General features: G+C 43.9%; 2 protein-coding genes and 1 long non-coding RNA gene across 6 annotated transcripts in view; 2 read left to right on the plus strand and 1 right to left on the minus strand.

Annotated features, from left to right (window-relative positions):
• The first annotated feature begins 1,181 nt into the window (after positions 1-1,181).
• Positions 1,182-43,811, plus strand: LOC115100450 (dimethylaniline monooxygenase [N-oxide-forming] 5-like). The gene is made up of 9 exons (XM_029618922.1): positions 1,182-1,269; positions 4,844-5,021; positions 10,523-10,711; positions 17,438-17,600; positions 19,899-20,041; positions 23,312-23,511; positions 25,577-25,932; positions 40,387-40,457; positions 41,802-43,811. Exons 2-9 carry the CDS (start codon positions 4,890-4,892, stop codon positions 42,153-42,155), a joined length of 1,608 nt encoding a protein of 535 aa, XP_029474782.1. The 5' UTR covers positions 1,182-1,269; positions 4,844-4,889; the 3' UTR covers positions 42,156-43,811.
• On the minus strand, positions 37,971-61,301 carry LOC115100451. Of its 3 annotated transcripts, none has more exons than XR_003859071.1 (6): positions 61,058-61,301; positions 58,912-59,309; positions 58,476-58,523; positions 54,833-54,984; positions 53,613-53,839; positions 37,971-40,433 (listed from the first exon to the last, which is right to left on the minus strand). It is a non-coding gene; the product is annotated as an uncharacterized LOC115100451 (long non-coding RNA). The 3 variants fall into 3 exon arrangements; XR_003859070.1 differs by having other exon boundaries at positions 53,613-53,831; positions 61,058-61,299; XR_003859072.1 differs by lacking the exon at positions 58,476-58,523 and having other exon boundaries at positions 53,613-53,831; positions 61,058-61,296.
• Positions 61,302-140,507: 79,206 nt separating this feature from the next.
• Positions 140,508-144,179, plus strand: part of LOC115099856 (dimethylaniline monooxygenase [N-oxide-forming] 5-like) — an 86,618-nt gene continuing 82,946 nt past the window's right edge. For both annotated transcript variants that reach the window (XM_029617749.1, XM_029617752.1), the window contains exon 1: positions 140,508-140,653. The gene's annotated coding sequence lies outside the window, so the exon portion shown is untranslated. The remainder of the gene's footprint in view (positions 140,654-144,179) is intronic.

Raw genomic sequence — 144,179 nt, forward strand, 5'->3', positions numbered from 1 at the left:
GTGCAGTATGGCATCATTACACCTCCAGGAGTTGCTGTGTGGCAATGGCTCTATAGGATCCTGAGGCCAGGTGGCACATTATTGAGACCAAAGTGAATCATATGCTCTGGCTCAGAGTTATAGAAGAATCTAATAATGACTGGTCCTCAGCCATATTACTGATGCCAAAGCCAGATGGGAGCATCAGGTTCTTCATTGAGTTTAAAAAGGCCAACGAGGTCTCGAAACTTGTTGTGTACCTGATGCTTTGAGTGAAAGAGCTCATTGAGTGTCTAGGATCAGCCCAGTTCATTTCTACCCTGGATTCTTACAAAAGGGTATTTGCAAGTGCCTCTCACACCAGTGGCAAAGGAGAAGATTGCATTTTTTATGCCACGTGGACTCTTCCAATTCACCATCCTCCCTTTTAAATTCCAAGGCACCCCCACAACATTTCAGTGCTTGGTTGATCCCCTACTGTGCTCACATCAAGGTTCTACAGCCGTCTATTGCTGAGGAAAGCAGTCTTTTTGCTGTATTTTTGTTTTGCCTATAAATAAACTTTTTTTTTATATGGAACAGGTTAGAGTTTGGTCTCCTTTTTATACTCCTGGCTGTTTCCTGAGTGACTACCTAGACCTTTAATCCAATTATGAATTCTTTCAAAATGCTCAAAATAATAATTTTAATAATGTAATAAATTTGTGATGAATATACTGTACCTCACTATAATTTCATACATCTTGGCAATAGATGAAAAGCCAAACTTTTTTCTCAAATTCAGCTGCATAGAAGTTACAATATCCAGTGCCATGGTGGTACCTATCACCTTTCCTTTTGTTTGTCTGCAATATTGCCCATCAAAACTGAAAATTATTAGTCAATTTCAGTCAGATTACAGATAAATTCATTTAGAGGGTGAGCAGTTAAACCCTTTGATTGCAAGTTAACCTTTACTATCTCAAAAGCTATGCTTTGTAGGTTATTAGTATGAAGGCATTGAGTAGCCAAGGTCAAATCCTTAGTATCAATATTGAAGAGTTCTAAACAAATGAGTACGTAGTAGGTTGAATGGACTCCGTACATAGTTTGGCAGGAAAAGTTTTAAAATCAGCCAAAGGCTGAAAGTACAGAATCTTTATTTGCTGCAGGAAGATCCAGTTGTTTCCAGTTGGGCACACTGAAGAAGAGGGGGCGGAGTTTTTTTTATATAAAGCTGGTAGCCAGAAAGGCTAAGGATGAAATCTGGATACATCTCCTCCTGGGCTTCTTACCACCTGGACAGCTTTTGTAAGTTTCTTCATGTTCTCTTACTTTGTTGCCTTGCAATATTTTGATGTTTCGTTGTTGAAAAAGGCCCAAATGCAGCAACCGCAGGTGTTATCTCTGCAGTTTAAAGCTTCAGAGAGCAGAGCAGTCTGAGGAAGGAAAGGCTGAGTCTATACCGTACACATAAAGATGCCACCAGAGAGCAGAACCCCCCAAGGATTAAAGCAGGACGTATTGACTAAAATTTGTCATTGTGTCTGATTCAATGGATTCTCCACATCAGGCAATACCAAAGTGGAAGGTTTAGAGCATAAAGGCAAGCCTTCAAGAAAATATAATCTTTAAACAGTTTAAAAAAAAAAACTGCAGTTACTTACTTACTGGGACTGGCATGCAGCACAAAGTGAGAGCTTTCTCAATGACAAATTAATTGCAGGAGATAAACCCCCGTGTGAGATCTTGTAAGCGGGTAGTCCACCTCCCTCCCAGTCCTACATATTCTCTGCATCCTCCAATGATATTGATGGACCTTCTTGATGCAGTGGAGGAGTAGCCCAGGAGTTAGAGCAGCAGATTACAAACCCGGGTTCAAATCCCACTGCCTCTCCTTCTGACCTCAGGCAACTTGCTCTCTGTTGCCTCAGGTACACACATAGGGCCTGACTCTTTCATCATTCTGTTTCTATGGGGGAAATCCTTAGTAAACGAGGCCCTTAGATGGTGAGGCCTCTGGGGATAGGAAAATCCCTACAGTACCTGAATGTATTCTGCTTTGAAGTGTCCGAGAGGCAGAATACAAATCAAAATAAATAGATAATGGTTTCACTTACTAAGAATAGTGGTTGAAATGCACCCCAGCTATGCACGGAATTCCATCCTCACAGTACAGGTAGTGCACAGCTCCTTAAAATACGAGAATCCCTGCTGAACGAATCTAATACATCTATTCATTCCTTGCCAGTCTTGGTCAAGATTATTAGTACTTTAAGTAGGGGAAAATAATGATTTGTCTTGTAATAATAAATTCTCTAAATATTCTGCAGTATAAATAAGGAGCGGAATGACAAACTATTTACAAACCACTCCAAAAAGCAAACAAAAGACAGTAGAACGGGGAACAGAATGGCAACTAAGAAAGACAGAAGGACACATGAATCCTAGATTTAATGTGCATCCTGCACTAAACACTGCTTTGTAGGGACATCAGGTTTAAAATGTAACCCCACAGTAACCTTCTGAGCTTAATGAATCGACCCCCAAGTGCATTGTCTCATTGCATCACGAGTGTCTGAAATGTCTATCAAAGAAAAGGACAAATAGTATTTAACCTCCCCCAAAAAATAACAAATTAGGAGAAAAACGAGGGAACAGAAGTTACAGATTAACAAATATGCTCCAAAAAAAAAAGTTCAGAATAGACTCGACTTTACCCAGTAAATCAGATGGCTTAATGAAACCTTTAGAGGTCAGTTTCCAAAAAATGATCAGTCCCTAAATAAGGTTCTTACATTTTAGTCCCCTAAATTCAGAAGATTTCAGCCGCATTTAGGAACCTATGCACCTGATTCACTAAGGGGTTTTCCCTTAGACTCAGAATGGGAGAAAAGCTGGCCCTATGCTTGCAGCTGAAATTCCCTAAATTTAGACACCTAAAACTTCCGGTTCTAAATGTAAGCCTGCAGTTCGACTGTCTAGATTCAAGAGCTGAATGTAGCTGCATACTGCTATGAATCAGTGCTAAGTGTCTAACTTGTTTTCCCTACCCTAATCCTTTCCCCATAGTTGTCCACTTTTTAGGCACCTAAATGAAGGTTCCTATTGAAAATAGGCCCCAAACTTAGGGACCCAGCCCTGGTCAGTTTTCCAGGGGATCTTGTTAGATCCCTGTCTCCCAAAGTTCAGCACCGAACCCCTTTAAAAACTGACCCTTTAGGATTTAATGCAGAGAAATCATAGACAAGCAGCCACCCAATGTGGAGAAATAGGTTTATTTTGTGTATTTATTACATTTTCTAGATGCCTAGCTAGTCAAAGGTGACTCACAAGTGTCATAAAAGTATTGGGAAGTGCTGACATTATTAGTACGCACTAATAAAAATGAGTACACACTAAATCAAACTAGTGTGTGTGCTAGATGGGATTTGGAGCGCACTAAGAAATGTTTGTGGGCACTACAATACAACATAAAATGAAATTCAAATCAAATGACATGAAATAAAACCTCCAAAGGAAAGAGAACACAAGGTTTATGGCTGCAGACCCCTGACAGAGAATGGAAACCGAACAATAAAAGAAATAATACAATGAAATTATCAATGGGACACACACGTAATTACATTTCAGTGTACAATGACCAACCTAACCTCACAATTATTGTCTTCTAAGTAAAAGCTCCAAAATATAAAGTGTACATTTTCCAAAAACTTAATTGCCTGTTACATAAGTAACACAGAGTTAGCCCACCTAAGTCAGCAGTATCTGGATTAGTAGCTTTTTAACGGCCAGAAAGTATGCAATACTTTCATAATGTCTGCTCTTTTGGTTGCATAGAAAAGAGACTTTCCAGGGAGTCATTACAGAGGCATTTGGAAACTTTATTTTACTTCATTTTTGCATTTATTAAATGTCACTAATCAATAGCTTGCATCACTTTTCACAGCACATATCCAAAGTAGATAGTGAACAGAATTAAAACAATGCTAAAAGAATAAACAACTCAAAGCATTTACATAAGAAATGTGAGCTGCACCAATTACATTTAACATAGGTAATATAATGTCTGTTACAATGCAATTTTAAAATCCCATAAAATGTATACCCATCCTCATAGTAATCAGATTAATCTAATTTTACAACAGCAGAAACATCTCCTGATAGACATTGCTTTAAAAGCCTTGCGGCACTGATGATAATTCTCCAAGGATCTTGCCACCCTAGAAAGACCATTACAAAGTTCACTATGAATATATATTGAATGTCTAAAAATGCATTTGTAGACACCCCACCAACAAGACACATTCAACGCTATCATTTCAAAGCATGGAAGGGTACGCTCATATATTTAGCTGCACGACAACCTGATATGCAAATGCAATGTGCTTGGGCACCTTGTGTTTTAAAGTTAGCATGTTTTATGCTTGCTTACAAATATGCATAGACTAGACATAGGTACCTTATGGAAAATTTTGCCCCAAAAAAACAGACGAGAAAAAAATATTAAATATCCCCCAAAAATCCTGACATGGCCATGTTTTGATGATAACCTTTTTGTGCCAAGAGCAAAAATGTGATACTATTTAACTGTATTTCATGAGAGTTCATCTCTTACTCGAGCCATTGCTATCCCATGACAGGACTGATAGAAAGCAACCGTCAGAGTACTGTTATTAAAAACGAGTTAAAGACATTAATGTTTTATGTAAACTCATTCTTCAAAGACCAACTGGATGAAAACATTGCTTATATGGGTAATATTGTACTTCTACAAAAGTAGCTCGGCTCAATAACAATACCAGGATTACTTGGCCAAGCTACCCTTTCATGCACAAAACATAAAAATCACGACTTAGCGAAATGTGCTTCCTTGTACGTACAGAACAGAACCTGCTGACCGTCCATCACAGACCCTGGCACCGGAGACCATGGCAAAGAGGGTGGCAGTGATTGGAGCTGGATCCAGTGGATTAACCTCCATTAAATGCTGCTTGGATGAGGGACTTGAGCCCGTTTGTTTTGAGGCAACCGAGGATGTTGGGGGTCTCTGGAGGTTCAAAGTAAGTATGAATGCAAAGGGATGTATTTTCAGTGGCATTACTAGCACACAGTCAGGTGAATCATTTAGCCTTTGGGTTTGGCATTTGACAAAGACACAGCATGCAATTCTGTTTTTAAATTCTGTTTAAATGCATAGCCATCATTAATGCCCACATTTCATCACTAAAACACATGGTACTACTATTTATTATTTCTATCGTGCTCCTAGACATATACAGAATTGAACTGATGCACGCAGAAAACAGTATCTGTACTATGGAGTTTGCAATCTATTCAAGATTAACAGACATGATAAATACATTTGTTTCCCCCCGAAGTCTCTTATCAGAGAATACCTGTGTAAAATCAACAAGGTTATGATAACAGATATGAAGGGAAAAATATGTACATACAGACTAAATAATGTGTGTTTTTAAGTAGGTCTTGAATAGGACCAGAAACTTGGGGCATGGCATAGCAACTCAGGAAGGCTGTTCCAGGCATATGGTACAGCACAGTGGAAAGCATGCATTTGGGAATTGGTGATAGAGGAGAAGAGCACAGAAAAATGCAGCTTTCCCAATGAATGGAGATCACGAGGAGGGGACGTAGGAGGAGAAGTAATGAGGAGCTACACAGTGAATGCACTTGTAGGCGAGTAAGAGAAGCTTGAATTGTATGCAGAAGCAAGATAGAGAGCCAATCCAATGACTTGAGAAAAGGGATTATGTGGTCATCATAACACTGGAAGAAAATAAGGATTGCAATTGAATTTTGAATAGATTGTGCTTGAGAGATATGGCTCAGTGGGAGACCTATGAGAAAAAGTTTGCAGTAGTCCTAGCAGGAAGTAAGCGCATGAGAAATGCTGTGCAGAGTCAGAGCAAGGTCCATCAAGCTCAGCATCCTATCTCTGACAGTGACCAATCCAGGTTGCAAGCATCTGGCAGATCCCATAAAGTAGATCTATTTCCTATTACTCACTCCCATGGATAACAATAGCTTTCTTTAGTCTACCTGGCTAAAAATGTTTTAGGACTTTTCCTTCAGGAACATGTCTAAATCTCATTTAAACCTTGCTATACTAGTTACCTTCACCTTGTCCTCTAGCAACAGATTCTACAGTTTGATTGTGCATTGAGGGGTAGATTTTAAAAGCCCTGCATGCCGGCGCGTTAATTTTGCATAGGCCGCCGGCACGCGCAAAGGCCCAGGATGCGCGTACATCCCAGGGCTTTGCTTGGGGGCGTGTCGGGGGTGTGTTGGGGGCGGTGCGGTGTCAGGGTGTGTCCTGGGGCATGTCCAGAGGTGTGACGGCGGTCCGGGGGTGGGGCCAAGTGCCCCGGCACAGCGGCTTGTGCCAGGGCAGGGAGCCGGCGACGCGCACAAATTAAGCCTGCCAGAGGCAGGCGTAACTCAACGAAATAAGGTAGGGGAGGGGGATTTAGTTAGGGCTGGGGGGTGGGTTAGATAGGGGAAGGAAGGGAAAGGGGGGAAACAAAAAAAAAAGTTCCCTCCGAGGCCGCTCTGATTTCGGAGCGGCCTCGGAGGGAACGGAGGCAGCCCGCGCGGCTTGGCCACGCAGGCTGCTGATTTTGCGCAGCCTTGCGTGCGTCGACCCCAGATTTTAAAAGATATGCGCGGCTACGCTTGTATCTTTTAAAATCCGGCATACTTTTGTTTGCGTACTTTTTAAAAATCTGCCCCTATATAAAAAAAATACTCTAGTATTTGTTTTAAATCTACTGGTTGTCAGTTTCATAGAGTATCACCTTGATTTAGAATTTTTTGAAAGGGTAAATAATCGTCTTTTATTCAACTGTTCACCCCGCTCATGATTTTATAAATTTCCTCTCCCAGCTCTCACTTTTCCCTACCTTGCATCGTCTCTCTTCATAGTAGAGCCGTTCTGTGAAAGAGTGGATAGGGTTTTTGTAGTATGTTTAGTATGGAAGGAATGGATTTTTATGATTCTAGAAAGACTCAATTCATCAGTGTTTTGTATGTGAGCAGAGAAGGAGAGAGTGGGATTGAAGATGACGTCAAGGTTGTGGGCTGAGAAGATTAGAAGGATGACAGTGTTATCAATGGAGAAATAAAGGGGAAAAGGAGGGAAATGAGTTTAGGAGGAAAGACAAGATGTTCAGTCTCGGCTTTCTTACGTTATGGTGACTGTGCCTGAGACATTCAGGTGACAATGTTGGATAAGGAAGCTGAGATTTGGAACTGGATGCATGGTGAAAGTTCAGGTGCAGTTAGATCTGGGAGTTATCAGCCTAAGGTTGGTGCTAAAAGCTGTGGGAGGAGAGCAGAACATCAAACAAATGAGTATAATGAGAGAAGAGTGCCCAGAATAGAGCCCCAAGGAACATCAATGGACAATGGGATAGTAATGCAGGAAGATCCACTAGAGGATTCACAGGAAGGGTGGTAAGAGGGATAAGAGGAGAACCAAGATAGGTCAAAGTCTCAAAATCCAAGTGAAACAGAGCGGCCCATATTCAGTAAGTCACTAACTTTCAAACTGGAGTGCAGGTGTACATTGGTCAGGGATGTAGTCATTTTTTAAAAGGAAGGAATATAGGGGTGCTTTGAAAAGGTTTTCCTATGAAGCTATTGTTACCACACTGTGAAATTGTACTGATCAGACTTGTAAAAACTATCCAAGGTTGCTGACATTTCAGAATATACTGAAATGCTAGAATGTATGCTAAAAGTCAAAATATATGTCAAAGTTCAACATTTATTTATTTATTTTTAATTTTTATATACCGAAGTTCTTGTGAGAATTACAAATCACTCCGGTTTACATAAAACGATGAACTGCCCAACAGTTTCATTCCTGTTTTCTGGGCTCAATTTAAAAGAAATCACATGAATTACAAGAATTCAATCCTATTAACATATATAAGATAAAATTATAATGCCAACCAGTTATGAAAACATTATGCAACCAAATGAACAAGCTCATTGATGCGTAAATTGAAGGTGTGACCTATTTAATGTATTGTGTGAACAATGTTCTCTAAGACTTCTTCTGAATTATCTTGCTGGTAATTCAGAATTCTTCTGAGTTTTCCTATATTTTATCTAATTAAAGATCTATTTTTTAATATTCCACTTTTTGGCACTTCAAAGTGGATTACATTCAGGTACTGAAGTTATTTCCCTGTCCCAAGACTGCTCACAATCTAAATTTGTACCTGTTTATTTAAACTGCTGGTATTTAAGTGTTTATTTTACAGCCCACAACAGTGTGATGTACTAAACATTTTTTCAGCATTCCTGCTAACATATAGAGTCCATAGCACGCATATACAATGAGCAAAATGGTAACACAAAAATGTAGTAGAGTCTACATGTTATGTTTGCTTGCTCTGTTTGAGTATTATATATGTCTAATATGGGTTTTATATGTTTGGATTTGTAATTTTGAATATTAATGTTGATACAATGTTATTTATTTTGAGCAACCAATTCAGAAAGTGGGCTATAAATTCCAATAAATAAATAAATAAATAAATAGTGCTAAATAGCAAATTAGCTGCAAAAAATAGTTTATACGAGGCAGACTGAGCATGTTCAGATCTCTTTTTCTCATGGATCTGTCTGCTTGTTTCAAACCTATATAAAAGTTCGTTGGGCATATGGGGTTGGTTAGTGCTGAGGAATAAAGTGGCCCCAGAAGAGGAGAGTAAAGGAGGTCAGACAGTTCCAGGTGAGGGGGAAGAGGCCAGATATCTGCATGACGTGCTATTTTGTACTGCGTTTGTGTGTTTGCCTTTGCTTTTCTTGTTTATTTTTCAGGTCAGTGGGTGAAAGGGTGAGTTTGTGAATGTGCATTTTTGTCTGTGTCAGTAAAAGTCTTCAAAGAGCAGAGTGGAAAATGGACCATGGAAGGGGTGAATGACTGTGCGTTTAGATGGACATGAAAGGAGCTTGAAACGTGAGACAGGGCAGGGAGGAGGGAGAGATGGTGCAGCGAGGAGGAGAAGGAAGGGCTCAGGAAGAAGGAAGAAATGGCGAAGGAGGAGGTAATGTTGGTTCAGAGGCAGAGCAAGCAGGCCCGAGGGCTGCAGGAGGGAGCCCACATAACCCATTGGGTAGGAGCAATCAGGCCCTTTAGATAGCGGGTGGAAGCAGGAGGAGGGAGGAGGGGAAGGAAAGAGATGTCAAGGTAGCAAGGACTCCCAAACGTATGTGCTCCATATGTCTGACCAAAAGGCAGAGATGATAGAGAAATGACTGAGAAATGCTAGTTTCATGCCGGTGTGCCATTTGATTCATGTCTTTGTTCTAATTAGCAGACTTTGTGCATTAAAACTCTTGCAAGGTAATTAACATGCATTCAAACTGGTGTTAACACAGGTAAACTAGATTGTGTGTGCTGAAGGACTTTTAATGCACGTTAACACTTACTAAAGCTTTGGTGTACATTAGTAATTACCCTCTAAGTGTTGTGCTCTAATCCTGAAACACAGACAGATCCAGATAACTTGTGAATTACGGTATACAGCTAAATGCTGACTTTTGAATATTTCTGTCACTATCCGGTAACACTTTAGCTGGATAAATGTTAGCCAAATAATGAATTATTAGGGATAATGTAGAAGCGTTTCAGGCAGAGTTAAGTTACTAGATAAGTTATGTGGCTATCTCCATTATTCAGAGCTGGCCAGACAATGTATTCACCTAACTCTGGCCGTGCCTTAGAATAGTCCTAAAGTTAGCTGGATATTCTTATCTTTAAGATAGTTGGGTATATTCAATGATACTAAATTAGCCAGATAAGTTTATCTGGCCAACTTTGCAAATCAGCCAGTGGCTGCAAATTGCCTCTCTTAGGCCTGGATTCACCATTCTCGCGCAGAATGGCGAATCCAGCGGTAACGGGGGCGGCGGACCTGCGAAAGCCGGCAGCCATCGCACCACTGCAGTGTTATCCCTGCCGGCTTTCGCATCCAATAACACCATCGTGAAAGGTGGAGCTATTGGGTGCGCTACTGGCGACAATAATGTAACTTACCTTATCGCTGCAGTGAAGACATCGCAGCGTCCGCCTCCTTGCCACCTCAACTCTGCCCCACGCCACCCTGACTCCGCCCCCGGCAAGCTATCGCACGCGAAAAGCCTTATAAAATAACATCCTAGACATCAATTGCCCAGATCTGGGCAATTGATGTTTAGATCTGATTAAATGAAATTTCCCCCCACTGAGTACCTACATTTATGGACTTATTTTCACTAGGTTCCTAAATAAATTTAAGATCCTAAAAAGTGAACAAGACCAACGTCGGGGAAGTAACTTTAATTTCCACCGCTCCTAACCAGAAGGCACTGAAAGTTGGGCATCTATTTTCATCCCAAAGTTCACTGGAATTCTGCCGAGCTTTAAAAGCCTAATACTGAGGTTCTTCCATCAGATATTCAGAAATGTTGAATATCAGCCTCTCAGCCTAGGTAGTTTTATTTTAAGGTCTTTTATTGTTTGTTATATACTTTACTGTGATGTTTCCTGCAGGAAAATTCTGAAGATGGCAGAGCCAGCATCTACAGATCTGTTATCATGAACACCTCCAAGGAGATGATGTGCTTCAGTGACTTTCCCAGCCCCGACGACTTTCCAAATTATATGCCCAATACAAAAGTACTGGAGTACTTCCGGATGTATGCGAAGCACTTTGATCTTCTGAAGTACATACGCTTTAAGGTAAGGCTTGAAACTAGCTTGGATCTGACCATACCATGTGATGCACAGATAACAAAACAAGTATGGAAATTAACTTCTTTTTCTTCTGACATATACTGCTTTCAGTTATTGGCATCCTTTTGGGTAATATGAAACGTAAAGTCTGAGCCATGAGCTGAACAGTCCTCTCTTAGCCTTTTGGCTTAGATTGAGAACCTGTAGGATATGAAGGCGTAGCACCCTACTGGAGACACAAAACTGTTTGTAGCATCAGGGATGATACAAGGATATTAAGTGCCATAGGCGAAACTTCCATTTTGTGCTTCCTCCTCAACCATCCCTCATGAGACTTATCCATTAGTGGCAGCTCCTTCTTTGGCTCTGGCATAGCAGCCCCTGCTCTGGATCCCTCTGCCCATTATCCCCCCTCTTCTTTCTCCCTGCCCAGGAGATCTCCTCTCCCTGCTCAGAATCTCTTCTTCTCTCTTTTCCCCCTCCCATAGTATTCTCCTCTCTCTCCTCTACTCCATGCCCAACATATCAGCATCATCTGAATCTTTTTGCCTACTTTTCTCAGTGCCAGTATCTGCCCTGTTTCTTTACCCCACCCTCATCTGTTCAGCACCCTCTCTCTCTGTACTCTCTACCAACTTCTCAGCACCATCTCTATCTTTCTCATGCCACCCACTAGCCACTCAGCACATTCTCGCTTTCTCTACCCCACCACCCATCTACACTTTCTCTCCATCTTCATCCGCTCAGCAGACACACTCTTGCCACCTCCTGCCTGCCCAGTCCCCCTCTCTCCCCACACTGCTCTACATTTTCCCAGCATTCATTTCCATCTTTCTCTCTCCCCCCTTCCAATACCAAGCCTCCTCCTGCAATTTTCAGCTGCTAGCAGGATGGTCTCCACCAGTGGCGACAGCTGCGGACCTTTTCCTCCTTTTTGGCTACTTGTGGAATGGGCTCTGCCAGCTGCCCCGGGCCTCTTCCTCCATTCTGGGCACTGCGGGATCTTCAGAAGTCTCTGGAAGGGGCTATGTCATTCTTTCCAGGAAGATCCCAGAGGAGGCTACGTCACTCTTCTTGGGAGGATGGAGAAGAAAGCTCCCCCTCCCCTACTAACCATACTTGTCATCTTGTTCTGGTTAGCACAGGGGATTTCCAGCAGTTAGCATGGATGTTCTACTTTTCATGGTCAACATCCACGTTGTTACCAAGACCAAGCTTGTCCTTGGTATAATTTATTGCATAGTCTATTAGCTCCTTTATTGACCCAGTAGTTTTCTCCTGCTCTTTTGTCCTTCTAGCTCAGTCAGTGCATGTTAACATTTTACCGACTACATGCTAAAACATTTTCACTTCGACAGTAACTTTAAAAGAGACGCACAGGCATACATGAATGCGCATTTGCCAACTTTTGCCCATGGTCGTGGCCATTCTATAACATGTGCACTTATGTACATGCATCTTATAAAGTCAGCTTGGACGCATATAAATGTGCACACCATTTTATATGGATGCGCACATGTGGTGCTTCTACTGCGTAAGTGGGGGAGATTTTAATATACATGTGCGCTGATGCATTGCAAATACCAGTTAAACCAGTTCGTTCCCACTTTGCCCAGTTACAGGATAGGACTTCCTAACCCCCCTAACTAACTAACCTCTCTTTTACCCTACCTGCCCCAACCTTTAAAACCCCACTGACTTGCCTAGCTTTTTGGGTTTTATAACTTACACGCCATCTACTTTCATTTAACAGTGCTTTCATTTACCGAAGCACTGTTTTCTGTTCAATGTAAACCGAACTGATTTGTAAACCCTTACAAGAATTTCGGTATATAAAACTGTTAAATAAATAAATAAATAAATAAATAAATAAATCTACGGCAGAAGTAAAGTTACGCGGTGGGGACCCTGGCATGCGCTTGTGCACATAAATACTTACACGCTAGTTTCCATGTAAATGCCCAGAACGCCCGTGCCCTGCCTAGAACACGCCCATGCCCCACCCCCTTTTTTGGACTTTTTCTTTTGTGCACGTTCCGGGAGATATGCACCTCCATTGTCGCTTCTTAATATACACGTGCCGCATGCCATCCCGAGAGATGTGCGTACCTCCCTGATTTGGCGCACATAGGGCTTTTAAAATCTACCCCTAGGGGTTTTAGGGGATAATTTTCAGAAGGATTTACATGCATAAGCCCCAGTTTATGCATGTAAGTTGGCTTTAAAATTATTGGGGGAGGGGTGTGAGTAGGGCAAAGTACGCACATAACTCAGTGACGCACATACTTTTCCTGCACTCGTAGTAAGCATTCCAGGGGGCGGAACTGGAGCAGGGAAAGTATTAATGTGCATACTTTCAATTTTCAGAAGTAGATGCATAAATGTACATGTGCAAAGTTACGCCTGCTCCTTGCTCGTAGACCTATGCAGGTACTGTCACAGCCCGAGAATTTCTAAAGCAAACTTTAGCCATATGCGGGCTACTGAAAAATTACCCTTTGGCTGCATAGCCCCATATTTTCCTCTTAAGAGAGGGGTTGGAGTAGGGGAGTGTTAATTTAGGATGGGGTGGATTGGTGGGTGGGGAGTTTAATGGTAGGATAGTATTGCTGCTGTTCTTGAAATTGTTCTTGTGGGATGTATATGGAAGGGAGGGGAAGGAATGGGTGATGTGGAGTATGAAAAGCTGTTTTGGTTGCACTCCTGTTTGCAATATTTACCATTAAAAACAAGTCTTATATGTAAATATATATATATATATATATATATATATATATATATATATATATATATACATACACATTATTGAATGAATGAATTAAAAGATTTTAGACCTTCATCATCATCATCTTTATTTATTCCATGCTTTTCCTTGACAATGTACAAAACAAGGTACAATTTAGAAACACATACGATATCACGGAACATAAATAAAACATTAAACTAATTAAAATAGTAGACTAATAAATAAAACTAGCTTCAATCTGTTGAAAATTCACTGGATCTGTGGCCCCCATCTGTCCCACCTGACACCAGCACTCTGTCCCCCCACCTTCCCCATTCCAAATCTAGCGCTCTGTCCCTTCCTGCCCTCTTCCCTCTCCAGATTTGGCAATCCTCTTCTTGGCTGCCTGCTCATCCCACCGCCTCCCTTTGATCACAAGACTGTGCTTTTCTGCAAGGGCTTGCTTTGCACGGTGTGTGCGTGTGCTATGCAGGGAGCACACCCTCGTGGCACAAATACACAGAACACAAATGCCATATTGTAAGGCAGAGGGGCCTAGAGATAATAGCTAAATTCGTTTGGATTCCAGTCAATAAAACAACTCAAGCTCATTAGGGAGCAGAATTACTTTGCAGCCTGTCATGGTTTCTAGGAGTACAACAGTACACAATGTAGGACAGTAACATGAGGAATTGCTTAGTCTTGTTATGCAACATCTACAAAACATTCTGGATTAAAAAATGCGCAAGTCATCTATGCCAAATCAGTTCTAACCCACGCGTCTCACACATGCATTGAAAACTAAATACCCGGAATACAAGAAGTAAAGTAGCCTGGGTCAGGAACAATTTTAATTTGTGGGTTGACAAAGGGCAGAAAGTCATGAAATGTGTTTTTGGTTTTTTTTAGTATTTATTTTATTTAAATATTCCTGGTTTTATGATTGTTCTTGTAATATGTATTTTGATCTAAAGGAATATGTTAGGTGCAGTCTCATATTGACCGGATGGTAGGTCACTGAGGGACTAGTCAAACATTGAACATCAGAGTTTTCTGTAGGTGATGCAATGTTGTGCTTTATGTAACTATATGTATGTTTTACTGTTGCCTACCTTGAGCAATGGAAGAGGTAGAATATACGGTAAATGTTTTAGAATAAGCAAATAAAGAAGCAAGTAAATAAATAAATAAATATACTTGGCAAGGAAGCAGTGTGCAGCATCAGACAAGCTCTCACTTCAGTCCTAGCTGTCATGTTCAAGGTCTGGTTGCAGGGGCAGCCAACACACCCATGCTTTAAAATGGAGATAGGTCCACAATGTCCACATCTAGAAATGTCTATGAGAGAAAGAACTGACAGACAAATCACGAGAGGCTGGTGGATGGCTTCCAACATGTGTAGATGGGTTGGCACCTTCAGGAATGTGCCGGTGTGACAGACAGGAACTTGGCAGCAGGCATGGGCAGGAGTTTAAGAGATGTGCATCAGGGAAAACCCTGTCCTTCTTTGGTTTCTTCTTCTTTTTAGTTAGCTAGTTACTCGTTTTCCCCTTGTCTTAGACTTTCATGGCCTTTTTGGGTCCTTGATCCCAAAAGTAAGCTTTGATTGGTTATCTTACAGTCCATTGCTATACTATTGGTGGCTTCTAGAAGATGATTTTCTTTTCAGCAGACAGGTTCATTTAACAGTAGACGTGCTGGTAGACAAAGCTATTTGATCAGAATGTGCTGCTTAGAGGGATACAATGTCTTTCAGGCCATAGCAGCTTCAATTAGTTTGTGTCTTGGCTATGTTAGCTAGTCTCAGACAATGTCCTGTTTATTGAACAATAGCAGTTCCTTGTCTCCATGCAATTCAGTAGTGTCCATCTTGTTGCTTGAATCCATCTCATTTGGTTCAACTGACACTGGTAGCTTCTTTAAGGGTGACCTGGCCTAGGCCTTCCAGTTTGTAACATGGATTTTTTCAGCAATAAATTACTAGCAGCATAGGTGGCACAAATTTCACAAAAACTCTCCATTGCTGAGATCTAAGAGTCTAAACCCTAGTATGAAATTTTCTCCAAATCAAGTGGGGATGTCACAGTTTTACACAGAAGTAATGGGACCCCCATGGAACCCCAATCATAGAGCATCTGAGCTGCACCCACACCGGATGGCCACAGTTGATTGCACAACAAACTGAAAAGGCAGCTTCTGAAAGACTAATAAATTCCCAGTCAAACGCATATCCGAAGGGTGGGAGTTCCATAAATTGGGCACCGTTTTGGAAAAGACTCAATCCCATTGCTACTTTGTTTAATTTCATTTAATGAGAGAAGATCCAATAAAAATTGTGACACTGAGCATAAAGGGCAGGTTGTCAGGGTTTGAAGCAGAGGCACACGTGAACTCTTTCCTTGAAAGTGATATATTCTTCCATGACACACAAAATAATTAAATATATATATCTGGGCTGTCATCCTCTGCCACTTATCTCTTCCGATATTAGTACCCCAGGGGTGAAGCTAGTGCTTGTGGCCTGGGCGATGAGGTGAATCATTTTATGTGTGCAGCTGTACCGTGGGGTGCTGATGCCTTGCCGGGGCAAAGAACATAGGACACAGGTCTGGGTGTTCAAATAATAAAAGTTTACTGATTTCTTCAAAAGTTATCAAGTTCAAGGTGATCTTAAATTGGGAATGGAACTGGATAGGAACCCAATGTAGATTTTTCAGCAGCGGGGTGACCCTGTCAAACGTCTTTGCATCCATCAGTAGCTGAGCCACAGCATTTGAATCAGTTGAAGACATTGAGCAAATCTATTTGGAATACAAAAATATGTAGAATTACAATTATCGATGTGCGCTATCACATATTACTAAACAACTACAGCAGACGCTAAATGATCAAATAATGGCCTAAGATAATCAAGCTGACATAAATGAAAAAAAAATGCAGACTGCCATAGCTTAAATCTGGGCTTCAAATGTAAGCTAGAAGTCCAACTAGTGGCCCAAGCTTCGGAGCTTAACATTATTATACTGCAACCAACGGGAAATCTTCTCCAAACACACATTTGGGCTGGCTACTGCCAGTGATCAATAACTCTATATCATCTACATAATTGTAATATGATAATCGTGATATGAAAAATAGCTATAATCTTAGCCAGTGGAGACATGTAGATTTACCTTGGCCTGTATGAAGCAAATTTCTGTGCATAGAGGCCTAGTTGCATCACCTCTTCCAGTCTAAATGTCTTACAGCTGCTTTGTAATGCCATGAGACAGGTGAAAGTTGTATTTCTATTGAATAATGGAGATTTGCCAGTCATTCTTAGAAACAGAAACATAGAAAAGACCAAATGGTACATCCAGTCTGCCCAGCAAGCTTATGGTAGCATCTTACTTATTTTTCCAAACCGTCAAAGTCAGGGCCCTTGTTGGCTGCTGTTTGAGTCCAATTCCCTGTTACCTCTTGCCGTTGATGCAGAGAGCAATGTTGGAGTTGCATCCAAAGTATCAGGCCTATTGACACTTCCCCATCTGTCTGACTAACATGGAAGTATTTTCATCTTGAAAATGCTGAAAGTACAAAAGGTACAGATAATCAGGAAATTCAGAGTAATGACTATCTGACTACTCTGAGGGAAAATCACAAAAAAATATGGGAAAGTGAAGCTTCGAAACAGCACCATTCATTAATAGTCCACTAATGGACTCACTATATTGAAATTTATGATGTATAGTATTACCCATAAACCTAAAATTCAATCCTCTATTTTTGTCTTATTTTTCATTGCAAAAACTGAGCATAAATGGCATAATTTATGCCTCTCATGAGGCATAAATTCCTCAGGCGAGCTCCTTTATCTTAATCATAGGTTAAAAAACCAAAACTTGAAAAATGTGCCCCAACGTTAAATACATGTTCATTCAGCTTCTACGTCTGAAGATATATTTTAGGATGAAATAATCCTGCAGCACAGAGTAATTCTTTCCTATGGATTTTCTCACTGCTTATAGACCACCGTGTGCAGTGCCAAGAAGCGTGCAGATTTCTCCAGCACCGGCCAATGGGATGTCATCACAGAAACAGAGGGAAAGCGGGAGTCGGCCATCTTTGATGCCATTCTGGTTTGCAGCGGCCATCATACGTCCCCCAACTTGCCACTGAATTCTTTTCCAGGTAAATTCGGCAGGCAGTACCAAGCTGCTTGTGCATTCAGTTTGAAGGTGGAGCAATTTGAAAATTGCTTATGTGGTTGCAAACCACATGGGCACGTTTAACCTGTGGACTTTACACAGATTTTCAACCTGTGTGGTTTCACTTTGAAAATTGAACAGGTGCGAAGCACGCATGCTAAGTGAAACAAAATTGACACTGGGCCCTGCTTCACCGTTTTTATCTCTCTCTCCTGCACTACAAATTTGCAACCAAAATGCAATAGAAGCAGTTTTTAGCATATTTTATTATTATTTATAGGCTTTTATATACCGACGTTTAGCTAGCCGCCTTCACTCCGGTTTACATTTAAAACAACTCGTTACAATTGAGAACACATTTTTGGATAAACATTTAACTGGCTTGCAACAGGGGGAAGAATGGGTTGGTATAACCATATAACTGGATTAACACAGGGGAGGTGGGGGAGCAAGTTAAAACCGTTTAAGCAACACGGGAATAATTATCGGCAGGATAATATTCAACAGGGATGGGAGATCACCAGAGTGCAATGAATTAGTTATTTTGTCCAGGAGTTGGGGATGAAGAAGGCACTCATTATCCTTTTTTCTCTTCTCACCCCTCCGCAGTCTCCCTGAAGTCAGCATTACAAAAAACTTTGGCTGTTAGGCAAAGAGCGAGGATCACTGCACAGCATGAAAGAATTAGTCTTGCATATCCCATCTTTCCAACTCATCGTGTCCCTCTTTGCGCTTGCCTGGATTTCAGTGGGCTTTAGATTGCCTTTTAAATATTTGTTTTTTCCTTTTCCATTTTGTACAATAGTTTTACAGTCATTTTAGGTGTGAGGTTAAGGACAACAGAACAAAAAAATGTCCTGGGAGATCAGCAAATTTTGCTTTCTCACAGCGGGAATGGCTGAGAGAAGACGATAATATCAAAGCCTGGGACGAGATTAATCAGAAATTGCCATGGGTTCTTTCTCAGTTCCATAAACTTCCACAAAAATATTTTTAAGGGTCAGAATTTAACGGAGCCAAAATTATAAAACTAGATTGCTGGTCAATTTTCCTGCACTTTTTTTTTTTTCCTGTGGAAATATTTTTCATTCCAGAAAAGATGTACGACTTCAAAACTGGGCAACCAAATGGACTGGCAGGGCCTTTTTTAAAATTTGTTTTCCCTTTTATTTTGTCTTTCTGTTAAACTTTGCTGTTGCTAATTTAAGAGCTTCCTATATTAATCAGTGCTGCGTATGTGTGCACTTTGTAGCTAGCACAAACCCACCAATTTTCAAACACAAAGGGGTAGATTTTCAAATAGCGCGAATTGGCCTACTTTTGCTGGCGCATCAGGCGCAAGCAAAAGTACGCTGGATTTTAGTAGATACGCGCGGAGCCGCGCGTATCTGCTAAAAACCTGGATCGGCGCGCGCAAGGCTATTGATTTTGTATAGCCGGCGCGCGCCGAGCCGCGCAGCCTACCCCCGTTCCCTCCGAGGCCGCTCCGAAATTGGAGCGGCCTCGGAGGGAACTTCCTTTTGCCCTCCCCTCACCTTCCCCTCCCCTTCCCCTACCTAACCCACCCACCCGGCCCTGTCTAAGCCCCCCCCTTACCTTTGTCGGGGGATTTACGCCTCCCTCTGGGAGGCGTAAATCCCCGCGCGCCAGCGGGCCTCTTGCACGCCGGGACGCGACCTGGGGGCGGGTAAGGAGGGCGCAGCCACGCCCCCGGACCGCCCCAGGCCGTAGCCACGCCCCCGTACCCGCCCCAAAACGCTGCCGACACGCCCCGAAAACGCCGCTGCGCTCGGTCCCGCCCCCGACACGCCCCCCTCCGAAAACCCCAGGACTTACGCGAGTCCCGGGGCTCTGCGCGCGCCGGTAGGCCTATGTAAAATAGGCTCACCGGCGAGCAGGGCTCTGAAAATCCGCCCCTTTGTGCCTGCAGAGTTTGTGTTTGAAGATCAGGTTGTTATGGATAAAAAAGCACACTCATAATTTAAGTTGCTTCATAGGAAAGTGTAAGGATAGCTGTTAGCTATGTGTGAATAGTTTTGAAAATTAAAATATATTTGTGTATTTTTCATCCACACCTCTGAAATGCCCCTGCAATACCTCTTTTTAAAATAGTTAAAAATACACCCACAGTGCAAGTACACTCGTAATTTGAGGTGGCTTAAAAATGCACTTAGGCAGATTCAGTCAATCCACACTTGTGACTTCCACTTCTATACATGTAAATCCCAGCTAAGCTTTTGAAAATGTATTATAAGGATACAGCGTTCTCCTCTCTTCGCAGGGATAGAAAACTTCAAGGGTCAGTACTTCCACAGCCGGGATTACAAGGATCCCTTTGAGTATCAGGGGAAACGGATCATTGTGATTGGTCTGGGAAACTCTGGAGGGGACCTTGCAGTGGAGCTCAGCTTGGTTGCTAAGCAGGTAAGCTGCTGCATGACAGCAAGACATTCTCTATGGCAAGCAAAGTCTCCATCTTTTATAACCAAGGTTTGCAATGCTGGAGTGTTCTATACTGCTGTAACCTGCAGTACTGCACTAACAGCACCTTCTAATTTAGAAGAAAAACTGGAACTCTGACTTCTTGATGACTTCTATGGGAAATGTTAACTCAAGGCTGCTTTGGTAAAGCTGCCGTAGCAAGTCTTTGGTCTTGGCGATACAACTTTAATTTATATTCCTAACAGTCCTTTAAATGCATTTCTGACCTGCCCAGACTGGATAATAGTAAAATAGATATCGTCTACCTCTCGGGTTTATACTGAAATGATGTGTAAATGGGATGGAGGTTAATCTATATAGACTGTATCAGAACAGGGCTGGTAGTTCCAGTAGGCAAACTAGGCAGACACCTAGAGCGCCAACAGTTTGGGGGCGACAAAGTCCCATCAACCTGAGGCCCAGAGGGGGGAAGCCAGTACTGCCACCAATAGGTAAGATGAGGGTGGGAGGTGCATGACTGAAGGTTTGCCTAGTGTGCCAATACTCTTCTACCGGCCGTTTATCAGAAGCTGATAGACTGGCAGGCTTGTAGTCAGACTGCCAGCTTTTCTTGGTGGCGGCCAAAAAATCCAAATACAATGCTGGTGTACCCCCTGGAATGTGGGGGCATACAACATTCCCCAGGCCACTGCCCTTTCCAGATCTCCTTTGTATCTCTCTAGCACAGTCCAAAACACTTCAGTAGGCCACTGGGGTGCTAGGGCTCTTCTGGGGCCCTCTGCTGACAGGGGTGCAGTCTCTCCAGGTCTCAATCACTCTTGCCACTGTACTCACTCTTTGATATCTTGATAAGCACTTCAGTAGATTTGAAGAAGCAGGCTGCATACTTGGAATGATGTTCAAATAACAAGTATTTACTCCAACTCAGGAAAAATTGATGAGTCCACATAAGAAAAGAAGTGCAACAATGTCTTGCCAGAGGAAAGAAAAATCCAAGTGCCTTGATTTTTCTCAGAGTATCTACTTCAGTTAATGTCCCCCTCCTGGTAACAAGAAAAATCAAAATCCTCTTATTCCTTAAGTGGTAAAGGGCAAAGCAGAACCCTAGTCTATTCTGCTCAGGCAGAGGAATGAAAGAGAAAATATAATATTCATTCATTCATTCATTCACATTTAGCCACAAAGCTCAGGACAGAGCATCATATGGGAAAGAAAAGAATATACCCATGAAATGCAGTGCATCAAAACATCTATAAACTCACCTAACCAAAATGTACGATATCCTCCAGGGAACCACCCTCCCTCCACACTACAGGATATACCTAAATTACAATACAGTACAATGGAAAATAAGACGTATCAAAGAACAGCCAAAAAGCCAATTCAAAAGGCAATTAACCATTTGCTAAGGCAAACAGCCAGGTTTTCAGTAACTTTCTTAAACCTGTCAAATCAGTGTTACACAAACCTTTACTGGGAAGTAAATTCCAGTAAACTGGCATAGCACATGAAAAACTCGCTTTTTAGTACCAATTAATTTTCTCTCTTCCCAATGGAATCTGCAGCAAGTTGTCATGAGAGGTATGAAGGGACCTGCTAGGAGCTTATCTTGCCAAGCAGGCAGTCAAATATTCATTTAAGGCCTTGGAAGTGAAAAGAATAAACTTAAACCTAATTCTACAGTGCATAGGAAGCCAATGAAGACCCAGCAAGATAGGTCATCCTGGAATGGGATGTTAAATTATGAAATAAGATGAGCAACAGAATTCAGTACCAATTCAAGCCTAAACATACGTTTCTGTGACATAAAAATACAAAGAGAGTTATGGTAGTCTAGGCAAGAACAAATGTAAGCATAAACTACCGTAACTAAATTGGTCATTGATAAATAAGGATGCAATTGAAAAATATCAATTTGATCTTCCAAGTTAAGAATGAATCTAATATTACAACAAAAGTTCTTCACTTTTCAGATAATTTGCAATGGCATACCATTTATAGTAAGAGGTCAAACTATATGAATTAGAAGTGTGGTGATCTAGAGAATTTCTGTTTTCTAGGGATTTAATTTGAACCTATTCTGAGGAAAACTTTCCAAATTTTTGTAAGACATGACATGCTCACTTTGTCTATTATTTCTTGTCAATTTATACCCAGTGGAACCAACTGTTGGATATGATCTGCATATATAAAATAACACAAATTGAGATCATGAAAAAATAGCACAAGAGAGTAAACATAAATATTAAATAGAATGGAGGACATTACTAACTCCTATGGTACTCCACACGTTATCATCCGGGGACAGATGTACTATTCCCTACCCTAACATATTGCTCTCTCTCTGTAAGAAAAGACTCAAACCAATCGAAGATTTCTGTTTGCAATTCCTAAATCAGCTAGACAATCCATTGAGATCATGTGGTCTAGAGTATCAAAGGCTACTGTAAAATCAAGTACGTTTAATAGAGAATTACGGCCTCTATCAAGCTCTCATCATAGGATATCAAATATTCCCAACAAGATGGTCTCAATACTACGATAAAACTGGGTTGAAACAGATCTGAAATATTTTTGTCTCATAGAAAATCAGGCAGTTGGATATAGGCTTCCCTAGGAAAGGTAGATTAAAGACAGGCCTATAACTATCCAATCTAAATAACTCCCATGATGGTTGGTTGGTTTTTTTTTTAAGTAGAGGGCTAACAATTTTGTTTTCAGTTATATTGGGAAGGACCCTGAACCAAGGAAAAATGAACATCTCCTAGGATTCCAAAAGACATAAGAACATAAGATTTGACTAGATGACTGTATCAAGGCAGAAGGCATGTCATGTCCCTTGACGCTATCAGAATCCTTTCAAAAGTAAATGGATCCATTTGAGAGAAAGCAACCAAGGCTTGGAAACTATCACTATAACTAAGTCTATTGATCCTTTAGGCATAGCATCTGCCTGACTGCAAATAGTGTTAATTTTATCTTTAAATTCTTTGGAAACAAACTATGCAATCCAGGGTAGAGGGAATATATGGGACAGGTACATCTTGGGTAACAGATGTGCATGTTTTTATAAAGGCACATATTGCATTTGATGCAATGAACCTTGAGAGTCTATGGATTTATACTGCAACCTCAGTTGAGATTTAGATTCTGGTATTAACCCATGCCTAATGCCCTAGCACCTCTTCCCTAGCAGGTATCAGAGGCGATTGGTTTGGGAATGCTGCATCATTTTTATAAATACTTTTGCAGGTATATCTCAGCACCAGGAGGGGTGCCTGGATATTGAATCGCGTTTCTGATGGGGGTTTCCCTCTTGATGTGGTACAGTCTCGCCGATACAAGCAGCTGATCAAACTGATCATGCCTTCGTCTGTTCTGAACAGCCGGGAAGAGAATAAAATGAATGCACGGTTTAACCATGAGAACTACGGTTTAAAGCCTGTCCACAGGTGGGTCCCAGTGTGCTGACCTATTCTACTTTTCCAGGAATGATCTAAAGAGGGAAACAAAAAAAGAGAAAATAAATGGTTATATGCTTTTACTTTGGGTTAATCCCAAACCTCTCTCTGGCCCTCCCCTCTTCCTCCCAGCACCCTGTTAAATCCCTTACTGCTGCCAGGATCACAGAATCCCCTTATTGCTCCTGGAGGCTTCCAGCACTGCTCTGACAGAAATGCTGGAGGCATAAGCTCTAGCATTGTTGTGAAAGTATTATTCTGACAACAATGCTGGTGGCTTACATGCCCAGTGTTGCAGACAGAGCTACTTGGAGAGGTACAAGAGTACCACCATCCCAGCAGCAGTAAGCAGTTTGACAGGGTGTTGTGAGGGGTGGGAAGGTTAGGGCTGGGGTGGCAGGAGAGAGGAAGAGGAGGGAGCTAGATATATGTTTTTGTCAAACTGGGGAGGGGGTTGGAGAGGCCATTGAGAGGCCCCAGAATACTGACACTTAAGACTTTGCAGGGGTAGATTTTTGCGCACCCATGTACATGCGTCTATATGGGGTCGCACAGCTGTTTGAAAGTTATTCTTCCTGTCTGTAAGTGGCAATGTGAACACATAAGCACAGGCTAGCAGGCAGCATCACACGTAAATGTAGAAGAAGCATTCCAGGGCAGGCTTCAGTAGCTCAGGCACACGTTCGTGTTGTGTAAGCAGTGCACATGCAAGCATTGCCAACATTATTTGCACGCTTTTACACTTGCTAATTGAGTCACAGAAATGAAACTGCACTTGTCTTTTGTCTGCAGTTTTGGGTGGGAGGTCAGAGTGAAGTCTAAGGGTCTAAGTGAACTGGTAGAAGTGTGGGTGATGAATGGTGAGGTGTCTGTAAACTGGGGATTACAAGTAAGTATTTTTATAAACTGAATTTGTGCTTATTTCATAAAATACCTACGTCCAAGAGTAAACTGCAGTAAATACACACACATGTCACAATTATTTCATGTGTAAAATAAGTGTGTGTACTTTAATAAAACAGGTACAGAAAATATGTGGCTGCCTGTATTAAAAAAAAGTACATATACTGAACGTATGCCACATACCATGCATATCAGCCCCAAAAGTATTTTATAGACTTTGTTATAACTGTGTTATAATGTTAATAGTAATATGGTAATATTTTATGTGATAAAACATCATTCTTACATAAAAATTAAAATGCATAATTATGTGCATAATACATATGTACATACTTGTACATATTTGTGCTGACTTAGACTGTTGAAAATTAGAAATTACCCACACAATCATTTTATTTGTTTTTGTAAATAGAATCTATAAAGCATCTTTATGTCACAGGGAAATACAACAGTCTACTCCAATAAAATCCCACCTACTGTTAATACTCATGGAGGCCAATATATTTGTAACCCCCAACTTGGCTGATCATCCGAGAGTCACAGAGCTAAGTCAATACTACTCCATCTCTTTTAGCCCTGCAAGAGGATTCTTTGTGGGGGAGGAAAAACCTACAAGATCCTGGGCATTACATGTACAGTCCTCTTCGGAGTGCCAATAAAAAACTGGATACAGTGGTGTTCCAACAAATTTTAATGAAGAAAATATTTCAAACATGAAAACGTACTGCACTTGATACAAGTTTCTCAGAGAATATCCACAAAGAAATGGAATATAGTAAATCTGTGGGCCTGTAATCTCTCCATCAGGATCTCTTCTTTATCCTTGGCTAGAATGTGAAACCTCCCTGAGTAAACTTTGAGTTCGTCCTCTCCCAGTTTGGGCTCCCCTTCACAACACCTGGGATCCATTGCATGATCTTAAACTCGCACTAGCTGCCCTTTTTCCCAGAAAAGAAATAAGCTGGTGCATATTGAGAGAATCTTTGCCAGTATGAGGGTATAGCAACAAGTGAGAGATAAGCTGTGATGTCATGAAGGCTATGAAAGTTTGGTGCATTGTATGAGCACAAGATTTCTCTCATGGTACATCTGTTTTTAGTTGAAATAGCTTTTGATTCACAGTATAATAGGCATCTCTTTCTTTACAATATAGACTTATTAGCCAACACCCAACAGTCAGCGATGACCTACCAAATCGTATCATATCTGGCAAAGTGCTGATAAAGCCAAATGTGAAGATGTTCACCGAAAATGCAGCTGTCTTTGAAGATGGAACTGTTGAAGAGAACATTGATGTGATCATCTTTGCCACTGGATACCTCTGCTATTTTCCTTTCTTTGAGGATTCTGTCGTCAAAGTTGACAACAACAGAGTCCCACTGTACAAATATGTCTTTCCTTCCCACCTGGAGAAGATGACAGTAGCTATCATTGGGCTTATTCAGCCTCTTGGCGCCATCATGCCTGTGGCAGAACTTCAAGCTCGCTGGGCCACTCGGGTTTTTAAAGGTAAGTGAATAGAATTTGTGGAGCAATACAGCCCCCCTGCTAAGGCCAGGGAAGGGAATTCAGTTTTCTAGTAGTGCTAACCTCAACTTAGCAAGGAATATGTTAGATTTTTTTTCTTGTCAAGGTGAATAGTGCTACATTATAATTAAAGTAGGCCACCAGTGATGACTTCGGATCTGCTGGTTTAAACATAATGTTAAATTGTAGAGTTGGTTTAAGGAAATTTTAGCATTCTCATATTTACCTCTATAATTTGGAACCTATATGTATATCAACTTCCAAAAAACCCCAGTCTTTAAATTTTGGACATGGAATTTTTTGACTACCAAAAATAGAAAAATAACCTTGAAGACCTGGTGGAGTTTGAGTTTAGGTCAAACTCTGTACTCTGTTTAAAAATATTGTACCATTTACCAACTCTTAGTCATTTGTTAGTTGTGTTACCCTAATCACGTGTTACCATGAAAATTCTGTCCAGTCCTGTTTTTATTGCATATTTATTTGGTACTATTTTCCTAAAAAAAAAGTCTTATATCTTCGGTTTGTCTACCTGCCTGTGCAGACATTATATCTTGAACTAGTCAATCAATTTTTTCAGTCTCAGTAACAACAGTGGACAATAGGTGGTATCATCCTATTATAATGGATTATACTGACACATTATGGCAACTATGAGTACTGTAGCCTAACAGAGACGGATAACATGAGTTACCAATAATTCACCATGTTGGGAGGAAAAAAAGCATGTCACAGGAATTGCTATGAATTCTTTCCATACTTGTATTTTATTACAGTAAAGGTTGTCATACAGATATTATATAAAACATCCATAATAATATAGAGTGGAAGATGGAAGATAAAGATCAATATGGTCCATCTAATCTGCCCAGCATGTTTTTTGGGTAGTAGCAATTCTTCCTTTATGCAAGCTACTCCCAAGTATTCTGTTAAGGGTGAAAGCAACTACTGCTCTGTGCAGACTACCACCAAGGTGTAACAGAAAAGTTTCTTCATTTCCATTTTCTAGCTCTCAGGGATCTTTTGTGGTTATCCCATGCCCTTTTCAATTCCATTACCGCTCTTGTCATCACCATCTCTTCTGGGAGGGTGCTCCAATCATCCACCACCTTTTCTGTGAAGAAATATTTCCTGACCTGAAGAGGTTAGGCCTATTCAGCTTGGAGAAGAGACGGCTGAAGAGGGATATGATAGAGGCCTTTAAAATCATGAGAGGGCTTGAATGAGTAGATGTGACTAAGGGGCACTCCATGAAGTTAGCAAGTAGCACATTTAAGAGAAATCGGAGAAAATTCTTCACTCAACGTACAATTAAGCTCTGGAAGTTGTTGCCAGAGGATGTGGTTAGTGCAGTTAGTGTAGCTGGGTTTAAAAAAGGTTTGGATAAGTTCTTGGAGGAGAAGTCCATTAACTGCTATTAATCAAGTTGACTTAGGGAATGGCCTCTGCTATTACTGGCATCAGTAGCATGGGATCTTCTTGGTGTTTGGGTACTTGTCTGGTTCTTGTGGCCTGGATTGGCCACTATTGGACACAGGATGCTGGGTTTGATGGACCCTTGGTCTGACCCAGTATGGCAATTTCTTATGTTCTGACATTGTTCCTGAATCTTCCCCCTCAGAGTTTCATACCATGACCCCTAGTTTTACAGCTTCCTTTCCACCCAATTATTATAGGCCATTTCAAGATGGTAACATTTATCATTTGACTTTCTTAATGATGAGGAGAAGGAAAAAGAGAAAAGTGGAAAAAAGAGAAAAGAAAACAACCAATTTTTTTTAAATCAATGGATAGGACATCAAGGGTAGGTGAATATTTTGAGGTACTGATTTTGACACATTGATTCCCTCTTCCCCATGAAGGTCATAAATGCATGAACACTATCTCTGAAAAAGGTCTGAATTACTGTAGATTCTCACTGTATGTAGGACAGTGACCTCATCTATCCATAGCTCTTCCAACCGAGATCAGCATTATTCAATTCATTTTGTTAAGTCTGATAGTGGTAAGTTAGAAGTGACAGAATTCCACAATCATGCTTTGGACTTTTATTGAAAAAATGGTATAGCACAGTCATTTTACTCATCACACATCCTTCAGAGATTTCTTAGCTAAAGTACTGGGTCCTGACCAGACTTCACCAGCCTCAGCTTCTTTATTTATGCTCATCTGTTCTTCCTGTGCAGTTACCTCCTATAGCTGTGGAAGATGCTGACAGACACAAATACTGTGTAATAATCAAAAGAGGGAGATTAATTTTCAAACATTTAGCAGAACTTATCCCATAAATATGTTATTCCAGTCACTTTGACAATTATTCCACCAAGTCTGTCTTGCACAAGTTAACCTATTGAACATGCACAAAATTGTCAAAAACATTTCTGTGTTTATTTTTTTAAATTGAAAAGTATGCGTGTAAGTTGAAACCCCTTTTTAACCCCTCCCTTGGGAAAGCATATACTCAGTCCGCGTTACACATGAACATGACCTGTGTGTGTAAGTTAACCCTCATATCAGGTAAGCAATGAGTACCTTGCTGGTCTTCACAGGTGCAAGGGTTAGAAAGCCTCCAGTGTAATCTAATGACCAACACTGAATATGCAGAAGGCCCTGCTCACGCAGGGACCCTAGTGGATCAATGGGCAAAATTGTATCATTCTTTAGATGAAGAAGAGGGAGAGAGAGAAAAAAAAAAGACAAGAGAGGAAATATTTGATCACCACTATAGGGCAATTTTCAGATAGTTTGCTTTGTTATCTTTACATCTAGTTTCAATGGGAAGGTACACACATGCTTTCTGTCTGAAACTTGTCGTAGGTTCAAAGTAGGTGTGGACTTTTGCATAGGTAGAATTTATAACGAAAACAATGCAGGTAGATGTCTTCAGACAGTAGAACATAAGAAATGCCATACCGGGTGAGACCAAAAGTCCATCTAGCCTAGCATCCTCTCTCTTACAGTCGCCAATCCTGGTCACAAGTATCTAGTAGGATCCCAAAGAATAGGTCCAATCCATGCTCATAAGCGAGACAAGCAGTAGGTTTTCCAAGTCTACATGGTTAATAGTTGTTTATGGACTTTTCCTCCAGGATCATTCTAGACAATTTTTAAAAGCAGCTGCACTAACCACCTTTATAGATATTTCTATATTTATTTATATTCTGCTTTTTGCACTTTAAAGTGAATTACATTCAGGTACTGTAGGTATCCCCAGAGGACTTATAATCTAAGACCTAGATTCATCATTTTGCAGGCCTAATGCCCGTGGTAAGGAAAAGGGGTGTGGTTAGGCTGCATTACTGTCTAGACAGGTTTTATTGAGGAGAGAGAGAAAGACTGACTCGTCATAAGGCTCTCATAAGTAAACTATTTATATCACTTTAGGAGGGCCAGCTAGTAACTCGAGGTGAGGTTTTGGTGGTAGTCTAGAGTTTGGGAGGCAGAGTTACATGCAAAATCATAGGTACGACAGCACAGTACACATCAGTGAAGATTTGATGTGATTTGGAGTGAGGAAAGGTACACAAAGATGAGATTTGTGCAATGTACTCTCGCCCTAGCTTGATAGCAGCTAGGTAGAGAACTAGGACAAGACTAAAATGTATATACAATGTATAGAGAGTATAAGGCAACAGCGCACACATAGACTGGTTATATATAACCACACAGTGACTGATATTCCCTGAAACACACGGATACGCCAGTATGCTCACAGGAATATGACACAGCCACAGCACACAGTTGTGATTCCCATATTTACCTGGATAATAATTGTTAATAGACTTGTCTTCCAGAAACTTGTTCAAACCTATTTTAAACCCAGCTATACTACTATCCTCTGGCAAAAATGCCTACCAGTTAGTTTCATGGAGCCTCTCTTAATCCTAGTACTATGTGCTGAAGCCCTGCTAGGCACCCTCATTTTGCAGCTTAAACAGTACAGGCAAGAGGGCTTTTGCATCCTTCCTGACAGGCTGCCCTTCAGGATGGGTCCTTTCCAGAAAAGTAAGCTAGAAGAGTGGGGGAAAGCCTGGCACTGTTCTGGGGGAGGGTTGCCAAGATTGTATTATTACTACTTATTTCTGTAGCGCAAGCACTGTACAACTGCAGATAAGAAACAATCCCTGTTCCATTGAGCTTACAATCTACTCCAGAAACAAATAGTGTGTTGGGGAGCTGTGCTGCTTTTAGTGAAATGTGATGTGTGTGGGGTGCTGGTCTGGATTGGTGTGAGATGGAGATGCTACAATGTGTGTGTGGGAGTCTGCTGTGTTGAGCGAGAAGGGGGCATTTTTGATCAGGAGGGTGGGGGAAATCTTCTCATGCACATTCATTGTGGATATCTTGAACACCTGACTGACTGACTGACTATGTGTGCCCTGAGGACTGAGTTGAGAAGCACTGTCTTACAGAGAAAAAGCAGATTTAAAGATTACAAACCAAGGCAAAAATATAAAGCATCCAGGCTTCTGATGATGAAGTCAATATCTACATGTCTAGTTTTCCTACCCAACAAATACCTTCTAGATGTGGGATTGCAGCAGGCTCCATGTCATCAGAGACAGACAGAGCTAGTCCAGTTCTTACCCACATTGAAAGCTATAGAGATAAACAAGGAACTGGTTCTGAAAGTCCCTGATGAGAATGGATCCTGCTATTCTCCCATTTATAGACTAACTCTGCATACTCCCATATGGAAAAAGTACATCTATACCACATTACAGTGGCTATACATTCATGAGTGGTAACAAATATGTGTATATTTGTTATTGATTTAAAAACTGTATGTATGTGATAATTACTTGCATAAATCCTGCCCTTTTATATCCTATTGTGATACACCAGACAGACTACACTCATATCTGCGACACACTGCTCATTAGCATTCACAGCGGAAATAAAAAAATAAAGGCCCTGTATTATTTTTATTGCTAAGCATGAGACACGGGAAAGATAAGTACTCTGTATGAACAGAAATTGCATAAATTGTAAACATCCCATACCAAAAGAGCACCAATTTCCAGTACTCAAACAGTAACCACCTTACAAGGCAAAACTGAAAATACTACACCAGACCTTAAAAATCCAATACACTTCCTATTAGGAAAATGGACCAAGCCAGGCTGCTATAGAGCCCTACACAGAAACTACACGCCAGCAGAAAACCTCACCTCAGTCACATGTGCTGACCCTCACCTAACAAAAATTAAAGAGATCATAAAACATAAATAGAAACATGCAGACAAAAACTGAACTGGAAACTACAACAAGCCAGAGAGACTGTATGCAATGTAACAAAGGAAAAGAGAAGCATCACCAGTCCTCATAAAACAAATCAAGAAATATAAAATCAATAGCAGTAAAACCATAATAATAAAAAGAACAGATTAGTTCAAAACAGCTGATGAATGGAATATCCAATAATTAAAAAATATAAAACATTTCTAGAGATCAATAAAATATTTAAAAATAGCAGGCACAAAGACCCAGTAATGAAAAATAAGGATGGAAAAAATGCTTTGCTCTGCATACCTGGGAACGTTTGATATCCAGGTGTCCTGAGATTGTTCTGAATTAGCAGGAGGATGGGTGGTTTGCTTGCAACTTTCTCCTCTCTCTCTCTCACACCCACTGCTCTCAGTCACTCACATATACACATGCTTACTCTCTCACTTACACAGGCTCTCAATCACACACATAAAGACATGCTTTTTCTCTCTCAATCACACATTTACACACATGCTTTCTTTTCACACATACACAGGCTTTCAATCACATACATACATGCTGTCTCTTTCCCTCTCACACAGACTCTGTCACACACATGCTCTCTCTCTTTCTCTCACTTACACACAGGCTCTCATTCACAACAGACACACATGCTTGCTCTCATACTTATACACAGGCTCTTAATCATACATACACATGATATTTCTCACACATACAGGTTCTCAGTCATACACTTACATGCATACTATCTCTCTCAGGCACAAAGGATCTCAATCACATACAGGCTCTCAATCATTCCCTTACATATATGCTGTTTCTCTCTCACACACACACACACACACACACACACACACAGGATCTCAAACATATATGCTTGCTTGCTTGCTTACTCACTCTCTCCACCCCCTGAACCAGCAATAGCAGCAGTCTGCTCCATTTCCTGCCTTAGAGGCAGCAGCAGCAACAACCTCCTCCACTTCCACTGGCTTCGAGAAAGGATTCCCATCAGCCACGGGCACTGATCTTGCTTCTTTTGTGCTCCGCATCGTGCTGCTCATGCTTCAGGCTGTGCTGCTTTCACTAGCATAGTCTCTTCTTCCCATGCGCACGGCTGCTGCACTCCACTTCCTTTTCCAGGCCACGGGGCAGGAAGAAGAGACCATGTCGGCGCTGCTGACTCAGCTCTCTTGTCGCATTCCGCACGGGCTTTCAGCATTTTAAGCTTGGGCGGGGGATACGTTCCTATCTCGCTGGGGCAGGGGGACCAGGAAGTGTGACAACACACCTGCATGTGCTTGGCGACACACTGGTGTCTTGCGACACACCGGTTGAGAAGCACTGCTCTAGATACTTTATGTATATCAAGCAAATGATTTTAAATTGTGCTCTTTGCTGGACTGGTAGCCAATGCAGCTGCTTCAATAAAGGAGCGGCATTAAACTTCCAAGGACAACCATAAATTAATCTTGCTGCCATATTTTGCATGACCTGTAACCTGTGAATACTTTTAGCTGCCAACCCCACCAACAACCCATTACAATAATCAATCTGAGGCAAAACAAATGCCTGTACAACCACCCGAAATGCAGCCAAGGAGAGGGATGCCCACTGCCTTCTCAACAACCTAAGCTTAAAAAATATCTGTTGAAGTACCATTGAAATATAAGACTCAAAATTCCACTGATCATCACAAATCACCTGCAAGCTCTTGATCTTAGGGCTAGTTGCCAACTCCATCTCTTCTACTCTTAATATCCATGATCTTTGAACCACACCCTCTTTCCCAATATTCAACACTAAGCGGTTTTTATAAAACCACTTAGAAAGTAAACCCAAGTTCTCATTAGTCCTCCTCATAGCCTTCTCAAGATTACATTCTGCTGGGAAAATCAGTTGCATATCATCTGCATAGAGAAATCCCTTAAACCCCAACTCTCTAACCAAATTCCCCATAAAAAGATTATATAATAATAGGGATAAAGGGGAACTCTATGGAACTCCACATTCAAAGCTATACTGCTTAGAATGTTCCCCTCTTATCTTCACCACTGCAGTTCTGTCTTTCAAAAAAGAAATAAGAATTCAACTACCTTAAAACCTGCCCCTTTAGCCCCTGTTCCTCACAGCTCAATAAAAGCAGAGAGTGATCCACCAGATCAAATGCACTAGACAGAGCTAAACAAAATCTGTAACACTGATTCTGATTTCTCCCTACAATACAATACCTCTTCCTGAACTGCTAAAAGAACCATCTCTGTGCTGTATCCCCCGATTGACACTCATCTATCGTTGGGATGGCGGAACCGAACGACGGTATATAAAAACTCGATAAATAAATAAATTGTTTTCTCTCAATATGAAGACAATTGGGAACACACAGCACATTTAATAACCTTATCCAAAGGGCTATTTGCCACCAGATGATAATTGGCATAACACTTCTTGTCTAAGGAAGTCTTCTTCAACACCAGAGTCACCACTGATTGTTTTAACTGAACTGGTAAACAACAACTACTATCCAATGACAAATTAACAATTTGTTGTAACACCAATAACATATTATCTGGCATGGTATTTATCAAAAAGGAAGGACAAGGATCTAAGAGACACTGAGTTTGTAGATAGACAACATCTCATGCAACTCCTCCATGCCCACTGAAGCAAACTCCTCCATGCCCCAAGTTTCTTCTCTCAAATACAAACACTTATTTCTTCAAATTTCTCCTTCCAAACAATTATCTAGACCTTTTCCCATGACAAGGAAATACTGTACTCCTGTACCTTTTTCTTCCAAAAATCCACAAAGATGTCCCCACAAAGTTCCTCTAGAATAACCACCCCTGGTCTATAATCACCACTCAAAGCGGAACGGACTGATGACAACATTTCCTTTGGTTTATTCTCATCAACTAAAATCCCTATCTTCCAAAACCTGATGTTTTGTACAAACCTCCTTCCCATAATATCCATTAGCTTCTTTCCACCACAGCAGCTTATCCATCAAACTATGGTTTCTTACCCATTTGTCCTTTGCCCCTTATTTGGAGCCATGGGTGCTTCGCATCTCTCATTCTTCATTACCACTGTTTGTACTGCTATTGGTTTCTTTTCTTTGAGTTTGGTAGTTCATTTTCCCTTCATGGGGCCCTGAGCTATTCATGCACTCTTAGTGCTGCTTTGCACTTTTTAGTGCCTTGGGATCTTCCCACCACTGTAGCTGGTGCCCTTTACCCCTCTTTTGGAGTCTTGGGTTGTTTTTGCCACTCTCACTGTTGCTTTGGAGAGTGGCTGCCTCTGTTTGGGATACTCTGACCTCTCATGATGCCACATTAAAAGAGGTTTGGTATCTTGGAGTGTTCTCCCCCCTTCTGTTAATGTCTACTGATGAATTTCATTAGAAATCCCCAGTTTTAGAGCCCAAAATAGCATGCATTTATCCCATTGATATTAATGGAAAACTAATAAATGCTTTATTTTTTCATTTGAAATAAATGAAATTAATTTTGGGGCATGCAAAACAAATGAATGAACTGAAATAACATTTTTTTAAATGCACATCTCTAACCCCTGATGACTTTATACCAATTTTCACAGGCAATTTATGTGTCTACTTTCCCTTTGAAAATTATCCCTTCCACTACTTATTATTTTTAAAGCACTGACAGTCATTTGCGCAGCTGTACAGATACTCACAAAAGACAATTCCTGCTTCATGAAGCTTACAACCTAGTTTAATGTATGCTTACCTAGTCAAGGTAAACATACACTAAAAACAAGAGTCTGTGGCAAGAGAGTGTTTATTGTAGAAAAGTAATTAGGATTTAAAAGCAGCCTCAAGTGATTTTTAGACCGGACTTGAATATGGCCAGTGATGGAGCATCAGGAAGTCTGTTCCAGGCATAGGGCAGAGCAAGGTGGGAAGCAGAGAGTCAGCCATGGAGAAGGAGACTGCAGACAATGTAGGGAGAAAGGAGAGAAGGAATGAGGAGCTGCAGAATGAAGGCATGCGTAGGAGAGTAAGAGAAGCTTGAACTGCATGCAGGGCAGACGAGAAGAGGGGTTAGCAACGTGAAGACAGGTAAGTCATGCTGCCAAATTTGGAATAGATTTCACAGAGAAAATTGGTCCAGTGGAAAGCCTGTGAAGAGTAAGTTACTGTCGTCTAAACAGGAGATGGTGAGAGCGGATGAGCATTGAGGTAGCATGCTCAGGAAGGAAGGGACGGATTTTAGCAATGCTTTAATAGTGTTTTGAATGTACACAGAGAAGGAGAGAGAGGCATCAAAGATAACTCCAAGGTTATGGGCCAAAGAAATCAGGATGAGAGCACTATCCACTGAGATAGACAAAGAGGGAGAGGGGAAGAAGGTTTTAGGGGAAAGACTAAAAGTAAATGCACAGACTTGCATTGTGCACATTGTTTTTTCAAGGAAAATTAGGTGCACACTTTAAAAAATGCAAACGTATATGCAATAAGTTCAAATCCCTCCTTTATCCTGGGAAGGCTTCTGCTCACTGCTGGACATGCATACTAGACCTATGCATGCACTTTTACCCATCTAGCCACAGGTACTTTTGTAAAAGCCCATTTCAAATGACTTTGAAAATTACTATCCCTGTGTGTTTATCGATTCCTCCAGTCACATATTTTCATTCAGCTACTTGAGAACCAGGGAAGTTAGGATTCAAATCCAGCTTCTCCCACTGATTCTCCTTATGACTTTGGGAAAATCACTTATCCCTCCATTAGATCAGATACAAACCTAGAGGCTAATGTACTGAAGTGTGAAGTGATTTCACAAAATGGGGCTTGATAAGAAAAAAAAACATGCCAAACTCCCTAAAACATGCAAACATGCCCAAATCTCCATATTTTGTGAATTTTTGTTCCCTCAAAGCCCCAATCTGCAAACTCATTCCACTCATCCCGCTACCTTTGCACATAATACACTAACATTCTAAGTTAATGGTTGCTGGGATGAACCTCATGCAAAGCAGCTCCTTAACTCAGAATTCAGCAGAAACTGTCTTTGTGACCTGGTTTTCTCAATAAAGAAGACTACACAGCGATGTAGTCATCTTTTTTCATTGATTCTGGGAGCTCAGGTTCGTGTGCAATTTTTCAACCCAGTTCAGTTTGCATGGGCAGAAAACTCACATGTGAACACGGCCGCTAACCTGCAAACTAGTACAGAGACCCCCCAGGAGCTTAATTTTAAAACGGTGCAGACAGGGATAAAGTTCATGGGCCTTATTTTCCAATATCGCATTAGGGGGCGTTACCAATGCAAATGAGGCTTCTTTCGTGCAGTGGGGAAAAATCGCGTGCGGCGATGTTTTCGCCATTCACGAAAACATTAGCGCCGCACGCGATGTTTTCCCAGTGCACGATGATTCTGTCAGTCTTTTATTGCAGTGCACGATATTTGCCAGTTTCTTTTATCACGGTGCACGATAGTCCCAGACACGATAGTCCCAGACAGACTTACTATAGTGCCTATGCCCTACATAGGTATTTTAACCCCTATGGGAGGGCCACCTACTAACTCGGGGTGGGGATTAGGTATGAGCGTCGGGGGTTGGGGGCCACTTTCGCATTCCACATGAGACCTACGGACTGAACAGTGGTCTCTAGTGCAGATTTGCTGGCTGTCGGAGTGAGGACGCTCACTCCAAGAAGTGGTTTGGGCAACGTTCTCTCTACCTAGCTTGATGGACACTCTACCTGGGCAACAACATGCTAGGTGGAGAGAATGTTGGCCAAATCTCCGCTTGGAGTGAGCGTCCTCACTCCGACGGCCAGCAAATCTGCACTAGAGACCACTGTTCAGTCCGTAGGTCTCATGTGGAATGCGAAAGTGGCCCCCAACCCCCGACGCTCATACCTAATCCCCACCCGAGTTAGTAGGTGGCCCTCCCATAGGGGTTAAAATACCTATGTAGGGCATAGGCACTATAGTAAGTCAGTCTCTCCTCTCTCTCTCTCTCTCTCTCTCTCTCTCTCTCTCTCTCTCTCTCTCTCCTCTCTCTCTCTCTTCTCCTCTCTCTCTCTCTCACTCTCTCTCTTCTCTCTCTTCTCTCTCTGCTCTCTCTCTCTGACACAGGCTGTCTGGGACTATCGTGGATGGAGGTAATCCTTTTCAGGTCCATAACGCGAGGTTGGAGTTGTAGTTATTAGCCGCGATAGCAGCCGCCCCCTGAATACCAAATGACTAAATCGCGTTAACAGCTGTTAACGCAATTTGTGAATTTATCGCACGCGGTAAAGTGCTTGGAAAATGAGGCCCCATGTGTCCTTTTGATGCACAGACTTTATCCTGAATCTTCAAATCAAAATTTGTGCATACATTTGTTTTGAAAATCCCCACACAGATGGGATAGGGCATGCAAAAACCTCACCACACAAAGTTACGTCTGCTCTAACAAGTGTGCGACTTCTGCAGGGGAACCTGCATGCATACATTTTAAATACAAAAAGTATATGCATAAGTTCCAACTCTGCCTCCTGGAATACCTCTCCCCAGTTTGCGTAAAAGTCTGAAGAAATCGAGTTATGTGCACACTTTTATATGCACCGAGCCCCAGGCTGTTTTATATCAGCAATTTATGCACATAAACTGTGTTTTATGCAAGTCAACAGTTTTGAAAATTCAGCCCTTAATAGCATCTGTATTAATTGCCAATTTATTTTGCACATGGGGCTTATGCATGAAAAAAAGACATGTAAATAATTAAAAAAAACAAAAAACAGGCAAAACCCTTCAAAAGTTGGCATTTTGGGTTTTGCATGGTTTTTTGTTTTTTTTTGCACAAACCCTCATTTGAAAAAAAAAAAAATTGCAAGTTTTGCTCATCACAAGCAATAGCAAACTTTTTGTGCATAGTCTGATGTTGCATTGTAAGTTCATGCAAAGCAGATCATTAATAATAAATTTTGCAAGCTCTAGTCTAGCATGAGTCAAAAAGGTCCAAAAACTACTAAAACTGGCATTCGAGAAAACATCCCAACATGTAATAAAGCCTTAACACAACCTATCGCACAGCTTAACACTAAAGCCATGCAATAGGGCTTTGCAAAACAGTGAACCCAGCCCGCCCCTAACTCCTCTTCTTTTTCTGATTTGCATCGCACCATACGTTATGGTGCTATCGCAAGCGTTAAAGGCGTTTTCGCATGCATTAAGGGGTTTTCACATTGGTTAAAGGTGCTTAAAGCATGTGAAAACGCCATAACGCTATTTGATAAATGACTCTGTTAGTCTTAGTAGAAAATGGGTGCATAATTAAACTTTCCCCTGAGTTTTTGTGCTTTCTCCCTTTGCCCGTAACTTGTGTCACCAAGCCCTGAGCCACAATCTCTCCCAAGCTGTGATGCCCTTCTGCTGTGTGCCTGATATTAAAAGATTGTTGGGGGACGGGTGTCTCACCCTCCAGCAATGCAAAGATGCAGGCCCACTTTTGGCATCTTGACATGATTCTAGAGAGCCTTCTTCCCTTGGCAGCGGGAGGGGCCTGACCTTCCTTTCTACTGGCACCACCGTGACCCTGACGTCATCACCTAGCTACAGGTAGCATCATTCAGTGCCGGTAGGAAGAAGATTGCATTGTTCTTGTGATCTCTTTCCTGCAGGCACTAATAACCTTGCTGCAAAGGAAAACCCTCCAGAATCATAAGTCGTCAATCCAGAGGGGAGGCAGGACCAGATCTTCTTAGCGTTGGGTGGAGGAGGTCACTCAACGATTTTTTAAATTGGACCGAATCATGGCTGCCAAGCTCACGGCTTGAGGGAAGATGGCTTTACAATATTGGACTTTTGGTGGGAGAGAAGGAGCTTCATGGTTGGGGAAGAGGGAGATCTCTGATTTTAGATAAGAACATAATGATTAGATTTCACCGGCTATCCCTTCTGCCTAGATTTGATCATGTAAATTAGGTTTCCTGATCTAACTCTTTTCAGATGTCTCACTTTGGTATCTTTGTGTATTTAAGGTCCTAAATTTAGGTTCTCAGCAGGGGCAATTTTTATTTAGGGTCCTACATTTTTAAGGTGAATTTATCTGAGTATTCAGTGGTATTTATCTGGAGACGCTTTCTGCTGAATATCTGGGTTAAAGTTATTTAGATAAAGTTATCTAGATTACTTTAGGTCTGCTATTTTTGCAGACCTACTTGTCCACACAAATTTAGCTGCATAGAGCTTAATATGGCACTTTCCAGCTTAGACATGTAAGCCTGCTCTTGTCGTGCCTGGAGCCCCCTTCGTGTGCTGGCAAAGTAACCCGGACAATGTGAGGATATTTTTAAAGGGCTAGATTTCTGTAGGTAAAAGATGATTTTCTCTACATAAATCTTTTGAAATATGGACTTCTAATGGCAGAACTGTCTCTTTAAAAACCGTGAGAAGTAGCACCTCCTGCTCTCATGCTATTCATTGGCAGTAAAACAAAACTACAAATATAACTTCTCTTATCGGATAGCATGGATGTTATTCAGGAAAGAGTAAGGTGCCTGGGTTGATTTATGCTCTGAGCTGCAGGACATTTATTCAGGCTAGACCTTGTAGGAGGTAAGAGGTGTGTTTGCAGGGGAAGTGATGTGAAAATTGTGGGAGGACACTGAAGCAGATCAGCGTGAAGGTGGGCACATGGGAAATATCTTTTATTCAGTTTGGGGGGAGACTTTGTGGGGTTCAGGAGGGAGGTTTGGGGGTTAGGGGGCAGAAAAAGAAGGGGCAATAGTTTTGAAAATGGAGAACGGGAGGTGAGGAGATTGATCATTGTCCAGCAGTTTTAACATTTTGGAGAGAGGGAAGGTGAGTGCTGGCTGGCCAGAGCATTGATGTGGCTGACCAAAATCAGAGTTAGCCATCTAACTTTCTGCTCTGATCCAACCCTGCCCTGAGCGTACTCAAAATTGAGCAGTTACATAGTGACACGTAGGAAGATACTTTTAGTTGCTCATCCAATACATTTTCAAAATGCTGTGATTATAGCCAGCTACATCCGTACATAGCAACCTCGATCCTTTTGAAAATGAATCCCTAATTGACCATGAAGTAGGCAGCCTTTCGGCTACAGTGGAATTTATTGTGACTGTTCATCGGCTGGATGTCCGGCTGCCTTTTGTGTTCAAATCAATAAAATGTTCGACCCTGCTCAGTAAAATTCAATTTTTCTCCAGCTTACAGATTCTTTTGCATTTTCTAGGCCTGAACACGTTGCCCTCATTAAATGCCATGGATGCCGATATTGCCCTGAATCAAGAAAAACAGAAGAAAGGTACGGACTTTTACATAGTGCATAGCGTATTTTTAGGGTCATGTTTAAGGTCATCCAAAGGTCTTGACACTCAGCTGGGGAAGCCTGTCTTCATATTCCAGACTGCAGAGCTGGGCATTATCATATTTTGAGAAATTCACCACCCACTGAGATCAGGCATTAGACAAATTTATTATCTTTTCACATCAGGTTGAAAAACATGGGGGGGGGGTCCATATTCAGTAGGATGTTTAGGGGACAAGTTATTTGGCTACAGTTAGCCGGATAACTTGTCCTGGATATTCAGTGGGATAAAATGCCCTACTGAATATCCCCGATTTAACATTAGTCGGATGTTCTTTTGAATATCCGGTTATGTTTAAAGCAATCTGATTAATCTTAGCCAAATAACCAGCTATAGTATAAAATAAATAAATAAATAAATGCTAGCCTAAAGCCCCAACCAGCCCCTCTCCTTCCTCCCACCCGAGCCCAAAGACTCACCCTGGCTGGGCTGAGCCTGCCACCTGCTCCCAAAAATGTCCTCTATTGGCTGCTTTACTAAAGATAGAGGCTGGGGTCGGTGATGCCGGCTCCTTACCCCCCCCCCCCCCCCATGGTCCAATTTTTATTTTCAAAACATTCTACCTCAGGGGACCCCCCCTTCCTTCCCACCCCAACCCTAATGCTCCCACCCTTGCTGTACCTCCTATTTCCGTTTTTCTTCAGCCCAGATCACAGTAGCCTCCTACTGTGACCTGGGCCTGATGCCTCTGACATAGCGAAGTAGGGATAAAACACCTTTTGAAGGTCAACTCAAGCGTTGAGTGTGGGGAAAAATGCACATGAAATACGTGTACATGAATTTGCACACACTTTTCCCCCCGCACTCACAGTAAGTGTACCCTGGGGGCAAGCATTAAAGGGGGAGATCATGAACGCACATGCTTTTGATTCTTGTATTGGTACCCGTGCATATGTCTGCATTGTACTCGCACAACCTAGGAATTTTCCAAGCACAATGAGACGTATTTCATGCTGTCTTGTTAAGTCTTTGTCATTTGTTGTGTGTTTTTGAATTTTCTGTGATTGATCGATGTTGATCCTGGTATTCTAATCTGGTCAAGCACCTTGACCCCACCTCTATGCTACTTAAGTTAATTTGTGAGATATGCATGAAAGTTCTAAAAGCTCTATTGTAGGGCCTCACATCCTGTGCTAATTCCTTGATATTCCTTCTAAGTGCAGGAGAAATGCCAAAATACATTGTAAGTCTGCCCAGTACTCTGGCCATCCTACCAATAAAAGCAGTCAATGATCCTTTTGTGAAGGATGTGCTGATCGCTGTGTTTTCTCTTTGTTGCAGCTATGTGGAGAGTCCACGGTATACGCTACAAGTGGACTTCATACAGTACATGGATGAACTTGCCAAGATGATAGATGCAAAGCCCAACTTGCTGTCCATTCTCTTCAAGGATCCAGAGCTAGCCAAAGAGCTATTCTTTGGCCCATGCACACCTTATCAGTATCGCCTGAATGGACCAGGGAAGTGGGAAAAAGCAAGGCAAACTATTCTAACCCAAAGAGACCGGATTATCAAACCCACAAAAACTCGACTCCCGGGTAATGACATCATGGACAGCTCCTCCTCAATGCCATTACTTCTTAAAGTTGTGGCACTCCTGTTTGTCTTGGCTGCAGTTTTCCTCTCTTTCTAGTTATTCAAAATATTTGGCATAGAACATTTTAATATTTTGAAATTAAACTTCCTGCTTCTCTGAATGTGGCACTTTGGATACATCCGGGGACTCTGCAACAAACCCAGAAAGTTATCTTTGATGCACGGATATTTATGGGTCATGGGAAACTGGATAATATCTTACAATTTCAGGGGACAATATCCTCTCACAGATTTTGTTTTTCCTATGTTATTCAGTTCAGAGATGCACTTACTAAACTGCATGTACTTTCACCCAACTACTGCAGAAGCAATCCTAGGGGGTAGGGGAAAGGGTGAAAGATTAGGCAATACACCTACATTTGTATAGTCCAAGCAATGTGTGCTGTTTCTAATGGGAATATAATGTGCAGGGAAAACAGATGCAGTCTCTGGGGGTGATGATCAAAGCAAAGGCCCGTGCACACTGTTCCTTTTATTATTAGTGCGAGCTTTGCAGAGTGCGCACCAACATAAGCAGTTTGCATTATTTTGCATTCCTAGACCATCTCTTCAGTTTTTTTTTAGATCAAGGTATGATAGCCCAAAGATCCTACAATCTGAGCAGGTACCTGAGGCAACAGGAGATAAAGTGGCCTGCCCAAGGTCACACAGGGTGTGAATGAGAGAAGTGGGACTTGAACTCTGGGCTCCCTGGTTCTTAGCTCATCGCACTAACCAGCAGGTCTTGTCTTTTCCTTGCCATGTCGTTACCTTGCCCTGACAGGAGCTGCTAGTCCTGGGAGTGTGGAATAGGAAATAGATCTACTTTATGGGATCTACCAGGTACTTGCGACCTGGACTGGCAACTGTAGGAGACAGGATGTTGGGCTCAATGGACCTTGGTCTGATCCAGCATGGCACTTCTTCCTTGTTTTAATTCGATTAGCAGATATATAAGATAAGTGTACAAGTCTGGTAATATCTGCACATATACCGCTTAAAACAATACTAACATGAGCATGAACGTCCGAACTCTACCCTGGGATACCCCTGTTAGTTTTTATATGTGGCATTGCTTCAGACTTTTGTAAAATACTACTTAGGCGTAGGCATGTACATGCTACTTAGATATGCAACTTCACATTTTACACACCAAAATCTATTGAAAATTAATCCTTTTAAGTGTATGAGGAGGCTTGGGCAAGTTTAGAAGTAAGATCACATTTGGCAGATGAAATATACTTTCTGTTCTCATGTGTGTGTGTCTGGATGCTTGGGAGGGGGTTGGTTTAAATTAATCAAAAATACGAAAGAGAAAAAAAACATTATGCTAAAATTGCAGGATTTAAATAGATGCAACTTTTGTTCAAAAGAGTGAATGGTAGATGTGTTCATAAGCTTAAATGTTTATTATCCGATATAGGAGCTAATTTAAATAATTATATATTGTTAGATTATGTGCACATAAGTCTCCTCTCATTTTATGGTAGGCTTCATTGTTTGTATTAGTTTTATATGTGATAATGATAAATATAACTTTGTTCTTTTGTCATCATACGAGACTTGTATTGTGATAATTGAATAAAGCAACAAGTAGGCGGGTTCTTGCCTTAGATATTGAGTACATGTTATTTCTCAACATGATTTTTCCACTTGTTGAAACTTATTCAAACCTGTTGGATTGTTTCAGAATAAAACATTTTATTTAAGATTGTTCATGGGTATGTGTCTGCCTATTTACATAAGTTTATGTGTGTGCGCAGGTGGCTGTGTCAGGTCTTAGCATTGTCATACCAGAGACAGTTAGATATATTAAAACATTCAAGCACTCCATTTCATGGGGCGGTCTCAACCCCTCTTGTAGTAGCTTATCCCAGAGCAAGACAGACAGAAGTAATATCCCAATTTTCTCATTTACCACAAACTGCTCTGATACAAATTTACACTTTAAATTGCAAACAAGAAAGAGTCCTGGGCAGGACAAGACAAGTGGTAAACAAAATAATTCCTCTCAATTTATAAAGACAGGGATAAGGGTATTAGATTTAGAGGAATAAACAAACACGCAGACAGACACATGAACAGTGATAAATCTAGGCGTAGAGGTGTGTGCGTGCGCATGTGTATTGAAAGGGTAGCTAACCAATATTTAGAAACATAGAAACATAGAAATGACGGCAGAAGAAGACCAAATGGCCCATCCAGTCCTGCCCAGCAAGCTTCCCTCATTTTTTCTCTCATACTTATCTGTTTCTCTTAGCTCTTGGTTCTATTTCCCTTCCACCCCCACCTTTAATGTAGAGAGCAGTGATGGAGCTGTATCCAAGTGAAATATCTAGCTTGATTAGTTAGAGGTAGTAGGGGTAAGTAACCGCCGCAATAAGCAAGCTAACACCCATGCTTATTTGTCTTTACCCAGATTATTTATCAGCCCTTATTGGTTGTTATCTTCTCCCCTGCCGTTGAAGCAGGGAGCTATGCTGGATATGCGTGAGGTATCAGTTTTTTTCTTCTCCCCTGCCGTTGAAGCAGAGAGCTATGCTGGATATGCATCGAAAGTGAAGTAGCCAATTTGTAGGCAATGTGTGTAGGCAATGTGTGTAGGCAATGTGTGTACAATACTAATACTGGAAGCTTGGGTTGAGATTATAGACCTAAACTAAGATCTGTCTGTCTGACAGGTTGAAATTCAAATAACTAGAATTCCTTGCGAAAATTTGGCTGTATAGAATATAATGCTCTTCCAGAAAAATGTCATTTGTCTAACACAACTCAGTTCAAAAACATGCTAAAATCTTATCTGTTCCTTGACGCATTTGGCCCTAGGAATTTCTCCTTTAGACCTAGACTCTTCATTTTACATGAATAGTGCCTGTGATAACTATTTTACTGTTTTGCATAGGTATTTTGGGCAAGAGAGAGAGAGAGTGTCAACTAGTAACTGGAGGGGAGGTTTTGGAGGTGGGTCTAGGGTTTGGGGCAGTTTTACATGCACAGTTAGAGGAACAAACAGCACAGTAGACATCAGTGAAGATTTGATGTGATTTGGAGAGAGGAAAGGTCCCAAACGATGAGATTTGTATATTGTACTCTCGACCTAGTTTGATGCACGCTCTACCTAGCTGCTATGAACCTAGGATGAGAGTACAAGAGCAGGATTTTTATAAAGATGCTGGTCTGCATAACGTGATGGGCCTTTAGAAACAGAAAATCTTTTCATTCCTTGAATGTTCACGTGGTGTGTGATATGCACATATGAATAGTGAGAGGTCCATATAGAGTAAGTCAGCAAACTCAAGCCAGAAGATGATAGAATCTTGTTGCCCTCTTGCGATCCAGACTTGCTCTAATAGCATTGCTGTCAAAACAATGTTGGATACCAACTAGCAACTAGAACGGACTTGGGTTGGGGTCCTACTGGCAGCCACTGTAAACTTTTTAGTATTTAACTAGGCAGGGAACTGTTATCCAGCTAACTTTAGGACTGTGATTTCTCCAACCAGACCTAACTGGGTAAGTTTATCTGGGTAGTGCTAAATGGATAAAAAGCCACCATAGGGGACTTGTTGGCACACGTCTACTTGCCATACCCCTAGTACCACCATAGGGGACTTGCTGGCACATCCCTACCTGCATACCCTAGTACAATGGTTCTCAACCCTGTCCTGGGGACCCCCCCCAGCCAGTCGGGTTTTCAGGATATCCACAATGAATATGCATGAGAGAAAATTTACATACACTGCCTCCATAACATGCAAATTTTCTCTTATGCATATTCATTGTGGATATCCTGAAAACCCCGACTGGCTGGGGGGGGGGGGGGTGTCCCCAGGACAGGGTTGAGAACCACTGCCCTAGTATCACGATAGGGGACTTGCTGGCACATCCCTACCTGCCATACCCCTAGTACCACCATTCCTATTGCTTTGCCTACCTGCTCTGCCATTGCCTAATTATCTGCATGGGAGTTTTGGTGCTTCCATTTTGTTTGCTGTTTGTTTCTTGGTTGTACTTGGGGTGTTTGTTTTTCCCCAGAAAAAAAAAACAGTAAAAAATTAAAAATTCTTAACTTTCCTTCCACCTATTTTCTGGTTTGTTCTAATTCCTCCACAATGATCCCAGCCTGGTTCTCTCACACTTGATTTCTTCTTGGTTTCTAATTCTGGGGTGTTTTGTCCCTTGAAAAAGTATTTCAAAAAAGTAAAACAAAAAAAATAAAGACACAGGTTTCATTAGCATGGCACGGCCCTTGTTCTATAGTTCTTTTTCTCTAACTTGTCATGATCAGGAAGGATGGATTCAGGTGTGTCCACAGCAGGAGTGGTACAGGACATCAGGCCAGAACAGGACAAGGTCATCTGCCTGGCCAGCTCCTTCCTCCTTGGGTTGAGTCCACAGATTCTGGGGGCTGGTGGGACTTTCATGGTATAGTATAAAGCGATGGTCAGGGCAGACAGAAAGTGGAGACAATACTGGAATAAAGACAGGTAGGAACTGGGGATGAGGCTGGAACTGGGGCCAAAGCTTGGAATGGGAGAGAGAATGGACGACAAGGAACTGAAGGCTCACTGGGAGCAGAGGGCCAAAGGAAGGACTGGGCAGGACAAAATGAGTATTGGACAAGACAAGACTAGGACGCCTAAGCAGGTCACAAAGCAATAAGATACTAGAAGGCCCAAAAGTCAAAGCAGGGCAAGAAGACTAAGGAAACTAAAGACCAAGGCAAGAGGGCCAAGGAAGCTGCAGGGCAAGACAGGGTGAGAAGGCCACAAGGGCCACGCAGAAACAAAGCAGGAGGGCCAAAACAAAGAGCCATAGTGACTCAAGATGAGGCACAGAGTTATGAAGAGGCAGGGTTAAATAGGGCTGGCCTTGCTGCGTCGTGGAACATTCTAGGAGCTAGCAAGAGTGCAAGTGAGCATGGCTCAGTGAGGACCTTTGCTGGCAATGGGAGAGGGGGGCCACCACCTAGGAGCCAGGATTGTTATATAACCCTCTACAATCTCCGCCTGGTTCTTCCACGCTGGTTGATTATAGTGATGTTGCTTATCCAAATAAGCCCTCATTGAGAAGGAAAAAATACAGACACAACAGAAAAATTGCTCAAGATGAACCAATTTTGATGTTCTGAATGTAGTAACAGTTAATCAGGAAATGGAACAGCCTGAGGTCAGCTGAAGCATATCAGAAAAAAGGTTTATAAATAAAGAAACCCTCATCACTTTCCAGGAAAACCACACTGATTAGAAAAAAATACATTTAGAGGTCCTGCATCTGATAAGTCTCCTACAGAAAGCCCATTTCACAAGAAAATCAAAATCCCACCCAACATCTAGGTCAAGTTCAAGCAGGGAATGTAAATAAAACATTTAAAAAAATTGATTTCTATCACGAGTCCTGTTCTTGTACTGAATCCGACAATTGTCAATGTGCTTCAGCAGAATGACTGCCATCGCCCATGCTACTCCGCCTTGTTGATATCTCACTCAATGCTACACCTTGGGAGTCTTTGTATCACTCCACCTCGCTTCCATGTCTAGACGTTACACCTTTGAGTTCTCTTTGCCCCTGTGCCTTGCTGTGGTAGCCCAGACCTTAGACCTTGAATTGTTCTTGCCAGTCTGGAGGTTGCCATGCACCTCTCATGTTGTTTTGGTGTTTTGAAGTCATTCTTTGTGTGGCTTGGCCCCTTTATCAGTGCCTGCTTTGAGGTTCTCTCTGCCATCTTTTCTGCTTCATTCCCTCTTCATGGGGCCTTTGAAGGAGCTGATGCTACTTTTGGTGCCAGTTTGCCACTCGTGATGCCATCAAGGGTTCATGTCACTCTTGCTGGTGTCTTCTTTAGGAGCCTTGGAGAGTTCTTCCTGCTTCTTTGTTCCCTTACAGTGACTTAGAGCTCCCGCCAATGCTGGTACTCCTTTCCCTTTATTTCGAGTCCTAGGCAATTCATGCCAATTTCTACAGTCCTTCTAGGTACCTTGAAGTTCTTTCCCCCTTCTGATAATTTCTTCCACATGTTCTGAAACAAATGTTCCAAATGAGGGAAGATGGCCATGTGGAGAAGCCAGCCTACTCCCCGTACCTTTGGTTTCTTGATTGGTTTCTCCATGCTATATGGCTCCTAACAGAAGGGAAAGGTCTGGATTTACCCTCCTGAAATCCTGTACCTTGAGGGGCAGTCTTTTTTTACATCCTTCGTTTCTCCTGCTATCATGGGAGGTGTCCCTATTGAGAGTGCCAGACTCTCAGGGGGGAGGAGAGGTTTCTCTCAGACCCCGAGTTCAAGCTCTCCTGCTAGCACTCAGATACAACGTTCCCTTGTCAATTGCTGCAGGGGTTCTAGAAGGGTGGAATTATTAGAAAATTCTTTGTTTTCTGACTTTTCCCAAGATTATGGGTGAACCTCCTATAATGTCTTTAAAAAGATTTTTTTTTTGACATCTTGAAGTTGTCTGCCGATGCTTTCCCATCTATAAGGCTGTTTTCCTTCCTATATCTTCACACTCTAATCCATCTTCTTTTAATGTTCTCAATTTCTTACAACATCTGGTTACAAAATTGAGTTTGCTACTTTGTTTCCTTTGTAATAGAGGCTGACTTGAATAAGGTCATGTCCTATTATTTTTCACAATCGTAATGCTGATTTTCATGGCCAGAAGGTCCATATTTTACTCGATTTATCAAGAATTACTCAGGAATGAAGAAGTGGGTTTCTTATGCTTAGACAGGAGATGCAAGTAATAGGGGCTTCCTTTATGCTATATTACCCTTGTAAATGTCGTTAAATTTCATTCTGATAATTATATCTTCTTTTCCTCAAGCAGCTAAGATCATTTATCAATGTAAGAAAGAACTTGACATCATCTCCAGTTTCCATAATAGAACATTAGGCTTGATTTGGGTGTGATAGATATATATATTGGACTCCAGAAGTGATATATGCTGAAATACTTCCCCCATTGGCTTTAATTGCAAACAAAAAATAAATCAATTTTTTTTGTCGTGAAACTAAAGAGATGAATTGGATCCCCACGAAATGAAATGTAATTTTTTTCTCTTGTACATTCCTATTATTAGCCAGGTAGACTTGGGAAAGCCATTGCTTATCTCTAGATGTTAGCAACAAAAGATCTACTGTTTGGGATCTGCTGGGTACTTGTGACCTAAACTGGTCACTGTAACAGATGGGATCCTGGCTTCAATGAACTTTGGCCTGAAAGAATAAATAACCATCCACCCTACTCATGATTTTATAAACGTCTATTATTTATTTCCTCTGATGATTTGTTTCTTCTCTAAAGTTGAAGAGCCCTAACCTGTTTAGCCTTTCATCATAAAGGAGCAATTCTATCTACTTTAGCATTTTGTTGCCCTTCTCTGTACTTATCCCCAAGAGCAAGCAACAGGAAACAGATCTACTTCTTGGCATTTCTCATAGGTTGGGTCACATGCTTGACCTTGTCTTTGTAAATGCCTCAATTTTATCTGTTCATGCCATCAATCTGGCATTTAAGGTAGCTGCCTGGCCCTACCATGCTTTAATCACCTTTTGCCTCACTTGCAGAGTTGTTGATATTTTTGAACCCTCGAGAAACTCCTGTTTGAAAAGAGGGCATATTGTTATTGAGCAATTTTGTGAACGTTTAGCCTCTGCCTTGGATGGGCAACATCAATATAATCTGAACATTGCTCTTATGTGGGAATCTACTCCAGATAATGTTGAGAAAGCAATAGTAACTTGTAATTTATCTATGTTTAGGTACTTGTAACTTGGACTGGCCACTGTTGGAGACAGGATACTGGGCTTGATGGACCCTTGATCTGACCCAGTATGGCATATCTTATGTTCTTATATCTTCTTTGAACTCCTCTTTGTCCTCTGAACCCTTGTAGTGTTGGTATTTTTAAGGGCACCAAAGTCATCATTGCACCTTTTTTGACAAATAGGATAAACCTGCCTTTGAGTGTAGGTACTGTTCCTGGGGCATTGAAACAGGCCTTGGTGAAACTTAAAGAAATCTGGCCTTAGCTATCATACTACCAACTTATTTTTTCATTGCTAAGATTACCAAAGCCTTGGTTTTATAGCAATTGAATGAAGTTTTTGCAGGCTAATCAAGATTTTGATCAGTTTCAATTTGGGTTTAGAATGTTGCTCAATACTGAAATCTTTTTACTTTCTAGCTTAGAAACAAATCAGAAGAGGACTTTAAGGTGGTGAAAGATATGTCATTGTCATGCTTGACATCTCAAATGGTTTTAACATACAGAACACCACATCCTTTTATATTATCTGTGTGATTTTGGACATGGCCCTTAAATGGTTCTAATCATATCGTATGGAGCGACAGCAACAAATGAGGATCAATGGTAACTGTTTGTGCAGGAGTTCCATGAGGATCAGCATTGTTGACTAGTCAAGATTTATTTATTTATGTCTCCAATTTGTAAGCTCTTGGCTGGGTTGGATATAGATTGTATGAAGAAAGGCATAAAGAACTGGGAACTATGTGTTCTACCTGGGTAGAAACAATAACCCTAGAGGGTCATTTACTAAGCATTTTTCCCATAGACACAAAATGGGAGATAACCTTTAGTAACTAGACCCCCTAGTGCATCTACTTATGGAGTAAGCCACTCTCTAACAGCTGATAAGCAGCTTGTGCTGAACTTAACCAAAACAGAAATAATAGTTTTACAATGCTCAGGCTCAGATATTATTCCCTTGTCTTTATTGGTTGAAAACATTTTACTGTCAATGGTCATACGGGCAAGATTCAAATTTGTCTTTCAGAAAATCAAAGCTGCAGTGAGATCATGCTTTTTCAAGCTACGTTTTCTCCACGATATTAAACCCCATTTGACTCCTCAGATTTTTGATCAGTTGTCAAGTCCTTAGGATTACCATTGTTGAATTACTGTAACTCTCTTTATATTGGGTTGCCTGTCTTGGCTATTAGAGTGTTGCAGCTTCCATAAACTGCTGCGTGACTGATTTCAAGGTGCAGTATTAGGGAGCCTATCATTCCTGTTCTGTGTGACTTACATGGGTTACCAGTTCTCTGGTGGGTAAAATACAGAGCTACAATATTAAACCCGAATTTTAGAAAGCCTGTGTGCATAAAATTCAGGGGGTAATGCACATAGCTGGGCTGTGCGTGCACCAAGCGCATTTTAGAAATGGCCCAGCCACACGTGTATCTCTCGGTACGTGCAGCAGTGCCAGGCCATCAAAAAAGGGTTGCTGGGGGCCGACTGGGACAGCGGCCATTATGTCTTGTCCTGGGGAAGCACTTGCCAGGAGCAGTAAGTATTAAAACAAAAAAATTTGGCTAGCTAGGTAGGGGTTAGGGTTGAGGGGGGAAAAGGTAGGAAGGGTAGTTAGGGGGATAGGGAATTGGGAAAACCCCACTCATGTCACCCTGTCTATTTTTTAAAAAATTCCCCTATTGCGCAAGGGAGAGGCCTCTTGATCACACATGCGTCTGTGGACATTAAAATCTGGTGCCTGTTCATGTGCCGGGAACTGCACGCAAATGGACGCCCGCACACCTTTTACTGCAGAGTAGGGATGTGAATCGTGTCCTCGATCGTCTTAACGATCGATTTCGGCTGGGAGGGGGAGGGAATCGTATTGTTGCCGTTTGGGGGGGTAAAATATCGTGAAAAATCGTGAAAAATCTAAAAATCTAAAAATCGCAAAACCGGCACATTAAAACCCCCTAAAACCCACCCCCGACCCTTTAAATTAAATCCCCCACCCTCCCGAACCCCCCCCAAATGACTTAAATAACCTGCGGGTCCAGCGGCGGTCCGGAACGGCAGCGGTCCGGAACGGGCTCCTGCTCCTCAATCTTGTTGTCTTCAGCCGGCGCCATTTTCCAAAATGGCGGCGAAAAATGGCGGCGGCCATAGACGAACATGATTGGACGGCAGGAGGTCCTTCCGGACCCCCGCTGGACTTTTGGCAAGTCTCGTGGGGGTCAGGAGGCCCCCCACAAGCTGGCCAAAAGTTCCTGGAGGTCCAGCGGGGGTCAGGGAGCGATTTCCCGCCGCGAATCGTTTTCGTACGGAAAATGGCGCCGGCAGGAGATCGACTGCAGGAGGTCGTTCAGCGAGGCGCCGGAACCCTCGCTGAACGACCTCCTGCAGTCGATCTCCTGCCGGCGCCATTTTCCGTACGAAAACGATTCGCGGCGGGAAATCGCTCCCTGACCCCCGCTGGACCTCCAGGAACTTTTGGCCAGCTTGTGGGGGGCCTCCTGACCCCCACGAGACTTGCCAAAAGTCCAGCGGGGGTCCGGAAGGACCTCCTGCCGTCCAATCGTGTTCGTCTATGGCCGCCGCCATTTTTCGCCGCCATTTTGGAAAATGGCGCCGGCTGAAGACACAAGATTGAGGAGCAGGAGCCCGTTCCGGACCGCTGCCGTTCCGGACCGCCGCTGGACCCGCAGGTTATTTAACTCATTTGGGGGGGGGTTCGGGAGGGTGGGGGATTTAATTTAAAGGGTCGGGGGTGGGTTTTAGGGGGTTTTAGTGTGCCGGCTCACGATTCTAACGATTTATAACGATAAATCGTTAGAATCTCTATTGTATTGTGTTCCATAACGGTTTAAGACGATATTAAAATTATCGTCCGATAATTTTAATCGTCCTAAAACGATTCACATCCCTACTGCAGAGATTGCTCAGTCTGGATTCCTTTCCACGGCTAAAGGCAATGCTTCATTTGTACAATCCAAACTACACACGTCAATCTTCACAGAGGGGACTTCTTGTTCCTTTACTTCTGGCTTATTTGGTTGAGACTAGAGCAGGACATTTTCCGTGACTGTCAAACGTAAGCATTCTGGTAAAAAGTTCCAAAAATTGGAGCAAACTGTTCAAAGATTTTTAAGTCAATGTTAAAGATTTATTTGTTTCAGCAAGCATTCTGTGGATTTTGTATTTTTGTTTTCTGCTGAATAGTTTTCAATGTTTTTTTTTTTCTTGTTTTGAATACTAAGGACCAGAGATGTGCATCAGGTGTCCGATCGTTTTCGCTTTTGGGTTTGTGTGGCCGCGGGAAAATCTTGTTTTCTCGTGGATCGGCACTTTTTTCGTCAAAAATCGTTTTTCGGCTTAGTGCGCACTAACAGGGGTTAGTGTGCACTAACTCCCATTAGCAGGCATTAACAAAAATAAAAAGTAACAAAAATTAATGTGTTTTTTTTTTTTGTTAGTGTGTGCTAATGAGAGTTGGGAGTATGGAGGACTGAGTGTATAGGGGGTAGGTGGATGTTGATGATAAGAGAGAGAGAGTGTGTGGGGGGGGAATGTAAGCACGAGGGGGAGAGGAGATGTGTGCGCACGCGCAGAGGACAGGTGTGTGTCAGGGGAAATTCTTTGCACTTTCTCCCCTTAAGTCCCCTCCCACTGCTCAGCCCCCGTCACTCTCCCACTTCTCCCAGCTCCTGGATTATCCCACTTCCCTCTCCTAGCACCATCCCCCCTTTTCTCACTCCTCCCCACCCACCTCTGGCTGCGAGGTCCTCTTCCAGTTCTGCTGTAAGTGCTTTCCCTCGGTTTTATTTTCTTTTTGTGCTGGCGGGGTCTGAGAATCCCCATCATCAGTGACTCCAATGTTTTTCTCATTGAGTCTTTGTGCTGGTGAGGCCCAGGAATCTGCACCAGCTCTTCTGGGCGAGGTCATTGGGTCGCACATGCACAGACACGAAATGATTACCCGGAGCACCTAGTATTCTCACAATAGAGGAGACAAAATTTTAATGAGGCATGTTTGATTTCAGCAGCAGGTGACTAACAAATGCTTAACATAAATAAATAGTTCTTATGCAGACAGGATTTGAGATTTTGAAATCTTTTGGGCATGGTGCATACATAGTCTATCGAATCTCCTCTGGCTCGGCCACCAAGGTCACCCCTTAAAATTGTTTCCTTCACTAGCAGATACCATTTTACATCCTAAGGAGTCCGTACAAAGCCTAGAGGTTCAACTTGACCAAACCCTCACAATGGTATCCCCATATCTTGGAAGTGAAAAGGTCCTCCTTCATGTAACTGCATCAGACCCGCCAACTTGCAATTTTCTTGATAAACGCAATTGTGCTACTGTAATCTTGGCTGTAATTCCCTACACAATGGCATCTCCCAATACAGTGCAAAGTGCCTCCAGTTCCTACAAAGTACTGCCAGGAGAAGTTTGCTGGGTGCAAAAGCAACCGATTACACAGTCTATTTTATATCAACTGCACTGGCTCACAGTAGAAAGCAGGATAAAATTTAACTCTGTCCTTTTCTTCAAATGCTTGAATAAAGAGACCCCTGAAATCTTCTCTCATTTTCTCTCCCTTACACTTCTTCACGGGAACTCTCTCCTGCTGGAAGGGTTCTTCTTTCCTGTCTTCCGTTGACTGCCACCCGATTGTCCTGCACGAGAGACTCTCTGCTTGTAGCTACTCCACAGCAAAGATTTGGATCACTGTGTGCCTGGAACCATGCTACCTCAAGTTCAGGAAACAGCTATTCAGCTAGGCCTTCCCCCAAGACCCACATCTTCAGCTCAGCTTCCTGAACTCTCAACAAGGAACTGTTTTATACACAACAGGGAAGGCACTAGTGTGACATCAGCACTCCTCCACCAACAAACCTCTCCAGGAGGGAGATGGTGCAGGTCCTGGGGACCTCTGGAAAGCGTGGATGATGCAAAAGTTCTACAAGCTCCCCCCAAGATACCTCACAGGGCACTCCCTTTCATATCCGGCGCCAACATGATGTCAGCAGTCCTCCCATCAATGAACTTCCTCTAGGAGAGGGACGGTGCAGAACCTCCGAAAAACGTGGATGGTACAAAGTTCTGTAAATTCCACTTTCTGCTGAATCAACATCTATTGGATTAATGGAACAAAGAGAGAAGTGAACATTTTACCTTCCACTATTACATCACTACCAGTCAGAGGAGCCATGGATTTTCATCTCCAATGTCCAAGTGCCCCCTTGGTGGGTAATCTTAGTGGAGAAGCAGAGATCTCTTAGTCCGGTGAAGCGTAATGCCTTGAAATTATTTCTACCCAATGTGAATATAGAGGGGAACTTTTCACTTGAAATGGGTCCCGGGGAATGTAGTTTGAGCCTATTAGAAGGCGATCAAGGAGGACAACCAGCCCCGAGCTCTCCTCCTATTATTCTCCCATTGAGTGAGCATCAAATGAGAATCCCGTCTCCACCTACAAATGGTGAAGGCGGAGTTAAAGAAATTCTGCTGTGGAGGAGGGAGGTTTGGATATCCTAGCTCCATTTGAGAGTTCTGTTCTTTGCAAGACATAATTACCACCAGAGGGACCTTACTATTTGTGTTCTAGAATCCATCAAGCATTTAGTTTTGATGCAATACTTCAAGAATAGGAACCCGATGTTTTGTGGTCGGATGTTGCTAGGGAGACCTAGTTGAGAAGGAGAGCTTTTTTCAGCTTAAGCAGTGGAACCTCACTGGGTGCAACCTCTCAAAGATTTCCCTGTAAGTGGACCTTGGTATATCAGGGTCTGAAAAGATAAACTTCTCAGGGAACATTTCTTAATGATGAGGTAACTGGGGCCATTTATTTTTGTATTCTGCTTGGACTGGTGCTATCCTTCTTTTGGCTTTCATTATTTAATTTCTTTGTGTTTTCTCCTGAGTTTTGGATGGGGACTTGAGATGTAGTATAAATCACATTCTATTTGTGAAATGTTTCCTTTATAATCCATCTGATTTGGATTTCATTTTTTTTTATTATTAAATGTTAAACAAGTACAGGGACACATCTGGTTCTTGCAGCTATTCAGAAATGGGTTTTCCTACGCTGGATCCCATTGCTATGTCTATTGCAAATGCTGATTTGAATGTTAAGCTGCTCAAATACTTCTGCTCATTTAAAATTTATTGCGATCTGCCTTGAGACCAGGTGGAAGAGGTAAATGCTCATAAATAAATATCCCCTCTCAAAAATAGAAAGCTGTGTTCCCTGGAGAACGCCACATTTCCCTTACACGGTGTGCATGTCTGCTCGAGCCCCAGTCCTCACCTCCCTTCCTCATACCGCAGCCCTCCCCTCGCCAGTCTTAATTCCACCCATCAGCAGAATGGGTTGAGAGGCCTCCCCCGTCTTACCCTCCCTGCCCCCAGCCTCAAGCTGTCTCGTTTCTGGGGTGTGGGAAATCCTTTCAGAAGCTCTGAGGGGCCCATGTAATTAGCCGCCCCTGAGTCTGCCACAGGCTTTTATTTCTATTTTAGCTCGGGATTTTCGGTGCTTTCCTTACTTAGCTATGTAATATACGTTCTAGCAGTGAAACCCCCTCCCCGCTATACTTAGCAGAGGTGCATGCATATCCCATGCGAAAGAAGGCATCGGCTATTCTCCAGCAAGTTATGAGCTAAGTTATGCCTTCTTTATGAGCATCAAGTTTATTTTGAAAACATTAAAAAAAAAAATAAATTATATATATATATTAAATGGATTAGTTCAGCAATAAGCAGTGGTCATTCCCTAAGTCAATTTAACTAATAGCAGTGTTTGGACTTCTACTCCAGGAACTTGTCCAAAGTGTTTTAAACCCAGCTGCGCTAACTGCCTTAACCACGTACTCTGTCAATGAATTCCAGAGTTTAATTGTGCTTTCAGTGAAAAATAAATGTTTCTCGTTTGTTTTAAATGTGCTACTTGCTAGCTTCATGGATTGCCCCTTAGTTCTTATGTTGTCTGAAAGAGTAAATAACCGATTCACATTTATCTGTTCTAGACCTCTCATGATTTTAAACACCTCTATCATATTCCCCCTCAGCCATCTCTTCTCCAAGCTGAACAGCCCTAAATTCTTTAGTCTTTCCTCATGGGAGAGTCACTCCATCCCCTTTATCATTTTGATTGACCTTCTCTAGTGCAACTATATCTTTTTTAAGATGCAGTGAGCAGAATTACTCAGGGTGCAATCTCACCATGGAGCGATATGGAGGCATTATAGCATGCTCTGTTTTATTCATCATTCCTAACATTGGGGCCAATGCAGTAAATGTGGGCACTGAGTGTTCAGCGCCTGCTTTTCTAACACACGCCCAGGCATCTCTACTGGGGGCGCCATGCAATATTTAAATTAGGGGGGGGGTGTCACAGTGCCAAGGAGACGCTAAGGTTGATTGCGCGCCCCAGTACCTCCTTGGCGGTGGGTTGAGAAAACAGACGCTGAATTTATTGGCGTCCGTTTTTCTAACTGGCGCACAGTCAGAGGTTCAGAAAACAGATGCTCGTTAACTGAGCGTCCATTTCCCTAATCTTCGACACTTTTGTTCCTGTGACTTAATATCACCCTTTATTAACTTGGAGGATGTACAGTAAAGCAGTATTTTCTGCTTTTCTATAAACTTGAGTGTAAAAATGTGCAGATTATTTTTGCATGTGGGGTGAATAACTAACAGTCTCATCAACATGCATTTGCATGTGATGAGCGCCATTAGTTCTGCAGCATGTTGAACGTGCTAATTCCCTTTTAGCATAAGGGGCTTGGATACACCTCTAAAATGTGAGTCCAACTGCTGGTTAGCTCGGCTGAGCGCACTGTTTTGCATCGGCCCCATTCTGTTTGCTTTTTTGACCGCTGCTGGACACTGAGCCAATGTTCTACTACAAAGCCTAATCTTTTTCCGGGTGGTAACTCCTAGTTTAGAACCTAAGTTCATGAAACTATAACGTGGGTTATTTTTCCCTATATGCATCACCTTGCACTTATCCACATTAAATTTCGTCTGCCATTTTGATGCCCAGTTTTCCAGTCTCACAAGGTCTTCCTGCAATTTATCACAATCTGCTTGTGATTTAACAACCCTAAATAATTTTGTGTCATCTGCAAGTTTAATTGCCTCACTCATGCCCCTTTCCAGAACATTTATAAATATATTAAAAAGCACAGGTCTAAGTATAGATCCCACTGACCACTTAATTCTACTCTATTTCCAATCTTTTAGCCAAGTTGCAATCCACAAAAAGACATTGCCTCTCATCCCATGACATTTTAGTTCTGTTAGGAGTATCTCATGGGGGACTTTGTAAAAACACCTTCTGAAAATCCAAATACACAAAATCTACTAGCTCATCTTTATCTACATGTTTATTAACTCCTTCAAAAAATACCCCAGGGCAATTTTATAAAAGCTCATGTACATGCATAGAACCTTTTTGTTTTGTGCATGTAAATGCTTTTGAAGACCAGGTCCATAAAATGTTAGAGGAATTTATGTGGCTGTCTGGGCTCCTGGCAGGAGGGTTTATGACACCATGAAATCTTGTTGATCAATCAACTAGAGCACTGATTGGTTGTTGAGACACCTAAGGCTTGATAGACTTACCAACAATAGGAGCCACAATCTCTGGAACCGCTGACTTTTCACTGACTCCTAGAAGCAGCAAACGCATTTACAAAGATCCACACAAGCACATATGCAAATACACACCCAGGTTAACATACTCTCAAACACTAAGTCAAGTATAGAACCCATACAAGGAGAAACACTCAAGCACAACCGTGATGTTTCCCTTCATTCATTCACTGGAGAATGATGACTTCCGGTCAGGAATAGTTCTAAAGGGTGCGTACCTGCATCTTTTCTTATAACAAAACCAGGCACAAATGAAAATCAGTCTGACAATCAGAGTTCACACATTAGAGAGTACGCTCTCCTTGCTTCCAGGGCACCACTGTCCCTGTTCTAGCACGGGATCCCTTATTCCTAGTCCATCTATAAAATATCACCTGCTCAGGATGGGGAGCTCTCCAGTACTCACCGTCGCGTGACCCTTGGCCTTCCCCAGGCTTGGCTGATTTAAGCTCCTTTGTTCACCCTTCCTGGGTTACTCTTCTTGGGCTCTCCCTTCAGCAGCAGCGGTGCAGGCTTTGCTCTCCGGTGACTACTTGCAGGCTGACCTTTTATCCTGCTTTGTTACTGATGCCTGTCAGCTGGCCCTGGCCAGGAGAGGCTCCTGTCCCACCAGGTTTTCTGGCCAGCCTTTGCTGAATCATGCTTACTACAGGATTTCTCCCTAAGCACAGATCCACGCTTCACTCCTGCCAACACTTTCCTTCAGTGCAGAGTCTACGGGCCATAAATAACAGTGTCCACAGAAGAGTCTTGTTTTGAACAAATGCTGGTGTAAAGAATTGAAAAGCTTTGATGAGGCAACTTCTGCTGAAAAGAAAGGAGGTCTGTAGCCAAGAATTAGCATAAACATTTAAGATCTTGCATATAGGGTACTAATTTACATATATTAAGACAGGCACTCAGAAATACAGCTAAATGGTGTGCATATAAACTCTCATTTTATAGAAGGACTCCGTTTGTTTCAGCTTGCATCACAGCTGGATTTACGATTTTGGCTCCCGCAGGCCGAGTACCGACTCACAGCCCTAAAAAAATTGGAAGCAGACTCGTCTTTGGTTTGCATTGGTGCCTTCAAAATCTGGCATATAAGCGGTTACCTATTTTTCCTAAATCTGGGCTTGCTTTAAATATAATAATGTTCGACTGATGAAAGGCTGCTATCTGTCTTGTCTGTCTTAAGAGAGCTAGAAAATGAAAATGTAATAAACCAGCAAGGAGAAATAAAGTCAGAAATGCTGATGTAATGGCTCCCTGCAATTTTCCTGCTCTTCACGGAGCTCACAGTCAGATTGTGAAACCGCAAGCTCCATCTCAAATGGAAACTGCAGCTGGCGCACAAAGTTACCTGCTGAGGAGATTTAAAAGCAACATCTTCGTGCACACTTTCACTTCCCAGTCCCCTAATTCTGACCAGCCTTTTCTGTGCTCCTAACTGCACCGGGGGCGTGGATGGGGCAATAATCAAACTGCATTGTTTCATTCATTAATATTCTATATCCCTCCTGTAAAACATATAAAACATTTGATTATTACCCCTCTTTCCCCAAGACCGTACATCGTCCCCTGGGCAGTACGTACAGGAATACTCTGCTCTACCTTTAGGTTGCTCACCATGGGCTGCTGAAATAGGGAGAAGTAATTTTAGTAACATTCATGATACAGCAGGATCTCCTCCCTTGGAATTTATTGTCTCCTTTCCTAGTATTTCATTTGTTTTCACATCAGTCCTTGGTAAGGAGACAGGGGGGCTTTCTGGGCTCACTGTAGCTTGCTAAGGAACAGTTTATTTGTAGATTCCCTGGCATGAGACATGCATAAAGCTGATTAAAGATCTATGAAACAATAATGCACATATTTACATTAGCCCTTTCAGTTACATATAGATAAGTGCCCTGATAAACTGCTTCTGAAAATATCACATCATGTGACGAACTGCAACCGAATCCTGAGTCTTTCTGTAGAATGGAACCTGCCGGGAAGGGAATTTCCTCCATTGAGCAGAGACTAGAAAATGTTATGCTGACAAAACAACAACTAGCCTGTGACAGTATGTAAATTAACTTCTCTTTCGACAAACATTAATACAAGTTGATTTCTTTGCTTTATAGTACTAAAAGTGTATTTATAGATGTCAATATTCAGGTGACTGTCATTGGGTAGTTCCCCAGACAACTTTTATCTGCATATCCATCCTAAATGTGGCCAGGCTGAATATCTGGTTTAAAGTTACCCGGGCAAAGATGTGTGGGTTAACAATAGGATAGTGATTTGTCCAACTAGAGTTATCCAGGTAAATTTGTTCAGGCACAGTGCTGCCCAGACAAAGTGAAATCATCCCTGGGAAATCCCCCAGCACCATCTCTTTGTACCTGGGATCATTTTGAATGGACAATTTATCCAGACGAAATTTAATCAGAAATGAAAGAAAATTTTTAAGCCACTACAAACTACAAAAGTTAGCCAGACCAAGCCTTTGAATATTGATGTCCCAGTAACATACTAATATAGCATGTTAGGGAAAATAAAGGTACCAATTGACCCACCCTATTTACCTGTTTCTTCCCATCTGCGATAGTCGAGCTAAGCACTAGCTTTGATGTTCAGATCAGTATCCATAACTCCATTTTGGATTTGGCATTGCAATCAGCAGGAGGGAAACCAGCTTTCTTCTGCCAGTTAGTTAAGGCTGGCCTTTGGGCAGGGCAAGCTGGGCAGTCACCTGGAATGCCATGAGATGAGGAGTGATTTGGGTGCTGCCAGCAAAATCCATTTGGGTGTTCAGTTGGTAGACTGGGCAGCAGTGATCTTAGTCTCTCCAAGGTCTGATGAATCAGGTCTGCCTCTATATCTCCCCTGTCACGTGCACAGCTGGCAGGAGGAGTGGTGCTAAAATAGTGCATTGGCTTCTTCTACTATGCTAGCAAGTCTTGTAATATGAACCATGAGATTATGGGATCTCATAACTCAAACCCTAAGACTGGCTCTGTGCATCAGAAAAAGCTGATGCGCTATTAAGTGTCACTAATGCTAAAGCTCTTCCTGGCTACATATGCAGGGGGGTGCAAAGAAGAGCTGGAGATACAACCACAGGAATGCAGGGGAGAAGATTGAAACAGGAGAACAGAGAAGATTTACATTATATGGAGTAATGGGGGAGAGGGCAACTCTACATGGAGTGGTAGAGGGATAGGGAGAGGATGGTGGGGGAAAGAAGGAAGGAGACTGTAAATGGAGTGGGTCAGGGGACGGGAAGGATGACTTGAGATGGGACTATGAAGTGAGAGAGAGGATCCAGGATAAAGGGATGGGACTCAGGATAGGGAAGGAGGAAAATGGAGAGAGATGACCACAAATAGAGAGGGAAAGGACTGAGATTGTTTGAACAGAGAGGGAGAGAGTACTGCATTTGGGTGGAGAGAAGACTGAGAGTATACAGGGATCAAAGCTGGAGCAGACCAAATCTGGGGACGAAAGGGGCAGAGAGAGAGAGATAAAGAACACAAAGATGGAGGAAGCAAAAGAAGAAATAATGAAGAGGGAGAAAGGACCAGTTACTGGAACCATGGGAGAGGGTGAGCCTCAGAGAACGATCTTCAGTGGGTAAGGGTAGAAGAGGCAGAAGAAAATAGATGAGGACTGGGGATTGGATAAATTCAGAGAATGGAAAAGGGGGAGTAGAGAGTGGGTAAAAGACAGGGGGAAACAGGCAAGGGCTTGGAGCGTGGCCACACTGACTTCGTTACTGGGTGCCTCCAGAGACCTTCTTGCCGCAGAACTAAAAAAGGAGGGTGCGATCTGCACGCATGCAGCTAGAGAGAGCTGCGGAAGAGGCAAGATGGTGGCATCCACACCATAGGCACCTAATGCCATTGGACAATGTCTTCACCGCCAGTATCCCAGTGGCAGGTTCAAGGCCCAGCAGCGTTGGGGGTGAGTTTGGCTGGACGTGGGTCTCCCTGTGACCAGCCAGAATGTAACAGCTAAGAACAAAGCATCTGCACTCTATCATTATTAATTTAAAAAAATCATGAAATAACAAGAAATGTATTTTAATATTGAAAAACTTGGTAACCAACCTTTCACCGTGTCATAAACCATTCCGTGTTATATTGAGCCACATTGTATTAGGTCTACAGTGAATCTGGAGATCACTGATGGGGAGATGAAGAGCTGAGGAGGGCAATGAAAAGTAGAGGTAGGGAAGTGAAAAGCTGGGGCAGTAATAACTAAAGAGCAAGTAGGAATGGGTGAAAATTAGCAATGAGAAATGAGATGAAAGGAAAAGAATATAAGAACATAAGAAAATGCCATGCTGGGTCAGACCAAGGGTCCATCAAGCCCAGCAAACCAGCATCCTGTTTCCAACAGAGGCCCTGTTTTTTTTTAACTTTAGTTAGTTTAGTTTTTCCTCCTACTTAATATCGCAATGATATTAAGTAGGAGGCAGTACAGAAAAGCAGTTGTTTTCTGCTTTTCTGTACTAGTTTTAAGAGCGCTCAGCTATTAACGTACATTTCTGATCGCTAAATGCGCGTCCTAGATGCACATTTTTTTTTCATCAGGAGTGAATACCTAATAGCCTCATTCACATGTGTCTATTTATTTATTTATTTATTTAGGGGTTTTTATATACCGACTTTCTTGATACAGATCAAACCAACTCGATTTACATAGAACAATAGCTCATTAACAATAACAAGTCAAAACCTCAAATAGAGGAAACAGAGTGGTAGAAGAAAGCAAAAATTACATTATAACAAGGGCGAGCAACTGGGAATAGGAAATGAAAAGTGGGAGAGACCACGGTAGAGCGGTATAAACAGAGAGTAGGGGCTTGAAGCCAACCTCTAGAGATTAACTCTAGCATTATAACATGATTATCTGACACTCTGCTGGTTTATGTATTAATATGGATTTAAGAACAGCTGATTGGATACTATGTTGGGGATGGGGTCCTGGGGGGTGGAAGGTTGGGGTGGGAGCTGCAGTCTTATTATATTTACTGAACCAGGATAGGGGTGGGAGAAGAACTGGGACATGATTTCAAATTTAGGAGTGGGCTGGGGGTGGGGGGTGCATGGCCCAACAGGGCCTTATTTGAAATTTTGATGGAGGTCCATTTTTTTGGTCTAAACAGAGCTACTTAATTGGATATCTTTTGAATATATCCTGTTAAGTTATCTGGCTATGTTGGCAGAAATGGTCTAGGAGCCGGGAAAGGCTAGGAGCCTTTGCATGTGATGAGTGCTATTAGATTCACTCCGTGTTGGATGCAAGTTGTGAAGGTGCTAATCCCCTTACGGGCGGATTTTAAAAGCCCTGCTTGACATGTAAATCAATCAATCAAATATATTAAAGAATTTTGTGTGAAGAGTTCAGTGCACGCCACTTGGCGGTTAAAACTCCAAAGTTGATGCAGACACTTTCATGTAAATTAGAAGGTCTGTGAGATGGAGACAGCATGTGAGAAGGAGAGCTATGTGTGTCTGTGAGATGGAGACGGTCTGTGAGTACACTCACAGACCGTCTAATTTACATGAAAGTGTATGCATCAACTTTGGAGTTTTAACCGCCAAGTGGCGTGCACTGAACTCTTCACACAAAATTCTTTGATATATTTGATTGATTGATTTACATGTCATCAGAGTGACTTTGATTGATTTACATGTCGTCAGAGTGACTATATATTTAAAGTGACTGCAAGTGATTGAGAAGACCGGGCGCTCTTCAGATTCTCGGGAAAGACGCCGACTGGCTTGCTGATGCAGTTCACTTTTTCAATATATAATTTTTCCAATCAAACAGTCGTCTCAAAAAAATAATACATAAAATAAAAAATATATGAAACACACAAAGAATTAAAAAATTAAAAATTTATAAAAAAGTTAAAATTAAAAAACTAAAAAATTCATAAGTTTTACAAATCAGCAAGTGAGCAATTGAATGAAAGTTTAGGATTTGCTTTCCCCTTTTTGTTTGTCTGATTTTCTTGACGGGATTGCTTGGCTCTTTTGGTTGTTATTTGGTATATTGCCATATCATTGACAAGTATGTTTACTGTCTATAATTATGTTTAAAATTGATAAATAAAGAATTAAAAAAAAAAAAAGAAACAGAAACATGCAAACAAAACTGAAATGGAAAGGCAGAGAAACCAGACTCTGAGCAGTGGAAAACTGAAAAAAAAACCCCAAAACAAAATATAAATATATAATGCACATTCCCAAAGATACCATATGCCAGTCACTAAAATATCAAAATAAAATGGGCTAATTTTTTTATTTTTACCTTTGTTGTCTGATATTGCTTTTCTAACTTTCTGGTCCCGGCCCCTTTTTCATGTTCCTCTTCTTGTTTTTTCCCAATTCCTTTTTCAGGGTCTATTTTTCTGTTTCTTCTTCTTCCCTTTCTTCCTCAAGCACACACACAGGCTCTCACTCTCATACGCTGTCTCCATCTCACAGACACCCATAGCTCTCCTTCTCACATGCTGTCTCCATCTCACAGACACACACAGCTCTCCTTGTCACATGCTGTCTTTCTTTCTCAGGCACACACAGGCTTTCACTCTCTCTCTCACACACACAGGCTCTCACTCTCATATGTTATCTCCATCTCACATACATACAGGTTCTCACTCACACACCCTGTCTCCATCTCACAGACACACACAGGTCTCCTTCTCACATGCTGTCTTTCTCAGGCACACACAGGCTTTCACTCTCTCACATACACACACACAGGCTCACACTCTTATATGCTGTCTCCATCTCACATACACACAGGTTCTCACTCATACACCCTGTCTCCATCTCACAGACACACACAGCTCTCATGCTCACACTCTGTCTTTTTTTCTCATGCACATACAGGCTGATGCTCTCACACACAAGCATTCTCTTTCGCACACACACCAATCGGGCCCCAGCCTCCCCTCTAAGCCTGGTCCGCGGCAGCCCTGCAGCTGGGTCTCCTCTTCTGGGCTGCCAAGGGATGGGATCCGTGGCAGCTCTGCTAGAGGGCCATTTCTTTGGACACAATAGAGGGCTAATTGGTTGAATCACGCCCCACCCCATGGCCTCAGAGATGCTGACCAACCTCAGTATGGGGCCGACGTGACTCCTACTTTCTCTCTCTCTCTCTTACATGTACTCTCCAATACATACAAACTGTCTTTCTCACACATGTTCATACATGCACTCTCTCTCCCTCAGATGCTCACACACACACCCCTCTCTCTTTCTCACATGTTCTCATACACTCATGCTGCCCCACACACATGGTCACCACATGATCACACACAATGCTCTCTACCACACACACACACAAACACATGCTGTTTCTCCTCCAAATGATCTCACACACATGCTCTCATACACCCTCTTTCCCACATGTTCTCCTACACACATGCTCTCATACGCACACGTGCTCTCTTGCCCCAGGATCACATATGCAAACCCATGTTCCCTCTCCCAGATGATTACAAACATATGCTGTCTCTCCACATCTCACACACAAATGCTCTCTCCCACATGATCACACACACACATATACACATGCTCGCTCTCTCTTCCACATGCTCACACATGTTGATACATGAACTTTCATATACTCATACACACTCACTCTTTTTTTCTCTCCCCAGAATATGAAGTCAGTAGAAGCAGCTTCAGATCTTGCACCAACAGGAGGTCTCCTCTCTTCAATGTGGAGAGGACATGGCTCATCTTTGTCTGGGCCCATGCTTCTCTTTGGCCATGAGGCCCGATCTGCTCCTGCTGCTTCTCTCTTCAGCCCCCCACCAGACTCAGAAGGGCAGTGCAAGGCTGCACTGCAGAGTGCGGGAACACAAACTTGCTGCCGAAAACGGAGAAGCCCGGGGTGACCACAGCCGGTAAGAAGGAATAATGTTTGGGGGGAGGGAGATTTTGTGAGGGAGGGGGGGGGGGAATACTGTGAGGGGTGAGAGAAAGGTGGGGATTATTGGATGGAGAAGGGGTTTTGGGGAGAGTGTTGTGGGGAGGGAGGAAGGTGGTTTTTAGAAAGGGAACTGATGAAAGAGCGGAAGGAGAGTGGGAGAAAAAGGGGAAATATTGGGAAGAGGAATAAAGGGATCAGAATCACCTGCTGAATCATTTGATTATATATATTGTTAAAAACTGTTCTAATAAATCTAAGCATATCTATCACACTTATCACCCTATAGTTATGAAACTCTGTACCATAACTTACAGGCACCTGTCTAGTTGGTATAATAAACGCATTTAGCAACATTAATTTATTATTTACTCTTTCGGATAGTAGAAAGACTAGGGGACACTCCATGAAGTTAGCATGGGGCACATTTAAAACTAATCGGAGAAAGTTCTTTTTTACTCAACGCACAATTAAACTCTGGAATTTGTTGCCAGAGAATGTGGTTCGTGCAGTTAGTATAGCTGTGTTTAAAAAAGGATTGGATAAGTTCTTGGAGGAGAAGTCCATTACCTGCTATTAAGTTCACTTAGAGAATAGCCACTGCCATTAGCAATGGTTACATGGAATAGACTTAGTTTTTGGGTACTTGCTAGGTTCTTATGGCCTGGATTGGCCACTGTTGGAAACAGGATGCTGGGCTTGATGGACCCTTGGTCTGACCCAGTATGGCATTTTCTTATGTTCTTATGTTCTTAATTTATGTGCCTCATTGATAACCGTTGTGACGGCTCCCAGCTTAATGACGGTATAGAAAAGAATTTAAAATAAATAAATAAATAAATAAATAAATAAATAAATAAATATGGGTGGGATGGGAGAGAATGGGACACTGAGAGGTTTCTGTCCACCAAAATAAACTCTAATATTCTCCCACAAAGGTGATGAAAAACCTTTTCCCACTGATTTTCTCTTGCTTTTTGTTTTTATCACGTAATAAAGCCCCAGGAAAAATAAAAATTATAAAACAAAAAATGAAGGTCCATAAGTATTATTTAAGCTGAATAAGGATCTAAACTGCCCTTAGGTGAGTTTCCGTCTTGCATTTTGATTTCTGTACTGCAGACTGTGTACATTTTTACATTCTGAAAGGTGTTTTTTTCCCAGTAAACTCTACTTTTTGTTCACAATACAAGACTTTGACTGTAGCCTGTTTCTGAGAGGGAGATCCTTTTGTAGTTCCTTCAGGTTAAGCCTGTCCTCGTCACAGAACACGTGAACCCCTCCACCCTGAAATGAGTGAGTCAGTACTCAGCAGGCCTTGGAAGTGTCACCCCCCCTTGTAAGAAGCGGGGTTGGGGGGAGGGGCATACACTTAGATACAATGAGATCCACTATGCTGGGTTAGCTAGAGATTTATAATTTAGAAAAGAGTCCTAACTTCTCAAAACAAATGCTTGGCGCTTACTGAGATAAATTCAATATTGAAAGTCTGCAAAGGTAGAAGTCCAATTAGATGTGAAGCCAAGTGCTGTAAAAAAAAAACAAAACAAAAAAAACAATCTTGCCACATTACGCAACTCGCAATGTTTAATTTTCCACTAACGGGAAGAAACCAGGCCCTTAATGCTCAGGTCTGGAAGGAAGACTATCCTGTTTTGCATGCTATTAAATCTCTGCGCGTTACTTATTTTGTCAACTCCAGAAATTCTATCACGGGTTAAAGTTTATCTGAATTCCTGGTAGGACCTCATACTAATCAGAATCAGTCTGTCCTCGCTTGTTTCACCTAATCTGCCACAAAAAAGCTTAAATAAACTGCTGAGGAGTAAAAGAAATAGCCAAATATTAGTAACTGTGGCAACCGTGACACATCCAGGCTCCACACAAGTGGATCAAACACCCCAAGACAGTTTTTCAAGTGAAATCAATAAAAGCTCCAGCTTTCTTCATGAACCCTGACAAGGAAATCTAGCCATGTACCCAGGACCGGCACAAAGATGCAAGGCATCCTAGATAAACCTTACAGCTTTCCGTCCCTCTCGGCTCCCTCTTACGCCCTCCCCACGCAAAATCTAAAAATTATGTATTTATAAAAAACAAATGTATATGAAAAAGGCCATTCAAAGTACAATGTTCTGAGCTAAAATTATCACTTGCACATTTATAATATATTTAAATGCAGTTATCTGGTGCCAACCAGAAAGCTCTGCAAAAAGGACACTTGAAGCCAATATGGCATTCGGCCTACTGTAATGTATGCTGGTTGTGGACTTGGCCTCAAAAAGCTATGAGTAAATTAAATCACAGCTTGGAGAAGAGACGACTGAGGGGGGATATGATAGAGGTGTTGAAAATCATGAGAGGTCTAGAACGGGTAGATGTGAATCGGTTATTTACTCTTTCGGATAGTAGAAGGACTAGGGGACACTCCATGAAGTTAGCATGGGGCACATTTAAAACTAATCGGAGAAAGTTCTTTTTTACTCAACGCACAATTAAACTCTGGAATTTGTTGCCAGAGAATGTGGTTCGTGCAGTTAGTATAGCTGTGTTTAAAAAAGGATTGGATAAGTTCTTGGAGGAGAAGTCCATTACCTGCTATTAAGTTCACTTAGAGAATAGCCACTGCCATTAGCAATGGTTACATGGAATAGACTTAGTTTTTGGGTACTTGCCAGGTTCTTATGGCCTGGATTGGCCACTGTTGGAAACAGGATGCTGGGCTTGATGGACCCTTGGTCTGACCCAGTATGGCATTTTCTTATGTTCTTATGTTCTTATGTTCTCATGTACCAAAATGGCACTGATTGCTGGGATTTAAACAGTAATAATCCTACCTATGAAAAGGCAACACTGTGTTGGGGGAGCGCTAGGGAGCAGTCCCGATTCCTGGGAGGTTGGTGTGCCCTTGGATCACGGCGTGACTGCAGAGGAGCTCTGAGGAAGCACCGAGGCAGGCAAGACGTGTCCAAGCATGGGTGGGCAGGCTGAAGACCAGGAGCCCTGACCTCTGCCGAACCTGAATGCACCAGAAGAGACCCAGCAATGCAATGCTGGTTTCTGGGGTAGCCCTCCAGCCACTTGATAGCCCTTTCGGACCTGCCACCTGGAATTGGTAGATGCGACAGGATGGACAGAGGTCGAGGACAGGTGATGGTACTGGAATAAGAATGAGACAAAGACAGGAACAAAACGAAGACACTTGGAGTCTTGGTCGAGGTGAAGACACTAGGCAAGGCAGGCAGAAGCTCAGGATGAAGAGGAGAACTCGGGCAGCTCTCGAGGCAGAGTCCAGCCAGAGAAGAGTTCAGTGACCCAGTGTGATCAACGCACCTGACAGGTCATACAGAAGAAGGCGAAAATTCAGACCCAGCGTGGAAGACGCACCAGAAGGTCAACTTGAAGCGAGGTCTGTTGGGAAGGCTAGGGCTGGCGCCGGAACCTGAGACATCCAAAATAAAGAGCCAGGGTGTACTAGGACATCTGGAGAAAGGACATCAGACGAGAGGAACATCGACGAGGACACTTGATGAAGGGATAGATGACAGCAGGTTAAAACTCAGAATGAAGAGGAATCTGGGTGACACTCAAAGCAGGATCCAGCCCAGGCAGAGGCTTCAGTGACCAAGCGTGAGCGACACAACTGACAGGTCATCCAAGAAGAAGGTGAAACTTCAGGCCCAGAGTGGAAGACGCACCAGAAGATCATCTAGAAGCAGAAATGGGCAGGAGTGCTAGAAGTCGAATCCGGAACCAGGAACATCCGAGGACCAGGCAACCAAAGAGAGATAGGACGTCTGGAGACATGATATCTGAAGACAAAGACATCAGGGACATGTGAAGACAGGAAAATCTGGAACATCTGAAGACAAAGACACAGGATCTGACGAGAGACCAGGAACCATGGACAAACATAGGACGAAGGACTAGGAACCACAGATGAAGATGACAAGTGAATTCCCATGAAGAATGGAGTGCCTTGAAGAAGCTGAAGACGATGAGAAGTCCAGCAGCAGACTGGCTCCTTGCGAAGGCGCGGGAGGACTGGTGAAGGGTCCTTTTATAAAGCTGAAGTGGAAACGCCCAGATGACAGCATCAGATAGGGCCATGGGACCTTCCCCGCCACGGGCCCTTTAAATAGGCAGGACAGGCGTGGCTGCATGCCTAGGAGGCAGGACCACAGACAGCAGCATCCATGCCGCAAAGAAGAAGCAGGAGTGGCACTAGGCCGCGAAGCCAGGTTCCTGCATCACCTGTGGCTCCACTGTGCAGGAGAGGATGGTGACAGCGGCCCGGGCCACGAAGAGGAGGCTGGAAGCGGCGGAATCCGATCGTAGGAGTAGAGTGGAATGGCGGCTCCATGCCACATGGGTGTGCGAAGACACAGTGGCAGCTCCCCGCCACCACTCAGCAGGGAGAGATGGCGGCAGCTCCAGGCCACAAGAGACAGCGTTGGGGGCGGCCTTGGAGAGAAGTGAGAGGCTGCTCGCGGCTAGGCCTGTGAGCAGTATCGCAACACACTGCAAATATACCAGGCCCTAAAACATCAATACACCTCCTACTCTAGACCACTACATGGAAACTACATGCTTGCAGAATATGTCACCTCATTCACATCTGCACTACACATACAGAATAAGGAAACAATAAAGTATAAATAGAAATGTGCAGATACAAACTAAATTGAAAACCACAAGAAGCTCGATACTATATGCAGGGCAACAATGAAAAAACAGAAACATTCACAAAATCAATCATAGAGAGGAAATATCTTATTTATTATCAAACCATAAATATAACCAATTTTTACCAATAGAACAACGTCATCAGAACTTAGTGTAAATCTTACGTAATCCACTGTCTCTCGCCACGCAATGGGCCACAAACAGTATCAGCAGTTTGTCTAGTAACTTCACTGTAATCATTTGACGTCTCTGTGCAACTTCCCACAAAATTTTTATTTTATTTAAAAACCAATTTCCCTTAAACCCAAACTATTCTTAGAATTCACTTTATTATCTCTCAACGAATATTTTTATTGAAGTTAAATATTATTTTTCATAAAAATTATACTTAGCTCCCACTGTAGCGTATTCTAACTCTGCCCAATGAATGAATTCTTCAAACACACTCTCATCCCCTTGCCAGGCAATCAGGACATCGTCAATAAAGCACTTCCAGGTTTTTACATGTAATTTAAATGGATTCTCTGACAGCCAAATTGCTTCAAAATTCCCCATGTATAAATTGGCTACATCGGGGGCCATTGTGGCCCCCATTGCTATTCCTTTTGTTTGTAAATAATATTTCCCATCAAAAAGAAAATAGTTGTTGTACAATACCAATAGCTAAGGCACTGATGAATTCTACTGGTGTGCGATTGACCACCAACGCTTCCCTTAAATTCTCATTAATGATGTTACTAGCATCTTTCTGCGGGATATTTGTATATAATGCTACTACATCTATAGTAGCTAATGCCAGATTTTCACAGGGGAATATTTCATCTGCCAAGGCATTAAGTTGAACAATCATGTCAGAAGAATCTCTTACAAAAGATGGCGAATCCCTAACCAGGGGCGCTAGAAATTTATCCACAAAAATTGAAAGGGGCTCAAACAAAGAGCCCCTAGAGGAGACTATAGGTCTCAAGTTCAGCTGGTGGATTGGATGTTACTGACATTTGTTTACAGCTCACACAGCTTCGGAAACGATTGGTTAGGACCGAAATGCATGGGAGTGCATTAATTGAATATTGTAGATCACAACGTATACCCCAAGGCTTACGAATTAATAAAGAACCATTGTTGTATGTTGAAGACAAGGAGTTTCTCCAAAAATGGAACTGCATTTTAAATAAATGCTCTCTAGAACTAATGTTGTTGATAATAGAACAAACACAAAGATCTAATATTTCTATTAGATCGGAGATTGAGCAATTGACAGAAACAGCTAAGGCAGAAATGCCGGTATTGGAGTTTGAACAAAAGAATTTAGAATTGGAGAATATCATTAGACCCTTTGCAGTACAGGTCAAACAAATGAAGTATGATAAATTTGTAAGGGATGAGAAAGATTATTCTTGTGGTGCAGTGTATTTTTGGATGAACCCTAATTACACAAGAAATAAAAATAAAAAGGCACGGTCCTTTGAAGGGTCTAGCTCTTCATCGGATTCATTGGAATATGATAATGACATTTTGAGTGAGCACCAAAAAAACTCATTTCCTCCGAAATGAAACAAACAAGTGAGATTTTTAGAAAAGAAAAATGCGGGAGAAACAACTATGTCCAACACAACCCAACGGATGAGACCAATAACATGGTCTCAGCAGGACAATCCTCAACAATGATTAATTTATCCACTGTGGTTTTGACATCATCACAGTTTGGTGTCCTTGAGAAAGGTCTTTCATTTGTGCCAACAGTAAATTTTAATAGATTTGAGATTGAGAAATATATACAGTGGTTCAATAGACAATTGTGGCTCCAAATATACAAAGAGATCAGTCTATTGTGAGTCCCAGATCCACATGGAACCCACCAGGAGTTTTGGACCCAGTAATCAGCACTTTTAGGGATTTGGTTTTAAAGGATCTTGAAGAACTGCAAAATTTTCCCACGACAGATGATTTAAACCTGTCTAATGCAGAGAAGAGAGTTTTAAAAGAATTGACTGATAATCCCCTTATAGTTATCATAAGTGCTGATAAGGGTGGTGCTACTGTTGTCATGAATGTACAGGATTATAGAGATGAAGTACTACGTCAATTGGGTGATGATGTATATTACAGACAGTTAGTTGGAGACCCAACTGGGGGTTTAAAATTGATGATAGATGCCATGGTGGAGGAGGCATTCCTGAAAGCATGGATTACATCTAGACATCCTGACAGTAGATTGTCCAAAAATTCCGGTTCTGTATGTATTGCCTAAAATACACAAGACCCTTTACAAACCGCCGGGTAGACCTATAGGGGCAGATTTTCAAAGGCTATGGCGGAGCGCACTGTTAACCGCGATTGGACGTGCACTTTCAACATGCTAGCTTTACCCCTTATTCAGTACGGGGTAATAGCGTGTCGAAAACACGCGTCCAACCCCCCCGAACCTAATAGCGCCCGCAACATGCAAATGCATGTTGATGGCCCTATTCGGTATTCCCTCGCGATTCAGTAAGTAAAATGTGCAGCCAAGCCGCACATTTTACATTAAGAAATTAGCACCTACCCAAAGGTAGGCGTTAATTTCTGCTGGCGCCAGGGAAGTGCACAGAAAAGCAGTAAAAACTGCTTTTCTGTGCACTCTCCAACTTAATATCATGGCGATATAAAGTCGGAGGTCCCGAAAGTTAAAAAAAAGTAGGAAACAAAAAATTTGAAATAGGCCTGCGGCTCGCGGGTTGAAAACCGGGCGCTCAATTTTGCCGGCATCTGGTTTCCGAACCCATGGCTGTCAGCGGGCTCGAGAACCGACACCGGCAAAATAGAGCGTCGGCTGTTAAACCCGCTGACAGCCGCCGCTCCTGTCTGAAAAGAGGCGTTAGGGACGCGCTAGTGTCCCTAGCGCCTCTTTTTACCACCGGCCCTAAGTTAAATAAATTAAATTACTGAATTGCGCACACTGCTCTCCCGCGATTTTTACTATATCGGCCCGTATGTTTGTGGTCTGCAAAGCTTAGCTCTACTCTGAATGTTTTACAGACTGAGGCAGTGGTGAACAGTTCATACCTCTGTATGTTGCCACCCAAGATATGCTCAGGATGTGAGTAATTCTAATGTAGAACTCTTCAGCTAACCCAGAAATATATCAGCAATACTGGTCCAATGCTGCTGGCTATCCACCACAAACATCTCAAGACTAAGAGGTACCTGCATGCAGAAAACACTTGAAAGAAGAAGAGAAATTAATTTTCTTATAGGAATGAAACACAAATAAACCACCAATGATCGATGCAGTGAGCCCCACTGCCCCTCAAAGTCATGGAAGCACACAATCGAATTTGGATACAGACTGTCTTCTTAGAACCTGTAAATCATCTTAATCTATCTAATCCCATTATCTAGTCTGGTAATGCAAGGCTACAGTCCTCACCAGAGGATTGCCTTGTGTGGTCATTGATGGGTAATCCATACCCATGGCAAGGCTACCATTCATTCCATACACCCGGCACACATTTTGCATATGCAGCAATGTTATTCTTTTACTATGTCATCAAGTTAGAATATCACCCTCTGTACACGTGGTCATCCAAACCTGGAAGACTGACATAATCTGGCAGATCCCCAGGAAGGCGATACTGCAAGCAATACCCAATGAAACGCAATCCACTGCAGGGCTGGTACAAGGGTATTAGGTGCCCTAGGAGAACCTTCAGCCTTCTGCGCGGCCTCCTCACCCTCAGCCCCAGGTCCTAGTCCTGTCCTCCCCACCCTGGCCCACCAACACAAGTACAAATTATGTATCTATAATAATAGATTTTACATGAAGAAAGACATTCATTTTTCTGAGATAAAAATATCACTTACAGCAGTACATGGAAATATAATATACATATTGTATAGCAATCAGAAAACCCTGCTAAAAAAGAAAAAAGACACTTGGAACCCATATGGTATTATGCCTATTGTAATGCATGTTGAATAGGCTTGGCACTCAAAGCCATGATTAAAATGAATTACAATATAATAAATCTCCCATATCAAAACAGCACTTACTGCCAGTACTCAAATAGCAACCTTACCTATGAAAAGGCAATGCTGTAAATATTACACCAGGCCCTAAAACACTAACATACCTCCTATTAGAAAACAGAATAGGTCTAGCTGCTATAGAACCCTATTCAGGAATGACACACTATCAGAATGCGTTAAGAACATAAGAACATAAGAAAATGCCATACTGGGTCAGACCAAGGGTCCATCAAGCCCAGCATCCTGTTTCCAACAGAGGCCAATCCAGGCCATAAGAACCTGGCAAGTACCCAAAAACTAAGTCTATTCCATGTAACCATTGCTAATGGCAGTGGCTATTCTCTAAGGGGCGGATTTTAAAACAATACGCGCGCCGGTACTTTTGTTCGCGCCACCAGCGCGAACAAAAGTACACCAGATTTTATAAGATACGCGCGTAGCCGCGCGTATCTTATAAAATCCGGAGTCGGCGCGTGCAAGGGGTTGCACATTTGTGCAACCTGGGCGCGGCGAGCCCAGCGCACGCTGCCTGTTCCCTCCGAGGCCGCTCCGATTTCGGAGCGGCCTCAGAGGGAACTTTTCTTCGCCCTCCCCCCACCTTCCCCTCCCTTCCCCTACCTAACCCACTCCCCCGGCCCTATCTAAACCCCCCCCCTTTAACTTTGCGCGCGTCGCTGGCAGCCCCGCTCCGTCCTCCGGTCCCGGGGGCGTGGTCCAGAGGCCTCGATCACGCCCCCGGGCCGGCGCCATGCCCCCGGGCCCGCTCCCGAAACGCCACGGCACGCCCCCGAAACGCCGCAGCGTTTCGGGAACGCCCCGGACACTCCCCCTCCCTCCCCGTTTCGAAAGCCCCGGGACTTACGCGCATCCCGGGGCTTTACGCTCGCTAGCGCGCCTATGCAAAATAGGCGCGCTAGCGCGCAGGGGTTTTAAAATCCACCCCTAAGTGAACTTAATAGCAGGTAATGGACTTCTCCTCCAAGAACTTATCCAATCCTTTTTTAAACACAGCTATACTAACTGCACGAACCACATCCTCTGGCAGCAAATTCCAGAGTTTAATTGTGCGTTGAGTAAAAAAGAACTTTCTCCAATTAGTTTTAAATGTGCCCCATGCTAACTTCATGGAGTGTCCCCTAGTCTTTCTACTATCCGAAAGAGTAAATAACCGATTCACATCTATCCGTTCTAGACCTCTCATGATCTTAAAGACCTCTATCATATCCCCCCTCAGTCGTCTCTTCTCCAAGCTGAAAAGTCCTAACCTCTTTAGTCTTTCCTCATAGGGGAGTTGTTCCATTCCCCTTATCATTTTGGTAGCTCTTCTCTGTACCTTCTCCATCGCAATTATATCTTTTTTGAGATGCGGCGACCAGAATTGTACAGAGTATTCAAGGTGCGGTCTCACCATGGAGCGATACAGAGGCATTATGACATTTTCTGTTTTATTCACCATTCCCTTTCTAATAATTCCCTACATTCTGTTTGCTTTTTTGACTGCCGCAGCACACTGAACCGACGATTTCAATGTGTTATCCACTATGAGGCCTAGATCTCTTTCTTGGGTTGGAGCACCTAATATGGAACCCAACATTGTGTAATTATAGCATGGGTTATTTTTCCCTATATGCATCACCTTGCACTTATCCACATTAAATTTCATCTGCCATTTGGATGCCCAAGTTTCCAGTCTCACAAGGTCTTCCTGCAATTTATCACAATCTGCTTGTGATTTAACTACTCTGAACAATTTTGTGTCATCTGCAAATTTGATTATCTCACTCGTCATATTTCTTTCCAGATCATTTATAAATATATTGAAAAGTAAGGGTCCAAATACAGATCCCTGAGGCACTCCACTGTCCACTCCCTTCCACTGAGAAAATTGCCCATTTAATCCTACTGTTTCCTGTCTTTTAGCCACTTTGCAATCCAGAAAGGACATCGCCACCTATCCCATGACTTTTTACTTTTCCTAGAAGCCTCTCATGAGGAACTTTGTCAAACGCCTTCTGAAAATCCAAGTATACTACATCTACCGGTTCACCTTTATCCACATGTTTATTAACTCCTTCAAAAAAGTGAAGCAGATTTGTGAGGCAAGACTTGCCTTGGGTAAAGCCATGCTGACTTTGTTCCATTAAACCATGTCTTTCTATATGTTCTGTGATTTTGATGTTTAGAACACTTTCCACTATTTTCCCTGGCACTGAAGTCAGGCTAACTGGTCTGTAGTTTCCCGGATCGCCCCTGGAACCCTTTTTAAATATTGGGGTTACATTTGCTATCCTCCAGTCTTCAGGTACAATGGATGATTTTAATGATAGGTTACAAATTTTTACTAATAGGTCTGAAATTTCATTTTTTAGTTCCTTCAGTTTGATCATGCATGCAGAGCACACAGACCCCGCCAAATAAAGAATGAAGAGACCATAAAGCAAAAATTAAAAATGTGCAGACAAAAATAGAACTGGAAACCATAACACTAAACTCTGTATGCAGTGGGAAAATAGAAACACGGCCCTTCTTCATAAAATAACAAAATCAAGAATTCTAAAACATCAATAATATTAAAACCATACTATTAAAAAAATATTTCAAAATAGCTGACAAATAGAATAACATCCAATTATTAAAAACTCATAAAAATAAAAGTAAAATGTTACAACCTCCAAAAAGAATATTGAAAAATACCAAACACATCAAATAACACCCAAAGATTAAAATTAACAAGGATATGAAATCAGCCACTCTCCATACCTCAGGAATTTTGATTTCCAGATCTTTGAAATTGTCATGGATTAGTTGATGGGATGGGGAGCAGGGATTATTGTACACAAATGTTCTCCTTTCTCTCTCATATACACACTCATTTGCTCTCTCACTTATACACATACACACTCATATGCTCTCTCACTTATACACATACACACTCATATGCTCTCTCACTTATACACATACACACGCATATGCTCTCTCACTTATACACATACACACTCATATGCTCTCTCACTTATACACATACACACGCATATGCTCTCTCACTTATACACATACACACTCATATGCTCTCTCACTTATACACATACACACGCATATGCTCTCTCACTTATACACATACACACTCATATGCTCTCTCACTTATACACATACACACTCATATGCTCTCTCACTTATACACATACACACGCATATGCTCTCTCACTTATACACATACACACTCATATGCTCTCTCACTTATACACATACACACGCATATGCTCTCTCACTTATACACATACACACGCATATGCTCTCTCACTTATACACATACACACGCATATGCTCTCTCACTTATACACATACACACGCATATGCTCTCTCGCTCTCACACCCTCTCTCCCTCACATTAGGGATGTGATGGGAAAAAACTTTGTTTTTTAATTCCGTTATTGGGATGTTTTTTCCACTAATTTCATTTAATGCTTATTTTGTTTTCTTTAGTTTGCAAAACAAAATAGTAAAACAACAACAACCCAAAAACAAATTTAAAAAAAGAAATGGACCTCCTGAGGCTTCCCGTCCCCAGGAACCATCCTTCCCACCCAGAAAAATGCTTGGGCCAAGATCCTCCCTTGTCCCAGGCTGAAGCCTCAGCTTTGTGTAGGCCTAGGCCACGGTAGGTTGCTGTGACCTAAGTCTAGGCCCTATGCAAAGACCAGATTTGAAGGCCTGGTCCTGATTCTTTGGCCCAGGCCTAATATCAGGGCCAAGTCAGGAGCTCAGGTCCCAATGCCTGGGCCTCGGTCTGTGCTCCAGTCCTTAGTAGAGGGCGCCATTTTAGTGTATGGCGGTTTAAATAAACTGTCATATACCAAAATGGCACCCTCTGCTGAGAAGGAAGGTGGCTGAATTAATTTACTTCAGAGAGTCCCCAGTGTACATAGTCCTTCTGAAGATGAAACAAGAAAGAAGAAGGCGTCGATGTATGAGGCCTAGGCTCCAGCCTCTGGGCCTGGGCCAAGGCCCTGGTGTTGGGACCTGCCTTCCATATTGGGCCCCAATGTCAGGCCTGGTGTTGGCGTAGGCCATGGCCCAAGCATTGGGACCCAGCCTTCAAGCTAGGCACCAGCATTGGTCCTTTGCCTGAGCCCCGGCATCGTATCCACCATGGACAAGATAAGTGGGGGACGGAAGGTCTCCTGGATTCGGGAAAATGTTTGGAGCTTAGGCTTTTGCTCAGGTCTCAGCTGAGGCACCAGCATTGGGCCTGGACCTAGGCAAAGACCCCGGATTCTCCCACTTGCATCTTACCCATAGTTGTGGCCCACCAGATCCAAATGGAGCAGAATTTGGGCTGCAGACATAAGTAGTGCTTTACTCACAGGCTCTCTTGGTCTCCATCCTTGTGTGTATGTGTTTCTCCCATCCCTTCTTATGCAAGTCTCCTCCTCCTGCATGCATGAGTGTGTCTCTCTCTTTCTCCCAGTTTTTCTGTCCATTCTCGTTTGTATTGCAGTGCCTAGCACCAGTCACTCTTAAAGGTGCTGTGTGTTTCTGTCAGTTGAACCAAACAAGAATATTCCAAGCAAACAAGATGGATGCTTCCAGACTATGATTTTTATATTCCACGTTTCAGCACTTCAAAGTGTACATCAAAGCAGATTACATTCAGGTACTGTAGGTATTTCCTTATCCCCACAGGGCTTATAAGCTAATTTTGTAGATGAGGCAACGGAGGGTAAAGTGACTTGCCCTAGGTCACAAGGAGCAACAGCAGGATTTGAACCCTGGTCTAAGCACTAGAGTACTCCTCCTTCTAGGCAGCACATTCAGTGTCAACAAGCTGTGTCTGCAAGCAGCACGTCCACCGTCATATGAATCTGCCAGCTAAGAAGAAATCAACTCCTTAAACCCGGCAATGATATACCAATGGACCATGCTTACCTTTCTGTGATCATGGGCAGCTATGTGAGGACCCCAAAGTGCCATAAAAAACAAGGGAGCTAACTAATGAACTATCTGGAAAAGAAACCAAAGGACAGGGTTTTCCTCCTAAACCTTTCTTAAACTCTTGTCCATGTCTGCTGCCAAGTTCCTGTCTGCCACCCCGGTACACTTGCTGTAGCCTCTGCCTGTGTATTTATTTATTTAGTACTTTTTTATACCGACATTCATGATACAGATCATATCATATCGGTTTACAAGGAACTCAATAATATACCTGGACTTGACCAACATTACTCAAATAATGATTTTATTTATGAAATTGTAACCGAACTTTATTGGCACCTGTTAGAATGCACGATATCCTACATTTACTAACCTTAGTCTATGTGCCTATTTGTAAACCGTTGCGATGGTATATAACTTAGCGACGGTATAGAAAAGTTTTTAAATAAAAAATAAAAATTTAACATTAACCATACATGTGTTGCAAGCCATTTATCACCTTATCAGAACTTGTCTGGAACTTGCTGAGAACCATCTGCTACCTCTTTCTCTCTGAAAGCCGTCTGCCATTCCAGGACCAATAAGAAATATTTCCATGCACAGACATTGTGGATCACCCCTGAGACTCATGCCGGTCATGGGGCCAGGCAGTGCCATTTTCAAATGAAGTCGGAGGGCAGGAGGTGAGTGGGCATCCCTGCTGACCCTTTGATGATCCAGGAACCCCATGGATAGGGTTAGGTAGGGGTCGGGTTGATCCCTAGTCCCAGCAACCTTTATAGGGAGCACGTGGGAGGGGGTGTGGGAGGGGTCCTGAGGAGGCTCCTTTTAGTTTTTTTTTTTTGTTTTGTTCTGTTCTAGGGGAATTTTTAAATGTTTATTTTTGTTTGACAAATGAACTGAACAGAAATAAATATTAAATCACTCTCATGTCTGTTTTGTTTCTTTGACCCAATAAAGAATTTTAAATAAATAAATAAATACATCAAAACACAATACAAACATGTTTGAGGGTGCACATGCCTGGCTGTCAGAAGTAGTAAAGCCTTCTATGATCCGTGGAGTTTGAAATTGGTGATAAAATGTTTTAATACAATTTTGGCAAAAATAAGGCAAAGGAAAGTAAATTTTTACCTGGTTGGAAAGGACCATTTCCAATTGTGGACGTATATCTTATCAAACATTGCAGGAGAAGATCTTCTTAAATGGGTCTGTGAAGGGGTGCCTTCAGTGTCCCTCCTTAACCTGGGCGGGACCAAGCTGGATGCCTGGTCCACCTCAAATCCCATAGAAGGAGCGAGCACTGTGGGTGGAGCCCTGCTGGGCAGGTGATGCATATTGTTAAAAACCATATGAAAAAAAATTTATTTTTTTTTTAAACCTAGCTCTTTCTATTTTAAAATTCTGACTTTACTCTGTTTTTGTAAAATCTAGTATAGTTAATTATTTAATTTGAGAACATATCAGCTAGAATTAGGGCTTAAAGTATACATTGTATGCTTTTTCTTAACTTTACTGTTTTTCATTTGCTTTTTGTGTTTTATTTTTTTTATTTTATTAGATGTTTTTTATTTTTTATTTTATTTATTTTATTTTATCTTACCTTACGTTATTCTAATATTTGTAAACCGTTTTGGTCAAATTATTATTTGTGAAAGATGGTATAGAAATCTTTTAAATAAATAAATAAATAAATAAATAAAGAGGCAGAGCCCAGCTGTGTCTCCAGGAGGAGGAGCTCCTGGACTCTCTCTCGGAAGTTGTGTTGGAAGACGACTGCAAATGTAGGCAGTTATTGTTGCTGTTCTTTGCTGTTTATGTTAATAGAAGTTGTGATTGCATGAAAAAAGGCTGGAGTCAGCTTGGTTCCTGCTCCAGCCCACAAGATATTGCTCAGTCATCCTCACAATCCTATCAGGTTTATAACCTAAGAAACTATTCTTCAAATGACTGACACTAACCAAAAGCCAGGGTAGACAGTTTTTATTTTTGTAGATGGAGAGCAGAACCCTGCCAGTTCTTTTCCTGATGCTATTGCTAAACTGATTGAACCCAAGCCCTCTTGCAGGTGTGGTGATGCAAGACACCCCTAGGCTCCTGATTACACAATAACAGTTAATTATACAGAAAGTGTTTGCATTACTGAACCCTTATCGTGTTATCTAGAAACATTTTAACATTCCCAAACAAATGTGGTTCAAGATACACATGAACTGTGCAACTATAAATGTGCGGAATATTTTCAGCCTAGCAGTATGAGGACCCGTAACAGTATCTGTGCCAGCAAGTAAAGGAAATACATTAGTGGTGTCTTAGTAAACCTTTTAAAAAGACATTAAGAAAGCTCTCTGTGGTCTTGTCATCTGAAAATATACAAGAGAAATGCAAGGTCACCATGACTAAGTATGATGACTTCTCTGACTCAATGATGTGAACAATTGTTAAATTCACAAATAGTATACCCGTATTTACATTTTAAATATTTCAAATTTTATTCCTTATATTATTTAAAACACATAAAGCATACCCTATATGTCAACACATTCATACACTCATTCACTCATCTAAACATCATGTAATACACAATGTTTTAAAATTAACAATACATCACTATTTCACTTTAACATCAGACTCATAAATGTTACAGAAATATTGCAACAATCCCTAATTACAATGTAAACAATTTATTTCAAAAACACTTTTGTAACAAATATTTCTGTTCCTTAATGTTCCCTAAACTTATCATATTTCATGTGGCTTTCAATATTAATTCCTTATTAGCCTTATTTGACAGGTGTCCCTTTTTAGCCTTATTTAACAAAATGTCCTGACAGGAAGCTCCTGTTTCACCCGTTGGTTTCTTCAGGGGTTTATTCTTATGCTCACATCCAACGACTTCCAAATAATGTCTTCTTAGACATATAACTCCACTTCCAAATCAAAGTTTATTGGGGAACCTTAAATCAAAAATATTACATTAAAAAAACCCATTATTTCACCCACCATCTAGCTATTGACATATATTCCATAGACAAATATTAACCCCACTAAATGAAACTCAAATCAATTTCAATTAGACTTCACCCCTAGATATTGTTACTATCGTCATCACACTCACCTATATTTCAATCACTACATAATTTCTTCCATTTCCAATTCCTCTTTTGCAATTGCTCATTTCATTATTGCCGTCTTTCTCTCCTTAATTACTTTTTTCACTGCATTAATTCAAAAGTAAAATATCATTTACAAATAATTCGTTAACCAACTCTGTTGTATATTATTTCCTGTTCTTCAATCTACTAACCTGAAACCATTCCGTATTGTCAGCGCTCTACACACATTTTCATACCAAAACTTGTTTTCGCCGAACCACAACTTCCACTATCTGTAAAGAATATGAAGAAACAACACTACCACCAACCTTCATCACAAACCCACATCTTAAATTTCTTTTTCAAAGGGTACTGCTTACCTTTCCTTCCACTTTCCTTCCACTAGGGTGAAGTCTAATTGAAATTGATTTGAGTTTCATTTAGTGGGGTTAATATTTGTCTATGGAATATATGTCAATAGCTAGATGGTGGGTGAAATAATGGTTTTTTTTAATGTAATATTTTTGATTTAAGGTTCCCCAATAAACTTTGATTTGGAAGTGGAGTTATATGTCTAAGAAGACATTATTTGGAAGTCGTTGGATGTGAGCATAAGAATAATCCCCTGAAGAAACCAACGGGTGAAACAGGAGCTTCCTGTCGGGACATTTTGTTAAATAAGGCTAAAAAGGGACACCTGTCAAATAAGGCTAATAAGGAATTAATATTGAAAGCCACATGAAATATGATAAGTTTAGGGAACATTAAGGAACAGAAATATTTGTTACAAAAGTGTTTTTGAAATAAATTGTTTACATTGTAATTAGGGATTGTTGCAATATTTCTGTAACATTTATGAGTCTGATGTTAAAGTGAAATAGTGATGTATTGTTAATTTTAAAACATTGTGTATTACATGATGTTTAGATGAGTGAATGAGTGTATGAATGTGTTGACATATAGGGTATGCTTTATGTGTTTTAAATAATATAAGGAATAAAATTTGAAATATTTAAAATGTAAATACGGGTATACTATTTGTGAATTTACCAGTTACAATACCTGTAGTTAACCTAGCAGAGCACAATAATATATGTTTGACCATAGTGAACAATTGTTAGCCACCCAGTACTCCACTGAAAGGAATGAACATATTTTAAAGCTAGCGTGATGTTTTTAACTATATTCCTCTTCACAACAATGCTTGCTTTAATACTGTTTCAAAGGATTTCATAGTGGATGCGGGATGAATATTGCTATGTTATCTTGAATAGGAGCCTGTTCCTACAGAAATAGAAATTCTGGATGTGTTTAGGGGACATGCAATCAGCTTTAGTGAAGAGATGGGATATTATTTGCTGGACTGTGAAGACTTTTACACTGTGAAAATGTTCTCTTGAACGAGATACCCTGCAGACTGTGGACTACAATTACGATACTCAAGTTGTGAACATCCTACAAACTGATTAGACCCAATATTCAGTGCCACGTCACTGCTTACATTCAGACATGGCCAGCTAGGTGGTGCTGTTTGAACATCTGGGCAAAGTCAGTGACTGCCACTTGGCAAGCTAACTTTTTATCCAGCTAAAAAGTCAGCTAAGGCTTCCGTTTACTAAGCATTTTTCCCATAGACACAAAATGGGAGAAAAGCCTTAGTAAATCAGGCTCTGAGGAGCAGAACGGGGGCGTTCTGGAGCAAGGACACTTACCTGGCTAATTCAGCATTATCCAGCTTATACCTAGAGCCACTAAGCTGCAATGTTTTTTCGTGGGAGGGTCCTACTATTGTGCAGGTGGTGGTGCTATGATAGCGGACCCCTCCCCTGGAAAAATATTGTGGCTGTACGGCACATTGTTTCATCTTGCAGCAAAACCCTGTGGGACAAAACATGCAGCTAGCGGCCTTTAGATGTGATGGCAACCCCAATCTCAAGGGACCTCCATCGCCTTAAAGGGCCGACTGCAATAAATAAAGGCCCGGCAAAAAAGACTAAGTGTGGGCAGGACACCGACATGTTTTCCTGTTATCTCTGAATCACGAAACCCTGAATCAGCTAAACTGACTATGAAGCAGCACAATTAATTTCTGCTTGAGCTTTGTGAAGGATATTGGTGAGCCTTTTGTGCTGTGGCGTAGTTTATGTAGCCTCAAAGATGAACCCACCAGGCCTAAGCCGGCAGCTGGCAAATGTGCCCCTATAGCGGGAAAGTCTGGAGCTTCACCTTTACCAGCCCCATCCCATGCAGGTTGAGCCCTTGTGTTCTGGTGGCCGGCCGGACTTAGGTGGGTCCCTAGGGTGGAGAAGGTAATTAAAGTCTAAAAGCACACTCTTCACAACAACCAGAGTGGCCTAACCAGCCCATTCAGATACCAGAGATAGTAGCGGGGATCAAAAATAGTCCCTCTGTCAAAGCTCCGGGACCCGATGGGTTTAATGCTGAGTGTTATAAGATATTGAGTATGGAAGTAAGTGGGGATCTCAAGGAATACTTCTGAGCTGCACCAGCCGGAGGGTCCTTCCCAAAAATAGCGACTCTGGCCTATATAACAGTACTTCCTAAGGGCGGGAAAGATCCACTACAAGCGGCTTCTTATCGACCAATTTCCTTATTAAATTTTGATTCTAAATTATTTGCTAAAATTATAGCCACTAGGCTACATGGAATCCTGCCCTCCTTGATCTCCCTACACCAAGGCGGCTTTGTGAAGGGTCATACATAAGGCCAACATATAGTATGCATGTGGACAGCGATGGCGCACTGGGGAAGGCAGCCTTGGCAGTAGGCTTTGATGCTGAAGAAGCGTTTGAGCGGGTGGCTTGGAAATATATGTTCATGGTACTGAGTCAATATGGATTCGTAGAGGATATTGATCGATACATCTCTTTACTATATCAGGCGCCCTTCTCTAGTATCTTGGTTAATGGGGTTATGTCTCAGGAATTTGATTTGCACCGCGGAACCCGGCAGGGGTGCCCATTGTCACCACTACTTTATACTCTTGTCCCTGGATCCTCTCCTGAGGAAGATTGCCACAGCTGCGGATATTGGGGGGGTTTGAGGTTCAGGCCGAGATACAAAATTGCTGCCTTTGCAGATGACGTGCTGGCGTTTTTAACAGACCCTGTGCACTCACTGGCAAAGGTGATGGAACTTCAGAGGAGCTTGGCACGTTTTCAGGTCTCAAAATTAACTTGGATAAATCTGAGGCACTGGATGTAATGGACTCCCTCAAAAAGCAATGGCCGGGCCCCTTCCCCCTAAGATGGGTCGACAAGGAGATGAAATACCTGGGGATTAAGATACCTACCAATATAGACTATGTCTATGATTGTAATATCATGCCCCTACTGTCTAAAACTAAGGGGAGGCTGGAAGGGTGGCGGGCACTACCTATCTCTATAAGTGGGCGACTACAACTATTCAAAATGATGGAGCTCCCTCGCTGGCTCTATGTGCTGCAGATGCTACCTATCTGTCTTAAAAGGAAGCATGTTAAAGAGCTAGAAATGGGTCTCAGTGCCTATGTATGGTGGGGGAAACGGGCTTGGGCATCATTATCAGTGTTAAAGCTCCCGTGGGACAAGAGGGGAACGGCCTCCCCAAACATTCAAGATTATAACTTGGCCTGTCTCCTACAGCATATTCAGGATTGGCTGTTGGGGTCTGAGTTATACTCACCAGTCCACTTTTTGCAAAGTTTGCTGAGGCCCCTTCCAACTTCAGAATTTGTTACATGTTCTGAGGAAAGCTCTACCAAGTTGGATCTCTCATAACCCCCTTCTCATACACTGTAGGGTAGCTTGGCAAGGGCTTTGTGATAGACTTGGAGTCTCCTGGATGGTATCACCATTTATTACTATACGGGGCCATTCTGGATTTACCCCCGGTCAGGGAAATGCAGTTATTGAAGCATGGGAGAGTAAAGGCTTGGAATATCTGCCCCAATTCTTTCACAGTGACACAGCTAAGGTGCAAACCTTTGACACTCTATGATTGCAGTATGATTTATCACATAAGGAATTTTATGTACACTTGCAAATATGTCATTTCACTGAACACGATTTACTTCCCAGGTTGTTCTCCCCTAATACATCTGTTTTTCTTAATTTCTTTGCCATCCCAAAGGAGCACAAAATGACTTTTGCCTCTCTGCATAGGGAGCTTAAGGGAGCTGGGCAATTGCTAAGCCTGATGGACCGATGGAACAGGGAGCTAGATGCCACATTACCTACCAAGGCCTTGGGAAAGTGTTTCGCAGATCTCCAAAAAGTGTCAGAAAATGTCTTATTAAGGGAAACACAATTCAAATTTCTGAGACGACTCTATGTGTCTCGTACCTGGGCATTCAAAGTCAAACTCAGTGGTTCTGACCTATGTATTAAGTGTAAGTTAAGCCCAGGCACCCTATTTCACCAATTTTGGGAATGTGTTAAGATTCCTAGGTTTTGGCAGAATGTTTTAAGGTTCCTCAGCAAACTCTTGGCTACTCCACTCCCAGAAACTTCTCACTTTTGTTTATTCGAAGTAATGGACCGGGTGTCTCCCAAGGTTTCAATCCGACAATGGGATCTTCTACAAAAAGCTCTCTGGTTGGCTAAAAAGTCGATGTTGGATATGCGGCTCAAGGAGGAGGTAACGACGTGAAGACTGAAACTGCATCAGATGATAGTATTGGAACATATATCCGCTAAGAGCGCTACCCCTGCATTCGTGGACAGATGGACTGTATATATTATGTCTTTGACCGCCAAAGTAAGGAGTAGATTGCTTGACTTACAATGACGGCCTCTCGACGCCTCACCTTCAAAGATGAGAGGCCTTACTCACAAGGATTGGTTGAGCTTGGCTCTTCCTAAGACGACGACTCATGCTTAGAGATTGGGGGATTGGGTTGGGACTGGGGTATTCTGGGGGTACGATGATTGTAACATATACTGTTTTCACAACTGTCAATGTGAAGGGTTGTATTTTGAAAACTGGAAAATAAAGAATTAAATAAACAGGTTTCATCCTATCCACTGCAGCTGAATGCTTGCTATCAAAATGTAAATAGTAAAAAAACAAATCAAAAGAGCTCCCCTCCCCCAAGCAGAGTTGTGCTATTCAGGTGCAAGAAGAAGTGACAGAGGTAGCGAGATTACCATGCATTAGCACTGCTGTCAACAAGCAGCACAAGAGTTTCCAGTGAGAAAAACACCTGAAGAGAGATAAAAGGGGCTCCGCAGGCTGAAGAAAAGAGCCCGAAGAGAGTTGAGGAGCAAAGCAGGAAAGAAGAAAAGGAGGACCTTTCCCCCGAAGAGAAGGAAAAGCAGCAAAGCCAGCAGGGAAGAGGAAGCTGAGAGCCCCGAATCAGAGATGAACTGGGGGAAGCGCTGCACACTGCCACTGCACTGCTCAGAGCCAGAGAAAAGCAGAAAGTGACCCAGAGAAAGCCTGGGTGCAGAGACCTGAAGAACCCCTGATTCAGCGACTGTAAGTCTCCTTAGTAATAGAAGCTAGAATCAGACAGAATGCTCAGGCTCTATTTTATATTTTGTGATTAGTGAGAATACAGTGCAGGGGTAGTGCACACACTCAGGACAGGCCTTCTTTCCTGTGCTCAGGCTCTATTTTATATTTTGTGATTAGTGAGAATACAGTGCAGGGGTAGTGCACACACTCAGGATAGGCCTTCTCTCCTGTGCTCAGGCTCTATTTTATATTTTGTGATTAGTGAGAATACGGGCAGGGGTAGTGCACACACTCGGGACAGGCCTTCTTTCCAGTGCTCAGGCTCTATTTTATATTTTGTGATTAGTGAGAATACAGTGCAGGGGTAGTGCACACACTCAGGATAGGCCTTCTTTCCTGTGCTCAGGCTCTATTTTATATTTTGTGATTAGTGAGAATACAGTGCAGGGGTAGTGCACACACTCAGGATAGGCCTTCTTTCCTGTGCTCAGGCTCTATTTTATATTTTGTGATTAGTGAGAATACAGTGCAGGGGTAGTGCACACACTCAGGATAGGCCTTCTCTCCTGTGCTCAGGCTCTATTTTATATTTTGTGATTAGTGAGAATACGGGCAGGGGTAGTGCACACACTCGGGACAGGCCTTCTTTCCAGTGCTCAGGCTCTATTTTATATTTTGTGATTAGTGAGAATACAGTGCAGGGGTAGTGCACACACTCAGGACAGGCCTTCTTTCCTGTGCTCAGGCTCTATTTTATATTTTGTGATTAGTGAGAATACAGTGCAGGGGTAGTGCACACACTCAGGATAGGCCTTCTTTCCTGTGCTCAGGCTCTATTTTATATTTTGTGATTAGTGAGAATACAGTGCAGGGGTAGTGCACACACTCAGGACAGGCCTTCTTTCCTGTGCTCAGGCTCTATTTTATATTTTGTGATTAGTGAGAATACAGTGCAGGGGCAGTGCACACACTCAGGATAGGCCTTCTTTCCTGTGCTCAGGCTCTATTTTATATTTTGTGATTAGTGAGAATACAGTGCAGGGGCAGTGCACACACTCAGGATAGGCCTTATTTCCTGTGCTCAGGTTCTATTTTATATTTTGGCTTATGTGAGAATACAGTGCAGGGGTAGTGCACACACTCAGGACAGGCCTTCTCTCCTGTGCTCAGGTTCTATTTTATATTTTGTGTTTAGTGAGAATACAGTGCAGGGGCAGTGCACACACTCAGGATAGGCCTTCTTTCCTGTGCTCAGGTTCTATTTTATATTTTGTGATTAGTGAGAATACAGTGCAGGGGTAGTGCACACACTCAGGACAGGCCTTCTCTCCTGTGCTCAGGTTCTATTTTATATTTTGTGATTAGTGAGAATACAGTGCAGGGGTAGTGCACACACTCAGGATAGGCCTTCTCTCCTGTGCTCAGGTTCTATTTTATATTTTGTGATTAGTGAGAAATACAGTGCAGGGGTAGTGCACACACTCGGGACAGGCCTTCTTTCCTGTGCTCAGGCTCTATTTATATTTTGTGATTAGTGAGAATACAGTGCAGGGGGTAGTGCACACACTCAGGACAGGCCTTCTTTCCTGTGCTCAGGCTCTATTTTATATTTTGTGATTAGTGAGAATACAGTGCAGGGGTAGTGCACACACTCAGGATAGGCCTTCTCTCCTGTGCTCAGGCTCTATTTTATATTTTGTGATTAGTGAGAATACAGTGCAGGGGTAGTGCACACACTCGGGACAGGCCTTCTTTCCTGTGCTCAGGCTCTATTTTATATTTTGTGATTAGTGAGAATACAGTGCAGGGGTAGTGCACACACTCAGGATAGGCCTTCTTTCCTGTGCTCAGGCTCTATTTTATATTTTGTGATTAGTGAGAATACAGTACAGGGGTAGTGCACACACTCAGGATAGGCCTTCTTTCCTGTGCTCAGGCTCTATTTTATATTTTGTGATTAGTGAGAATACAGAGCAGGGGTAGTGCACACACTCAGGATAGGCCTTCTTTCCTGTGCTCAGGTTCTATTTTATATTTTGTGATTAGTGAGAATACAGTGCAGGGGTAGGGCACACACTCAGGATAGGCCTTCTTTCCTGTGCTCAGGTTCTATTTTATATTTTGTGATTAGTGAGAATACAGTGCAGGGGTAGTGCACACACTCAGGACAGGCCTTCTTTCCTGTGCTCAGGTTCTATTTTATATTTTGTGATTAGTGAGAATACAGTGCAGGGGTAGTGCACACACTCAGGACAGGCCTTCTTTTCTGTGTGAAGGGCTAGTCAAAGTGCGCCGCGGTACAAGAGGGTATCTTGGGTCACATCGAGGGCGTGGTGACCTTTCGTGGCACTCCCAGCTGCTCGTGGAATCCGGTCCTCAGATGAGCAGCGCACCCCATTTTTCATGGCGCCCAACAGTGAGTCCTAAAGTTGCACTGATGCATAACTGGGCAGAACATTAATTTTTCCTTAATTGAGCTCAATTAACACATTGAGGGTGAACATGCTATAGGATGTCCAGAGCCTAGGAACACATAATGAGGGAAGTGATGTGGATATTTTTTCTTTTTATTTGATTTATATTCTGCCTGCGGTAACATGGCCAGTCATGGCATAGGAAACAGCCAAGAGGAATAAGGAGGCAGACTCTGGCTGTTTTCTTAGCTTCAAATTAATTTATAGTGCAAAAGAAAACAGAAAGAAAACTGCTCACCTTGTAGTGCTGGGTACAAGCAAGTGCAAACATAACTGGTCTTTGCATTCGCTGGCTTCCCACCTGCTCCCTGGGGCCTGTCTAACCCTCCTTATAGTATGGTGAGGGGAGCCTCCTTTCACCCAGAATCCCTTGCGTGGCTGATCCTTAAGGACTAGACCTCTGTGGCCGGTCCCTTAAAGTGGTTTGAGGGAGTTTCCTGAACACTCCCTCACATACCCTCCCCCTCAGCTCGCCCTTATTCGGGGGAGCACCCGCCTGTACCAGGGACACCTCTCTGGACAGGAAATCCACACTGATGTTTTCCTTTCCTGCCCTATGTAGTATTTTATAGTTGAAGGGCTGTAGGGCCAGGATCCATCTCATAACCCTTGCATTGGACTCCTTGAAGTTTATGTTCGGGCACAGTCCGGATAGCAATGTTAGCTGGCTAACTTTGGAAGCATATTCAACAGGGCACCCACACTACTGAATATAGCCGACTATCTTAATTATTTGGCTGGCTAACTATAGCCAGCTAAGTTTAAGACAGCTCTTTGACTTGACCAGACTTAGTCGGCTGGCATCTGATTAACTTTGCCAGTTAACTCAACTCCTCCCAGTTATGCCCTGGACCATCAATAACTTATCCGGTTAAATTTGTCCCCTAATTTATTAGCCGGCTAGAATTTAGCTGGATAAAGGCTAAATATTGCCGGGTAAGTCATTTAGACAGATAACTATTATGTTATATGTACAAATAGCTTTTGAATATGGATCTCCATATTTCTATTTATCTATAAGAGCAGTTGGTGGTCTATTACGAATGTGAACTGCCATCCCAACAGCTAGTAGCACAAGGCTTCTAAGGCCCACTTGACTGCTACGGCCTCCTTCTTAACTGTTGTGCAATGCCTTTCCCATGGCATCAAACTTCCTGCTAATGTATGATGTTCTTGGCCATCCTTCTCTTGGAATAAGACTGCTCCCAAGCCTACATCTGAGGCTTAACGTGAACAGTTTATTTATTTATTTATTTATTTGCAGAGTTTTATATACCGTTATTCGGTTGAGCCATCATAACAGTTAAGTGAAGTCTGGACTTATCAGAACCAGTTCAGAGCATAATACTTCTTTCAGAGCCCAAAAGGAATCCTCTGCTTGATCTGGTGCTTTCTTCAACAACATTATTGTGAGAGGCGCTGCCTTCTCTGAGTAATTGGGGATAAATGTTCTGCAATAGCCTGTAAGGGCTAGGAAATCTCTCACTTTCACTTTTGTTGGCGAGACTGGCATCTCGATGATTGCCTCGATCTTCTGAGTCTGCGGATGGACCTTAACTTTCCTCAGGGTAAAGGAAAGATACTGGACTTCTTGCCCTCCCAGAAAGCACTTCTTAGAGTTGGCCATCAGTCCTGCTTTCCTCAGACTGGTTAACATGGCCTGGAGTTGGCACAGATGTCTCTTCCAATCTGGGTTCTACACCATGATATCATTCAAGTAGGTGGCTGCGTATTCTTGATGGAGCAGGTGGTCAGTCAAGCACTGAAACTTTACAGGGGTGCCATGGAGTCCAAAAGGGAGGACTGTGAACTGGAAAAATCTACCTGACTTAAGAATGCAGTCTTCTCCTTTGCCACAGGTGTGAGATGCACCTACCAATACCCTATTGAAAGGTCCAGGGTAGAAATGAACTGAGCTGATCCTAGATGTTCAATCAGTTCGTCCATTCAAGGCATCAGGTATGTGTCTAGTTTTGAAACCTTATTGATCTTCTTAAAATCAATGCAGAACCTTATGCTCTTAACTGGCTTCGGAACCAGCAGTATGGAGGAGTTCCAATCATTGTTAGACTCTTCTACAACTCCAAGTCAGAGCATCTCCTTCACTTCAATCTCAATGATGCGGCACCTGGCCTCAGGAGTACAATAGGGTCAATGCCACACAACTCCAGGAGACTTAATGTTGTCATGCTGCACCAGGTGGGTACGACCTGGTACATTTGAGAAGATCTTGTTTTTCTCCACCAGCTGATTTAAGTCAACTGTCTGGGTTCGGTCTTCTTCAGGTCAGACCTCAGGACCAAACTGTTCTTCTTGCACCACTCTGCACACCTGCACAACCCACTTCTTCAGAAGGTTTACCTGGTAGATTTCTTTCATTTATCTGGCTGGGTGGCTATTTTGTAATCTATGGATCTTGCTTTCTCCAAACCTTCATAGGGTCCTTGCCAATGGGCTAAACTTACTTTCTGAAGATGGGAGAAGGACAAGGACATAAGGTAGTCCCCCAGCTGAAATACTCTTTGGACCGTGGGGAGGTTGTAACCTTGGGCATGGGTAGTCTGAGCCTTCTCTAGACATAGGTAGACCACCTCCTCAGCTTTTTTTAGGTGAGGAGGTGGGTCAATGAGGTTCTATCTGGGGTTCCCTTTTGTCTCATGTTTTATGAGCTATGTCCAAGATTCCTCTCAGCCTCCTCCCATAAAGTAACTAAAAAGGGGAGAACTCCATCAAGATCTGTTATGTTTAAGGAAGGATGTGAACCCTGGGCTGAGATGAAAGTTGTCTCTGCCCACAGGGAGGAGCCCTGTGAGCCCACCGTCAGCAGGCGCAGTCTCAGCAGCATGGGACTCAGCTAGAAGTGGAGACTTTATTATATTGGACAGAAAAAGTAATGTCCACAGAATGCAGACAAGGTAGTACAGTACTGGGAAATGGGAATTATCCAGGGTGAGGCACAGTTGAGAAGATCCGGTAGTGACCCGCGGAGTGGGGTACGCCGTGAATCCCCTCTGAGTATAGGCACCTTCAGTAATAAGGATCCGGTAGTGGCCAGAGGAGCGGGGTTTGCCGAGGATGTCCGTACAGTAGATGTTGAAGAATGGGCAGCGGTACCTGAACCCGGAAGTGACTCCTGTAGAAGATGTTGAGGTACTCTGTAGAGCAGGAAAGCTGAATGACTTCCACTGAAGGAACGCGATAATGGCCCGAGGATTGGGATACACCTCATGGAATCACAAAGGCAGTCTTTAGTAGAATTCTGTAGAGGTATTTATTTAGACCTCTGTATTGCTCTATGATGAGACCACACCTTGAATACTCTGTGCAGTTGTGGTCACCGCATCTCAAAAATCTTTTCTATACCGTCGCTAAGTTATATACCATCGCAACGGTTTACATGTAGGCACATATTTAATGTAGGTAAAAGTGTACCATAGTACATTCTAACAGGTGCCGTCAAAGGTTCGGTTACAATATATCATTAGACAAAATAATTTTTAGAGAAGTGGGTCATGACCGAGTGTACTGAAAGTACTTTTACGGGTAAATTTATCATGCATAGTGTTATCAATATGCTAGTTGTGATGTGGGGTTCATAGACTACTCTACTGTATCCTCCTAAGTACTGTGTGTCGGTGCTTATCTGCTTATTCCTGAATAATTTCTATTCTCCTGTCTCCTTGTAAAATGCCTGTTTAAAAAGCCATGTTTTTAAACTTTTCTTAAATGCCTTGAGATCACTTTGTACTCACACTAGATGGTTCCTGGAGAGAGTTAGAGATCTGAGGAACAGATCTAGTAGCAGTCAGGTAGGAAGGCCCTCTGAGGAGCGGATAGTCGGGAACGCAGGGGAACCCCCGAGGAGCCCCTGAGGAGCGTCTGGATGCCAAGACCAAATCAGGAACAGGAAGTCCTTGAGAGTGGAGAGATCAGCAAGACGGAACTCCTTGCTAACTTGAGGAAGGAAAAGGCAGGCCCGATTAAATACACAAGTGGGTTGACGTCATTGGGCACGGTTGCCCCCGATGTTCCTGCCATGACGTGCTCAAATGAGGCCCGCATGCGCGTCTAGGTAACCCCGGGTCCAAGATGGTGGCCGACCTTTAACTGTCTCCACAGCTTGGGAGGGAGAGGGGAAAACCAAGAAGAGTAGAAATCCCCAGTATAAGATGGGGAAGGAAAATAGGGAATTATGTTTTCTCAGGCATATACCCCTAGTAAGGGCAGGCACTTCGACTGAGAGACTTGAGCTGAGGGGAAGGGTACATGAAGGGATATACAGGGGAAAACCCCATAACACCATAAAAGAGACTCCAGAGATTTGGCCTGGTCTACCTTAAAGCTAGTACAGCAGGGAATCCTGGTCCTGGGCAGAGATGCCTGGGAAAGGAGTCTAACTAGCCAGGAAGAGAGAGAGGGCCCCAGATGAAACAAGGAGAAGGTATGAACTTTGTTAAATGCATAGGGGTGTAAACTGCTGATTTTCAGTTTCTAGAACCACTGAAGGAAGCAGGGTTTTGTTTTGTTTAATTTATTTATAATAAATAATGAGTAAAGAATTACAAAAGGATAGCCAAGAGTCCAGACTGAATCTGTCCTCTGGCAAATCAAAGATGCTCACGGTGCCGCTTGGCAGCTTGTTTAGAATCTGTTCTGTTTAACTTTGCTTAACACAGCAGCTGGGTCCCTTTGAGTATCTCTCCATCTGCTAACAGATGTGGAAGTGCTTTCCCTATACCAGCATTGGTGGTATAGCGGGATTGCAATACTTGTTAGAAGAGGAAAATTTACCTTTAAATTGGAGAAAGATTGAGCCCCGCTCTCCTGCGGTGACATCTTAAGGACTCTCCCCCAGCTGAGAATTCCTGAGGCAATTTCCGAGATCCCTCAGTGCTGTGTCTTGGTCCGGTAGCCGGCTCCCGATGTAGACTTTGCTGCAGAAGCAGCTGAAAGGCAGCGAGTGCAGGAAGCTAAGCGCAGCGGTGACGGCCAAAGCTAGAGACCATCTCTGTATCAGCTAGTAAGTGCTGAGTCCAGGTACGTAAAGAGAGAAGCGGATTCCTCCGGATTCAGAGACGTGGAGGGGCTTCAGTAAGTCTTTCCTCTGGTCTCCTTGCTTGTGAGCTGGCATGTGGCCTCAAAGTCCACTCTGGGTTGGTGGGGCCACAAAATCCAGATGAGCTGAAAGACCTATTTACATTTAAGTATTTATTTATTTAAACATTTAAATGCCGCATCATCTAATATTCTAACCGGCTCACAGAAAAACAAAGTCCATGTTCAAGAAGATGCCAATAGCCAAAATAAGACATTTCAATCAAAATGGCATAAATTTACATCTTAAACTGTACCAGCGGTTACTGAAAAACAAGCACTAAAAATTATAAGGCTGATATTCAGCCAATGAGCAGCTCAGCTAGTTAGTCAGCTCAGATAGACATATTTGACTAACCAGCAAGGTATATTCAGCCACGTCACCAGAGTCAGTCGAATAAGTTAAGCAGCTAACTCTGAATATTGGAGTTAGATGCATAACTTATGTGGCTAACTTGGCTCCTCTCCGAAACACCTCCCACCTGCTCCCAGAACTCCCCAGACTTATGCATATGACATTGAATATCGCCGCTTTGTCATTTAGACGGATAACGTTTCAATTAGCCGTCGAAATGGCTTTTGAATATCGAACCCTATAGAAACAAGTTAAAGGTCTTGTCAAAAAGAAAAGTTTTAAGTGCCATTTTAAATGTCATGAAACACTGCTCTAACCAAAGCCTTTCAGGCAACCCACGCCAGAGAATGGGCCAGCTACTGCAAAATGTCTTTCTCTTTCAATGCTACCAATCTAATAGTCTTAACTGTAGGTACGTCCAATAAACATCAGCCAGAAGATTGCAAAGAATGAGCAGGCCTATACATTTTCAACAGTGTGCTAATGCACAATTGGACATCACTGCTTAATGCTTTATGGATTAAGGATAACATTTTAAACTTAATCCTCCATTCTGCTGGTAACCAGTATAGGGCATATAAAACAGGAGAGATATGTAGTGAATTGAACCTGTTAGAATAAAAGGGAGCTAACACAAAAGTGGAACCTTGTAATGACTTTGCTGGGAGACCCAGTGATCCTACCGGTAGGAAACAGGTTTTGCTCTCTAGAAAAACTACGAGGGGTGGCAAAATGAATTAACAAATTGCCTGCTGAACCGATGTGACATCACTGATCTAATGTCGGTATATAAAAATGTATAAATCGCATATTCCTTATATTAAGGATTTATCGACATTACTATATTGTTATGTTCTGTTCTGTTCTTGTTTATTTTAATCTTTCGCTTCCATACTGCCTCTGGTTTATCCCCCCCATGTTCATTTTCCCCTGTTAATATGTATTTTCAATTCTTTTGTTCAACTGTAAACCGGTATGATGTCCCCACTAATACCGGTATATAAAAGTTTCTAAATAAATAAATAAATAAATAAATAAATAATCCAAAAAGTAGGCTATCCTTATGGTTTAAATTCAATACCTTATCATTTTATAAAGGCTGTGCTGATCACTAGGTTTTCCCTTCTTCTTCCCAGCTGGGTGGACAGTCCCCGCTATACTCTGCAAGCGGACTACATACAGTACATGGATGAACTTGTCATACAGATAGACGTGAAGCCCAACTTGCTCTCCCTTCTCCTGAAGGACCCAAAGCTAGCCAAGGAAGTGTTCTTTGGACCATGTACACCTTATCAGTACCGCCTGAATGGACCTGGGAAGTGGGATGGAGCCAGGCAAGCTCTCCTGACCCAAAGAGACTGAATTATCAAACCCACAAAAACTCGAATACTGGACAATCATGACAGACAGTTCCTCCCCAATCCCATTACTTTTTAAGGTATTGGCTCTCATATTTGTCTTAGCTGCAGTTTTGCTTCATATCTAATTATTCATTTTCTGTCTCACAGATCAAAGAGCACATATACATTTAACAAATCCTCATTTTTTAACGTCTTTCCTCTGATTTCTCTCCTTCCTCTGTTTTTTCATATTACATGTCCTCCCTATCATTGTTTGAAGTCGATCACAATTAACCATTTTTCTTTTTTTTTTTTTTTCCATATCCATGTTTACTGTTTCATTTGCTTGGCACAATTATTAGACTCATCCTTAGTATTAAATGTAGCTCCTAAATGGAAGAAGAAGTCTTTTCGAGAAATGTATACATGGTGAAATATAGTTTTCGATGCACAAAATATAAATTGTTGCAACCAAAAATTATAACAGACTACGAGGTTCATGCATACAAAGTGCCTGTGTAACTTTTCATCTATTTGTGTGGGGAACAGATTGGGAGTTGAATAGAATGCATGCCTTTAATAATCCAAATGTACTCCTCCTCCTGCAGCTCTCCTCCCCCCCCCCCCCCCCCCCTCATTTCTGCTTCTCTGGAGACATCCAAGGCTCCTTCGTTTTGATTTGGTTGTTCTTCTCTGTCCCTTCTTTCATCTGCCAGCTCTCTAGTTTCTCCCACTCAGCATGGACAACACTGCTGATACCGTTTTGCCCCATTGCGGGTCCTTGCTATCTTCATACTACTTTTGGTACCACGTGGACATAGTTTTGATTCTTTGGCATGCCTTCACCCTTCTAATGATGTCTACCCACCAGTTCCATTAGAAATGATTTAAATACCAGTTTTGGAGCCCCAAATAGGCTGCAGTGCTTCCTCTGTTGACTTTAATGATAAAAGAATGAACAAATAAAATGAACAAACAACATTTTTTTTTAAACCAATGAATTGAATAGAGGTTCCCTATAAAATGAATGAATGAACTGAAAGGACATTTTTTCTTCTGCACATCCCTAATATTCACAGATATGACTTGCTTTCTGAACTACTTATCACCTCTAACTCCATTTCTCTTCAATCTCAATTCATGATGCCGGAGGCACTTCTGTTTTTTTTCCAGCAGGAGAGATATGATCTCCTTTCTGCTGGAAACACTGAGCTATTCAGAATGATGCACTTCTGCACACATCTAGGCAACGCCTTCTGCATAGCTTAACCATGCTGGCAGTAGAGAGACCACATCTCTCTTGCCAATCTCTGAAATCATGAATTGGGATTCCAGAGGCATGGGAAGTCCCACGGGGCTAGAATCTTCTTGGAAGGGCCACTGATAGATAAGGAGTGGGTGCAGGGACCCGGATCTTGGAGGGAGGTTGACTGAAGGTCTTTGATAGATTGGAAATGGATGGGAAGGGAGCAGACTGGCTTGGGTGGGGGATCTACTTTGGGATGAGGGGGAGACAGCATGGTGTCTTTTCGGATACTGCTGAGCACTCGATTTAGGTGGCTAGGTTTTGTCTAGCGAAGTTACTAATAGGTGAATTTTCAACACCTAGATGAAAATAGCAGCAGATGGGATATTATCTCTGCTGCAGAGGTTGGACCAATTTAATGAGAAGACTTGATAGGTAAATGGGAATCAGGCTGTAGGCAAATAAGGGGCAGGAATGCTGTCACTAGCATCACTGGAAATAGTTGCAAATCATGCCTGTTGGAGGACTTGCTTCTTGCTCTTGTTCTGGTTGTTCAGTGACAACCAGGCCTTCACCATTCTGATGATGTCTACCCACTTGTTTTATTAGAAATGATTAGAAAATTCCAATTTGAGGTCCAAACTAGGCTGCATTATTTACCCCATTGACTCTAATGGAGAAAAGTAAACAAATTAACACAAGGAAATTTGACCACATCATCCCCTTGCTGATAGCACTACACTGGCTTCCCATACAAACAAACCAGAATTCATTATAAAGTAATAACATTAACCCATGCTTAACAGGAGTGACACTTCAACCTTACTCTCCACAAAGGACTTCTAAAGGTGCCTACAATACAGAGCACACATTTAACACACATTAATAGAGACCGAATGTTCTCCATAGTAGGTCCCAAGTTGTGGATCTCTGTTCCAGAGTCAGTACGTCAGATGACAGAAAGAAAGAGTTTTAAATGGGAACTGAAAACATGGCTCTTTCGAAATGCATACAACCTAACGTAAATACCAACACGCCAATATCATTGCTGTCAGAACCTAAAATTATGATAATAGATTAAGGGCCGGATTTTCAAAAGGCCCAGCGATGCACATAAAGCCCCGGGATGCATGTAAGTCCCAGGACTTGCGAAAAGGGGCAGGGCGGGGCGGGGTCAGAGGCTCCTGGCACAGTGACCATTAGCCGCTGTGCCAGGGATCGCACGCCGCCAGTTGGCTGGCGCCCCCAGGGCTGAAGTAAGTTTTAAAACAGGAGAAAAACAAAGAAAAAAGTAGGGGGAAAGGGTGGGGGAGGTAGGGGAGGGGAAGGGAAGGGAAGGTGGGGTGGGGGGTAGGGAATGGGGGAAGGCAGCATGGCTCAGTGTGGAGTCGGCACAGGCAAGGGGGTGCCTTGCTCTGCTCCTGACTCCTCACCTGTCCTGGTTCCTGCTTGCCTGCATCTCATTCCCTTCGGTCTGACTTCTTGTTGTTGATCCGGCCTGGCTCTTTGTCGTTACATTTACTTGCGACCTGCCCTGACCTCGACCTGTTTCCTCATCCCTGCATGAACTCTGCCAGCCTTGACTGCTGCCTACCTCTTGCATTGGCCTGAACTTTGCCTGCCCTGGCCGTAGCCTGATACCCTTCAGTTTATGCCTGTTGAGGGCCTAATCTGTGCTTGCACGAACTAGGCTATGCCAACTTGACAGGGGCCCAAGGGCTCACCTTCCTTCAGCGTGACATTAGCTATGGTCCACTCTGTGAAGAACTCTTTGTTTTTACAAAATGATTTACCCTCCTCTACCTTTTTCAATCTAAGCTTTAGTTTTCAATGTTTTCAGCATTTAAAATTGTTACACATGTAAGTAGCATATACTTGCATAATATTTTGCAAAGGCTTGAAGTATGCATGAACCAGCAAAATTAAGACAACATCTGGCTGGACTTAACCCCAATATGCAAGATAAGAAGGTAAGAAGGCAGGTCACATGGCGGTCAGCCAGGAGTATTCCAGTGGTGGTGGGTAGAAGCTAATACTCTTCAAGCAGGCATAACTTGTGCGATAAAGGTAGGGGGGTTTAGATAGGGCCGGGGGTTGGGTTAGGGAGGGGAAGGGAGGGGAAGGTGCGGGGGGGGGGGGGGGGGAAGGGTGGAGGGAACGGGCAGTGTGTGCAGGGCTCGGCACGCGCAAGCTGCACAAATGTGCACTCCCTTGCGCACGCTGACCCCGGATTTTATAAGATACGCGCAGCTACGTGTGTATCTTATAAAATCCGGCGTATGTAGAGTTATAAAATCTACCCCCTAAGGTTTAGAGTGGACTCACAGGGTGAAAGCCCTTTCATCCCAAAAGGAATCAGGCTTAAAAAACTCTCTCTCTATAAAATACTAAAAGGACCCTCTGGCAGGGAGTGCACAATGAGGTATCACTTCCAACTGAAAACCCAGGGTGAAGCTGGGAGGCCCCACCAGAGTGAAAGATCAAACCATCCTTACTGTCACAAGGCTTCCTAAAATTGATCTCAAAGGGTCCTAAAATGGCTGGCTAAATAGTGTTGAGACATCCAATCCAGACCCTCCAGCTTGGAAGAGGCTGTGAAGGATGGAAGGCTCATTGATAGCATGTTCTACACAGATACTTAGTGACATCTCGAGGCCAACCTCTAGGGGGGTCACATCTATTTTTGCTTTGGTTTCCTGCATTAAAGAATCAGTCTAAATGCAGCTACTGAGTGGTCCTTTCTTTCTCTGACAAAATATTAAAGGTGAGGGAAGGGTGGTTTAGGGGTATTCTACAGCAAGTTTCCGAAGCTTACACACAGTTTGTATTTTGTAAGCAGTAGAGATGTGCATCACTTTTTGTGTTCGTGTCGTTCTTCATTTTTCGGCTGCCATGGAAAATGTCGGGTTTTTTCGGTTCAGGTCTTTTTTTTCACGAAAAATCGATTTTTAGTTAGTGCGCGCTAACTCCCATAAGTACGCACTAATCGGAAAAATGAATTTTTGCAAAAAAAAATGGGAAAATCCCAATCTTTTTCGGGCTCCCTGAAACATGCCGAATTGGACAATTTCCAATTCAGCAAAAACGAATGCACATCTGTAGTATACAAGCATAAATTTCCGGACTTGTGTATATAAATTTACACTTGCTGAGTCACAGAAATTAATTTACTTGTCTTTTCTCTGCACATTTTGAGTGGGAGGTCTGGGTTAAGTGATGGGGGTCAGGGTGAAGTGCTGGAGAGTCAAAGTGAACTGGTATATGGCATGTTCTTATGTGTGTCAGTGGCAGGAGGAAGTGCAAAAAATGGGATTGTAAAACTCAAGGGTGAAGGAGGAGAATATGAAGAGGCTAACAAGGAGAAAGCAGAATTATCAAATATTTTCTGTTCAGTGTTCATTGAAGAATGGTTTGGACTAGGACCACCAAAAACTGCTACAACTAGAAAAGGAAGTGAAGCAGACCTCAAACAATTTTCAGAAGACTGTGTTGCTCATGAGGAACTCGCAAAACTAAAAGTAGGGCAGTCCATCTTTTTTTTGTTGTTGTTCTTGTTTCATGTCATTGGTGGAAGGGGATTTCATTTCATTTTGTTGTTGGAGGGGGGACGTTCTTTTATTTTGTTTTGCTAATTTACCATAGCACACACTGAAACTGAAACCTGCACTGCCTAATTGCAACTCCACCCCCCACAGGTTTCCTCACTCCCTTTCTTCCTCTGACCTCCTTGAACCCTTTCCAGGCTCTTCCAGCTTACCAGCAATAATAATCTCCAAAAAGGGACGGACATGCTCCCCAGTTGCTCCTTCCCAGATGCTGGCTGACCTGAGGCCGGTGGCAGGTTGAAGTATAGACCTCACTGTGAATGGCACCAGCCTCGGGTCAGCCAGCACCATTTTTATTTATTACAGCAATAGGGCAGGAGTGACTGATAAGCTGGGAGAGCCTGGAAGGGGTCTGAGGAGATCTGAGGAAAAGGGGAAGAAAATCCTAGAGGGGTAGTGTTTTGTTTTTTTGGGTTTTTTGTAATAAGGAAATGCAGGTAGAAAATAAAATGGCCACTGTGGAAGGGTCGCACAGTGAGATGAAACAAAACCAAAAAAAATGAACACAAATAATGTCATTTATTTTTCTTTTCTTTCTTTAAAAAAATAAGACAGCACATCCCTAACATTAGATAAAGTAATGGGGCTGGATGGCATATGTTTGGAGGTATTAAGGGGATTTAAGGACATTTTTAACCCTTCTTTAGAGTCAGGAGCGGTTCCAAAGGACTGGAAGCAGGCAGATGTGCTTCCTCTTCACGAAAGTGAAAGTGAGAAAGTTTGTGGATTACAGACTGAGGATGAATAAATAATGGAATTGCTGCTAAAACAGAGGATAATACAGCTTCTGTAATCCAATGTCAAACAAGAATGCATTGAATGATTGATGTACTTGGATTTCAGTAAGGCCTTTGACATGGTTCCCCATGGGAAACTTATAAACAAACTGAGCATGAGTATGGGCCATTAAATGACTGGCTGTGTTAGAAACGGGTTTTCTGGGAAGCGACAAATAGTAGTGGTTAAAGGAGTTCACTCCGAGGAAAGGAGAGTTACCATTGTTGTGTTGCAGAGATTGGTCCTCGGTCTGGTTCTGTTCAACATTTTCATATGCGATTCTGTAGGAAAGGTTTGTCTTTTTGTGAATGATACCAAATTGGCAATAAGGGTGCCCCTATTTTTTCTTTTATTTTGTGGCGGCCACTCTATGCCGTATAACATAGGAACTTGCTTTTTGACTTCCAATTTGTAAGTTTTTGACAACAAGTTTTGGGCAATGGTCAGCGGTGTTTGCACCTAACATGCTTTTGTTATTTCTTTTAGTGTCCAAAGCCCCTGAAGAAGAGATTTTCGAAACACCAGTGGTGTCGGGCGTTCGGTAGAGCAAAGCTGACGAGCTTTTTGCTCTAGACTGTTTTCTTTGGAAAAGATAAGTGTACTTTTCCTTTGTTAAATTGCATTGGATTGGAGTTAAAGCTTTTACATTATACAAAAAAAGAGGGCATCTTTTTCAAAAACATTTCTGTGCTTATAACAGCGACATACGTTAACGTGACACAAAAAAAGACGCAAAAATAAAGAAAAAATAGGGGCACCCTATGATTATAAAAGGTGGGCTAGCACTTCTATAATAAGTGCATAAAGATTTGAAACGCTGTTTCAGTGTATATGTATAGTTGCTCATATATGAGGGTGAACCCGTTTTGATATGTTCACGTTGTTATATGTGATTTTTCTATATTCTGTTCTATGTAAACTGGCATGATGTACCTACGAATGTCGGTAGATAAAAAATAGTAAATAAATAAATAAACAAACAAATAAATAAATAGCCAGAAGGAAAAAGGAGGTGACGAGCATCCATATAAGTCGCTGGTGAGATCTCATTTGGAGTATTGTGTTCAATTCTGGAGACTGCACCTTCAAGAAGAGTCAGTCCAGAGGGCAGCTACTAAAATGGTCAATAGTCTCGATCATAAAGCTTATGGGAACAGGTTAAAAAATCCAAACATGTATATCGTGAAGGAAAGGAGGAAAGTGGAGATCTAATAGAAACATTAGAATAAATCCAAAGAATAAATGTACATGAGACTGTTGACATTCTGCTTGTCATGCAGCTTCCCATCATCAGAGGTCCTCCAAGAGCTGCACCTACCCTCTTTCCATCTCTAGTCTTGGTAACTTCATGTCTGGGCAAATCCCTGCCTATTTAGCCCTGCCTCTGTCTACACTCTGGGTCTTGTCATTGAGTCTGCTCGGCTCCTTGTCTCTGTATTCCTTGTGGCTTCCCGTAGCCTTCTGCCTTGTCCCTTCCTTAGCCATCCTGTATTCTAGATTGCTTGGTGGCTTCCCTAAACCTTCCTATTTCTAAGCTTGCTTATTCCCTGACTTCCAAGCCACCTTGCCTCAAACATTGCTCCCTGGCTCCCAAGCCTTCTATCCCAAGCTTGCCAGTATCAGGAACCTCTGTTTTGTTCCACTGTTCCAATCTAGACCTTGGTTCCTGCCTGAGCGTCAGACCTACCAGTCATCAGCCTTCAGCCCTGCAGCCTGGATCCCAAGTCTGCTCTGGCTTCTATCTCCAGTCCTGTCTGACATCAGCCTCCAGCCCTGCATGCTGCCTCTTCAGCCCTGCCTGACTTCTGTCTCCATCCCTGCAGCCTGAATCCCCAGGCCTGTTCAGCTTCCCATGAATTCGTTCCTCTCCACTCCAGTTTCCAGTCCAGTTTTAGCCTTAGGTATCTCCCTTGTTCAAGACCTTCTGGACACCAGAACCCAAGGGCTCAAGCTGAGGTGAAGGTGGCTGGTAGAGGCCGAAGATCCCCTAGTCTAGTGTAACCCTGGAGTACTAGACTGTTCCCGTGTGGGCACCCAGCCGAGCTGGGTCCTCAACCTAACAGAGACAGATCTCTTTGAAAGGAAATTAGGTTCTAAAATGAATGGTCATGGGATGAGAGTGCAAGAGAGTGATCTAAGGAATTATTTCTTTACAGTAAGGCTGGTGAAGGCATGGAGGATGCTTCCCATGGAGGTGTTGCAGACAAGGACAGTACTATCTGCTTTCACCCCCTTCATCTCTTCTGCAAGAAACTCTCCCCTAAGCAATCGGCACTTCCTCACCAACCTCAACATTCGCCCCTCGCACTCCCCAGGCATTCACCCCTTCTCACCTCACCCTCTTTCAGCCTTCACCTCTTCATTCCCCCTTCTCCCCCAACTTCCCCATTAGCAGCTGAATCCCAGGAGTACAGAGAGCTGCAGGCCTGTTGGTATCTGCTCCAGCCCACCTCTTCCTGTTCCCAGGCAGGGAGAATGACAGAAGGAGAGGGGTTGGATTTGGGAGCAGAGCAGTTCTTTTCTGTTCTGCTTTGTGCACGCCAGCATCACACCCTCCCTTCCTGTTTTCTGCAGGCGAGGAGAAGAGGGTCTAGATTAGAGAGCAGAGTATCTTTCTGCTGCAGCCTCAGCCCGCACCTCCTGTTCTCTGCAGCTGCCTGCGAGGGGAGAGGGGAAACAACAAAAAGGGAGGGTCAGAATCAGGGAGCAGAGTAACTCTTCTCTTCTCTGCTCTATATGCTCCAGCCACACTCCCTCCCTTCCTGTTCCTTGCACTACCAACTAAGATTTAAGAACAAAGCTGACTGGTCCTGTCAGAAGTGAGTCAAATCACTTAAAAATAAAGAGGTCAATATTCAGTGATGCAGTAAGTGGCAAATTTATGTGGGGAAAATTGCATGCATAACTTGTCCCAGTTATTCCTGAGGACCTATGCACTCAAGTCTCTCTCTGAATATGTGGGGATAAACTTATCCATGTACCTAGATAAATCTAGGTCTGTGATTTCTCTGACCACACTTCTGCATGTAACTTACCCATACATTGTTGAATATACTTGCTTACTGGGTAGAGTTAAGCCCTGCCCCTGGAACACATCCATTGACACAAATTTATGCATTCAGTGTGGGAAAATATTCAAAGCTTGGTTTTAGCGTGTACAGTACAATTCAGAAAAGCTTTGAAAACGGATGGCACAAAAATAAACAAAGCCATATGTGAAAAGCAGTACTTGCTACGGCTGTGTATTTGTGCACACAAAAGATGTGAGAACAAGGCGATTAAGAGCATTGATAGCTCTTTGTGTCTGGGTGGTATCAGTGCTCTTCTTTTGCTGTCACTGCTGCTATGCTTTGCCACTCCCAAGGTGAGTGCCTTGTTTGGCTAAAGCTTAATCTGGCCCTGATGCTACTGATGAAGGGGCTCTGGACATGACAAAGCTTCAGTTATCCAAAAGATTGTGCTCCTGCCAGACCGCTCTGCTCTCTGATTCTGAGAAGAGCTTAATGCAAATGTTTTCCGCTTTACTAAAGTTAAAAACAAGGGAAATTTGAGATTAGAAGTTTTCAGACCTGAGAGAAGCTCAAAATGTCTTTTGTGTTTTCTCCTTTTATGGAGGTCTGTGAACTCCCTCTCCTGCCCATACACCAACCCCTACAGCCACCTAAGGCTGATCAAGTCAGGGCTGTACCCCTCTTTGTACAAAATAATATTATTGTACCATGCCAGGAAGGCAACAGCCTTAGTTACGGATACTGAAAGTCGAATAAAGAAATCACTCCAAAAAGAATAGTTTTGGAGGATGAGTGATTCTTCATCGAAAGATCGTCCAAGAACTGGAATAATAAGTGGTGGGAGGGAGAGGAATGAAGCAGAAGACTTGGGAGGGCAGCAGACAAACAAACTTCAATATGATAGAATGACGTACTAAAAAACGAATAATGGCAGGAGAGGGGAGAGAAACTGAACTGAGACCTGGAACGCTGCCCCATGTTTATGGGCTGCGCAGGAGAGGAATGTCCTGTGACCCAGAAGAACCTCTCGGAGATTCAAATTGCCAGGACCTCACAATATTCTGATTTATTTTAGGATCTCAGTGCCAGAGATCCTGTTATTCTACTTCCCAGACTCTTAACCATGAATGTGGCTAAACCTCAGCTGTAAACAGAAAATCCTTCCAGAGTGTTGGCAGGACACAGTATCCATCCCGTGCTTAGTTAAGCAGATGACTGAGGGCCATGGAGAGTCTTCAAATTATTAGTATTAGAGCATGCTCTTTTATTTATATATGTCTTCCTTTAAGCATCCAAGAGTTATAGCTAGGATTAAATCTATCCTGACTTCCTTTGGCTTGGAAATTATGCTGACTTTATGCATACTTTTTCCTTAACTTTAGTAACTATTCTCTACATGCATCATTGTTGTGTAAAGCCTTAAAATTACACAAAATCCAATCTATAAACCTTGCAAGTACTGTAAGAAGACTAGGTGAGTTAGTATGGACATATTTTATTAATAATAATAATAATAATAATATTTCCTATATACTGCCTATAAGGACAACCATGCTAGGAGGTTTACAATAATATAAACATATGCACTTTGCCATTGCCTCAATAGTCGTGTTTTTGGTGATTGTGATAAAAAGATTATGACTTAGAGATTAGAAAAGAAGTGGATTTTTTTTTGTCTACAAGCTTTGGAGCTGAGAGGCTTAAATTCCCCATTTGAGAGGCATTTCTTTTTATGAATGAAATTGCCTTGTTTTTCACATCATCAATTTAAAGATTTTCAACAATCTTTTTGATTGGTTAGCATTCACTGTGTGATTTCTTCCTAACATTCGTTACTGAAACTTCTTTAAATCATTAGTTTAAAGATCCTTTACAGTTCTTCGATTGGACAGAGTCAATGTGACTTTCGCTCAATGAAACCACTTCCCTGGATCACTTTTGATTACCTGCTCAGCATTCTCAACATGCGCATAAATCGTGCTGTTGTGGTTTTGTGTCCCTTTCTTAAAAAAGTCTTCTGAGTAGGCCATCAATCAGCTTGAATGTTGGTTACGAGAAAGGACACCGGCATTTTATGTAAAAACTAGAAACTTCCTGAAATTGTGAAAGTCATTGCTAGTTGGTTTCTGAATTCTGCTTTACGCTGTTTTGCAGAATTAAAGGTTCTCTAACTAATCCATTTAGGCGAAACATTGGCCTCGTTGAATCAATGTTGAAACACTGCTGAGGATTTTTTTCTAATTCTTTATTTGATATTCATCTTCAGAGCGATGGCCATGTTAGTCTGGTGTAGCTCCTTATAGACAATTAATTGAGGCCTAAGGTGCCACCCACCTCTTGTTGCGGTCCTGGTCACGAGTCTCGCGACCGGGTCCTTAACTTCTCCCCCGGGCAGCCGGCTGCGAAGTCCGCCAGTCGTTGGGCCTACATAGGCCTTCCCGCGACGGCATCTCTACGAGAGAGACGCTGCCAAGCTTCGGCTCCAGGCTCCACCCCTCCTAGACGCGCGCACGCACGAGGAGGGAGCATTTAAAGGGCTTTTCCCGCCAGACCGCAGGCCACCCCCAGGAGTGATGTCAGATGCCGGCGGAGATTTAAACCTGGCGTCTGACTGACAAGATTGCCTTGCAACGAGGTTCCCTGCTTGGATAGTTAGTTGCTGTTCCTGTGATTCTGTTGTTCCTGCCTTCACCTCTGCTTTAGATCTTCAGTTTCATTTCTGCTCCTGCTTCCGCTTCAGTTCCAGCTCCGGATCTTCAGTGTCGTTCCTGCTCCTCCTTCCGCTTCAGTTCCAGCTCCAAATCTTCAGTTCCGTTCCTGCTCCTGCTCCCGCTTCAGTTCCAGCTCTGAATTCTCCGCAGTTCCAGATCCTGCTCCTGCTTCGGTCCATGGTTCCTGGTTCCTGACCATCTCCTCCTCGGATCGTCTTCTCGGCTCCTGACCCCAGCTCGTCTCCACGTGATCCGTTGCCACCCGCCCAGTACTCAGACTGTCTTGACGCTGTGTTCTTGCATCTCGCAAGTCTTCTCCTAAATCCCAGCGGCCCAGCTCCTCCTGGGGGGATCTCGGGCTTCCAGGGTGAAGATCCAGCTTCTTCGTCTGGTTCCGTGCCGCCTCCTGGCCTTTCCTTTCAACTCCACAAGGCCAGTCCAAGGGTCCACTGCTCTGGTTGTAACACCTCTTGTCATTTTATTTCATATTACTACTGCTACTTAACATTTCTATAACGCTACACAACATACGCAGCGCTATACAAACACACAAAAAGAGAGTCCCTGCTCAGTTGAGCTTACAATCTAATAAGACAAGAGGCTTGGGGTATAAAGCAAGACAATGTTTAAAAAGAAAAGAAAGTTAAGACTAAAAGCAGTTTCAAAAAGGTGGGTCTTTAGATGGGATTTAAACATGGCAAGAGAGGGAGCATGAGGCACCAGTTCAGGAAGGCTATTCCAAGCACACGGCGCAGCCAGGTGCATAGCACGGAGTCTGGAATTGGCAGTAAAGGAGAAGGGCACAGATAGGAGTGACATCCAACGAGCGGAGTGCATGAGGAGGAGTGCAGAGAGAGATAAGAGAGGAGAGGAAGTGAGGTGCTGCAGAGGGAAGGCGTTGTAGGTGAGAAAGAGGAGCTTGAACTGTATGCGGGAGCGGATAGGGGGCCAATGCAGTGACTTCAGAAGAGGGGTTATATGAGCGTAGTGACTTTGGTGACAGATAAGTCGTGCAGCTGAATTTAGGACAGATATTGAGGAAAGTGGTGAGGGGGGGTAGAGGGTGGAGTTGATAGTCCTGGGATTTCCACATTTCTTGAAGCTTCTAGGGGTGTGCATTCGTTTTCAACGCATATGTAAAACGCAACGTAATTTTTTTTTTTAAACTTAAAAAAGTGATGAGGCGAAAATGATCGGATTTCCAACTTATTCAACATAGCTATGTTGAATACGTTGGAAATCGCGATTGTTGATCCTAAATAAAAATTTAAACCCCTCACCCTCCTTAATCCCCCCCCAAGACTTACCAAAACTCCCTGGTGGTCCAGCGGAGAGTCAGGACGCCATTTCTATATTCCTTTGCGAGGAGCATGTGACGTCGGCGTCACGTCGGAGTGACACGGACGTCACGTGATTCCCCGCGCGTTCGCTCCGGGACCCTCGTTGGACACAACTGGAACTTTTGGCCAGCTTGGGGGTTCAGGAGGCCCCCCCAAGCTGGCCAAAAGTTCCGGTTGTGTCCGGTTGTGTCCCGGAGCGAAACGCGCGGCGAATCACGTGACGTCCGCGTCACTCCGACGTGATGCGGACGTCACGTGATTCCCCGCGCGTTCGCTCCGGGACACAACCGGACCCTCGTTGGACACAACCGGAACTTTTGGCCAGCTTGGGGGGGTCAGGAGGCCCCCCAAGCTGGCCAAAAGTTCCGGTTGTGTCCGGTTGTGTCCCGGAGCGAACGCGCGGGGAATCACGTGACGTCCGCGTCACTCCGACGTGATGCTGACATCACGTGCTCCTCGCAAAGGAATATAGAAATGGCGTCCTGACTCGCCGCTGGACCACCAGGGAGTTTTGGTAAGTCTTGGGGGGGGGGGGGATTAAGGAGGGTGAGGGGTTTAAATTTTTATTTAGGGAATCGGTGCACGTATGGACATAGACTCAACTTATGGAATTCTCCATATGTCCATATTGACCGAAATTGACCCCCCCCCTTCGACTTATGGACTTATGAACATAAACTTTTTGTCTGCACATCCCTAGAAGCTTCCATTGATGAGATACGTACTAGAGCCACCTTAACTGTTTCTTTTGCTGCAGAACAAGATGCAGATTTAATTCTTTAAATATAGTTTTCCTATAAAGATTTCTCTTTCTGCAGATGCAAAATTCCTTAATGTCTCACAGGCACCTCAAGCCCAGAGGAAGCAATTTCTTGATGTGAAACGGAAGGTACTAGATATGGGGGCAACCTTTTTACTTATGTACCCATGGAAATGTTTGGTTTCATTTTGAAATAATTTGTGCTTTTAGATCCATCCCATCGACAAGAACATGGGGTTTCAGGATTGGGAATTACAGCTATTGTGGAGGGGGGGTTTGAGAATCTTTTATTTAATTCCTCTTGTCTCTGGAAGTTCTACTCTTTCCTGTTTTGTTATTCTGAATTGTTATTTTCTTGACTCTCGCCCTATTCTTGATGGGGCCTGTTAGATGCTAATTAATAGTTGCTGTGCCTTGGATTATTTCCTATGGTAATTCATATTTCTTTTATTATTTCATTTGGTGTAACTGATTTAATTAATAAAAATTACATTAAAAAAAACTTTTATTTACACTAAAATAGCACAAACCATTCACAAGGAGGTTTTCAAGACACGATGGATTGAAGCCAAAATGGCGAGCATTGGCTCTCCTGTGGTTCTCTGAAGCCTTTCCTGCCTGCTTGTATTTATACCAGGTTGATAACTATATTTGAGAAGGGTGTTCATTTACTGTTAAGTGGAGTTTTCCTTATAAGTTTTATTTCACTTCACTCCCTCTTATATATTGCACCTTGATGCGCTAATACCACCTCAGAAGCATTAGCACTATTTAACCTGCAGGTTAACTCATTTTAATATGCATTAGCACATGCATTAGCTAGCTGTAATGCTTTTTACTACTTAGACTCCTTAATGTTAGACATTTGAAATTAGACTATGATGAATTCACTATTACTGAGAAGAAATTTACCTTTTCTCTAAGTAATGGAATAACATAGTATGGAATTATACTTGATGTACTCTGTTGGTTATGCCCTGCCAAAAACTGCAAAGAGTTTCATGAAACATTGGCAACTAATTATTTGTACTACTAACAATATACGCTAGTGCTTTCTCTTCAAAGCTCAATAACTTCCATACTGTGTAATTCAACTCAAACCTGAAATCATTTTGATATCTGGGACATTCCGGTTGTGTGGGATGTGATCAGTCTTAATTTCTTACTTCTGTAAATAGAAAGTACATTGTCCTGTGCCTTGTAACATATTAAACGTGAAGGTTAGAGCACCACAACCAATAAGAGGCTGATACTCACCAGACCTTTAATGTCAAATGGGGTAAAATATTAACTTTGTACAAGGTAAAAGGGTAGTGAACGCAGACATCAGCAGATGCAATCTGAGCCCTCCCTTCTCTCCACTCCCCCCCCCCCCACACACACAAAGCTTTACTCACCTACCCTCACGTCTCATTGAAATGCTATTGAACCCTGCCCTCTCTTCTCTCCACTCCCACCATTATACACACACACACACAAAGCTTTACTCACTTACCCTCACGTCTCATTGAAATGCTAATGAACAGGGCTCTAGAGATGTTCAGCCCCAAAATGTTGAGTTTGATTTGTTTTTAGTATTTCAGGGATTTTTTTTTTTTCATTTTTATTCAGTTTGTTTAATGCTTTTTATGGTTTGCTTTGTTAGGCAAACAAAACCAAAAAAAAAATCAAACAAAGGACAAACCCCGAACCAATAAAAATATTAGACTGCCAAGACCCGGTGCTGAGGCTAGTTGTTCCTCCCGGTCCCAGAGCTTGAAAAACGATGCCATCCGCCTGAAGGAAGGTGCCGAAGTGATGTCAGTTCAGTGCCTTCCACTGGTGCAATTTGTGCCATTCTGAAGTAAAGCCATCGATTTATAAAGCTGTATATCAAAATGGTGCCATCCATACCAGAGGATGGCATCTAAGGGACTTCAGTTCAGTGCCATCTTCCAGGTGGAAGGCAGCAGCTTTCAAGCACGGAGATTGGGACAGCAGCTGGAGATACCGACCTGGCCCTTGAAGCCAGACCTAGACCTCAGTGCCAGGCTCAGCCCAGGCCTAGGCCTTATTGATGGTTCTGGCCTTGGGCTAGGCCTCAGTGCTGGGAAGACCCCACCAAGGCCACAGAGGGTCTATTTTTTTTTTTTTTAAATGCCATAAATACAAAAATACCCCCAAATTTTTCATGTACTTTCCTAGATGACTATTTTCAGTTTCTTCTGTTTGGAATCAACCAAAAATGGCCTCATTCATTACATTTTTGGAATTTGTAAAAAATGAATGCACATCCCCAGTATGCATCATATTTGCAATTTCATAATCATTATAGACCAGATGGATACAGTGATATGACTGATGGCAAATGACTTCTCCTAAGAAAATAGCAAATACATGGCTGAATTTTAAAAGCCCGACATGCACATCAATTAGGGGATGCGCGAATATGTTGGGCCGGCGCGCTCCGAACAGATTTTAAAAACCTGCCCGGGTACACGCGTATCTCCCACTGTGCGCACAAAAGTTCCCAAAAAGGGGTGGGTTGGGTGTGTTCTGGGCAGGGCATGGGCATTCCTGGATTTCAGCTGCAAATGAGTGCGGAAATACTTACACGCACAGGCACGCACTGGCGTCCCCTGCCGCGTATGGATGACGTGCAAGTTCTAAAATAAAGATAAATAGGCAGATTGGCAGGGATTTAAGGATCGGGTCTAACAGGAGAGAAGGGAGGCTATTAAGCAAGCGGGGGTTGGAAGTCCTTTTCCTTACCTGGGCGAACTGAGAATGAACTGGGAAAACTGGTTTTGCCAATTGCGCGCGTGTCTAATAAAATCCCTCTACTTATGTGGTAGAAGCAGCATTTTGCACATAGGCGTACGCCCACTTAAAAGTGGCTGCACATGTGTGCGCAATCAGGTTATTTTATGCACACGGATGTTATAAAATGGCCGCGTCCCTGGGCGCGGGCTGACGAATACATGCACATGTGCCCGCACGCCTGTTTAAAATTTACTGTCACAGTATTTTCTTGAATAATGGCTCAAAAATATAAGTAGTAGTTTGAAGTAAGGTAAGACTTACTACTTCCCATAAGTAATCTGAAATATTGCAAAGTATGTAGAGTATACTATTGTCCCTTAAATAAACAGTCTTTTAACACTATCTTTATCTCTGCTTATTGATGGTTTATAATGTAAGTATGCTATTCCTGTTGCACTCGGGGGTGGACTCTTGTCCTGTGGCAGTGGAGATCCACCTCCTGGTAGGGACTAGGAGGCAACTGCCCCCAGGGAGAGGACCACAGACGGAGACAGAGGCTAGGAAGAGCTTCACCACTGGAAGCCTGAGGTCCCCCCGGGAGGAGACTGTAGGGACCTGGGCCGCTTGGACTTAGGTGGGCCTCGCAGGGTTTCCTGGGAGAGTGGAAGTCCGGTGTGCCCACCAATAGGAGGGGAGTGCTGTCAGGTTCTAGACTGGAGGTCAGGTGGAACAATGAGGACCAGAATAGCATAGGTGATATCAAGGCTAGGAACAGAGCCAGAATCTAGAGATGAGGTCAAGCAGGCAGAGGTTATAGTCCAGAAGTCAGTCTGAAGAATGGTCAACAAGGCTGAGGTCAGGTACTGGAGGTCAGATGAAGTCACATGCAGGCTGAGGTCAAGAGACAGGCGACAGGCAGGCGAGTCAAGGAACAGACCGGAGTTAGGAGGCAGGCGCCAGAAGGGTTGATTATCAAGCCGAGGTCAGTACCAGAGAGTCAGTCCGGAGGTACTACCTGGGAGTCAGACGAACAGGAAGAGAGGGACGCTGGAACTAGGAAGCAGGAACAAACTGGAACAGAAGGATCCTGGAACAAGACAGGAGCAAGAACAAGCGCGGAGGCAATCTACAAGCCGACCCGATTGCCAAGGCAAGGAAGTACAGGCAGGGATTTCCTTATAATGGAGAATCAGAGTGCGCCACAGAGATAAGACCCGCCCTTGGCCCTACAAGAGGCTGGGCAGTCTGCGCGCGCACAGAGGGGCATGGCCAACAGCACCGAAGACGCTGAGCTCCGGTGTTAAGGCCTAGTGCGCAATGGAAGGCCTGGTGACCTCCACCGCGGGATGCTGGGGCCTGGAAGTGCTAGCAGCTGCCGCTAGGGAGGCCGGCCCAGGACCTGCCAAGGAACCATGAAGGTGAGCAGGCCCGTGCGCGGGACGGGTGTGTAACAATTCCTTGCTCAATTTTTGAGTGCCTTCACGCATTTTAAATAGATAGAGAAGTCCATATTTATTCTCAGATTCCTTTGATTTCTCAAAAATTCTCCTTGTGCTTAGCTGAATCAGCCAAGAACCCGCTGCTAAATATGAACATGAATATAAGGACCCATTTAGACTTTTGAATAAAGGATGGAGTCTTATTGTTAGTACTTAGCAAACCATTTTTTACATGGTTAGGGATGTTTCCTCTATCTGTCACGTTCAACACAGCAACCTGTCATCCTTGTTAACTTCTTATTTGTCACTGGTGGAGATGGTGATTGATAATAGCAAGCAACTCACTTCTTTTGAATTTCAAATGGTAGTATGGGAAGACAAAATACAATATTTCCATTCAGCACTGGGAGTGAGAGCTGCCTAAGCCAATTGGGAATTGCTTTTCTATCTACCTCCCCTGTGGAAGAAAGATACTTTGGCCAAATTTGGACACTGCTGCCCACTTTGTTACTGTTGAAATCCCACCCTTTCTTGATGAGATCACCATGGGCTACCTGTAAAAGATGATCCATCACGGGTGGCAGGGTCACCAGCAAAGGGTCAAACTGAAGGCAGTCGCCCCTCGCAGAATTCTTTAGTAAGCATAGTACGAGTTAAGTTGTATTGAATAGTGATATGGGGCAGAAGGGAATACTGCATTTTTTAATTGTTATGCTGCATGGCTTGGCCATACCCTTAGTGAGAGTAAGGGTTGATTCTGAGTCATGGATTAGGATTTTTGTGTTTTGTTGCAGGGCTTTGTGGATCTTCCTCCTTGCGGTGGTGTCAGCAGTTCACTCAACTCAGTGGCGGCCCTCAGGCAGCTGCCTTCTCTAGGCCACTGCCCTGTGCGGGTGCACGGCTTGCACAGTGGTTGCACTGGTCCTGAGTGGGTTCAATACTTACCAGCCACGTTTGAGCCTCAGCTTTGGCATAATGGTTCAATTTAATCCCCCGCCCAGAGATCTGGATTTGGGCCTCCTTTTGGCAAATAGTTCCCAAAGAGTGGCTTTTCCCAAATATTAATGTTGGAAAAGGGAATCTTGGCTGATTTTTAGACAGTTTTGAAACTTTCAGAAAGTTGTTTGGGCGGGCTGGGAAAACTGTATTTGTGCATAGGAGGTGGCCTGTGCCTCTATTTGCCATTATTAGGTCTCACTTCACCTCCAGTCCCACCCACACTGGCCAAATATAGACACTTGCTCTCACTCTCTTTTCATGGAATCTGTGGGGAGAGGGAGAATCACATAGTCTCCTCCTCACTCAGGCAGGATGGGGTGCACCGGCAGCATGCCAGGCCTCTTCTTTCTTGGCCACTAGCAAGTTAGGATGCACTGATGATTTGTCGGGCCTTTTTTTCATGGTTACTAGATGACTGGATTTGCTTCAGCCTGTCAAGTCTCTTCTCTCTTTCTATCTTGGTCGCCAGCAGGTTAGGATACACTGGTGGTTTCTTGGGCCTTTTTTTTTTTTTGATCACTGGCTGATGGGATTTGCTACAGCCTCTCGGGTCTCTTCTTTCTTGGTTGTCAGAGGGATGGGATGTGCCATTTATAATCACTATTGAAAAAATATTGTTAACAAAGTGTGATTGTTTGATATCTTAAGAGTGTTTTTGGTGTGTTATAACTATAGCCGTTCTCCTTTAGTCAGCTCTGCATATGGCATAAGCTGGCAGGAGGCTGTATGAATGCAACTTTATTAATTTTTAAAATTACCTTGTATAAGAATATAAAAATTGGCATGTTGGGGCAGACCAAGGTCCATTGAGCCCAGCATCCTGTCTCTGATGGTGGACAATCCAGGATGCAAGTATCTGGCAGATCCCATAAGTAGATCTAATTCATTTTCTTCACTCCAAGGGATAGCAATAGATTTCTTTATTCTACCTGGCTAATAATTTGTTATGGACAGGGTTCCCGGTCTGCTGCAATTCAGTGGCCATGGTAAGAACATAAGAACATAAGAACATAAGAAAATGCCATACTGGGTCAGACCAAGGGTCCATCAAGCCTAGCATCCTGTTTCCAACAGTGGCCAATCCAGGCCATAAGAACCTGGCAAGTACCCAAAAACTAAGTCTATTCCATGTAACCATTGCTAATGGCAGTGGCTATTCTCTAAGTGAACTTAATAGCAGGTAATGGACTTCTCCTCCAAGAACTTATCCAATCCTTTTTTAAACACAGCTATACTAACTGCACTAACCACATTCTCTGGCAACAAATTCCAGAGTTTAATTGTGCGTTGAGTAAAAAAGAACTTTCTCCGATTAGTTTTAAATGTGCCCCATGCTAACTTCATGGAGTGCCCCCTAGTCTTTCTACTATCCGAAAGAGTAAATAACCGATTCACTTCTATCCGTTCTAGACCTCTCATGATTTTAAACACCTCTATCATATCCCCCCTCAGTCGTCTCTTCTCCAAGCTGAAAAGTCCTAACCTCTTTAGTCTTTCCTCATAGGGGAGTTGTTCCATTCCCCTTATCATTTTGGTAGCCCTTCTCTGTACTTTCTCCATCGCAATTATATCTTTTTTGAGATGCGGCGACCAGAATTGTAGACAGTATTCAAGGTGCGGTCTCACCATGGAGCGATACAGAGGCATTATGACATTTTCCGTTTTATTCACCATTCCCTTTCTAATAATTCCCAACATTCTGTTTGCTTTTTTGACTGCAGCAATCGGATAGAGTAATGGAGGGCTAGCAGCTTATTACTAACCTCTAGAGAGAGAAACGGCAATAAACAAGTTGTAATATATTAGATGGTTTTACTATGATGTATCCTTATGTTTTCACTAGGGGTGTGCATTCGTATTGACCGCATATGTAAAACACTACTCATATTTTTTTTTTAACTTAAAAAAGTGATGCGACATAAACGATCGGATTTCCCACATATCCAACATAGCTATGTTGGATATGTGGGAAATTGCGATTGTTGAGCCAAAATAAAAATTTAAACCCCTCACCTTCCTTAATCCCCCCCCAAAGACTTACCACAACTCCCTGGTGATCGAGCGAGGAGTGAGGACGCCATTTCTGCAATCCTTGGCGAGAAGCATGTGACGTTGGCGCCACGTCGAGTGACGCGGCGTCACGTGATTCCCAGCGAGTTCGCGCCGGAAGGCTCGTTCGGCCCAAAAGGAACTTTTGGCCAGCTTGGGGGGGGATTAAGGAGGGTGAGGGGGTTTAAATTTTTTTTTTGCACATATGGACATATACCCAACTCATTTAATTTTTTTTATGTCCATATTGGCCGCAAATGGGACCCCCTTTGGACATATGGACATAAACGTTTGCTCTGCACATCCCTAGTTTTCACTTACTATGACTATGTTGATGTTATGTTCTAATGCTGCTGTGAACCGCCACAATTGTATACAGAGTGATGCTTTAAAAATGAATAAACGCATGCCTAGTGGCAGTGGTAAGTAAGGAGAGGCTTGCGAGTGTGGTGAGGAATCAGTTACAGAGCAGCTGGGAGGAGGGCAGCAAAAGAGGGGAAAATACTGGGTAGTGAGTGGCAGTGCAGGGCATGGGAGTGGCGGGGCAGACATGGAGGTACTGGGCAGGGGTGAATGCCGACAGCAGAAATGAAAATCTTTTTAGCATATGAAGAATTTCTTTCCCCTGTTGGCAGTCACCCCGGCTAGTATCTCCCCCCTCTGCCCTCCCACCTATGCCCCCTTTTCACTTCCATCCAGCACTTCCCCCATCTTTTTGGCCCCCTACTCAAATATTATTTTCAAACATGACAGTCATTTTTACTATGAAGAAGTTCTATTTGAAAATAATTGATGGGAATGCAATTGCAGTTTATGATGAGACGACCCCTGCTGTCCCAGGACATTCAACTAGGCTGGATTCACACTCGATCCTTTCTGAGCTGGGACAGTAATGGCAAGAGGTTGTGAATTCTGTTGCGCACCTCGTCACTGACTTGTGACGAGGACATAGTATGAAAAAGGCATGGAAATTAAGCTGTTGTGCTAAGTACAGCATTTTTATCTGTCTTCCTGCCCTATCATTTGTCCTTTATGTTCTACAAATATCGCTGTATCTTATTTTTAGGATTTTTTTTAGGGGACCTATTGAAAACCTTGGTCAAAATTCTGTACCGCGAAGAGAAGAGGGTGGATTCAGAGTGCAGCGTATTCAACCAATAATGGACAAAGAATTCTGTTTCTGTACGGTTCAGGGAAAAGGCTGTTCGTTTCGTTTCCCGGGAGTATGTGTCGGTATTTAAGAAAAACAAAGTCTGCCGACACTTTCAGACTCATCGCAAAGAAAATGTTGGTATTCTGCAAGGGAAGGTGCAACCTGGCAAAAACAGCAAGACTTAAACGTGGCCTCTCAGCAGAGCGGCTGACTTGTAAGCAGAAACACGAGGAGAATGTGCCACCTGCTCGCGGCAGCTTTTGTAACACTAAACTGACTGCGGACAGTGGGAGACTTTGTTAGGCATGCATGGACACCGCTGCCGAAGAGGAGTGCCCGGAGAAGCAAAATGCCCTGTAGGGTTCCCTTCAGCTGCAATCGTACAAAGATTTGCAGAAATGAGGGATAACTTGCTTGTCCGGGCTGCAAACAAAATCTAACAATTTTGTCTTTTTTTTTTTTTCACCTGCACTTTGATGAGATTAATGATATATGTGACACGGCCCAGTTTCTAATTTTTTTCTGTGAGGTAGACTCAAATTTCAAGCTCTCTGAAGAGCTTGCTGGTCTCCAAAGGGCAGTAATATCCAGCACTCCCTCCCTCCCTCCTACTAGCAGCAGTGACCCGGCCGGCACAGGGCTCCACTCTGACACAGCCACCCCTTTAGGCCTTGTGCTGGCAGGATCTTACCGCCCTCACAACTGGCGCTCTAGGTGACTGCCCGGTCTGCCTAATGGAAGCACCGGCCCTGGGTATTTCAACTGATGGTGCTCCAAGCATGATCAGGGAAGGGGCTGCACATGACCTTGCACAGCCAGTATACATCATCAGCGTGTGTTATGCGGACAGACAGTGCAGCAGGGTCCATCATGAAGATAATTGTGGCCTGTGCAAACAAGTCTTTATCACAGATAACACCAGGAAAGTCTTTCTGATCTTCACTCGGTGTATGGAGATACGCTGTACCCCACACAAGTGTGATGCTTGAGTAGAGCTAGAGTTCTGAAACGCTCTTATTTATTTTTATTTCATTTATTGCTTTATTTATTTATATTCCGCTTTTCGCACTTTTTTCCAGCGCTTCAAAGTGGATTACATTCAGGCCCTGTACGGATTTCCCTACTTAGATTTTCATATTCCACTTTTGGCACTTCAGAATGTACATCAACGCAGATTACATTCAGGTACTAAAGGTATTTCCCTATCCCCACAGGGCTGACAATCTAATTTTCAACTTGCTTCCTGAAACAAATTTATTTTTTTTTAAACTTTTTTATTTATGCAATTTTTTTTTTTTTTGCATAATAATGTTTATTCAGGTGTTGACCAAATATAACAACAGTCACATTGAATACAGCAGAAATAACACACAACAGTATAGGTATGCACCAGAGAACATACAATATGTGAAATGCATATAACTGCCATTCCTGCAGCTGTCAACATGACAGTAACGTATCTACTTATGAACATAACACCCCATTTTTAGGGAGGGGTATATTTATGCAATTTTAATCATCCAAAGCATCATAAGTCTTTGTACAAAGCACTAAGGGGTGATAAAAAGTAACATCGTGCCCTTCTGTAAACCGTTGTGATGGTTACTTAACTTAACGACGGTATAGAAAAGTTTTTAAATAAATAAAATAAATAAAATAAATAAATAAACATATAACAGCTATCATTATTAGCAATAATATATAAAATTTAGGAAAGAGTTAAACATACAGGAAACAGAACTTATTGTCGAAGTATTGTCACTACCCCGTAGAATAAGAAACAATTAAAGAAGGGGATGTAATTCCAGGGAATAAAGGAAAGGAAAAGGCCGATAACAAATACGGGCCCCCATCTGTTATAAATAGACTCTAATAAATAGACTCTAATAAATTTGTAACTTATCATTAAAATCATCCATTGTACCTGAAGATTGGAGGATAGCAAATGTAACCCCAATATTTAAAAAGGGCTCCAGGGGCGATCCGGGAAACTACAGACCGGTTAGCCTGACTTCAGTACCAGGAAAAATAGTGAAAAGTGTTCTAAACATCAAAATCACAGAACATATAGAAAGACATGGTTTAATGGAGCAAAGTCAGCATGGCTTTACCCAAGGCAAGTCTTGCCTCACAAATCTGCTTCACTTTTTTGAAGGAGTTAATAAACATGTGGATAAAGGTGAACCGGTAGATATAGTATACTTGGATTTTCAGAAGGCGTTTGACAAAGTTCCTCATGAGAGGCTTCTAGGAAAAGTAAAAAGTCATGGGATAGGTGGCGATGTCCTTTCGTGGATTGCAAACTGGCTAAAAGACAGAAAACAGAGAGTAGGATTAAATGGGCAATTTTCTCAGTGGAAGGGAGTGGACAGTGGAGTGCCTCAGGGATCTGTATTGGGACCCTTACTGTTCAATATATTTATAAATGATCTGGAAAGAAATACGACGAGTGAGATAATCAAATTTGCAGATGACACAAAATTGTTCAGAGTAGTTCAGAGCAGATTGTGATAAATTGCAGGAAGACCTTGTGAGACTGGAAAATTGGGCATCCAAATGGCAGATGAAATTTAATGTGGATAAGTGCAAGGTGATGCATATAGGGAAAAATAACCCATGCTATAATTACACAATGTTGGGTTCCATATTAGGTGCTACAACCCAAGAAAGAGATCTAAGTGTCATAGTGGATAACACATTGAAATCGTCGGTACAGTGTTCTGCGGCAGTCAAAAAAGCAAACAGAATGTTGGGAATTATTAGAAAAGGAATGGTGAATAAAACGGAAAATGTCATAATGCCTCTGTATCGCTCCATGGTGAGACCGCACCTTGAATACTGTGTACAATTCTTTGGTTTTTTTTTTTTAATTTATTGTTTATTATTTCATGTCTCATTAATACATTACACAGTTCTTAAGAAATATTCATCTAGGAATTATTTAACAACTTAATCTTAAATCAAACTGTGAATATCCATCCAGGAAATTAAAATCAAGCAAAAGAAGAGCTGAAAATTTAAACAGACTTAGAGCAGATAGTAAAAGGAAATAAGACACAAAGAATTTTCATTTCCTCCTATATATCATTTTTAAACCAACTCATTGGTAGCTCTTAGGGACTGGGTATCCAGGTATTGTCTTAGCTGGCTTGCCTGTGAAAAAATATACTTGTTCCCTTGACTAATAATGATACATTGACATGGGTACCTTAATAGGAATTTTATTCCCTTATTCTGAGCTTCACTTCTCAACGCCAAAAATTCTTTTCTCTTAACCCTTGTTGTATATGATATGTCCGGGAAGATCCTAATAACCTGTCCGTAAAACTTATCATTTTGGTGCCCAAAATATATTCTCATCAAAGAATCTCTCTCAGATGTAAAAGAGAATTGTACTATGAGAGTAGCTCTAGTGTTTATACAGGTTTCAAAAGATTTTTCTAACAATTCTGACAAATCTAATTCAGGTTGATTATCTTTATCTTGATCTTGTTTTTTCATTTCCTCATTTTGAGAGATATAGTATATTCTTGCAATAGCTGGTATTGCTTCCTTTGTATATTTCAGGATATTAACTAGGTAACTTTTAAATAAATCTGTTGGGTTTATTAAAGCAGTCTTAGGAAAATTCAATATCCTCAAATTGTTTTTCTTCACCTGATTTTCCAATACTTCTAATCTCTCAAAATGGGATTTTTCAGATTTTATTAAATTCAGTTGAATTTTATCCATTTTATCTACCTTAAGTTGTACAGAATTTACAGATTCTTCAACTTTTTCAATCTTAGATTGAAGGACCACATTCTTATTTAGCACTTCCTGCAATGTATTAACAATGTTGTTTATTGATTTCTGCATGGAAACCAGCATATTTCCTATTTCTCCAAGAGTAACATTTTTAGGAGTAATAACAGAAATTCCAGCCAAGAGTCCTTCCTGGATATTACCAGTCCCTCCCTCCAATGGAGATGTAATTCCACTTTGTTCCATAGAGCCCAGCTGTGAGCTTTCCAAGAGGCTAGTTGAACCAACTGCTCCTCTCTGATCACTTGTTGTTAAAGAATCCATTTTGAGTATGGGATCACCTCCAAGTGAAATCCCCACTCGAGGACCGGCTGGTGGCTCAGGAGTTGTTGGCGCCCCTGGGGTCAGTGATATTTCATGTGCCTGGGTGGGGAGACCCTGCTCTTTGTCAACCCCTCCAGCGGCACCCCCTTCTGGGGTAATTATAGGAGTTCTCGCAAAACAGTCCTCTATTTTGGGTTGATTCAACCTCTCTGGGGTAGACGAATAATCTCTCAGTTTTGCTTTTCTCTTTGTATGTGGCATTTACAAAGAGATAGCAAAGTTACCCAATATAAAGGAAATATATATATTCAATAGGAGTCTTACCAGGAGTTTTGTGAGCGAACACTTAACAATTTGAGACCGTTCCTTTTCAGCGCTTCTCGTGGCTGCAGCTACAACTGAAGAAAGATTCCTTGCCAGGGCCAGGTTCGCCAGGCTAAGCCTGGTAGCCGCATCTCAAAAAAGATATAATTGCGATGGAGAAGGTACAGAGAAGGGCTACCAAAATGATAAGGGGAATGTAACAACTCCCCTATGAGGAAAGACTAAAGAGGTTAGGACTTTTCAGCTTGGAGAAGAGACGACTGAGGGGGGGATATGATAGAGGTGTTTAAAATCATGAGAGGTCTAGAACGGGTAGATGTGAATCGGTTATTTACTCTTTCGGATAGTAGAAAGACTAGGGGGCACTCCATGAAGTTAGCATGGGGCACATTTAAAACTAATCGGAGAAAATTCTTTTTTACTCAACGCATAATTAAACTCTGGAATTTGTTGCCAGAGAATGTGGTTAGTGCAGTTAGTATAGCTGTGTTTAAAAAAGGATTGGATAAGTTCTTGGAGGAGAAGTCCATTACCTGCTATTAAGTTCACTGAGAGAATAGCCACTGCCATTAGCAATGGTAACATGGAATAGACTTCGTTTTTGGGTACTTGCCAGGTTCTTATGGCCTGGATTGGCCACTGTTGGAAACAGGATGCTGGGCTTGATGGACCCTTGGTCTGACCCAGTATGGCTTTTTCTTATGTTCTTAACTAAGAATCAGTCAGGACTGGAGAAGAAGTCGCTTGGATTGTAGCTGCTCAGGAGCAACCAAAACCACAAGTAACAGAACGTAACTTAACAAAACATTTGCATGGATAATGTAAAACGAAAGAAGCACCCAAACGAAGAGCATCTTTCCCAGGAGCTAAAAAACCTTTCCTCCTCTGCTGGGTGGACCTGGAGACATCTAGAGAAATATGCAAAATGTGCTCACAGAAAGGAGAATTAAAATTCCAAAAGTACAAGGACATTACTTTAGAAAGATCCAATTTAAATGTAAAGGACACAAGCAAAGTAGCTCTATACATTATCTGCTGACTGGATGCTTCAAGAAATTCTATAAGATTCAAAGGGGGGAAATTGGTTCCCAGCAGAAGGATACACAGAAAGAGAAGACGGAAGAAAGGTTATCTTGTGGAGATTCTGCAGGTGGAATACCAAGAACTTGGTGAAAATAATTCTTTAAGGTGCCAGTCAGAAGTTCCCCCAAAATCTTATGAAAATTCAAAATTCTGAGATTGAACCAATGAGGGAAATTCTCCATTAATTTCAATCTATGAGAAAGAGCTCCGATATCCTTGATGAAAGAAGACAGAGCAACATTAATCTTCCCAATATCCTGTTGAACAGCTTCAAGTTGCCTGAAATGCTCTTGAATAGAATTTTCCTGATGCATAACTATGGGATCCAGTTTGGAAATCACCAAATCCACTTTAGAGACAGAGGTGGGCAAGATCCTGGAAAAGTTCTCCATGAGTTCCCAGAGAGATTCTAAAGTTATAACTGTCTGCTTTGCTGGCATCTGGAAGACGTCCTTCATCTGTAGAGCCACTGAAGAAAGAGAAGCCAATGGAGAAGAAACCAGTCCTCTTCCCAATCCAGCAATGTCAGAAAGCAAACCCTGTTTGGAGGGACCAGAAGCAGGCAAAGATGTTACAACGGACAGAGCGGCACCTTCAGCTCCCACCCGCACAGACGCCTGCAAGGAGTCAATTGTAGACGCTTCAACTGCATCATCAGAAGGCGCCCGTTTGTTGGCTGGCAGAAAAAGACTGTTCCCGAGGGCTGAGGGAAACCGCGTCCCTTGGAAGCACTGACGTTACCTCGTCAAGGGCTTCAGAGGGGAGCATACTGCCGGGAGATTGAGGGAGGCCCACAGCTGACGCAAAAGATGTAATAAACTGCTTACCGGGAGGTAAGGAGGGTTTGGTGGGGGAAACCCTTACTTTCCCCTTCCTCTTCGGAGCCATGGGAAGTCAAAAGTGGGAACAAATGTGCAAAGAAGAGCCCAGCAGTAAGGCGTCTAGCCACTTGAAACCATCTTGTCCCCCCAGTTGGAAAGCTTTTATTGATGTATTTCTATTGCCAAAGAATAAAATTGTCCCTGAGCTCACCAATTCAGAATGAATATGGTACCTCACCTTTTTTGAGCGACACAAGAGAATGTTTGAACTTCCTTAATCTACAGCCTTAAGGCAAAAGGAAACTCACTTGTGACATGTGTTCACATATAAAGACGTTAATAGGAAAACCAAGGCTGCTTGCAAAACTCATGAAGGAGAAAATCTTAACTCGTTTTTCTACATTTCAACAGATGTTGAATTATTGTTTGCTAAAGCCACAGGAGTCCCATTTCCAGTAAAAAACAAAAAAGAAAAAAAGAAAAGTATGCTGATGCACTGGAAATGTTATGGACGGAGATCCAGCAAAGATTCTGTGAACTTCAGAGCTACACCAAAGGCATTCGCCTTTTTCAAAATCCATCTGAAGCCGATATAAATAAAGCCCTGCTTTCTTATCAGCTTGAGTTGGTCAATTTACAAACCAGTGATGCCCTGAAAGACTTGTTTAAATCAAATAATCTTCTTAAGCTCTATGCTACCCTTCTGGCTCTTAAAATATCCACCATCTTTGGCAGCACCTCTCTATGTGATCAAACCTTTTCAAGAATAAAATTTCTTACCGGTACATCTTAGATAAGCTCAAGAATCACTGACACACATCTGCATCAGTCATTGAGACTGTATGTGTCATGATCCACTATGCTGGTGGGAGGAGCAATCAGATAGGAGTGTCAATCTGATGTATTCCATAGGCGGACTTAGCAATCTGTTGTTATAGACTGCTGGAGATAGTAGTAAGTGGATCCTTGGGCCGGTGGCAGATGACCACGCCCTCGGGGACCACCAGCTAGGCTTAGAGTATGGAGACAGACATACACTAGTTCTTTTATTAAACAGGTCTTGAAATCACCAGAGGTGGCAGTAGTGAGCTGAAGTGCCCGGCAGGGCTGAAGTCCCTCAGGTACTGGAACAGCGATCCCTGGATGGCTGAGCTGTTGAGAAACAGTAGACAGGGTACGCAGAGTTCATGAACAGAACTAGATGACAACACTCACATATATTGGTCTCAGGGAGCTCAGGAGCTGGAAAGGATAGGCCCTCGAGGAGCGAGTACCTGGTTCCAGGGAAAGCTCTGAGAGAGCGATGGTAACTCACAATGATGTAGTTAATGATGACTTCCAAGCAGAAGAGAATCAGCAGATAGTTAGGAACGAGGGCCCTCGAGGAGTGAGTACCGGTTCCAGTCTGTAACCTGAAAGGCAAAGAGAGAGCGAGGCCCCCGAGGAGCGGGTACCTCTGGTAAGTCTGAGGAGGCAGAGTAGCTTAGGCAGGGAACCCAGTCTGAACCTCAGTCCTTGCTAACTCAACTAGTAGCGATATCAGAGACCTTTCAATATCGGAAGCGGGTGACGTCATCTCAGGGGAACGCCCCTGAGATGACGTCATCTCAGGGGAACGCCCCTGAGGTTCGCGCCCTTGCTGGTACTTCACTCGGAGCGCACGTTCGTGCCCTAGTTTTCAGGCAACATGGCGGATCTGCAGCATCGAGCCGGCCCGGGGACGCCAGAGAGAGACAGCAGGGAGACGCCGCGGCAGCCAGCTGTCCTTCAGACCTGGAGGGAGTCGCCACAGAGGTAAAGAGGGCAGAGTGAAGATGTCGGGCAGCGACGGTCGCAACAGTATGTGACTGACATGGAGCCTAACATTAAATTTCTTGCCAGTCAAAAGCAAGCCCACGAGTCACACTAGAATAAAATGTTTTTCTGTTGTAGCTTGCAACGTATGTTTTTTTTGATGATGCAGTTGTCAGATTGAAATAAATGTGTAAGTTTATGCAATAGCAGGTTTATTTTGGTATTTGAAAACTTTGAACCCCACACCCTGCCCACCGGCTCAGTACACTCCAGAGCACAACCCCCGCTCCACTACTCTTCCAACTCTAAGATAGTTGGCTGGGGGGGGGGGGGGGGGGGGAGTCTATCTCATCCTTCTGAGTATTGTTAAAGTTTCTGTCAGGATCTCTCTGCTGCTGGGGGGAACTTCACCCCAGAAGCATTACAGGACTGCAAGGCAGGATGCGGGGTAGGAGTAGGGCCGGTCATCCACCTAAGTAGCCCCTTCCCCCGCAGGATGAGTCCTTGTTTTCTGGGGGCCAGTAGGTCTCTGCAGTGGCAGTACATGATGGTGAGTCTGTACTATGGAGCAAGGCTTGGATGGGCTGGTAAGGCTGATGGAGTGCAGGCAGAGCCTGGAGACAGGCACTGGCTGGAGGTTTGGACACAGAGCAAGGAATGAGGCTGAAAAAGACAGAGGAAAAGCAAGGTAGCGTATGCAGCCAGGGAATGATGCAAGCAAGGCAAGGTGCTGGGCAGGAACAGGGCAGGATCTAAGAACAGGATACTGGCACAGACAGGGAGCTGGACTGAACACTGGAACAGACAAGTCTGGACAGAATACTGACTCAGACAGGACTGGCAGGACACAACAAGACCAGACATGGACAAGACCAAACAAGGCAGGACCTAGACAAGGCAGAAAAGGGTAACACAGAACAGAGAACATAGAAGCTCGAAGGCAACAAAGCTAAAGGCCTGTAGGCCACTAGGAAATAGACCAGAAGGCCCCTATGCAAGGCAAGGTAAGGCCTAGCATAGGCCACAGATGAGATAGTAGGAGCAAGAAGGCTTGAATGCCACAAGGTAACACAAGGCCTCAGTAGGCGACAAGACAAGGGACTAGGAGCAAGAAGGCCCATAGGCCACAAGGTAAGGCAAGGAGAAAGAAGGCTAAGAAAGCCATGGGGCAAAACAAGAAGGCCCAAAGGCCACAAGGCATTTAGGCAGGGAAACTGTAGCCAGGTGAGAGATCCGAGTGATTCCATTAGAAGGCAATGGTCAATAGTCAAGGGTGGGTTACATAGGGCTGGAGGCAGTGAGAAGGAGCTTGGTAAGGCTGAAAGCTAATCTCACTGGTGTCCCTGGGTGGAGAGGAGTCTGCATCATGGACTGAGTCAGGAGGCCAGTGTTGTGTCCGTCGGTGCCCGACGCACTCTCTCCGCCCTCCTTACCTCTCTGGCGCCTCCCTCTCCATCTGCGGGAAGACTGGCTGCAACAGCGTTCTCCTGCCACTTGTCCTCGGGCATTCCCGGACCGGCTCGACGCTGCAACCGCCATGTTTCCTGGAGGCCTAGGGGCATGCGTGCGGCGCGGCCCTGATTGAAGTATCGGCATTGGCGCGAACCTCGGGGGTGTCCTCCGAAGACAACGTCACCCGCGACGGATATTTAGGTTCTTAGAATTTGCTAACACATTGAGTTAGCATGGGTTTCGTTACCTAAGCTACTCTGCCTCCTCGGACTTACCAGAGGTACCCGCTCCTTGGGGGCCTCACTCTCTACTTGTTTTTTCAGGTGACAGTCTGGAACCGGTACTCGCTCCTCGAGGGCCCTCATCCCAGACTTACTTCGTATACTCTTCTGCCTGGAAGTCTTCACTACCAACTATATCAGCTACATCAGTGAGTTACCATCGCTCTCTCTGATCTTCCCTGGAACCAGGTACTCACTCCTCGAGGGCCTATACTTTCTAGCTCCTGGGCTTCATTGGGACATTGTGTGAGTGTTACCATCTGCATACCCTGCCTACTCACTATATCTCAGTCTTTCAGCTCAGCCTCCAGGGATCACAGTTTCAGTATCTGAGGGACTACAGCCCAGCCGGGCTTACCAGCTCATTACTGCCACCTCTGGTGGTTCAGTATACTGTCTAATAAAAGACAGTATACTGAATTATAGACTTAGTTTTGGGGCACTTGCCAGGTTCTTGTGGCCTGGATTGGCCTCTGTTGGAAACAGAATGCTGGGCTTGATGGACCCTTGGTCTGACCCAGTATGGCATATTCTTAGGTTCTTATGTTCTTATGTTCTTAACTAGTGTGTGATCATCCCCCGGGGGTGTCATCTGCCACTGGTCCAAGGATCCACCCTCAGCTTTCATATATAACTACAGATCTCGAACAGAGTGCTAACTACTATCTGATTGCTCCTCCCATCAGGCATCAGATTAATAACAGGTTGCTAACTTCTAGCATCAGATCCTGAATAGAGCATCAGATCAATAACAGCCAGTGAGGAGATGGCTAGAATAGTTCTGAGCAGAGCTCACTGGAGGCCTCTGCTGGTAGGGAGGTGTCATTGCAGGAGGTAGCATGGTAGGATGGGGTTGCATAATGGGCAAAATCCTCTCTTTAAGATCCCCTCCTCCTGAGTCCCATTTTCTATTGGGGTTATAGCTGGGTAGGCAAGACTAAACTTGGCTGGGAAGCTGTTTGTCAGGGCAGGCACCCCTTGCTAGGCGGACTGAAAAGGTGCCCTCTCCTTGGTGCACTGGATCAAAACTGGAGCCATCTCCTGGGCTGACTGGATCTCTGGTAAACTGGAACCCAGGTGCAAGGCACGTTGGTAGAACCATTGGCTCAGAGTCTCTCCGTGTTTGGAGCAATGGCTGGACCTTTGGGCTGGTGTCTTCCTGGCACTGGACAACATGAGTAGCACCCTTTCCTGGGCAGACAGGGATCTTGCCATCTTCTGGGTGGTCAGGCTCAGGAATAGTACCCTCTTCTGAGCACTCAGGATCTGAAAGAGTGCCCCCATCTGGCCATTCAGGAACTGGTCAAAAAATACATTTTTCTGTACTGGGTTCAATACAGGTATTTTAAGTGATAAATTCACAAATAATACACCCGCATTTACATTTCAAATATTTCAAATGTTATTTCTTATATTATTAAAATACATAAAACATAGCCTATATTTCCAAGCCCTCACACCCTCATTCATTCATCTAAACATCATGTAATTAACATAGAATACATCACTATTCCACATTAACATCAAACACATAAATGTTACATAAATATTGCAACAATCCCTAATTACAATGTAAACATATCCATTTAATCCTGTTACAATGTAAACGAATTACTTCAAAACAATTTGTATTATGAATGTTAATTGATCTTACTTTAGCTGTAATCCCTCTTGATCTTAATTTAACAAATGTCCCTATTAATTAGTGTCCCCTAAACTTATCATGTTCTGGGTTGCTTTCAGTATTTATTCCTTCTTGATCTTAATTTAACAAATGTCCTGACAGGAAGCTCCTGTTTCACCCGTTGGTTTCTTCAGGAACTGGACCAGCACCTCCTCCGCGTGCTGATAGACTGGGACTGGGACCACAGCACCTCCCTCTGGTTCTGGGTGCTGATAGACTGGGACTGGGACCACAGCACCTCCCTCTGGTTCTGGGTACTGATAGACTGAGACTGGGACCACAGCACCTCCCTCTGGTTCTGGGTGCTGATAGACTGGGACTGGGACCACAGCACCTCCCTCTGGTTCTGGTGCTGATAGACTGAGACTGAGACCACAGCACCTCCCTCTGGTTCTGGGTGCTGATAGACTGAGACTGGGACCACAGCACCTCCCTCTGGTTCTGGGTGCTGATAGACTGGGACTGGGACCACAGCACCTCCCTCTGGTTCTGGGTGCTGATAGACTGGGACTGGGACCACAGCACCTCCCTCTGGTTCTGGGTGCTGATAGACTGAGACTGGGACCACAGCACCTCCCTCTGGTTCTGGGTGCTGATAGACTGGGACTGGGACCACAGCACCTCTCTCTGGTTCTGGGTGCTGATAGACTGGGACTGGGACCACAGCACCTCCCTCTGGTTCTCGGTGCTGATAGACTGGGACTGAGACCACAGCACCTCCCTCTGGTTCTGGGTGCTGATAGACTGGGACTGGGACCACAGCACCTCCCTCTGGTTCTGGGTGCTGATAGACTGGGACTGGGACCACAGCACCTCCCTCTGGTTCTGGGTACTGATAGACTGAGACTGGGACCACAGCACCTCCCTCTGGTTCTGGGTGCTGATAGACTGGGACTGGGACCACAGCACCTCTCTCTGGTTCTGGGTGCTGATAGACTGGGACTGGGACCACAGCACCTCCCTCTGGTTCTGGGTGCTGATAGACTGGGACTGGGACCACAGCACCTCCCTCTGGTTCTGGGTGCTGATAGACTGGGACTGGGACCACAGAACCTCTCTCTGGTTCTGGGTGCTGATAGACTGGGACTGGGAGCACAGCACCTCCCTCTGGTTCTGGGTGCTGATAGACTGAGACTGGGACCACAGCACCTCCCTCTGGTTCTGGGTGCTGATAGACTGGGACTGGGACCACAGCACCTCCCTCTGGTTCTGGGTGCTGATAGACTGGGACTGGGACCACAGCACCTCCCTCTGGTTCTGGGTGCTGATAGACTGGGACTGGGACCACAGCACCTCCCTCTGGTTCTGGGTGCTGATAGACTGGGACTGGGACCACAGCACCTCCCTCTGGTTCTGGGTGCTGATAGACTGAGACTGGGACCACAGCACCTCCCTCTGGTTCTGGGTGCTGATAGACTGAGACTGGGACCACAGCACCTCCCTCTGGTTCTGGGTGCTGATAGACTGAGACTGGGACCACAGCACCTCTCTCTGGTTCTGGGTGCTGATAGACTGGGACTGGGACCACAGCACCTCCCTCTGGTTCTGGGTGCTGATAGACTGAGACTGGGACCACAGCTCCTCCCTCTGGTTCTGGGTGCTGATAGACTGGACCACAGCACCTCCCTCTGGTTCTGGGTGCTGATAGACTGGGACTGGGACCACAGCACCTCCCTCTGGTTCTGGGTGCTGATAGACTGGGACTGGGACCACAGCACCTCCCTCTGGTTCTGGGTGCTGATAGACTGGGACTGGGACCACAGCACCTCCCTCTGGTTCTGGGTGCTGATAGACTGGGACTGGGACCACAGCACCTCCCTCTGGTTCTGGGTGCTGATAGACTGAGACTGGGACCACAGCACCTCCCTCTGGTTCTGGGTGCTGATAGACTGAGACTGGGACCACAGCACCTCTCTCTGGTTCTGGGTGCTGATAGACTGGGACTGGGACCACAGCACCTCCCTCTGGTTCTCGGTGCTGATAGACTGAGACTGGGACCACAGCACCTCCCTCTGGTTCTGGGTGCTGATAGACTGAGACTGGGACCACAGCACCTCCCTCTGGTTCTGGGTGCTGATAGACTGAGACTGGGACCACAGCACCTCCCTCTGGTTCTGGGTGCTGATAGACTGAGACTGGGACCACAGCACCTCTCTCTGGTTCTGGGTGCTGATAGACTGGGACTGGGACCACAGCACCTCCCTCTGGTTCTGGGTGCTGATAGACTGAGACTGGGACCACAGCACCTCTCTCTGGTTCTGGGTGCTGATAGACTGGGACTGAGACCACAGCACCTCCCTCTGGTTCTGGGTGCTGATAGACTGGGACTGGGACCACAGCACCTCCCTCTGGTTCTGGGTGCTGATAGACTGGGACTGGGACCACAGCACCTCCCTCTGGTTCTGGGTGCTGATAGACTGGGACTGGGACCACAGCACCTCCCTCTGGTTCTGGGTGCTGATAGACTGGGACTGGGACCACAGCACCTCCCTCTGGTTCTGGGTGCTGATAGACTGGGACTGGGACCACAGCACCTCTCTCTGGTTCTGGGTGCTGATAGACTGGGACTGGGACCGGGACCACAGCACCTCCCTCTGGTTCTGGGTGCTGATAGACTGGGACTGGGACCACAGCACCTCCCTCTGGTTCTGGGTGCTGATAGACTGGGACTGGGACCACAGCACCTCCCTCTGGTTCTGGGTGCTGATAGACTGGGACTGGGACCACAGCACCTCCCTCTGGTTCTGGGTGCTGATAGACTGGGACTGGGACCACAGTACCTCCCTCTGTTTCTGGGTGCTGATAGACTGGGACTGGGACCACAGCACCTCCCTCTGGTTCTGGGTGCTGATAGACTGGGACTGGGACCACAGCACCTCCCTCTGGTTCTGGATGCTGATAGACTGGGACTGGGACCACAGCCCCTCCCTCTGGTTCTGGGTGCTGATAGACTGGGACTGGGACCACAGCACCTCCCTCTGGTTCTGGGTGCTGATAGACTGGGACTGGGACCACAGCAGCTCCCTCTGGTTCTGGGTGCTGATAGACTGGGACCACAGCACCTCCCTCTGGTTCTGGGTGCTGATAGACTGGAACCGGGACCACAGCACCTCCCTCTGGTTCTGGGTGCTGATAGACTGGGACCGGGACCACAGCACCTCCCTCTGGTTCTGGGTGCTGATAGACTGGGACCGGGAGCACAGCACCTCCCTCTGGTTCTGGGTGCTGATAGACTGGGACCGGGACCACAGCACCTCCCTCTGGTTCTGGGTGCTGATAGACTGGGACTGGGAGCACAGCCCCTCCCTCTGGTTCTGGGTGCTTATAGACTGGGACTGGGACCACAGCACCTCCCTCTGGTTCTGGGTGCTGATAGACTGGGACTGGGACCACAGCACCTCCCTCTGGTTCTGGGTGCTGATAGACTGGGACTGGGACCACAGCACCTCCCTCTGGTTCTGGGTGCTGATAGACTGGGACTGGGACCACAGCACCTCTCTCTGGTTCTGGGTGCTGATAGACTGAGACTGGGACCACAGCACCTCCCTCTGGTTCTGGGTGCTGATAGACTGGGACTGGGACCACAGCCCCTCCCTCTGGTTCTGGGTGCTGATAGACTGGGACTGGGACCACAGCACCTCCCTCTGGTTCTGGGTGCTGATAGACTGAGACTGGGACCACAGCACCTCCCTCTGGTTCTGGGTGCTGATAGACTGGGACTGGGACCACAGCACCTCTCTCTGGTTCTGGGTGCTGATAGACTGAGACTGGGACCACAGCACCTCTCTCTGGTTCTGGGTGCTGATAGACTGGGACTGGGACCACAGCACCTCCCTCTGGTTCTGGGTGCTGATAGACTGGGACTGGGACCACAGCACCTCCCTCTGGTTCTGGGTGCTGATAGACTGGGACTGGGACCACAGCACCTCCCTCTGGTTCTGGGTGCTGATAGACTGGGACTGGGACCACAGCACCTCTCTCTGGTTCTGGGTGCTGATAGACTGGGACTGGGACCACAGCACCTCCCTCTGGTTCTGGTGCTGATAGACTGGGACTGGGACCACAGCACCTCCCTCTGGTTCTGGGTGCTGATAGACTGGGACTGGGACCACAGCACCTCCCTCTGGTTCTGGGTGCTGATAGACTGGGACTGGGACCACAGCACCTCTCTCTGGTTCTGGGTGCTGATAGACTGGGACCGGGAGCACAGCCCCTCCCTCTGGTTCTGGGTGCTGATAGACTGGGACCGGGACCACAGCACCTCCCTCTGGTTCTGGGTGCTGATAGACTGGGACCGGGACCACAGCACCTCTCTCTGGTTCTGGGTGCTGATAGACTGGGACCGGGACAACAGCACCTCCCTCTGGTTCTGGGTGCTGATAGACTGGGACCGGGACCACAGCACCTCCCTCTGGTTCTGGGTGCTGATAGACTGGGACCGGGACCACAGCACCTCCCTCTGGTTCTGGGTGCTGATAGACTGGGACCGGGACCACAGCACCTCCCTCTGGTTCTGGGTGCTGATAGACTGGGACCGGCACCACAGCACCCCCCTCTGGTTCTGGGTGCTGATAGACTGGGACCGGGACCACAGCACCTCCCTCTGGTTCTGGGTGCTGATAGACTGGGACCGGGACCACAGCACCTCCCTCTGGTTCTGGGTGCTGATAGACTGGGACCGGGACCACAGCACCTCCCTCTGGTTCTGGGTGCTGATAGACTGGGACTGGGACCACAGCACCTCCCTCTGGTTCTGGGTGCTGATAGACTGGGACCGGGACCACAGCACCTCCCTCTGGTTCTGGGTGCTGATAGACTGGGACTGGGACCACAGCCCCTCCCTCTGGTTCTGGGTGCTGATAGACTGGGACTGGGACCACAGCACCTCTCTCTGGTTCTGGGTGCTGATAGACTGGGACTGGGAGCACAGCCCCTCCCTCTGGTTCTGGGTGCTGATAGACTGGGACTGGGACCACAGCACCTCCCTCTGGTTCTGGGTGCTGATAGACTGGGACTGGGACCACAGCACCTCCCTCTGGTTCTGGGTGCTGATAGACTGGGACTGGGACCACAGCACCTCTCTCTGGTTCTGGGTGCTGATAGACTGGGACTGGGACCACAGCACCTCCCTCTGGTTCTGGTGCTGATAGACTGGGACTGGGACCACAGCACCTCCCTCTGGTTCTGGGTGCTGATAGACTGGGACTGGGAGCACAGCCCCTCCCTCTGGTTCTGGGTGCTGATAGACTGGGACTGGGACCACAGCACCTCTCTCTGGTTCTGGGTGCTGATAGACTGGGACTGGGACCACAGCACCTCCCTCTGGTTCTGGGTGCTGATAGACTGGGACTGGGACCACAGCACCTCCCTCTGGTTCTGGGTGCTGATAGACTGGGACTGGGACCACAGCACCTCCCTCTGGTTCTGGGTGCTGATAGACTGGGACTGGGACCACAGCACCTCCCTCTGGTTCTGGTGCTGATAGACTGGGACTGGGACCACAGCACCTCCCTCTGGTTCTGGGTGCTGATAGACTGGGACTGGGAGCACAGCCCCTCCCTCTGGTTCTGGGTGCTGATAGACTGGGACTGGGACCACAGCACCTCTCTCTGGTTCTGGGTGCTGATAGACTGGGACTGGGAGCACAGCCCCTCCCTCTGGTTCTGGGTGCTGATAGACTGGGACTGGGACCACAGCACCTCCCTCTGGTTCTGGGTGCTGATAGACTGGGACTGGGACCACAGCCCCTCCCTCTGGTTCTGGGTGCTGATAGACTGGGACTGGGACCACAGCACCTCCCTCTGGTTCTGGGTGCTGATAGACTGGGACTGGGACCACAGCACCTCCCTCTGGTTCTGGGTGCTGATAGACTGGGACTGGGACCACAGCACCTCCCTCTGGTTCTGGGTGCTGATAGACTGGGACTGGGACCACAGCACCTCTCTCTGGTTCTGGGTGCTGATAGACTGGGACTGGGACCACAGCACCTCCCTCTGGTTCTGGGTGCTGATAGACTGGGACCGGGACCACAGCACCTCCCTCTGGTTCTGGTGCTGATAGATTGGGACTGGGACCACAGCACCTCCCTCTGGTTCTGGGTGCTGATAGACTGGGACTGGGACCACAGCACCTCCCTCTGGTTCTGGGTGCTGATAGACTGGGACTGGGACCACAGCACCTCCCTCTGGTTCTGGGTGCTGATAGACTGAGACTGGGACCACAGCACCTCCCTCTGGTTCTGGGTGCTGATAGACTGGGACTGGGACCACAGCACCTCTCTCTGGTTCTGGGTGCTGATAGACTGGGACTGGGACCACAGCACCTCTCTCTGGTTCTGGGTGCTGATAGACTGGGACCACAGCACCTCCCTCTGGTTCTGGGTGCTGATAGACTGGGACCGGGACCACAGCACCTCCCTCTGGTTCTGGGTGCTGATAGACTGGGACCGGGACCACAGCACCTCCCTCTGGTTCTGGGTGCTGATAGACTGGGACCGGGACCACAGCACCTCCCTCTGGTTCTGGGTGCTGATAGACTGGGACTGGGACCACAGCACCTCCCTCTGGTTCTGGGTGCTGATAGACTGGGACTGGGACCACAGCACCTCTCTCTGGTTCTGGGTGCTGATAGACTGGGACCGGGACAACAGCACCTCCCTCTGGTTCTGGGTGCTGATAGACTGGGACCGGGACCACAGCACCTCCCTCTGGTTCTGGGTGCTGATAGACTGGGACCGGGACCACAGCACCTCCCTCTGGTTCTGGGTGCTGATAGACTGGGACCGGCACCACATCACCCCCCCTCTGGTTCTGGGTGCTGATAGACTGGGTCCGGGACCACAGCACCTCCCTCTGGTTCTGGGTGCTGATAGACTGGGACTGGGACCACAGCACCTCCCTCTGGTTCTGGGTGCTGATAGACTGGGACTGGGACCACAGCACCTCCCTCTGGTTCTGGGTGCTGATAGACTGGGACCGGGACCACAGCACCTCCCTCTGGTTCTGGGTGCTGATAGACTGGGACTGGGAGCACAGCACCTCCCTCTGGTTCTGGGTGCTGATAGACTGGGACTGGGACCACAGCACCTCCCTCTGGTTCTGGGTGCTGATAGACTGGGACCGGGACCACAGCACCTCCCTCTGGTTCTGGGTGCTGATAGACTGGGACTGGGACCACAGCACCTCCCTCTGGTTCTGGGTGCTGATAGACTGGGACCGGGACCACAGCACCTCCCTCTGGTTCTGGGTGCTGATAGACTGGGACCGGGACCACAGCACCTCCCTCTGGTTCTGGGTGCTGATAGACTGGGACCACAGCACCTCCCTCTGGTTCTGGGTGCTGATAGACTGGGACTGGGACCACAGCACCTCCCTCTGGTTCTGGGTGCTGATAGACTGGGACTGGGACCACAGCACCTCCCTCTGGTTCTGGGTGCTGATAGACTGGGACCGGGACCACAGCACCTCCCTCTGGTTCTGGGTGCTGATAGACTGGGACCGGGACCACAGCACCTCCCTCTGGTTCTGGGTGCTGATAGACTGGGACTGGGACCACAGCACCTCTCTCTGGTTCTGGGTGCTGATAGACTGGGACTGGGACCACAGCACCTCCCTCTGGTTCTGGGTGCTGATAGACTGGGACCGGGACCACAGCACCTCCCTCTGGTTCTGGGTGCTGATAGACTGGGACCACAGCACCTCCCTCTGGTTCTGGGTGCTGATAGACTGGGTCCGGGACCACAGCACCTCCCTCTGGTTCTGGGTGCTGATAGACTGGGACCGGGACCACAGCACCTCCCTCTGGTTCTGGGTGCTGATAGACTGGGACTGGGACCACAGCACCTCCCTCTGGTTCTGGGTGCTGATAGACTGGGACTGGGACCACAGCACCTCCCTCTGGTTCTGGGTGCTGATAGACTGGGACTGGGACCACAGCACCTCCCTCTGGTTCTGGGTGCTGATAGACTGGGACTGGGACCACAGCCCCTCCCTCTGGTTCTGGGTGCTGATAGACTGGGACTGGGACCACAGCACCTCCCTCTGGTTCTGGGTGCTGATAGACTGGGACTGGGACCACAGCACCTCCCTCTGGTTCTGGGTGCTGATAGACTGGGACTGGGACCACAGCACCTCCCTCTGGTTCTGGGTGCTGATAGACTGGGACTGGGACCACAGCACCTCCCTCTGGTTCTGGGTGCTGATAGACTGGGACTGGGACCACAGCACCTCTCTCTGGTTCTGGGTGCTGATAGACTGAGACTGGGACCACAGCACCTCCCTCTGGTTCTGGGTGCTGATAGACTGGGACTGGGACCACAGCACCTCCCTCTGGTTCTGGTGCTGATAGACTGGGACTGGGACCACAGCACCTCCCTCTGGTTCTGGGTGCTGATAGACTGGGTCCGGGACCACAGCACCTCCCTCTGGTTCTGGGTGCTGATAGACTGGGACCGGGACCACAGCACCTCCCTCTGGTTCTGGGTGCTGATAGACTGGGACTGGGACCACAGCACCTCCCTCTGGTTCTGGGTGCTGATAGACTGGGACCACAGCACCTCCCTCTGGTTCTGGGTGCTGATAGACTGGGACTGGGACCACAGCACCTCCCTCTGGTTCTGGTGCTGATAGACTGGGACTGGGACCACAGCACCTCCCTCTGGTTCTGGGTGCTGATAGACTGGGACTGGGACCACAGCACCTCCCTCTGGTTCTGGGTGCTGATAGACTGGGTCCGGGACCACAGCACCTCCCTCTGGTTCTGGGTGCTGATAGACTGGGACCGGGACCACAGCACCTCCCTCTGGTTCTGGGTGCTGATAGACTGGGACCGGGACCACAGCACCTCCCTCTGGTTCTGGGTGCTGATAGACTGGGACTGGGACCACAGCACCTCCCTCTGGTTCTGGGTGCTGATAGACTGGGACCACAGCACCTCCCTCTGGTTCTGGGTGCTGATAGACTGGGACTGGGACCACAGCACCTCCCTCTGGTTCTGGTGCTGATAGACTGGGACTGGGACCACAGCACCTCTCTCTGGTTCTGGGTGCTGATAGACTGGGACTGGGACCACAGCACCTCTCTCTGGTTCTGGGTGCTGGAACTGCAGGCTTTTTTCAGAAATGAACTAGGATGAGTGGATCCCTCCAAACATGGAGTAGATGGAATAAGTTTTGCTTGAGAATGAGGCAGGAATGACTTTGAGTCTCTTTGAAAATCCTCTGCTGGGCTGTTTTTCTCCTGAAGCTTCTTGGATGGCAGAGCTGCAACAGCCACAAAGCTGCAGGCTAATTCCCCGAGAGACAGGGTGGAGCCTGTTAAGGACCTGTTGAGAGCGACTGAGGAGCAGGTTGAATGAGCTTCCTGCTTTGCAGAGGGCAGTTCTTGAGAAGCAGGGGCAGTTGGCTTACCCTGCCTGCAGGTCTCTGTGAAGCATTGTTGGAGCAGGAGCTCAGGTAAGAGAGAGCAACGTGAAACAGAAGCCATTTCTGCAGGTAAGGAATCTACTTTGTCCTGACCCAGAGTAACTGTGCTGGCTTGGGAATTTAAATTAGCCTGACAAATGGGGCTTATACTGACTTCCAGAAAACCCGTGTGGTGCTCCCTTTTAATGCTAGCAGAGTCAGGCTTGGAGGCTCTTTTTTTGCAGAATTTATTTTTATTATTTATTTTAAAGTTTTCTATACCGAAGTTCCTGTACGAATACAGATTATTCCGGTTTACATGATAACCACAAAATTTGCTAGAGAGCGTTACATATAACAAATAGCAGATAACTTATAACATATAAACAGAGCGCAGCATAACTAAGGAGGCATCCAAATATGAACAGAATTGTTTTTTAAACTAATATATAAAGCAGAATATATCTTAATATAAACATGATAAATAGTAAACTTAATATGTAGTAAGCAGAACATAACATATCGTATAAATTAACTTTTGGTTCCTTAATTTCTCTTAAGTATGTATCTGTGGAAAGCTATGGAGGGTGGGTGCAGCTAAATTGCACTAAATTGAATTGCAGCTAAAGTTAGTTGGGCTGCCTGTAGTTTGCAGTTTGCTTGTCCTGAGAATGCCTGGATGTGCTGGAGATTTCCGTTTCTCTGCTATAGGGGTTTTATTATGTCTAAGACTGCTGGTGAGGTCTCTGACTGCAAGATGAGTTTTCTCTGGTATCCTTTTCCCGCTCCGCAGGCTGGATATTAGCAAACCCTGACTCCTAAGCTGTGGGAAGCGTTTTACATGCCCCCCAGTACTGCAGGTCACAGATCACAGGGAGGCAGCACACTGACATCTGGCGCACCTCCATTTAATTGGGTTAAGGAGGTGGCAGCTAATGCACTCGTCAAAGGTTGGAGGATTATGTAGGTGACAACAAGACAGTTCATTGTTTTATGTCTATCAGAAATGATTTCCTGGGCCGCAGCTGAATCTGGCTTTGTCTTGACTGGTACCGGATTCAGATCACTGGCATACAGAGGTGGTTTTCTGAGATGCAGCTGGTTCGGTTGCAGCACAGAACAGTTCATCTCTACTTGATGCTGGTTACCGTTCCAAAAAGGCGTTTCTGGGTTAGGAACCTTTCAGGTTTTGCATTCAGGTTGTAATGCAGGATTCATGTGCTGGCAAGATTCACATTCCCAATAGGATAAAATAGTTGCTTGACTAGAGCCCCCGTCTACAAGGTCTGAGTTCTACAGGCAAGCTCTCTTTAACAGATGACTTCGTTGACCCTGGTCTGTTTTCTACTACGCCAAAGGATCAAGAAATAGGGAATGAGAGCAAGCATGGGGAAACCTAAGGCCTAAGCCACAAAGCTTCAGGCGGGGAAACAGCGACCACGTCAGAGAGCCGACCGAGAGTGACTGCATGGAAAGGCGATAGGACATAGGCAAGGCTGGGTTTCCATAGGGCTGGAGGCCGGGTGTGGTGCAGGCAGTAAGAAGGAGGCTTACGTTCACTGAGGTTCTCTGGTGGAGAGGAGGCTGCATCGTGGGCTGAGCCAGGAGGCCCCTGAGGAGACGGCTGGAATAGTTCTGAGCAGAGATCACGGGCGGCCTCTGCTAGTACGGAAGCATCACTGCAGGAGGCAGCAGAGTAGGGTTGGCATTGTGTAGCGGGCAAAATCTTAACAGTTTCGATGTGGCTCTCATTCTGAAAATGCTATTACAGCTGAGGACGTCTATGACGACAATCAGCATTTGCTGTTCTGCTGGAAGAAAACATTATGCTATTATATTATAGACCGTCAGGATGCAAACTATGGTCCCGTGACAGGCTGATGATAGATGGGCATTTCAACGTTGAGAAGAACACAGAGGTCCGTGCAGAAAATGACCTAGGAAAGAATCATTTTGTGATGGCTGTTTGGCGTCACTGATATCAGATAAGTTATGACATTACAATTATAAAATCTGAAAAACGAACGTTTATTTTGATATTTTTCAAATGCATAACAAACAAGAAAAAAATAATGGGACACTTTTTTGTAGACCTATGATTATGGATAAGGCTGAAGAGAAAGTGTTTAATTACATTTTTCTGATGACGCCTATTATGATGGTCTATAATATAATAGCATAAAGTTGTTGATGAGGTGGAGTATTGTGGTTCAGTATTTATTTTCCACCCACGTTGGATTGTACTGGGACAGTGCTTTTGATTTTCTGTTGGAAGAAAAACCATACTTGAGGGTCCCTTCTCTGAAGAGCTTACCATGTAGTTAAGATGAAAATACTCATGAACTTGTAATGGTGAGACCCTTGTTTATAATCTATTAGACTGTGAATGGGATAAGCAGGGTCATGTATGAAAAGCTGCCTCCAGTGGTCGCTTCCCAGCTCTTTTGCTTCCCTCTACCCCCCTCCTCACCCCTCCATCTAAGGAGTGTGGGAATGTGAGACAGTGACGCACATGCAGAGATAATGCTTCTAAATGAATTAATCATGATAGGTACGCTGTTCCTTAGCTGCTACATGTCTCCCTGGCATACACACAAAAGATAGGAAACAGAAATTTGCAACCATGACCACACCTTCCATCATCAAAGTGCACAAACAAATGCTGATTGCCGCAGGGTATTAGGGCTATGGGTGGGTCCCAGGCACCTCAGCACAACATTAAGGCTATGCATTTGTACATCATACACTACCTGCACATGGAGGGAGTGGAAGAGTTTCCCATTGTGGTAGGATGAGGACTACATGAGTGCAGGGCAATGGGAATTGTGCCATGGCCTAGAAATCTCTCTTCAGAGCCTGCCATTCTCACCTCTGATATAAATGTGAGCTCAGCTGCACGTGGCTCTGATGTAAACACCTGGAAAACGTGGCTTGGGACCTGCCTCCTATGATGCTGACTGTATTTTTGGAAGGAGCCTGAAACCATGAAATGCAGTGAGCTCAGGAGTTTCATGAATCCTAGGGTGGCATGGGACCTGCCTGTGACTGCTTTAAACTCTTCGTATAACGAGCTTGAGCTGTACCCCTGATCTCGTCCGCCTCTGGCAGAGCCAGCAATGCGGCGCAGGGATGGAATCTGTGCTCCTGGCGGGCACTGCATGGTGATACCGGACGTGCCCTCTGCAGCTCCCTTCTGCACCTGCTGCTGCTCTGCCTCTCTACTGGCTTGGGCACCAGTGGCATCTCAGCCTCCTCTCTCTCTTGCTGCTTAAGCAGCCTGCAGCATCCAGTCTGCAAGCCACACTAGACTGGCCAAACATTTTGGCTAGAAGAAGCAGGGCCTGGCAGGTAACGTTTTTATAGGCTGAGAACTGGGTAGCTGTGTTAGGAGGGTTTGGGAAAAATAATGCACAGTATTGGCCATTTCCAGGCTTTATTTAGGGAATATCCCCAATAGCGGCAACTACGGAGGTGTAGCAATTTCTTCCAGATGAGAAATATTTTTTAAAAAACACCTGTAATGGTCCCTCGGGCCAGCTTAGCAGTGGTGCCCTGGGTGATCTCCTCTGAGATAGGG

Source organism: Rhinatrema bivittatum, chromosome 10 (assembly GCF_901001135.1).
Source record: "Rhinatrema bivittatum chromosome 10, aRhiBiv1.1, whole genome shotgun sequence".
In the NCBI taxonomy this organism is placed as follows: domain Eukaryota; kingdom Metazoa; phylum Chordata; class Amphibia; order Gymnophiona; family Rhinatrematidae; genus Rhinatrema; species Rhinatrema bivittatum.

Coding starts and splice junctions, on each gene's coding strand:
- LOC115100450 (XM_029618922.1), top strand. CDS start 4,890: ATGGCAAAGAGGGTGGCAGTGATTGGAGCTGGATCCAGTGGATTAACC. Junction 5,022..10,522: donor GGGGTCTCTGGAGGTTCAAA/GTAAGTATGAAT, acceptor TGTTTCCTGCAG/GAAAATTCTGAAGATGGCAG. Junction 20,042..23,311: donor TCAGCTTGGTTGCTAAGCAG/GTAAGCTGCTGC, acceptor ATACTTTTGCAG/GTATATCTCAGCACCAGGAG.